Source organism: Pristiophorus japonicus, chromosome 10 (assembly GCF_044704955.1).
Source record: "Pristiophorus japonicus isolate sPriJap1 chromosome 10, sPriJap1.hap1, whole genome shotgun sequence".
NCBI classification, from domain to species: domain Eukaryota; kingdom Metazoa; phylum Chordata; class Chondrichthyes; family Pristiophoridae; genus Pristiophorus; species Pristiophorus japonicus.
Window position 1 is genome coordinate 33,475,057 of NC_091986.1, and position 144,179 is coordinate 33,619,235.

A 144,179-nucleotide genomic window follows, 5' to 3' on the forward strand; every position below is an offset into this window, starting at 1 on the left:
ATCAGGCGTAGGGAATGGTGTGGGGGGGGTGTTTAAAGGGAAGTTTACAAACATTATTGATGATAAATACATTAATAAATCAACCAATAAATCAATCAAAAAAAATTAATAAGAAATAAAAATTTTTTAAATCAATAAATAAAACATTTTCTACTTATCGACTGCAGCACCGGGAGCCCTCCTAGAGCGTGCTGGGATGCCCCCCTCAGTGTCCCTATCTCTCTGTCTGTCTGTGTGTCTCTCATTCTCTGTCTGTCAGTGTCTGTGTTTCTGACAGCGAGGGGAGGGGGAGGAGAGGGGTAGAGGGAGAGAGGGGGGAGCAGAGGGAGGGAAGGGGGAGGGAAAGGGGAGAAGGGGGAGGGATGGGGGAGAAGGGGGAGCGATGGGGAGAAGGGGGAGGGGGGGAGAAGGGGGAGGGATGGGAAGAAGGGGGAGGGATGGGGAGAAAGGGGAGGGGGGAGAAGGGGGAGGGGAGGAGAAGGTGGGAGGGGGGGAGAAGGGGGGAGGGGGGAGAAGGGGAGAAAGGAGATGGGGGAAAGTAGATGGGGGGAAAGGAGATGGGGGGAAAGGAGATTTGGGGGGGGAAAGGAGATTGGAGGGGGGAAGGATATTGGGGGGGAAGGAGATTGGGGGGGTAGGAGATTGGGGGGGAGGGAAGGAGATTGGGGGGGGAAGGAGATTGGGGGGGGTGGGGGGGAAAGAGAAGGGGGAGGGAGGCTGAACGGGCTGGGCCCGAGACTTCGGGCAGGGCCCGTCCCCAGCACCAGATTTACAGGTAGGTGGCGTTAGGTCAGGTCGGGTCGGGGTGGTGGGAGGGAGGTCGGTTCGGTTCGGGTCGGGGGGAGGGAGGGAGGGAGGGAGAGGGAGGTCAGGCCGGATCCAGTCCGGAGGCGGGGGTGGGGGAGCGGGTGTCGGTTCCGGTCCGGGGGCGGGGTGGAGGTGGGAGCGGGTGTCGGGTCCGGTCGGGGGGGAAGGGGGGGGAGCGGGTGTCGGGTCCGGTCCGGGGGCGGGGGGAGGGGGGGAGCGGGTATCGGGTCCGGTCCGGGGTGGGGGAGGGGCGCGGGTGTCGGGTCCGGTCTGGAGGCGGGAAGCGGGAGTCGAGTCGGGTCGGGAGGAAGCAGGAGCTGGCCGTGGGAGGAGCCTTATTCACGCAGCCCCAGTGAGGCCATTCGGCCAGGGCTAGGGGCTGCGTGCTTCGGGCCCCTCCCACAGAGTTTCGGGCGCCTCGAGCTACTGCACTTGCGCGCCCACTGTAGCGCGTATGTGCAGAGGTCCCGGCACTGTTTTCAGTGCAGGGACCTGGCTCCGCCCCCTACAGCTCGTGCTACGCTGCGCCAAGGGCCAGAGGACCTGCAGGGAGGTGGAGAATACGGAGGATTTTTTTAGGCGCACTTTGTGGCGCGAAAAACAGGCGTCCAGGTCGGGACTGCGCCGTTCTAGGCGCGGCTAGAAACTTGGGCCCTCTGTCCCTTCCTGTTACACTCTGCTTATTTTTACCCAAATTGCTACACTGCTCTATTGCATTGACCATTCTCTTTAGATATCTAAGTTTCCCCTCACCTGGCCCCTCCCCCTCCCCCTGCGCCATTTCCTTTTTTCACCTGCAGGATTCTGCAGGCAGGGGCTCGTGTATTTATGGAAATTTTAGGTACATTTACATCAATAGTTCCCCTGACCTTCTGAGTGTTCCCAGCATTTTTTGTTTTTGCTTCCGATTCCAGTATCTGCAGTATTTTGCAATTTGCCAATGGTTCGTGTAGTGTGCTGGCATGAAACACGTCACAGAATTGATATCACCACACATGGTATGATCCTATATGGCTCAGAGACATGGTCTATGTACAGCAGGCACCTCAAAACACTGGAGAAGCAACACCAACGTTGTCTCTGCAAGATCCTTCAAATCAAATTGGCAGAATAGGCACACCAACGTCCGTGTTCTCACTCAGGCCAACATCCCCAGCATCGAAGCACTGACCACGCTCAATCAGCTCCGATGAACGGGCCACATCATCCGCATGCCTGACACGAGACTCACAAAACAAGCGCTCTACTCAGAGCTCCAACACGGCAAGCGAGTCCCAGGTCAGCAGAGGAAACACTTCAAGGATAACCTCAAAGCCTCCTGAAAAAGTGCAACATCCCCATCGACACCTGGGAATCCCTAGCCCAAGACCGCACAAAGCGGAGGAAAAGCGTCCGGGACGGCGCTGAACACTTCGATTCTCTTTGCCGAGAGCAATCTGAAGCCAAGCGTCGACAGCGGAAGGAGCGCGCGGCAACCCAAGCACCCCAACCTCCCGTTCCTTCCACCACCTGCCCTACCTGTGACAGAGACTGCAGGTCTCGCATTAAAATCTTCAGTCACCTGAGGACTCAACTTTAGTTATCCTCGACTCAGAGGGACTGCCTAAGAAGAGAAGACCGACAAACTCTGGAATGATTGGTACAAGTTCTGACAACACACTGGTCACCAATAGAGAAAGATGTCTGCTGGTCTCGGCTACTGCTGTGTCCCATAGACTCTGTCACAACAAATCCTTTTGCATCGCTCAACTCTTAGCTGTGCAGCATAGGAAGGCTTGACACAGGATTAGTAGTCATTCTCTCAGCACATCATAATTCTTCCTCTGTGCTGCATTCATTAGTTAACCATCTTGGGTAAGCAGGAAGATGGCATTATCAAATTAGCTTTCTTCAAGATTAATCTTCTCCTGGGTGAAACTGGGCATTGCACAATTTTCTAAAGGATGGGAATTGAAGGTTAGTGGTAAGGTTTGGGGATAGTAGAACCTGTAGTTTAGGATTGCATGTTCAATCTATTGCCTTACTGTTAATTGGTACTTTTTTTCATAGCAGTGTCTATTAATGGGAATGGAGAGCAGCTGACACAAGGGTAGAGGAAAGATTGGATAGGCTGGAGTTGTTTTCTTTGGAACTGAGGAGGCTGAGGGGAGATTTAATTGAGGTGTATAAAGTTATAAGGAGCCTAGATAGTGTGGATAGGAAGGACCTGCTTCCCTTAGCAGAGGGGTCAGTAACCAACGGGCATAGATTTCAAGTAGTTGGTAGAAGGATTAGAGGGGAGAGGGGAAAACAAATTTCGGCAAGAGGATGATGGGGTTCTAGAATGCACTGCCTGAAAGGGTGGTAGAGGCAGAAACCCTCATCACATTTAAAAAGTATTTGGAGATGCACTTAAAGAGCTGTGAGCGACAGGGCTACAGACCTGGTGCTGGAAGGTGGGATTAGGCTGGGTAGCTCTTTTTTGACAACATGGACATGAGGGGCTGAATGGCTTCCTTCTCAGTCGTAATTTTCTATGATTCTATGATTGTATGAATTCCTTCAATTCAATTGGCTCCAAATTCATAACAGAATAATGACAGCTCCTTACAAAAATGTGAAACTTTCTGACGAGTTTGCGGTGCCAATTAAACAAAAAGACTGCAACTCCAGGAAGAAGAAGAAACATAAATCTATACTTACACTTACAATGTTATGATATAAAGCAAATTAGCACCAAACAAAGAAAGATTCATTAAAGGAACATGTCTGCTGTGGAAATAGCAACTCGGGATTTTTCAGACTCTTACTTTTGCTTCATACTAAATGCACAACTTTGGGAATCAGACTATTGAGGTGCTGGTTTCTTCATTGGTCCTGCACCAGGAAATCCATTTGCTCCTGTGACACTAAATACTGAGTATCAAGGAAAGCACATCAATAAGCTGGTCAGATTTATTTAGAAAAAAAACAAATATTTGAGAACTGGGAATGATTCCTCTGATTGAACCCTGGACCATTGATCTTTCAGGATCAGAAAGTTGCCTTATTATAGTGCTTAACCAGAAAAACTTTAATGTTCACTATATTTCAGATGTGCTTTTATCATTTCTTCTTTGTTGCACTGTACTGCCGTTTGCAGATTGTGGATAGTGAACTAATTCACAGTGACATATACAAAACCACATTATAAGACGCAGAAAAAGGATCTCGGTTGTTGGACAGTTGACAAATCTTCATTCTTTTGACAGCGCATTTGTCGTATGAAGCAATGGCGTCATAAACGGCAATCATTTAAGCTTCTTAACCTTGGTAAATCAATGACCCAGACATCCAGGCTCACCACCGAAGGCTAGAAAAATTGGTCACTTGGCAACGTGTCTCTGAGCGCTGGGGATGCCAACTTTGGCAGCTGCATCTGAATGTTCAACAGATGGTGACTTGAATAAACACAGCTGGAATCAGGCAACTGTGAGAAGCAGGAAGAAGTCGCATGGCTCCGTGTGGAAAATGAGCAACTGCTGAATGTTTTAGAATAGAGATGAAACAAAGTCGCCCTACCTGCCTCAGAGTAATTAGAAAAGCTGACAGTAAAGTTTAAGGACTTAGCTCAGTGGGAGTTCTTAATCAGCATAATGCAGTGTTCCTCAACACAGCATGCTCTTTTCACATTGTCATTTTTGATGCAACACTATCTTTACGGGGTTCCCAAATGACAGCGTATTTTTTTTACTGCTTTTTAATTTTGCTCACCTCAAACTTTTTGCAGTGGCGCAGTTAAATGGATTAAACAGATCATTTCACACTTCATTAAGTCTACCACTCAATGCAGGGTCTGCTATCGATCAATTTCATTTAATTGATTTAATTGAATGAATAACTGCTGCATTTGGTAATGATTTTGCTGCATTAGATAAAAAGAGCATTTTGTACCTAGTTAAATCTATTCAGCCAGCTATTGATCAGGACCATTGGATTTCAATAAATTAACCTTTTTGGCAATTCAGTCCAAAAACATCTTTGGTGCAATTGTTAGTCAGCTTTTCTACACAGGCTCTGCATCATCATCATCATCATAGGCAGTCGCTCAAAACGAGAATGACTTGCTTCCATGCCAAAAAAGGGATGAGTTCACAGGTGTTTCAATGAAGGACCTAATATTCCAGCTCCTGAACTGCATCCTGAAGGGTGGAGGATGCCTGTGCGTGGATTTTTTTTTATGTGGGTTGGCCGTTGCACACCAGCCACCACACGGGCTTAACAGAGCTAGGTCTTGGTCCAGTGTCAAGGATTAGCCAAGACAACTGGAGATCTGCTCTGCTGCATGGACCGAGTGCTCACACATATCGCAGTGTGGGCTGGCCCCCTGCTGACCCTGGGCCCTCGCCTCGTCTGGCCCCGAACTCACGCCTCTCCTGGGCCCCGATCACATCCCTCTACAATCTCTCGTCGCTCCTTCGCCCCGACCTCGCTGCTCCTGCTGTATCTGCCCATGCTCCAATCACCAACCTGGACTTTGATGATGTCCCTCTTTGCTGCCGTCGCCCTCCTACACCAGCTTGCGCTGTACCTTGCTGTGGTATGCCGCCCATGGCCGCCGCTTGCTGCTCCTTTTAAGGCCCCGACCTGCCACTGATGGTCTCTCGCAGGTCGCAGGTCTCTGCCTACAGCACTTCCCTTGATACATTCTCCTTGGCTTTGAGGATAGCATTACATGGAGGGAGAGAAGGAGGAAGCAAGGAAGGATAGAAAAGAAGGAAAGAAATAACAGATTTGCATACATCCCTATGAAGTCTATCAGAAGCATCCCATTTCACAATGAATTACTTCTTTTTAGGCGGTCCCTCGAATCGAGGATGATTTGCTTCCATGCCAAAAAGGGATGTGTTCAATGAGTTTACAGGTGTTTCAATGAAGGACCTAATATTCCAGGTCTCGAACTGCATATTGAAGGGTGGAAGATGCCTGTGCGTGGATTTTTTTTAACGTGTGGTGGCCGTTGCACACCAGCCACCACACGGGCTTGACAGAGCTTGGGCTTAATCCAGTGGCAAGGATTAACCAAGACGACTGGAGATCAGCTCTGCTGCACGGACCTAGTGCGCACACTTATTGCAGTGTGGGCTGGCCCGTGCTGCCCTTGGGCCCACGCTTCTTCTGGGCCCGGAACTCACACTTCTCCCGGGACCCGATCACATCGCTCTGCAATTTCTCGCCACTCCTGCGCCCCAACCTTGCCACTCCTGTTGTACCTGCCCATGCTCCAATCACCGAGCTGAGTTATGGTGACGTCCAATCCATTCACCCTCTTTACTGCCGTTACCCTCCTGCACCTGCTCGCGCTGCTCCCTGACGTGGTATGCTCCTTTTATGGTCCCGACCTGCCACTGGTGTTCCCACGCAGGTCGGGACCACCATGCTGAACTACTTAGAAGCAGAATGACTGTTGTTATGTCGACATATTTGAAAGCTGTTTTGCACATTAGCAAGGTCTCATGAACAAAATGACCATTTAATCCATTTCTTGATGGTGTGGTTGAAGGATGAATGTTGCCCAGGATCCATGCTTTGTTTCAAATAGAGTCGTAGGATTTTTATTGAGAGCTCTAAATGACAATCAAACAACAACAACAACTACTTTTGTTTATATACTGCTTTTAACATACTAAAATGTCCCAAGGTGCTTCAAAGCAGAGTAATAAGACAGATAAATTTGACACCGAGCCACATAAGAAGAAATTACAGCAGTTGACCAAAAGCTTGGTTAATGAGGTAGGTTTTAAAGAGCGTCTTAAAAGAGGAAAGAGAGGTAGAGAGGTGGAGAGGTTTAGGGAGGGAGTTCCAGAGCTTAGGTTCCAAGCAGCTGAAGGCACGGCCACCGATGATTGAGCAGTTATAATCAGCAATGCTCAAAAATGCAGATCTTGAGGAGCGCAGACATTTTGTGGGATTGTGAGACTGAAAGAGATTACAGAGATAGGGAGGGGCGAGGCCATGGAGGGATTTGTAAACAAGGAAGAACATTTTGAAATTGAGGCATTGCTTAACTGGGAGCCAATGTAGGTCAGGGAGCACAGGGGTGATAGGTGATCGTGACTTGGCGCGAGTTAGGTCACGGGCTGCTGAGTTTTGGATTACCTCAAGTTTATATAATGTAGAATGTGGGAGGCCAGCCAGCAGTGCGTTGGAGTAGTCAAGTCTAGAGGTAACAAGGGTATGGATGAGCGTTTCAGCAGCAGATGAGCTGAGGCAGGAGCAGAGGCGGGCAATGTTACGGAGATGGAAATAGACGGTTTTAGTTATGCTGCGGATATGTGGCCAGAAGCTCATTTCAGGGTCAAATGTGATGCCTAGGTTGCGAGCAGTCTGATTCACCCTCAGATAGATGCTAGGGAGAGGGATGGAGTCAGCGGCTGGGCAATGCAGTTTGTGGCGGGTATCTGGAGAGAAACAGAGTTAACATTTCAGGTCGATGACCCTTCGTAACACAAAGATATGTTGCACCCACGGTTCTTTCTATCCATCTACTTTTTTATCCACCTACAATCCTTTGGGCTGGATTATCGGGTTTCTCCGTTTCTGGGCAAAAACATAAGCGACACGTGAATATTATCGTTTTCACTGCATTACCGATTTAAGGCTTAACTTTCGGCCTTTGGGGTATGCGCGCCGCAAAGAGAGACGTTGCACAATTATTCATGGCACAAAAATAGAATCCTCGGCAACTTTAGTGCGGGGCCAGCAGCGCTGCGAGAGAGGCCTTGGGAGCGGTGGAAACAACATTCAAAAAAAACATTCAAAAAACATTATCAAGACCCTTACCTAACAATTCGCTGCATTAAATAAAAAAAAATACAAACTTTAACTTACCTTTTTTCAGGTTTTCTAACTTACCGTTGCTGACAGGGCTGCATCGCTAGGTTTTACCTGGTGGTCTTTGAGGCGCGGAGTACGGGTCGGGTGAGTGCCGAAACCCGGACGGCAATGCAATCCGAGTCATTACACGTCCGGCGCAGTCCTCCCCGGCGGTGCTTCCAAGCGCCGCCGCAAACAAAGAACCGAGGATCGTGAGCGGGCTTAGTGACTGGGTTTTCGCTCCGGAGCGTCAAAGCATCGCAAAGCACCCGAAAATCCAACCGTTTAGCTTTAATTTTAGCTCCGATTCAGAAGAAAACAAAGTCTTTTTGAGTGCTTCACTCAAATGTTTTCCCCAAATTTCAGCTTTCCATTTGCAGGTGATATTAGGGACTCTAAATTGGTCCAAATATCTTTCGTCTATTGAAACTTGCAATTCTTCTGTTTCAAATGAATTTACAATTTAGTATCCAAATGGTACGCTATTGTAGGAATGCTCTGTTTTTGGTAGTGCAGCAAATGTGCACTGGGAGAACCTAACTGGTAGGTATCCTTCCTCTTGTATTCATAAGACAACATATTAGCAACATAGGAAGATAGGAACAGGAGTAGGCCATTTAGCCCCTCGAGCCTGTTCCACCATTCAATGACTGATCTGTGACCTAACTCCATCTACACGCCTGTAATCGAGCTCCACCAAGTGGACTACTGCTCCACTTAATGCAACCACTGCTGTTTATACAATAAAAGGATCCTGTGACAAGGTCACATGACAAGTTCCTGTAGCGTCATCTTGTGTGCAGTGTGTTTGTGATATCGTAAAGATTATATCACATTGGCAATGTAGGATAGGATAATCGGATTCCCTAGCTGAATTTTTCTTTGGTGGATGATTCAATCAAACGGCAGAGAGACTTGGAGAGGTTCTTTGTTTTGCAGCACTGCTAAAAATACAAAGTAAATTTTAAGCACACTGTTGACATTGCCGGAGTCCAGATGGGCACGCCTGTGGGAATAACAGGGCACTTGTGTGAGTTCCATTATGACCGCGAGACTTTTGGAGCGTATGTGGAGTGGGTAGAAATATTTAACACCACAAATAGTATCGTCAAAGTCCCCAATGATGAAAACCGTAACCGGGTGGTGTTAGAAAGAAAATGGGCTATTTTCTGACTGAAGCAGGCCCTGAGGTGTATGAAACCCTGAAAAATGTGCTTGGTCCCATCAAGCCAAAGGATACGCCACTGACGGAGAATAGCATGCAAGTCCTGGACCCCTAGAAATAGCTGAAAGTTATCATTTTGGAACACAAAATCAATTCATTAACGAGAGTATCAGTGAGTACATTGTAGCTTTAAAAAAGCTATCCATTCACTGTCATTTCAGAAACTTTCAGGAGCAAGCATTGCGTGACCACCTTGTTTGTGGGATGACAAATGATGCAATCAGAAGAAAATTGTCGACAACTCCTAACTTGACTTTTGATTTAGCTTGTCAGACAGCTATATCGATGGATATGGCCGACCAATACTCTTGAGAATTTCACACCATTTCCAGTTGTCAGACAACCGAGATGAATTGCCTGCCAGCTAAAAGAAAAAGGCAGTTGGGTCCAAAGGCCTCAGCAACCGGCCAAAGTAACAGTACATTGAAGTTGTGCTATCGGTGTCTGGGACAATACATTGCTCAAAGTTGTCCACATGTGAAAGCAGAGTGTTTCTTCTGCAAGAAAACTGGGCATCATGCAAAGGCATGGCGAATGAAGAGTAAACCGACTTTCAAGATTATAGGTAGAAATCACCAGAGACTACATAGCATTGAAGAGAAGCAACAGGATGAGGAGGTTCTGGAGATACATGTCATTAGGAGCATGAGGGTATCTAACAGCACTTCGCGAATTATCGTCATCCAAGTAGATATTGCAGGAACCAGGATACCCATGGAAATCGACACTGGTGCATCCATGAGCGTAGTACCGGAATCGCTGCGTCTCGACAATTTGAGTGATTTTCCACTGGAGAAGTCGAAAATGGAGCTGCGAAGCTATTCAGGAGAGCAAAATCCCTGTGGTAGGATGAATCACTGTACCAGTGAAATACAAGGATCAGTTTCACAGCTTGCCTCTAATAGTCATAGCAGTAGACAAACCTGCCTTAACAGGTTGAAATTGGTTGGGACTGAAGCTGGATTGGAACGAGATTTTTCTTGTTGAAATGAGATTTGCATCGAAGGACGATGTCATCAAACATTATCCAAAGGTGTTCCGTGTAACAGGCAGTTCGATCCAAGGCTTCAAGTTGAGTGTCAGAGTACAGAAGGACGCTAGACCAGTTACTGCAAATCATGTTCCATACCATATGCACTCAAGGGGAAAGTTGAGCAAGAACCCAAAAGACTAGAAACAGAGGACATGGGCCAAATTTCCCCATGAGTTGTACCGTTTCTTTTGGTGTAACTTGATTTTTCTGGTGTATCTTTTTAGTTGCAAATATGGCCATTTAATTTGCGCCAGTGTAAATGAGTTAGTTAGGTTTTTTGTTAGGTCAGTTTTTTTTTTCAAAAGGGGGCGTTCCCAGCCATTTACACCATTTATGCCAATTTGGCCAGAAAAAAGTTGTACTGAACTAACTTAGTATGTATCCACTTTTGTCCGCACAGAAAGACCTTATTTACAGTTAAGGGATCGGTGCAAGTAACTACATTTAAAGCACCACCAAGCACCAAACAAAGCATAAAAAGTAATAAGCAATTAATTAACAAATAAAAAAAGAGAAGGAACCCTGCACCTAAAGCACCAAAATCAATCAGTAAATAACAAATAAAAAATAGAAATCCTACCTTAAGGAACGAAGTGGGCCACTGATGAGGTAGCCCATTTGGCCAGGGCTCGGGACAACATGCTTCAGGCCCCTCCCACACAGCCTGCAGCACATACTCACAAATTCGGGATGCCAGGAGCTACTGCACATGCGCGCAGACTCTAGCGTGCATGTGCAGAGGTCCCGGCACTGTTTTCAACGCCGGGACCTGGCCCCGCCCCCAATCCATTGGGCCATGCTGTGCTACAACCAAAGAGAGGCAGGGGAGCGGCCAGAATACCGATGTCTTTTTTCGGCGCGTTTGGAGGCAGACAAAAACGGCGACCTCGGGTGAGGGCGCCAGAAACACAGGTTAAGGAAACTCTAGCCCATTATCTCTAAGGTAGATCTGAGTAACTGGGCTACCCTATTGTTGTTGCAACTAAGTCAGATGGTAAGGTAAGGTTGTGTGCTGAATATACCAAAGTTCCACTGTACCACCCAGCTTCAAATGGTACAGCAGAGCACACATTGCAAATTGAAAAACATGCCCTCATCAATCAAATGTTGGACCAAAATCTAAAGAAATGGCAGTTGTCGTTAGACCACAAACGAACTCATTTTCTAATGACTTATCGTAATATTCCTCATCCAACTACTGGTAAAACACCAGCAGAGTAGGTTTCTCAAATGATAGTCACGAACTAAGTCTCGTTGGTAACGCTAAACCTGGCACAGTCATTAGAAGAGAAACAATGAAGACAATTAAAAGAGAATCATGATAGAGTAAGATAGGGGAGTGTGAAATTGAATCAGAAGGTTAGAGTGAAGAACCATCACCATAAATGGTTAAAGTGATTACCAGGAAGAGTGGCGAAGATATATGGGTCCTCACACTTTTTTGGTTAAGATGTTTGATCATGGACAGGTTAGTTTTGTTCACATTGACCATATTTTACATACAAATGTGGAAGGAGTTGAAAGTTGGAATGATTTGATTACTTCTGATGTGTCAGATAGTCTTGTTACAAGTAGAGTACCAGTAGCAAATCCGACATTAGATGTACTCGAAACAAGTCCAAGAGAAAGTCAGAATTTAAGTTTGAATCCGAATCAGGCAGACAAACAGTCTGAAGTTGCACAGAGCCAAAATGTAGATCAAGGGTTGCCTTTGGAGAACAACTCTTCTCAGGCTCAGCCTAAAATAAGTTCGACACCATGTCTGGAAAGTTCTGTTCAAGAGTGAAAGTTTCCTCTTCGAAACAGAAAACCAGTGGCTAAGTTTGATTTGTAAATATGGCAAAATAAGTCCATGTGCTCGAACCTCCACTTTCGTGCTTATCGTCCAAAAATGGGCAATATTTCCGGCATGGGCGGTAAAAAAGGGTTTTCAGATCACCGGCTTCTCTCCCATTCTCAAAGCACCTAGTCTCCATTTTTGAAAATGTGCGTTACCACGAGCGATCTGAAATGGGCGTCAGTGTTAAATTTTTTTGACCTTCTGCCGTAAAGTGTTGCTGTCCTTAGCAACGGTACGGCAACACTCAATTCCCGCAATTCAGGAGGTCAAGGGTCATCATGACATGCGCAGAAGAGGAGACAGAGGGAGAGGGAGCTCAGAGACACTAAAAGCGTATGTTGCTGTGGTGTGTGTTTGTCTGGCTGTTGTGGGAGACACGAGGGAGATTCACCAGCAGCAAAAAGCCTACTAAGCACAAAGAACATAATTGGCACCGAGTTTTTGTTCAACAAATAAGATATAACATGGAAGGGATGGTGGAGACCGTAGAGCTGGTAGCCAGGAACACTGGTGGCAGAGGGCTCCCAGTGATCCCGGAGCGCGGCACTACACCCCAAGGTGCCACACCCGCATTGCCAACTACACATGAGAGCCAGCAGCAACATCTTGCTTCTGGCTCAGAGCATGTTCCCACCTCGGGACCATCCTCTCCCGTATCCGTCCAAGCACAGCGTTTCGGCCGTCATCCCCCTCCTCCCCACACCGCCCCCCAATGAAGCATCGCCTGAGGAGCTCCTTGGTCAGGTGGCTTGGAGTCAGGAGGGGAAGGGGAGGGAATAGAGGTGGGGAGGAGAAGCAGGGGGTGGGGGGGGAGGGGGGAGAGGGTTGGTTTGTACAGAAATACTGATGATTTCAGACTAATGTTTGGTTTAGATAGTTTTTATTTAACAAAACCTTGTAGCGCATTGGCTCGGATAGCTGCACAGTTACATGCTTGTGATTCCTTAACATCAAAGGGTATAATTACACTTAACTTCAATCAACTTAAACTTTAACTGTCACCAAAGTGATGCCCCCCATTGATGTATCACCTGCACACCCAGCAGTGTGTCAGCTTTGTAAATAACACCAACGTTCTTTCAGGCAAAGCGATCATTGATAAGCTCCTGACTTAAGGCTCTTGCAGCTATCATGCCACCACGGACCCTTTCATGCTGTCTACAGGGGGGGTGGGGGCATGGCTTCAGCATCAGCTTGATTGTCTGGGTTGATGTCAGCATCCGCCTCCTCGTCCTCCTCTTCCTCTCTCTGGTGAGATGGACTGTCAGACCCATCAGGCAATTCTTGTCCCCTCCTGATCGCCAAATTGTGCAGCATGGAGCACACCACCACAAATTGAGCTATCTACTCAGGGTGGTATTGGAGCTCGCCTCCTGAGTGATCCAGGCATCTAAAGCGCTGCTTCAGCACTCCAATGGTTTTCTCCACGATATTGAGAGTTGCTCTGTGGCTCTCATTGCATCGCCTCTCGCCTTCGGTGTGGGTGTCATGCAGAGGGGTCATCAGCCAGGTGGCGATCATCCAGCATTTACCTTGTGGTTGATTGTTAAACATGTCAGATACAGTGCTCTCACGCAGGATGTGAGCATCTTGGATGCTGTCCAAAAATTGAACTTTCACTGCCAGTATAATTTGCTGGTGGTCGACAACCAGTTGGACATTCAGGGAGTGAAATCCCTTGCGGTTCCTGAAAACCTCCTGAAAAGATGCCCGCATCGCGATGTGCGTACAGTCTATTGCTCCCTGCACCTTGGGGAAGTTTGCAATTCTGGAGAATCCTAGAGCCCTCTCACTCTGTGCCTCCCTGGTCATAGGGAAGCTGATCAAGTCCCTCCTGCGTGCGTACAGGGCTTCAGTGACTTGTCTAATGCAGCGATGTGTGGCAAGCTGAGAAAGTCCGCAAATGTCTCCAGCTGTGGCCTGAAAAGAATTCAAGGCATAGAACGACAGTGCAGTGGTGACTTTGACCTCAACGGACAGTGCAGTACTGATGGTGCTGGCAGGCTGCAGATCTGCCCTTATCAGCTGGCATACCTCAGTGATAACCTCTTTGTGGAAGCGCAGTCTCCGAAGGCAGGTGGTGTCGGGCAAGTCGAGGAAAGAATGCTTCTCCTTGTACTTGCGGGGGTTGTAATGTATGGTCCTCCTCATCATTCTGTCATGTCTTACATTGGGCACATAATGCAGTGGAGTGTACCTTTAGCGATCTCGAGTCTGCTGCATGTAATTGATCACCAAGAGAGGGTGAGAAAGGGCAGGCCCCATTGCAGTAGCTCTCTGTTTTCCACCGATTGGTCACAAATAAGGAATGTCATGACGAAGACACCTATTCAATTCCAATCGGTCACAGTGTGGTCAAGATGTTTGTAGAGATGTTTTCATCAACTCCAATGACCTGTAGAGTACATCCGAACTCCGCCGAGGTTGAAACACAGTAGCCTTTAAAGGACGCGACATGTGATCTGGAACATAGCATCCATAACGCTGTGATTAGTTCCGGTTAGTTCCACTTTTTTTGGGTGATTTTTTTGGGCGAGCGATATTGTGGGCGATATGTGTGAGGTGGTGAAATAACAGGATCTTGTGACAAGGTCACATGACAAGTTCCCCTAGACTCATCTTGTGTGCAGTTTGTTTGTGATGTCGTAAAAAATATATCACACTGCCTTTGCCCCATACCCCTTCATACCATTGGTTAACAAAAATCTAACAATATCAGATATAAAATTAACAATTGAACGAGCATCAATTGCCATTTATGGTGAGAGTTCAAAACATCTACCACAATTTGTGTATAGAAGTCTTTCCTAATTTCACTCCTGAAAGGTCTAGCTCTAATTTTTAAATGATGGCCTCTAGTCCTAGACTCACCAACTGGCAGAAATAGTTTCTCTATCTACATATCTGTTCCCCTTAATAACTTGAAAACTTCAATAAAATCAACCCCTATCCTTCTAAATTCCAGGGAATACAATCCTAGTTTGTATAATCTCTCCTCGTAGGTTTATCAGAATGCTCCAAGGTAGCATTCTGGTAAACCTACGCTGCACTCCCTCCAAGGCCAAGATATCCTTCCTAACGTGTGGTACCAAGAACTGCTCCCAGTGCTCCAGATGTGGTCTAACGAGGGCTTTGTATAGGAAGCATGACTTCTACACCCTTATATTCTAGTGCTCTATATATAAAGGCCAGCATTCAATTAACCTTTTTGATTATTTTCTTTACCTGTTCATGGCATTTTAATGATCTATATACCTGGACCCCCAAGTCTCTTTCAACTTCTACTGTTTTTAGCTTTTCACCATTCAGAAAATACCCTGTTCTACCCTTTTTAGGTCTAAAGTTGATGACCTCACATTTGCCTACATTAAATCCATTTGCCACAATTTTGCCCATTCGCTTAAGTTATCAATATCCCTTTGTACTTTTATGGTTCCATCTACACTGCTTACAAAGCCACCTATCTTTGAGTCATTGACAAATTTGGATATATGACTTTCTGTGCCATCAGCTAAGTCATTAATAAATATGGTGAATAATTGAGGCCCCAACACAGATCCTTGTGGGACACCACTAATCACATTCTGCCAATTAGAGTACCTGTCCATTATCCCTACTCTCAGTCTCCTGCCACTCAGCCAATTTTCTGATCAGGTCAATAATTTGCTTTCGATTCCATGGGCTTCAACCTTAGTTAACAGTCTCTTATAAAGGACTTTATCAAATGCCTTCTGAAAATGCATATAAATAAAATCCATGGACATTTCCCTGTCCACCACTTTAGTCGCTGCTTCAAAAAAATTCAATCAGGTTTGTGAGGCATGAACTACCTTTCACAAATCCATGCTTGCTCTCTCTGATCAGATGAAAATTTTCAAAGTGTTCAGTCACCCGATCCTTACTTAAACACTTTAGAAATTTTCCGATAAAAGATGTTAGGCTAACTGGTCTATAATTCCCTCGTTTCCCTCTGTCGTCATTCTTAAATAGCGGAGAGTCATGAACAATTTTCCAAACTAAAGGGATGGTTCATGAATCAAAAAAACTTTAGAAAATTATAATTAGGGCATCTGCAATGTACTCACCTAATTCCTTTAAAACACTGGGATGGAGACCATCTGGTCCTGGAGATTTGCCACTCTTTAGTGCCATTATTTTCTTCATTACTGTTATTTTGCTTATGTTAACATTGGTGAGTTTCTGTCCCTGATTCAATAATAGTTTCCTTGGGATTTCTGGCAGACTGACCTCTTCCTCTATTGTAAATATTGATGCAAATTATTTATTCAACTTATCCGCCACTTCCTTATTTTCATTGACAATATCACCATTGCCAATTTTCAAGGGGCTAACATTGCTCCTGATCACCTTATTTTTCATAATATAATTGTAAAACTTTTTACATTGATTTTAATATTCCTTGTAAGTTTCTTTTCATATTCCCTTTTTGTAGCTCTTCCTATCTGTTTTGCCACCCTTTGCTGATCTTTGTATCTTTTCCATTCGCCAATATTCGTGCCATTTTTTCTGTATTTTTGTATGCTTTTTTTTAGTTTTATATTTTCTCGTACCTCTTTAGTCGTCTATGGCTGTTATTTTTTGGCAAGTAGAGCTCTTGCCCATAAGGGGTGGAAACTGGATTTATATCACGTTAAATTCTTTTTTGAACACCTCCCACTGATCTGTCATTTTAAGCATTAACAGATTATGGAGAGCGCGAACTATCTTTTAAGATATCCCTCTGAAGATGCGTCTTCGCTGTGATTCATGTGAACTCCAGGCACTGTCCTTCATGCTCATCACAAATTACTACTTCTGCACGCAACACCATGCTTCCAATCAACCCAAATATAAAATGCTGTTTGCAAAGGAATCTGGGAGGAAGTAGGCCCTGGTGAACAATAAACCTGGGAGACCAATTGAACAAATACTTTGGTTTTGGCTTCACTAAGGAAAACACAAATAACCTTCCGGAAATACTAGGGGACCAAGGGTCAAGCGAGAAGGAGGAACTGAAGGAAATCCTTATTAGTCAGGAAATTGTGTTCCGGAAATTGATGGGATTGAAGGCTGATAAATCTCCAAAGCCTGATAGTCTGCATCCCAGAGTACTTAAGGAAGTGGCCCTAGAAATAGTTGATGCATTGGTGGTCATTTTCCAACATTCAAAAAACTCTGGATCAGTTCCTATGGATTGGAGGGTAGCTAATGTAACCCCACTTTTTAAAAATGGAGGGAGAGAGAAAACAGGGAATTATAGACCGGTTAGCCTGACATCGGTAGTCGGAAAATGTTGGAATCAATTATTAAAGATGTAATAGCAGCACATTTGGAAAGCAGTGACAGGATTGGTCCAAGTCAGCATGGATTTATGAAAGGGAAATCATGCTTGACAAATCTTCTAGAATTTTTTGAGAATGCAACTAGTAGAGTGGACAACGGAGAACCAGTGGATGTGGTGTATTTGGACTTTCAAAAGGCTTTTGACAAGGTCCCACACAAGAGATCAGTGTGCAAATTTAAAGCACATGATATTGGGGGAAATGTCTTGACATGGATAGAGAACTGGTTGGTAGACAGGAAGCAAAGAGTAGGAATAAACGGGTCCTTTTCAGAATGGCAGGCAGTGACTAGTGGGGTACCACAAGGTTCAGTGCTGGGACCCCAGCTCTTTACAATATAAATTAATGATTTAGATGAAAGAATTGAATGTAATATCTCCAAGTTTGCAGATGACACTAAGCTGGGTGGCAGTGTGAGCTGTGAGGAGGATGCTAAGAGGCTGCAGGGTGACTTGGTCAGATTAGGTGAGTGGGCAAATGCATGGCAGATGCAGTATAATGTAGATAAATGTGAGATTATCCACTTTGATGGTAAAAAGAGGAAAGCAGAATATTATCTGAATGGTGACAGATTAAAAAAAAGGGAGGTGCAACGAGACTTGGGTGTCATGGTACATCAGTCATTGAAAGTTGGTATGCAGGTACAGCAGGCAGTGAAGAAGGCAAATGGCATGTTGGCCTTTATAGCGAGAGGATTTGAGTATAGGAGTAGGGAGGCCTTACTGCAGTTGTACAGGGCCTTTGTGAGGCCACACCTTGAATATTGTGTACAGTTTTGGTCTCCTAATCTGAGGAAGGACATTCTTGCTATTGAGGGAGTGCAGCGAAGGTTCACCAGACTGACTCCTGGGATGGCAGGACTGATATATGAAGAAAGAATGGATCGATTAGGTTTATAGTCAATGGAATTTAGAAGAATGAGAGGGGATCTCATAGCAATATATAACATTCTTACGGGATTGGACAGTTTAGATGCAGGAAGAATGTTCCCGATGTTGGGGAAGTCCAGAACCAGGGCTCACAGTCTAAGGATAAGGGATAAGCCAGTTAGGACAGAGATGAGGAGAAACTTCTTCACTCAGAGAATTGTGAACCTGTGAAATTCTCTACCATAGAAAGTTGTTGAGGCCAGTTCGTTGGATATATTCAAAAGGGAGTTAGATGTGGCTCTTATGGCTAAAGAGATCAAGGGGTATGGAGAGAAAGCAGGACTGGGGTACTGAAGTTGCATGATCAACCATGATCATATTGAATGGTGTGCAGGCTCGTAGGGGCGAATGGCCTATTCCTACACCTATTTTCTATGTTTCTATGTTTGCTATCAAAACGTAACTGGTAACACCAACACTGAGCCTTCCGATTGATGGGCAAGTCACACTACGACACATTGTATATCTCAGGTTACAGACTCTGAAACAAGGTTTTTAAGAAGAAATAGGTATGAGGAGCAGATTTTCATTAAATTATGGAAAAGTGCAGAAATTCAAATTGCAAATTGCGTTGCAATTCCTGCCCTTAAATAAAAATCTGATTTCTTACCAGTGCTTTAAAATAATAAACTTGAAAATTTCATGTTTTGTTAACTTCGAAAACATATTGAGGTAGAGTTTAATGCTGGCAAAGTAACTGCGAGTTTAATGGCACACGCAGTTATGTAACAAAAAACATTGCAACTTGTGGCAAAGAAGAGATACCCCGTAAGTTGTGAATCATCACAAACTGCTGGACAACTTGCACCGCTCTGCCGTTAGACTCACAAAAAATGGATCTCATTGACAACCACCCCGTGAGGTACACAAAATTGCTGTATTTGCGCCTTAAATACAAATTAAATGTCCACAGAAAGTGAGGGCTGGTATTTCACAACCTAAGGACCCTTTTAATGATGGGATTTATATTCCTGTAATGCCACTCAACCTTCATTGGCCCAGAATGAGAACTATTGAAATTATGGAGACACAGTCGAGCACAAGTTTTACAATTTTGAATTTTATATTTAAAAGTATTTTTATTGCTGTTCCTTTCCGTCTCTTTTTTTTCTGTCTCTTAATCCAATCCCTCTTTCTGTATCTAATTTGACTCTAATGCACCCTAATTTTCTTCCATGTGGTTCACTCTGGTTCTTTCTCTATCTTTAAATCTCATTGGATAAGCTGCTTGCCTGTTGGTCCTGTCATTCACCAAGAAAGAAAAGAAAGACTTGTATTTCATGACCACCAGACGTCTCAAAGCGCTTTACAGCCAATGAAATACTTTTGGAGTGTAGTCACTGTTGTAATGTGGGAAACATGGCAGATCATTTCTGCACAGCAAACTCCCACAAACAGCAATGTGATAATGACCCGATAATCTGTTTTTTTTTGTGTTGATTGAGTGATAAATATTGGCCAGGACACCGGGGATAACTCCCATGCTCTTCTTCGAAATAGTGCCATGGGATCTTTTACATCCACCTGAGGAGGCAGACCAAGGTCCCAAATGCCCCGGTGTCAGCTCTCGCTTGCAGCAATTTGTGGAGCTAAATATTTTTGAACTGAAGGGTGAGGAATAAAATATCGAACTCATGGGGCATGCCGTGAGATGGCCCGCTCCAGCAAATTCCGTACTATTGTGAGGGAAAGCCTTACATGTGTAATTGGAAATTCAGGTTTCCAAACTTCCAATTATCTCCAGTTCACTCAACTGTATAGTGAAGTGGAAATACACCCCAGAGCCTAGATAGAAAATATAATGCCCACTTTTTGCCTATGAAGTCTGAGACAAAGAAACATTAAAATCTATTTTGTGTAATTAATCACAAAAACTATGACATCATCATAGGCAATCCCTCGGACTCAAAGAAGACTTGTTTCCACTCTCAAAGTGAGTTCCCTGGTGGCTGAACAGTCCAATACGGGAGCCACAACTCAGTCACAGGTGGGACAGACATTCGTCGAGGGAAGGGGTGGGTGGGGCTGGTTTGCCACGTGCTCCTTCCGCTGTCTGCGCTTGACCTCTTCACACTCTGCGTTGAGACTCGAAGATCTCAACGCCCTCCCGGAAGCACTGTCTCCACCTCGGGCGGTCTTCGGCCAGGGTCTCCCAGCTGTCAGTGGTGATGTCGCACTTTACCAGGGAGGCTTTGAGGGTGTCCGCTGCCAACATTTGGCTCATTTACCATGAAGGAGCTCCGCATAAAGTATTTGCTATCCTATCTGGCATGTGAACTATGTGGCCTGCCCAGCGAAGCTGATCGAGTGTGGTCAGTGCTTCAATACTGGGGTTGCTAGTCTGGACGAGGACACTTATGTTGGTGTGCCTGTCCTCACAGGGGATTTGCAGGATCTTGCGGAGACATCATTGGTGATATATCTCCAGCGACTTGAGGTGACTTCTATTCATCTTCCATTCCTCAGATCCATACAGGAGGGCAGGTATTACTACAGCCCTGTAGACCATGAGCTTGGTGGTAGATTTGAGGGCCGGGTCTTCAAACACCCTTTTCCTTAGACGGCCGAAGGCTGCACTAGTGCACTGGAGGCGATGTTGAATCTCCACATCAATGATTCACATTGTCCAGGGCCGCGCTGTGAATCTTGATGATTGGAGGGCAGTATTGTGTGGCGGGGACAGGCTGATGGAGGACCTTTGTCTTACGGATGTTAAGCACAAGGCCCAAGCTTTCATATGCCTCAGTGAATACATTGGCTATATCCTGGAGTTCAGCCTCAGAATGTGCCCAGATGCAGGCATCGTCCGCGTACTGCAGCTCAACGACAGAGGTTGGGGTGATCTTGGACCTGGCCTGGAGGTGGCATAGGTTAAACAGCTTCCCACTTGCTCTGTAGTTTAGTTCGACTCCAGCGGGGAGCTTGTTGATGGTGAGGTGGAGCATGGCGGCGACGAAAATTGAAAAGAGGGTTGGAGCGATGACGCAGCCCTGTTTGACCCCGGTCCGGACGTGAATTGGGTCTGTAATGGATCCGTTGGTAAGGATCACGGCCTGCATGTCGTCATGAAGCAGGTGAGGATGTTGACAAACTTTTGGGGGCATCCAAAACGGAGGAGGAAGCTCCATAGACCCTCACGGTTGACAGTGTCAAAGGCCTTTGTAAGATCAAAGAAGGCCACATATAAGGGCTGGCGCTGCTCCCTGCATTTTTTCTGCAGCTGTCGCGCTGCAAAGATCATGTCCATTGTGCCCTGTAGGGGACAAAATCCGTATTGTGATTCCAGGAGGAGCTCCTCGGCCACAGGGAGAAGATGGTTGAGGAGAGCTCTCGCGACAACCTTCCGAGTGGCTGATAGCAGGGAGATTCCCCTGTAGTTGCCGTAGACGGACTTGTTCCCTTTTTTAAAAAATGGTCACAATCACTGCATCACTGAGACCTCCCAAAAGGCTCTCCTCCCTCCAGATGAGAGAGATGAGGTCGTGTTTCCGCGCCAACAGTGCATCGCCGCCACACTTTAGCGCCTCAGCAGGGATTCCTTCCGCACCCGTAGCCTTGTTATTTTTGAGCTGTTTTATGGCTTTGCCTACCTCGTGTAACGTTGGAGTTTCACTGAGTTGGTGGCGGGTCACATGCTGCGCGATGGAGTCGAGAACACTCAACTGAAAGGCAGAGTCTCGATTGAGGAGATCTTCAAAGATGACGAGAGACTGATAGCTATCAAACAAAATTAATCAAAACAGACCAATTTTTATGTTTTCTTGCAGTGACAGAGACATTAATCAACTTAAGCTTTACAGGTTTGCTACTGCTTAGGTACTAACATCTATAAAAAAAAGCAGAGCAGAGCTGCACATCAAGTATACAGCCCACTATTCAAACCTCCGTGGGACAACTGGTCATATTTAATTGCTATTCAAAGGGAAATGTTAAGGAAATGGACTGAAAATCTGACCTGGTAAAATAGAAACACAGAAAATAGGTGCAGCAACAGGCCATTCGGCCCTTCGAGCCTGCACCACCATTCAATAAGATCATGGCTGATCATTCACCTCAGTACACCTTTCCTGCTTTCTCTCCATACCCCTTGATCCCATTAGCCGTAAGGGCCATATCTAACTCCCTCTTGAATATATCCAACGAACTGGCATCAACAACTCTCTGCGATAGAGAATTCCACAGGTTAACAACTCTCTGAGTGAAGAGGTTTCTCCTCATCTCGGCCCTAAATGGCTTACCCCTTCTCCTTAGACTGTGTCCCTGGTTCTGGACTTCCCCAACATTGGGAACATTCTTCCTGCATCTAACCTGTCCAGTCCTGTCATAATTTTATATGTTTCTATGAGATTCCCTCTCATCCTTCTAAACTCCAGTGAATACAGGCCCAGTCAATCCAGTCTCTCCCCATATGTCAGTCCTGCCATCCCGGGAATCAATCTGGTGAACCTTCGCTGCACTTCCTCAATAGCAAGAACATCCTTCCTCAGATTAGGAGAACAATACTGAACACAATATTCCAGGTGAGGCCTCAACAAGGCCCTGTACAACTTCAGTAAGACCTCCCTGCTGCTATACTCAAATCCCCTAGCTATGAAGGCCAACATGCCATTTTCCTTCTTCACTGCCTGCTGTACCTGCATGCCAACTTTCAATGACTGATGTACCATGACACCCAGGTCTCGTTGCATCTCCCCTTTTCCTAATCTGCCGCCATTCAGATAATATTCTGCCTTCCTGTTTTTGCCACCAAAGTGGATAACCTCACATTTATCCACATTATACTGCATCTGCCATGCATTTGCCCACTCACCTAACCTGTCCAATTCACCCTGCAGCCTCTTAGCATCCTCCTCACAGTTCACACCGCCACCCAGCTTAGTGTCATCTGCAAACTTGGAGATATTACACTCAATTCCTTCGTCTAAATCATTGATGTATATTGTAAATAGCTGGGGTCCCAGTACTGAACTCTGTGGCACCTCACTAGTCACTGCCTGCCATTCTGAAAGGACCCATTTATCCCGACTCTCTGCTTCCTGCCTGCCAACCATTTCTCTATCCACGTTAGCACATTATCCCCAATACCATGTGCTTTAATTTTGCACACTAATCTCTTATGTGTGACCTTGTCAAAAGCCTTTTGAATGTCCAAATACACCACATCCACTCGTTTTCCCTTGTCCACTCTACTAGTTACATCCTCAAAACATTCTAGAAGATTTGTCAAGCATAATTTCCATTTCATAAATCCATGCTGATTTGGATCGATCCTGTCACTGCTTTCCAAATGTGCTGCTATTTCATCTTTAATAATTGATTCTAACATTTTCCCCACTATTGATGTCAGGCTAACTGGTTTATAATTCCCCATTTTCTCTCTCCCTCCTTTTCTGAAAAGTGGTGTTGCATTAGCTACCGTCCAGTCCATAGGACTGATCCAGAGTTGATAGACTGTTGGAAAATGATCACCAATGCATTCACTATTTCTCGGGCCACTTCTTTAAGTACTCTGGGATGCAGACTATCAGGCTTTGGGGATTTATCGGCCTTCAATCCCATCAATTTCCCTATCACAATTTCCCAACTAATAAGGATTTCCTTCAGTTCCTCCTTCTCACTAGACCCTTGGTCCCCTAGTATTTCTGGAAGATTATTTGTGTCTTCCTTCGTGAAGACAGAACCAAAGTATTTGTTCAGCTGGTCTGCCATTTCTTTGTTCCCCATTATAAATTCACCTGATTCTGACTGCACGGGACCTACGTTGGTCTTCACTAATCGTTTTCTCTTCACATATCTATAGAAGCTTTTGCAGTCAGTTTTTACGTTCCTAGCAAGCTTCCTCTCATACTCTATATTCCCCTTCCTAATTAAACCCTTTGTCCTCCTCTGCTGAAATCTAAATTTCTCGCCGTCATCAGGTTTGCTGCTTTTTCTGGTCAATTTATATGCCTCTTCCTTGGATTTAACACTATCCTTAATTTCCCTTGTTAGCCACGGTTGAGCCACCTTCCCCATTTTATTTTTACTCCAGACAGGGATGTACAATTGTTGAAGTTAATCCATGTCATCTTTAAATATTTGTCTTTGCCTGTCCACCTTCAACCATTTAAGTATCATTCGCCAATCTATTCTAGCCAATTCACGTCTCATACCAGTTACCTTTCCTTCAGTTCAGGACCCTAGTCTCTGAATTAACTGTGTCATTCTCCATCATAATAAAGAATTCTTCCATATTATGATCACTCTTCCACAAGGGGCCTCGCACAACACAATTGCTAATTAGTCCTTTCTCATTACACATCACACAGTCTAGGATGGCCAGCCCTCTCGTTGGTTCCTCGACATATTGGTCTAGAAAACCATTCCTAATACACTCCAGGAAATCCTCCTCCCCGTATTGCTACCAGTTTGGTTAGCCCAATCTATGTAGATTAAAGTCGCCCATGATAACTGCTGTACCTTTATTGCATGCATCCCTAATTTCTTGTTTGATGCTGTTCCCAACCTCACTACTACTGTTTGGTGGTCTGTACGCAACTCCCAGTAGCGTTTTCTGCCCTTTGGTATTCCGCAGCTCTACCCATATCGATTCCACATCATCCAGGCTAATGTCCTTCCTTACTATTGTGTTAATTTCCTCTTTAACCAGCAACGCCACACCACCTCCTTTTCCTTTCTGTCTATCCTTCTTGAATGTTGAATTGCCCTGGATGTTGAGTTCCCAGCCTTGGTCACACTGGAGCCATTTCTCCCTAATGCCAATTCTATCATAACACGTCAATGTTCATGTTAATTATTTTTATCATAGCAACAACAACAACTACTTGTATTTATATAGAGCCTTTAATATAGCAAAACGTCCCAAGGGGATTCACAGGCGTATTATGAGACAAAAGATTTGAAATGGAGCCACATAAGAAGAACTGAGGGCAGGAGACCAAAAGCTTGGTCAAATAGGTAGGTTTTAAGGAGCGTCTTAAATGAGGAAAGAGACGGAGAGGTTTAGGTAGGGAGTTCCAGAGCTTGCGGCCTAGGCAACAGAAGGCACGGCAGCCAATGGTTGAGCGATTATAATCAGGGATGCTCCAGAGGCCAGAATTAAAGGAGCGCAGACATCGCGGGGGGTTGTGGGGCTGGAGGATATTACAGAGATACGGAGGGATGAGGCCATGGAGGGATTTAAAAATAAGGATGAGAATTTTGAAATCGAGGTGTTTCTTAACCATGCGTCAATGTCGGTCAGCGAGCACGGGGCGATGGGTGGGCGGGATTTGATATTGCCCTTTGAATAATAATCCACATAACAGATAAGCTACCATTAGTTCTTAGCTGTGGCTCAGTTGGCAGCACACTCGCGTCAGTCAGAAGATTGTGAGTCTAAATCCCACTCCAAGGACTTGAGCTCATAATCTAGGCTGACACTCCAGCGCAAGGCTGAGGGAGTTCTGCACTGTTGGAGTTGCCATCATTCGATGAGACATTGAAGCGAGGCCCTGTAAGCTGTCTCAGGTGGACCTAAAAGATCCCATGGCACTATTTCGAAGAAGTGCAGGGGAGTTCACCCTGGTGTCCTGGCCAATATTTATCTATCAATCAACACCTAAAAGCAGATTGGCTGTCACATTGTCACATTGCTGCTTGTGGCAAATTGGCTGCAGCAACAACCACATTTCAAAAAAGCATCTTACATTGGCTGTAAAATGTTATAGGATGTCCTGAGGTAATGAAATGTACTATATAAATGCAAGTATTTCTTTCGAAATAACAGAGTTAAATTATCTGCCTTTGAATTGCTAATATGTATATTAACCAATGTTAAGGCTTCCTTCCAATACAGAGAAATTAAGTCAATCATTCCCCCCATTAAAATATAATTTGCTGAATTCTTTTTTGAAGTGACATGCTCTATACTAAGGTAGTATTAGTGAGTAGAGTGGCTAAAATTATTCAAGGTCCTGCCGGCCCGTCCCCACAGCCCCCACCCACTGTCACTCCAGTGTAAGACTAGCAGGATTCCCCAGAAAATATTGGAGACCCATTTGCCTTGGATATTCCCCATTTCTGGAAGTTTCTGACTTGGCTTGTAAGGGCTGCAACCTCTGCCTTCCCCATATAAGACAAATATCATCAGGGAGGTAGAACTGGGAGCAGGTACCTCCTACGCCGTGTGTTTTCACTCCAGTGTGTCAGTCAGAACTTGGCATATCCATGGTTTCGTATTGTACACTGAGATGAGTTTCCGACACCCATATCTGTTCCTTCACCACCTACTTTCACCTCCGTAATATCGCCCAACTCCATCCCTTCCTCAGCACATCTGCTGCTGAAACCCTCATCCTTGCCTTTGTTTCAGATGAGACATTAAACTGAGGCCCTGTCTACTCTCTCCAAGTGGATGTAAAAGATCTCATGGCACTATTTTGAAGAAGAGCAGGGGAGTTATCCCCAGTGTCTTGGCCAATATTTATCCCTCAATCAACATAACAAAAAAATAAATTATCTGGTCATTATCACAATTGCTGTTTGTGGGAGCTTGCTTGTGCACAAATTGGCAGCCACCTTTCCTACATTACAACAGTGACTACACTCCAAAAGTACTTCATTGGCTTTGAGACTTCCGGTGGTCATGAAAGGCGCTATATAAATCCAAGTCTTTCTTTCTTCTTTCTTTTGTTGCCTCTAGACCCTGCTATTCCAATGCTCTCTTGGCTGGCCTCCCATCTTTCACTCTCCATAAACTTGAGCTCTTTGAAAACTCTGCTGCCCATATCCTAACTCGCACCAAGTCCCGTTCACCCTTCACCCCTGTGCGCACTGACCTACATTGGCTCCTGCTCTGGCAAAGCCTCTACTTTAAAATTCTCATCCTTGTTTTCAAATCCCTGCATGGGCTCACCGACCCTACCACTGTAACCTCCTCCAGTCCTACAAGCCTCGAGATCGCTATGCTCCTCCAATTCTGGCCTCTTGTGCATTCCCGATTTGAATCACTCCAGCATAGGTGGGCGTGCCTTCAGTTGCCAAGGCCCTAAGCTCTGGAATTCCCTTACTAAACCTCATCACCTCTCTACCTCTCTCGCCTCCTTTAAGATGCTTCTTAAAACCTACCTCTTTGTCCAATTTTTAGGTCATCTGTCCTACTATATCCATATGTGGCTTAGTATCAAATTCATTGATAATATTCCTGTAAAGCTCCTTGGGATGTTTTACTGCTTTATATGTGCTATTTAAATGCAAGTGGGTGTTGTTGTTGTTGCTAAGTCAACTGAGAAGCACCTGCCTCTACACTGGTAAATGTGGGTCACTCCGGTGGGATCAAGGCCAGGAAAGTAGCCTGCATCCTCATAGGAATATAGGAACAGGAGTAGGCCATTCAGTCCCTCGAGCCTGATCCACCATTAAGAACATAAAAACATAAGAAATAGGAGCAGGAGAAGGCTATATGACCCCTCGAGCCTGCTCTGCCATTCAATAAGATCATGGCTGTTCATCGACCTCAACTCCACTTTCCCGCCCGATCTCCATATCCCTTGATTCCTCTAGACTCCAAAAATCTATCTATCTCAGCCTTGAATATCCATAGTCTCTGGTGCAGAAAATTCCAAAGATTAACAACCCTCTGAGTGAAGAAATACCTCCTCATCTTTGTCTTAAATGGCCTATCCCTTATCCTGAGACTGTGCCGCCTAGTTCTAGGCTCTCCAGCAAGGGCAAATAACCCCTCAGCATCTAACCTGTCAATCCCCTTCAGCATTTTGTATGTTTCAATGAGATCCTTCTCATTCTTCTAAACTTCAGAGAGTATAGACCCATTCTAAACAATCTCGCATCATAAGACAGCCCTCTCATCCTCGGAATCAATCTAGTGAACTTCCATTGCACCACTTGAAAGGCAAGTATATCCTTCCTTAGGAGACCAAAACTGTGCACAGTATTCCAGGTGTGATCTCACCAAGGCCCTATACAATGGTAGCAAGACTTCCTTGCTCTTTTACTCCAACCCTCTTGCAATAAAGGACAACATGCCATTTGTCTTTCTTATTTCTTGCTGTAGCTGCATATTAGCTTTCTGTGTTTCTTGCACATGGACACCCAATTTTCTCTGAACATCAACATTTACAAGTTTCTCACCATTTAAAAAATATTTTGTTTTTCTATTCTTCCTACCAAAGTGAATAACCTCACATTTCCTTATATTATAGTCCATCTGCCACCTTACTGCCTAATCACTTAGTCTATCTATATCCCTTTGCAGACGTTTTGTGTTCTCCTCACAGCTTACTATCCCACCTAGCTTTGTATTGTCAGCAAACTTAGATACATTACACTCGATCCCTTCATCTAGGTCATTATATAGATTGTAAATAGGTGAGGCTCCAGCATTGATCCTTGTGGCACCCCACTAGTTGTAGCCAGTCAACCTGAAAAACACCAGTTTATCCTTACTCTCTGTTTGCTGTCTGTTCACCAATCCTCTATCCATGTTAATACATGATCCTTAATCCCATGATCCCTTCTCTTGTGTAATAACCTTTTATGTGGCACTTATCGAATGCCTTTTGGAAATCCAAATATACTACATCCGCTGGTTCCCCTTTATCTACCCTGCTAGTTACATCCTTGAATATCTGTAATAAATTTGTCAAACATAATTTCCCTTTCATAAAACCATGTTGACTCTGCCTAATCATGTTATGATTTTCTAAGTGCCCTGATACCACTTCCTTAACAATGGATTCCAGCATTTTCCCGATGACATGTCAGGCTAACTGGCCTGTAGTTCTCTGTTTTCTCTCTTCCTCCTTTCTTGAATGTGTTACATTTGCTACCTTCCAATTTGCTGGGACCATTCTAGAATCTAGGGAATTTTGAAAGATCAAAACCAATGCATCCACTATTTCTGCATCCACCTCTTTTAGAAGCCGAGAATGTCGACCGTCAGGTCCAGGGGATTTGTCGGCTTTTATTCCCATTAGTTTCTCTAATAATTTTTCTCTACATATATTACTTACAATAAGTTCCTCACTCTCATTAGGTCCTTGGATCCCCACCATTTTAGGTATGCTTTTTGCGTCTTCCACTGTGAAGACAGATAGAAAATATTTCTGCCATTTCCTTATTCCCCATTATAATTTCACCTGCCTCAGCCTCTAAGGGCCCAATTGAATTATATCATGGCTAATCTGTATCTCAATTCCATCTACCTGCCTTGGTTCCATATCCATAAATAGCCTTGCATTACAAAAATCTATTAATCTCAGTTTTGAAATGTTCAGATTTCCACTACCCTTTGTTTGAAGAAATACTCCCCAGTTTTTTTTACAAAAAAAGGCAGATTGACCCCCTTACTCAGATGGCTGAGAAGGACATGGTCAAGGTTGGGTAGTCGCTTAGGTTACCCCTGATGGCAGACAAGTGCCACAGTTTCTGTCCATATGGGCTGACCAAATTGGCATTGGAGATATAACCACAGTGGTAAATCCACCCACCCACCCCATGTAAATCAGGTAATGCCTGTCTGACCTCACAACCTCCAGTGGAGTGAGTGTTGGAGGGCACCAGTGGGCACAATCCTCACAGTTACACTGAGATCGTGCTCTGAGGATTTTCAGAGCCAGATGTCTCTAATGACTTAAAAGAACAAAGCTCCAAACCATCCAACAACTAACTCGCAATTTAAACAACAACAATAAAAACAACAACTTTTATTTATATATATTTTATTTATTAATTCAAGAAAAAAATACAATCCTTTTCAGTAAATTTTTATGAATGCAGGGGACTTGGTCAAGGCCTCAGAAGCTAAACCCTCTCTGTAATGTTTTAACAATGTGCCTTAACTGCATCCTTTCAACAGTTCCTTGTCATCTGTCTCCTCCCCTCATTTTCTATTTCCCTCACCAAACATCTTAGGGGCTGAAATTGCCCCCTGCCCAAAATGGGGCGTACCCACCCCGTTGCTATGGTTTCTACCACCGCGGTGGTTGAGGTGGCCTCTTGAGCGAAATTCCCCTTTTTTTTTCAGGTGGACCAGAAGTTGCTCATCATGGGGGTGGAAGTTGGGGCGGTGAGTACAGCAGCAGGATGGAAGTTGTGGGGGGGGGGCGGGGTAGTGTAGTGACCGCCGCGATGACAGCATCACGGCACCGCGTCGCCACATCTCTCCCCTTCACTTAAAAGGGAGAGCATCTGCGATGTTTTAACTTCAGTCCACTGGGCCACCAGGGAGGGTTTCGGCTGGGCCAGCGGCCGGGCACTGCACTCATGAAAAAGCTTGTTTTAGCATCGTCCGCTGGGCCGAAGATTTTCACGGTGGAATCTCGCCTTGGGTGGGGGGGGGGTTGGTGAGGGTACATCAGAGATGTGCACTGTGATGATGCATATAGGACGGTTTGGCAGCAGCGGAGAGGTAGGGGTGGAGCGGGTCACCACTGGGATAACGCAGGAGCGGAATTTTGATAATAGCGGCCATTACACGAAAAGTCGGCGGCCATTACACTCCGCAGTGTGGCTACCGCTTTCCAGTGTTAAGAGACCTTAAGGAAAGGGACAATTTTTCCCCCCTTAGTCTTAGACTTAGATTACTAACTTGTGCCAAATTATGGAAAATGTTATGATGATTTGTATCCACTAGAAGGTGACAGGTGTCTGCAGAACGCCCAAACTAGCAGAATGGATACTACCTCTGGATCAGCCCCTCTGGATTGAGTTCAAAATTCCTAGTTTCTAACTCCATCTGTGTCTTGATATTTATGCTGACACCCTCAACTGCATCCTCTTAAGAAGAGATGCTTTCGAAGGTTTTAATTTACCTTTGAGAAATTAATATACATTTGTTGTTTTCATATAGCTGGAAGTTTTCTATTTATTCACAGTTTCCTCCACATCTTCTATGAGACCTATGCTGTTCCCATAAAATATGACACCTAGGCAAAACTCAATGGTTTGAACCTTTCTGTGGCTTCTGCAGCTATCCAAAGCTAGCAATTAATTATATATTTCATCCAGATAATTTGATCTGACTGCCCTTGAAAGTATTGAAGTGAGATCTTCCTGGAACTTCAGTTGGTACAAGATCAATACATGTGATTTAGTCTTCAAAAAGATACATAGCTACCAGTCTACGTGTCCTACATTACAACAGTGACTACACTTCAAAATCACTACATTGGCTGTAAAGCGTTTTGCAACATCCCGAGGTCATGAAAGGAGCTATGTTAACGCAAGTCTTTCTTTCTTTTACTAATCCGAAAATAGATTTTCAAATTCTTTAGAACCTAATGGAGGCCTAGTGGGAATCTTCATTAATAAAAGGCAGAATCGTTCTATTTTATAGCAAATCCTCATGCTTGCGGTTGAAGCGATTGACCAGAAAAACAGTACACTTAATGGAAAGTGATTGAATTCTGTCAGTGGTTTTTCACGGTTAATGATAAATGGAGTCGACGATTAAAATGCTGGCAAAAAGATCTTACTCTTTAAGAAGTCCAAATAAATTCAAGGCTTCTTGAGTCCAAATCTTGTTTCCTCAAGGTTTTCGAATCAATTCTGGAAATAAAAATAACTTGGCTACTTTTTATATCACAGTTCCATTGAAAGATTTATTCAATACCAAATCCATCTATCATCACTCATAGGTAGTCCCTCGAAACGAGGATGCCTTGCTTCCACGCCAAAAAAGGATGAGTTCACAGGTATTTCTATGAAGGACCTATATCCTGAAGGGTGGAAGATGCCTGTGCGTGGATTTTTTTAACATGTGATGGCCGTTGCATACCAGCCACCACACGGGCTTGACAGAGCTAGGTCTTGGTCCAGGATTATCCAAGACGACTGGAGACCAGCTGTGCTGCACGGACCTAGTGTGCACACATATCGCAGTGTGGGCTGCCCCGTGCTGCCCCTGGGCCCCGAACTCACGCCTCCCCTGGGCCCCGACCACATCCCTCTACAGTCTCTTGCCGCTCAGAATAATACATCCATTGAGAATTATACCCCCACTGAAAAAATACATAATTGAGAATAATACATCCACGGCTATTATATCAGGACTGCCAGAAGCTGTAAATGCCAACAAGGAGCGATAGCTTACCACACAGGTCATCACTGTTTGTGAAGTGTAATGTGAGTTTGCTCTCTGTGTGTACACATCTATTATTTTGCAAATTGGTATTGCTACCCATATCTGAGGCCAGATCCCACTTTGGGCAGCACCAAAATTATAAGAGACTACAGTTTCTGCAATTGGATTCCGAAATCAGTGACAGGGTTCTATATGGGGCTAGACTTTCCACTTAGCTGACTATAGGCCAAAAAAATGGGAAATGTTCCAGCCTTAGCGATGTTTCAGCTTTCAGGATCGGTGGACGGTCTCCCATTTTTCTGATTGCTACTTTTGGCTTTTTTTGTGGGAGAGAGGGGGGGGTGCAATAGCTCAGCGATAGCTCCACGATGTGAAATGGGCCTCAGCAATGTGGAAGGCAAGGCGTCCCTAGCAACGGTCTTTCTGGGCATGCGTTTTTTTTTGGAAAGAAGGTTTCCCGCGATTCGGGAGGTCAGGGGTGATCTGAGTATGCGCAGAAGACAAAGGGAGGGAGAGAGAGAGAAAGTAGTCACAGGGAGAGAGAAAATCAAAACTAAAGAAAGCAGTTAGAGAGAGAGAAAAACAGATCAAAACTACAAAAATGTCCCGGCACGAAGAGTTCACACAGAGTGGGCAAGATGTGGAGGGTAGGAGGAGGAGGACAAAGCCTTTCTTGGATGAGGCCAATGAGGCCCTCGTCAGTGAGGTCCATAGCGGGTGAGGCCAACTAACCCAAGGTGGCCATGGGAAACCTCCACCCCGGGCCTACAGAAAGTTTTGGGGTGAGATCGCTGATGTGGTCTCGTCAGCGTCCAACGAGGCAAGGGAGTCGGAGCAGTGCCGCAAACGCTGGAACAGCCTGGTTGCTTCGGCAAGAGTAAGTATTCAATAGATTTTAAATTGTAATCATCCACATAACATATAAATCTCCCGGATTGAAATTAAGCTGGTTATTCTTGCATATATTCCCTGCTAAGATCTGGACAGGGCTCGGAACCTGCGTCCTTTTTAAGTCTAATTTTGGCACCATCTCCTTTTGGGTTACTTTGGTGGATGGAGCACGACTGAGCAATGAGGGGTCCGCTCACCTTTACCCAGACTGTGTTAGTCTCTCCGGCTGCTGTCACTTACACAGTGAGCAAGCCTGAACAGGGGAAGAGCTGCCCTAGCTCTGTGTCTGCCCTGGGACACTTTCGGACATTAGCTCCTGCCATTGTCAAGCTCATCAGCGGTCCTGTTATGCATGCAGTTTCTGTACTACTCTCCGGTTAGCACCATAAGAACATAAGAAATAGGAATAGGAGTAGGCCATTTGGCCTCTCGAGCCTGCTCTGCCATTCAATAAGATCATGGCTGAACTGATCATGGACTCAGATTCACTTCCCTGCCTGCTCCCCTAACCCTTCACTCCTTTATCATTCAGAAGTCTGTCTATCTCCGCCTCAAATATAGTCACTGATCCAGCCACCAGCCTCTGGGGCAGTGAATTCCACACAAATGTACTACCATATGATGTATTAATATATAACTTCTCTCGGTCACATTTTTTGCAGAAGTGCTGCTCCTCCTACGTATGCCAGCGCAGCGTAAGATCATGTGTACCCTTCTGTGCTAATAAGCTCAATAAGCTCAATTGTGCTTTGCAGGTCGCCCAACTCAACAGGCGCAAAGGGAGGCCGCACCTGTCCCCTTACAGGAGGTCATCAGCACTGGTGCCGAGGAGGAGGCCACTGAGCCAGAGGGATGCCCCTTGCATCCCGGTATCTGTTGTACCTGCGGCCACATCTTTGTCTTCGACAGAAGAAGTATGGGGTCCCAGCAGCTTGCAGCAGGCAACTCCAAGGCATACAATGCCCACGCCGACCCCACAGAGGTTGCGTCAGCGAGGTCGGCACGAGATGGGCAGATCTCAATGAGGACATGGCCACACTGTGCAGGGAGAGCGTGGCTATAAGTCGAGAGCTGCTCCAGGCGATTGGTCGGTTCGCCGGAAACATTGCTGCAATGTCCGCTCGAATAACGGAGGGCTGCGAGCGCATAGTTGTGGCAATGGCCCAAACGACCGGCGCCATCCTTGCCCTGCGGCGTGCGATAGTGTCCCGAGACAGCACTGCACTCCAAGGTGCCGTCCCACCAACCACAAGCATAGATCTGAGTCGGGAGGGAGAACTTCCTTCTGGCTCGGAAGTCATTTCATCTGAAATGTCTTCCCACCACCCCCTGAGGGGATGCTGCCACCGTCACTACCATCGCAGCAGTAGGCCTTGAGGTCCCCTGCTGCAAGTTGTCCTGGTCCCATTACTCGGGGATTAAAATTGGGGTTTAGGACACGGAGGGGGCATATAGGATCTGGAGGGAAACATGGCCACAGATAGGGAGGGGGACTTGTTATTGTTATTGTTGTTATTATTGTTGTTGTTATTGTTGTTATTGTTGCTGTTAATAAACATGTGTTCAATATTGGGGGTGGTTGGAGGGTGTTTTTGTATTTTAAATTTATTGTTGGGTGATTGTTGGGGGTGGGGGTGGGGGCGCGTGTTATTTTTACAGTAAATAAATTGTTAAATTGTTAAATTATCAAAATATTTGATTGAATTTTACAATTCTTGTGCAATGTCTTCTAATAACGTAAGGTAAGGTAAAACACGAATACAATTGTTGGAAAACAGTGGCCAGGCCAGGCCAGGCCAGGCAAGGATGTAACGTAAAGCAACTGCAACTGTTGTCTTTCTGCAACTATAACTGTAACTGTCACGAATGTAAGTTCACGTAAAGCGTTCATTTATGAGCTGCTGACGCAAGAGTTTTGCAGTTGCGTAACTCCCACGGGGTATTGCCAGTCTTGCAGGGGAGCATGGGGGCATGGGTTTATTGCCAGGCTGATTGTCCTCGTCATCCTCCTCCTCGTCTTCTTCTTTCCCTCTCTCCTGAGGTGGACCGGCAGTCCCATCTGGCAATTGTTGACCTCTCCTTATAGCTTGGTTATGCAACATGCAGCAAACCACCATAAACTCAGCAACCTGGTCAGGGTGGTATTGTAGCCTGCCTCCTGAGTGGTCTAGGCATCTGAAGCGCTGTTCCAATTGTCTTTTCGACGGTATTGCGTGTAGCTATATAGCTTTCATTGTAGCACTTCGCGGCTTCCATCTGGGTATTACGCAGGGGACACATGAGCCAGCTGGCAAGGCCATATCCCTTATCCCCCAGCATTCAACTGTGACCTTGTTGCTGACTCTTAAACAGGTCAGAGACAGTGCTCTCACGCAAGATGTGTGCATCATGGATGCTGCCTGGAAAGTTAACATTTACTGCCATGATTATTTGGTTGTGGTGGACAACGAACTGCACATTCAGGGAGTGGAATGCCTTTTGGTTATGAAACACCTCCGCATCCTGTAAAGGTGCTCTCAGGGCGATGTGCGTACAGTCTATTGCTCCTTGCACCTTGGGGAAGTTTGATATTCACGAGAAACACAAAACCCTCTCGGTCTGTGCCTCCCTAGTCATCGGGAAGTTTATAAAGTCCATCCTGTGAGCGTAAAGGGCTTGAGTCACCTGTCGAATGTAACAATATGTGGCGTGCTGAGAGATACCGCAAATGTCACCAGCCGAGGCCTGAAAAAAGCCCGCTGTGTGGAAGGAAAGTGCCGCAGTAACCTTTACCTCAATGGGCAGTGTGGTCCTGATGGTGCTCGTAGGCTGAAGATCTCCCTTGATGAGCTGGTATATCTCAGCGATGACCTCCTTTCAGAAGCGCAGCCTCCTAAGGCATGTGTTATCGGACAAGTTCAGGTATGATTGCTTTTCCCTGTAAGTGCGTTGGGTTTAAGGTCTCCTCTGCGGCAGCAGTCTGTCATCTCTTTGATTGGGCATGTGGTGTATGTAGCACACAAATCACTGACTCCACACAGTCTGGTGTAAACCTAACTGCTGTGACCTTCGTCCTTTATTGTTCAGCTCCAGAGTGCCTCTCAGGTGTGGTGGTCAGCCTTATATAGTGCCTGTTCTAGGTACTTCCAGGTTTCCCACCACAGCGCCCTCTGTGGTGTGGCATAGTGCTTACATTACATTTAAGGTACCAGGACGATACACACATCATTATATAAAAGGGCACATAATGCTCTTCAATATACTTTCTCCCATCTTCAGTCTGCAGCATGTGATTAGTGACCAATACTGGTAGAGAAATTACTAACCCCATCACTATAAATCGCTCTCAATGCCCTAAATGTGGTCTCAACATTTCAATGTGATTAGATGATTGCCAAAAGTCACCAAGACCCTTAATATCACTCACAAATTAATTCTCTTCATAAGCCCCAAGTTGAAGCAGCTTCTCTCAGTTCCTTCAAATTTATAAAAAGATGTCCATACTGCCGAGTTCTGCCGAGTAGTGCCAGTGGGGAGCAGCTTTTCTCCAGCGATCTCCGGCGATGTGTGGGCGGTATGGCGAAAGTTGCGGTGGTCGATCAGCTTGGCGATAGCAGATTCATGAGTGCCGAAAGTTGGGCCAGCGATCAGTGGGCGATGTTCCGGCCCAACTTTCCACTTTTAAGCTAAAATGAGCGATAGCCTACCTATTTGGGTGATAGATGGGTGATAGCTCGACGATCATCAGTGGAAAGTCGAGCCATGAGTTTTCTATGAGTTCTGAGAATCATTAAAGTTTACAGCACAGAACTTGGCCCATCGCATCTTTGTTGGCTCTTTTCTGGAGTAATACAAAACTGATACAAAACAAACTCTCCCCAAAGACCTATGTCATACTCTGCTTCAAATATTGATCCAAATTCCTCTAAAAGATGCAATGATTTGCACCTTGACCACTGCCTATGGCAATGCATCAAATATTGTAACAGCCCTCTATATAAAGACAATTCTCCTCTCTTCTGACTTAAGTCTCTCTTCATAACTATAGTTTCATACCTGGCATAATCCAGATAAATCCATGCTCTATATGCCTTTAAAATCCTTTCTCATTACAACAGTGACTACACTCCAAAAGTACTTCATTGGCTGTAAAGTGCTTTGAGAAATCCGGTGATCCTGAGAGGCACTACATAAATGTAAGTCTTTCTTTCTTTTTCTAAAATGGCCTCGGGAAGGGAAAAAAAAATTGCAAAAAACATTCCAAAAACATTCACAAAACCCTCAGCTAGCAAATCGCTGAAAAAGAATTAAAAAATTAAAACTTTGGGCTAGACTTTGCATCAGTGTCCAGAGCGCCCAAAAGTGGGCGATATTTCCAGCATAAGCGTTTATATTGGTTTTTGTGATCGCCGGAATATCGTCCATTTTCAAACCCGCTAGTTTCCACTTTATAATTTTGGCGTTAGCCGTAGTGATGTGAAATGTGAAATGTCCTCTCCATCATCGACCCAAACAACAGATCTGCCGTCAACCCCCCACACCAAAGCAGCACTTGAGGAGCACTGCGGCAAAGTGGCTTGGAGTTGGTAGGGGAAGGGGAAGAGGTGGGGTATGGACCGGGACCTGGGGGGTGGGTGGGGGATAGTAGGGGCGTGGCCGCAGGTAGGAATGGAGGGAGGGAGGGAGTGTTTTTTTAAATTTGTTGTAGGTTTAATGTTTAAAAAATGTTGCCTGTAGGATGGGTTATTAGGTTAGTTGTTTAAATTGTTCATTGTTGTTTATAAATTTTTCACTGTTGGGATGGTTTGGGGGAGGGTGGGTGCATACATTTTTATTAAAATCCTTGTTGTATTTGTTGTTACTTACTGTGTTGTTAAAATGTTAAATTGTTCAAAGTTTGGGTTGGGGGTGGGGGAGGGGGTACTGTTGTGTTGTGTTATGTTTTTTCTGAATAAAAAAAAAATTCTTTATTAACATTAAAACATATTTATTTAACTTAACTTTGTTGTGCATTGTCTTCAAAATGTTGTAACGTTAAACACTAGTGAGTCCATACCATGAAAGACGAACATTAAACCTAATGTAAATCAACTGTAACTGTTACTGTCACCAACGTAACACAAACCGTTCATTTATGAGCTGCGGACACAACAGTCTTGCAGCTGGGTAACTACCACCAACATTATTTCAAGCAAAGTGTTCATTCATGAGCTGCTGATGCAACAATCTTGCAGCTGTGTAGCCACCACTGGCCCTTTCCTGCGGTCTAGAGGGAGGCGGTGGGGGCATGGTTTCAACGCCAGCCTGATTGTCTTCCCTGAGATTATCATCCACCTCCTCTTCTTCCTCTTCCGCTTCTCCTCTCTCCTGAGATGGACCAGCAGTCCCATCTGGCAATTCTTGTCCCCTCCTGATAGCCAATTTATGCAGCATGCAGCACACTGCAATGAATTGAGTGACCTGCTCAGGGTGGTATTGCAATTCGCCTCCTGAGTGGTCCAGGCATCTGAAGCGCTACTTAAGCACTCCAATTGTCTTTTCGACAATATTGCGTGTGGCTTTCATTGTATCGCTTCTTGGCTTCTGTCTGGAGCTTACGCAGGAGGGGTCATCAGTCAGCTGGCAAGGCCATATCCTTTATCCCCCAGCATGCAACCATGTACTTGTGGCTGACTCTTGAACAGGTCAGATTCAGTGCTCTCACTCAAGATGTGTGCATAATGGATGCTACCTGGAAATTTTGCATTTACTGCCATGATTATTTGTTTGTGGTTGACAGCGAGTTGTACATTCAGGGAGTGGAATCCCTTTCGGTTGCAAAAAACCTCTGCATCATGAAAAGGTGCTCGCATGGCGATGTGCGTGCAGTCTATTGCTCCCTGCACCTTGGGGAAGCTTTCTATTCTCGAAAAACCGAGAGCCCTCTCACTCTGTGCCTCCATGGTCATAGGGAAGCTTATAAAGTCTATCCTCCGAGCGTAAAAGGCTTCAGTCACCTGCCTAATGCAGCAATGTGTGGCATGCTGAGAGATAGCGCAAATGTCGCCAGCTGAGGTCTGAAAGGAACCCGATGCATAGAAGGAAAGTGCCGCAGTAATCTTGACCTCAAAGGACAGTGCGGTCCTGATGGTGCTGTTAAGCTGCAGATCTCCCCTAATGAGCTGGCATATCTCACTGATGACCTCCTTTCGGAAGCGCAGTCTCCTAAGGCACATGTTCTTGGACAAGTTCAGGTAAGATCGCTTCTCTGTAAGTACGTCGGGTGTAAGTTCTTCTCATCCTCCTTCTGCCATCTCTTTGATTGGGCACATATTGCACTTCAACATACCTTCTCCCATCTCTAGTTTGCATCATGTGAGTAGTCATCAATACAATTACAATATATTACAATTACCATTATATGTATTCTTCAGAAATAATAAATATTCCTCCAAAAACTCATAAAAGAAAGTCAATTTTTCCACAGTATGATAGGATGTTTCTTCAGATTTTATATTCACCTTAAAATAACTCACAGATTAAATCAAAACTCCCCAGAACTTGAAGCAGCCTTTTATATGAAAAGTCCTTTGATTTACAAAATGGATTGCATAACGCTGCGTTAAAGTCAGGTGAGTGCAGTTTTTTTTCAGTGTTTTTTGGGGCGAGCGATCTTTTCGGCGATATATGGGCAAGATGCCAAAAGTAACGGTCGGCGATATTCTGGGTGGTTTCTGGGCGGTTTCTGGGCGTTAGTTTTCTTTAAAACCTGTATTCTGGGCGGTGCACGATTGTTGACATCATAAAAATATGGGCGGGCAGTTTAACTAATTCTCAGCGATAATTTGATGCCGAAAATAAGGCTGGCAATAAATGGACGTTAATTTCCATTTTTTGGGAAAATGGGCAATAAATGGGCGTTATAACTCATCTCAGCGTTTAAATGGGTGGTAGCGAGGTGAAAACTGATGGAAAGTCTAGCCCTTAAGCTTAGCTTTTTTGCAGATTTTCATACTTACTGCTGCTGGCAGGGCTGTGCCAATAGGTTTGACCTGTCAGTATTCTGGGCACAGTGTACGGGTGCTGAAAGTACGACGGTAATGCAATCCGTGTCATTACATGTCGGCGCACCTCTTCCCGGCGTTACTTCAAAGCGCCGCCGCGAACAGATACCCGAGGATCCTACCTGGGCTTTGCGAACGGGTTTTCGCCGCAGAGGGTCAAATCGCGGCGAAAACCTGGTCGCAAACCTGCCGAAAATCCATGGCTTTATCTACCTGAACTCACACTTTCAGGGAATTAAAAATTTGAACCAATAGGTTTGTCTATTCATCCACACCCATTAGTGTCTTTCCATTGAGTGCATGCTCTCATTCATTGTGCTTTTCTCTCCCAAAAACCTCACACTTATGCACACTAAATTAACTCTGCCACCTGTCTTCCCTTTGCATTAACCTGTCTCTGTCTTTCACAATACTATTCACTGTTTTCCCATTGTCCTACTTTTGTATCATCACCAAATTGTGAGAATGTGTTCCTTGTATGCAAGTCCAAACCCTCAATGGAGCCAGCACAGGCCCCTGGGTTACACCACTATCAACCCTTCTCCAACCTGAGCAGCATCCATTTACCTAACTCTTTGTTTCCTCGCCATCAACCAGTTTTCTCTTCTACCAGAACACCAGCATTTTGCCAACAACCCTCTATATTGAAAGCCTTCTGAAAATCCATATGCACTACATCAACAGCATTCCCTTTATCTATCCAATTTGATACTTCTTCAGAAAATTCTATTAAATTTGTCAAACATGACTTGCCTTTAACAAATCCTTGCTGGCTGTCCTTGATAATCCATGCATATGCTAAATGCTCATTAATTTGATGTTGAATTATGGATCCTAAAATTTACCCCGCAACTGATGTTAGAATAACTGGTCTATAGTTTCCCAATATATCTTGCAATTCTTCACTGCCAATACCCACAACTACCACTTTTGAAAGAGATTTATTCTTAGTTAATCTTCGGCCTGCCTGGTTCGCATTATCTAGGGGAAGGCAAGACAGGTGGTCGTGGTGAAGTGTTTAATGAGGCTCCTGCAAAATATGGGTTCCATCTGTTGCCAGACCACATGCCTGCAAAGTGTAAGTTCCATCTGTTGTCAGACAATAAGACTGATATCTAATCTACCCTCCTGTTATGCCAACCTAACAAATTGAATATAGTTCCGATTTGACCCACTTTAAGGAATCAGTAGGACTACTCCTGATGCAAGGCTTTGGTGAAAACTTCAAGGACGCGACTGCTGACAACGAACCAAAAGTAGTTGCGCCTGAGCGGTCCAGTGTTTCTTTTGTTGTTGTCGCTGGACTTCATAAAATGAGGAATAAAGAAACAGATTTGGAAAAATGATGCGTGTTTTTAATTTTATTTGCATTTCTTTATAATAAAATTATTTCCAACAATGGAAAAAACACTATAAGACACTTTAAAATAACGAGGATGTTTATCGAGCCGGTCCAATGGGAATATTTCAATATTCGTTTCTCTGTATTTCTTGCCTGTGTTTATTCTCACATCGGAGTTTCCACAGAACTACAAATCCTAACTGTCAAGATGGGAAATATTATAAATAATAAATGGATTTATTTCATGACCACCCCGTCAGGAAAAAAACTCGAAAAGACACTTTTAAATAACGAGGATGTTTATTGAGCCAATCCAACAGAACTGTTTTAATATTCGTTTCTCTGTATTTGGACAAATAAGTGTTGGCATTTACACAGACCTCCATTATGAACGTTAATTTTTAAATTTGAGAAAGTTATTTTTAAAATTTTGGATCTTGCGGTTGCACCCAGTTCGTTGGCAGGTGTCACTCCCAAACTTCAGTGACTGATGAAAGATGACCGTGGCCGAAGTTGCCCCTTTCTATAAGGCCCATGGCTGCCTGAAAGCAGTGGCCATGGGTCGGTGCAGACTGGCTGTTGAGTCACCACAGAGGGGCCACCAGTTTGAATATTGCCCTGCCTCAGTTTTCGAGCCGTGTAGAGGACCACCTCGCCGGTTTTCCCACCGCCTCGTGCACACGCCGCCCCTTTACTGACTGGCAGCAATCCCTTTCCAAAATTGCCCCGCGGGAAATTGACCCGTTGGAGTGGCTCTGCCGCTGGTCGGTGCCACTGACAGCATTTGCTCTCAGTACCCTTTCGATGGCTGGGCGGTGCGGCCACCCTTAATGGGGAGGTGGCGCTGCCAGCGGCTCCATTTTATTTTTATTGTCGGCCGACTGCCAGGTCGGGCTGACAATTATGGCTGCGGGTTCGGCCGGGCTGCCACCAGGCAGCCTGGCACCTTCTCTTGGGTGCCAGGCCGTTGGCCCTGGTGGCCCAGTGTTTGCCACTAAAGTGGCTGCAGAGTTTGCAAGTGGCCCTCTTCTTTAACTGAAGGGGAGGGACGTTGTAACATGCCAGCGCAATGACATTATCAGTGCAGTGCTGATAACTTGGAGCATTGGCCCGCCCCACATCCACCTCGCTAGTGGCGGCTACTCCCACCTGATCTCACTTCCGCCCCAATGATGGGACCACTTTCATCCCGCTCCAAAAAAAATTCACCAATATCTGAATTTCTCCCGATTGTCTGGCCAATGCATTGGGGCGGATGGAACCTATCAAAATTAGTAGGTGCGCCCCATTTTGGGCGGAGGGCAATTTCGGCCCGAGACCTGATGAAATGCATCAAGAGGTGAAAATGAGCTAAAATGTTTTCTGAAGAAACAAAGAGGAGTTAATGGGAAGAAAAAAAGTGTTGTGGTCGTATTGTGTTCATTTTGTGATTCTGTCTGGCCATTGGAGGCTTTGATCAATTGAAAACTTCACTTAGTGAGGCCGCCTCAGACATTTAGAACATCTTAGACACTCTTAGGGTGACAGCTCATCAGTTTCTTCATTCCAACATCATCAACCTAATCTTGAACATTACCATCTGCTGGGGAGAAGTTGGTGAAATTCAGTAATGGTTCTAGAAACATAGAAATATAGAAAATAGGTGCAGGAGCAGGCCATTCAGCCCTTCTAGCCTGCGCCGCCATTCAATGAGTTCATGGCTGAACATGAAACTTCAGTACCCCCTTCCTGCTTTCTCGCCATACCCCTTGATCCCCCGAGTAGTAAGGACTTCATCTAATTCCCTTTTGAATATATTTAGAGAATTGGCCCCAACCACGTTCTGTGGCAGAGAATTCCACAGGTTCACCACTCTCTCGGTGAAGAAGTCTCTCCTCATCTCGGTCCTAAATGGCTTACCCCTTATCCTTAGACTGTGACCCCTGGTTCTAGATTTCCCCAACATTAGGAACATTCTTCCTGCATCTAACCTGTCTAAACCCGTCAGAATTGTAAACGTTTCTATGAGGTCCCCTCTCATTCTTCTGAACTTCAGTGAATACAAGCCCAGTTGATCCAGTCTTTCTTGATAGGTCAGTCCCACCATCCCGGGAATCAGTCTGGTGAATCTTCGCTGCACTCCCTCAATAGCAAGAATGTCCTTCCTCAAGTTAGGAGACCAAAATTGTACACAATACTCAAGGTGTGGCCTCACCAAGGCCCTGTACAACTGTAGCAACACCTCCCTGCCCCTCGCTATGAAGGCCAACATGCCATTTGCTTTCTTAACCGCCTGCTGTACCTGCATGCCAACCTTCAATGACTGATGTACCATGACACCCAGGTCTCGTTGCACCTTCCCTTTTCCTAATCTGTCACCATTCAGATAATAGTCTGTCTCTCTGTTTTTACCACCAAAGTGGATAACCTCACATTTATCCACATTATACTTCATCTGCCATGCATTTGCCCACTCACCTAACCTATCCAAGTCACTCTGCAGCCTCATAGCATCCTCCTAGCAGCTCACACTGCCACCCAACTTAGTGTCATCCGCAAATTTGGAGATACTACATTTAATCCCCTCGTCTAAATCATTAATGTACAATGTAAACAGCTGGGGCCCCAGCACAGAACCTTGCGGTACCCCACTAGTCACTGCCTGCCATTCTGAAAAGTACCCATTTACTCCTACTCTTTGCTTCCGGTCTGACAACCAGTTCTCAATCCACGTCAGCACACTACCCCCAATCCCATGTGCTTTAACTTTGCACATTAATCACTTGTGGTGGACCTTGTCGAAAGCCTTCTGAAAGTCCAAATATACCACATCAACTGGTTCTCCTTTGTCCACTTTACTGGAAACATCCTCAAAAAATTCCAGAAGATTTGTCAAGCATGATTTCCCCTTCACATATCCATGCTGACTTGGACCTATCATGTCACCATTTTCCAAATGCGCTACGATGACATCCTTAATAATTGATTCCATCATTTTACCCACTACTGAGGTCAGGCTGACCGGCCTATAATTCCCTGTTTTCTCTCTCCCTCCTTTTTAAAAAAGTGGGGTTACATTGGCTACCCTCCACTCGATAGGAACTGATACAGAGTCAATGGAATGTTGGAAAATGACTGTCAATGCATCCGCTATTTCCAAGGCAACCTCCTTAAGTACTCTGGGATGCAGTCCATCAGGCCCTGGGGATTTATCGGCCTTCAATCCCATCAATTTCCCCAACACAATTTCCCGACTAATAAAGATTTCCCTCAGTTCCTCCTCCCTACTAGATCCTCTGACCCCTTTTATATCTGGAAGGTTGTTTTTGTCCTCCTTAGTGAATACTGAACCAAAGTACTTGTTCAATTGGTCTGCCATTTCTTTGTTCCCCGTTATGACTTCCCCTGATTCTGACTGCAGGGGACCTACGTTTGTCTTTACTAACCTTTTTCTCTTTACATACCTATCGAAACTTTTGCAATCCGCCTTAATGTTCCCTGCAAGCTTCTTCTCGTACTCCATTTTCCCTGCCCTAATCAAACCCTTTGTCCTCCTCTGCTGAGTTCTAAATTTCGCCCAGTCCTCAGGTTCACTGCTTTTTCTGGCCAATTTGTATGCCACTTCCTTGGCTTTAATACTATCCCTGATTTCCCTAGATAGCCACGGTTGAGCCACCTTCCCTTTTTTATTTTTACGCCAGACAGGAATGTACAATTGTTGTAATTCATCCATGCGGTCTCTAAATGTCTGCCATTGTCCATCCACAGTCAACCCCTTAAGTATCATTCGCCAATCTATCCTAGCCAATTCACGCCTCATACCTTCAAAGTTACCCTTCTTTAAGTTCTGGACCATGGTCTCTGAATTAACTGTATCATTCTCCATCCTAATGCAGAATTCCACCATATTATGGTCACTCTTCCCCAAGGGGCCTTGCACAATGAGATTGCTAATTAGTCCTCTCTCATTACATAACACCCAGTCTAAGATGGCCTCCCCCCTAGTTGGTTCCTCGACATATTGGTCTAGAAAACCATCCCTTATGCACTCCAGGAAATCCTCCTCCACCGTATTGCTTCCAGTTTGGCTAGCCCAATCTATGTGCATATTAAAGTCACCCATTATAACTGCTGCACCTTTATTGCATGCACCCCTAATTTCCTGTTTGATGCCCTCCCCAACATCACTACTACTGTTTGGAGGTCTGTACACAACTCCCACTAACGTTTTTTGCCCTTTGGTGTTCTGCAGCTCTACCCACATAGATTCCACATCATCCAAGCTAATGTCTTTCCTAACTATTGCATTAACCTCCTCTTTAACCAGCAATGCTACCCCACCTCCTTTTCCTTTTATTCTATCCTTCCTGAATGTTGAATACCCCTGGATGTTGAGTTCCCAGCCCTGATCATCCTGGAGCCACGTCTCCGTAATCCCAATCACATCTTTTTGCACAGTTAATTCATCCACCTTATTGCGGATACTCCTTGCATTAAGACACAAAGCCTTCAGGCTTGTTTTTTTAACACCCTTTGTCCTTTTAGAATTCTGCCGCAAAGTGGCCCTTCCTGTTCCCCGCCCCGGGCCTCTCCGCCCCCCACCCCTCCCCATCTCCCCTCCATCTCCTGCCTCTGCCTCCCTTTTGTCTCCCTCTGTCTCCCTGCTTTGGTTCCCATCCCCCTGCCATATTAGTTTAAATCCTTTCCAACAGCACTAGCAAACACTCCTCCTAGGACATTGGTTCCGGTCCTGCCCAGGTGCAGACCGTCCAGTTTGTACTGGTCCCACCTTCCCCAGAACTGGTTCCAATGCCCCAAGAATTTGAATCCATCCCTGCTGCACCACTGCTCAAGCCACGTATTCATCTGCGCTATCCCGCGATTCCTACTCTGACTAGCACGTGGCACTGGTAGCAATCCCAAGATTACTACTTTTGAGGTCCTACTTTTTAATTTAGCTCCTAGCTCCTTAAATTCGTTTCGTAGGACCTCATCCCTTTTTTTACCAATGTCGTTGGTACCAATGTGCACCACGACAACTGGCTGTTCTCCCTCCCATTTCAGAATGTCCTGCACCCGCTCCGAGACATCCTTGACCCTTGCACCAGGGAGGCAACATACCATCCTAGAGTCTCGGTTGCGGCCGCAGAATTGTCTATCTATTCCCCTCACCATTGAATCCCCTATCACTATCGCGCTCCCACTCTTTTTCTTGCCCTCCTGTGCAGCAGAGCCAGCCATGGTGCCATGAACTTGGCTGCTGCTGCCCTCCCCTGATGAGTCATCCCCCCCAACAGTACTCAAAACGGTGTATCTGTTTTGCAGGGGGATGACCACAGGGGACCCCTGCACTACCTTCCTTGCACTGCTCTTCCTGCTGGTCTTCCATTCCCTATCTGGCTGTGGACCCTTCTCCTGCGGTAAGACCAACTCACTACACGTGATACTCACATCATTCTCAGCATCGTGGATGCTCCAGAGTGAATCCACCCTCAGCTCCAATTCCGCAACGCGGACCGTCAGGAGCTCGAGGCCGATACACTTCTCACACACGTAGTCATCAGGGACACTGGAAGTGTCCCTGAGTTCCCACATGGTACAGGAGGAGCATATCACGTGACCGAGCTCTCCTGCCATGCCTTAACCCTTAGATACCCTTAAATTGGTAATAACAATGTTACAGTTCACTTACTGATATAAAAAAGAAAAAGAAAAGCTACTCACCAATCACCAGCCAATCACTTATCCCATTGGCTGTGACGTCACCTTTTGATTCCTTTATACTTCTATTTTGCTTTCTCTCCCGCTGTAGCTGCACCGGTACGCCTTTTATAGGCCGCTCCGACGCTGCTCCCGCCTCTCCCCAACTGCCGCTGGTACTCGAGCTCCCGCTGGGCCTTTTATAGGCCGCTCCGACGCTGCTCCCGCCTCTCCCCAACTGCCGCTGGTACTCGAGCTCCCGCTGGGCCTTTTATAGGCCGCTCCGATGCTGCTCCCGCCTCTCCCCAACTGCCCTGCTCAGGTCCGTTGAGGTCAGAGATCAGTCTTGATCTTATTGAATGACATAGCAGACTCGAGGGGCCGAATGGCCTACTCCTGCACCTAATTCTTATGTTCTTATGTACCAGTAAAATCGGATCACAAATCAGTACAAGGACTGAAAGCTCATACTTCATTAACTTCATTAACAACGTGCTGTTCTGGTCACCACATTATAGGAAGGATGTGATTGCACTAGGGAGGGTACAGAGGAGATTTATGAGGATGTTGCCAAGACTGGAGAATTTTAGATATGAGGAAATATTGGATAGGCTGGGGTTGTTTTCTTTGGAACAGAGGAGGCTGAGGGGAAAATTGATTGAGCTGTATAAAATTATGAGGGGCCGAGAGAGAATGGATAGGAAGGACCTATTTCTCTTTGCAGAGAGGTCAATAATCAGGGGGCATAGATTTAATGTAATTGGTCAAAGGAATAGAGGAGAAATGGGGGTCTGGAACTCATTGACTGAAAGGGTGGTAGAGGCAGAAACCCTCAATGCATTAAAAAAATACTTGGATATGCACTTGAAGAACCATAACTTACAGGGCTACAGATCAAGAGCTGGAAAGTGGGATTCGGCTGGATAGCTCTTTTTCGGGCAGCACAGACACAACAGGCCGAATGGCCTTCTTCTGTGCCGTAAATTTCTATGATTCTATAATAGGACCATAACAGGTATTGAGTCTAACCTTTAAAATAAACAACAGTGACCCCAGAAAGAGTTCGGAAATCATTATTGCTGAGACAATGGCAATGAAACAACGATGGAAGATTGCACAGCTGATCCACTTCTTGTACTTGAGGTCTGCAAGCTGAGTGTGATCTCTTTTCACTCAAACAATAGTCAAGCATTGTGCTGCATTCCTGTTGTGTTGCACTTTGAAAGAATGTTTAGCACAACTGGTCAGAACAGTCGCTCTGACAGTGCCCACAGGTGTTAAAGTTGGTCCTGCAGGGTCAACTGGTATTTCCCAGTTTTAGTAGAATTATTGAGAAGGCACATTTCTACATTGAACATTTTTTTACCTCACACCAAGCGAAACCTGTGAACCAAGACTGAGGCAATGATGCTGAATACAATATAGACAAAGTAATTGGATTTAATTTGAAATCAAATTTTTGGAGGACTGCGAAAGGACACGAGAATAACATGATTAATTCTTGGCTCGGGAGGGATGCTTTGAATTAAAACTATCAAGCTGATTGTCACTGATGGGCCTGATATTGCTGTAGTGTTTAAGACTTAATCAGCAAACGCTGGATTCAGATTTGCAGTCGACACTGAAATGACTTTGTATGACATTTTAAGTGACAGTGATTGTCCTAAAAGAAATAGATACGAGATTGATTTGAAGGCAGACTTTATTTTGTGGAGATCAACCTCCCAAAGGCTCAGAAAGAGAGCACTGTTAAGAAAGGCGTAATTAAAACTCCTTCCATTGTGACACAGATAGCACCAGAGGATGCTTTAATGGCAATACTGTGGAGAAGTATTCTAGAGCATTGTAATAAGAATTGATTATAGATCTTTGAGAAGGACATACCAAAAAAAGTTGACTTTGCTGTGTGGTATGGGAACATTTGCCTCTGTTCGCTTGAGTAGGATGGATCTCGCCAGCTTGATAAAACATGCTGATGTTTATAGAAGTACCGTTGTACAATTGCCTACATTTAAACAGCACTTCATGGAAACAATGACGCTTTGACATGTTAAGGTGGTTTCTTAATGACTTACAATCCATAACTATTATTCGATATCACTGCACAAGGGAAAATTAATGTTATTTATTTTAGTAATTGCATTGAATAAAATAAATTAATTACATTTCTATTGTACAAAATGATAAGTACTTTTACTGACAGTTTATCAGAATAACTTTCCTAACTAAAGATTTTGTTTTGTGGATTTCAGAGATAAATAAGGCATATTATGGACCCGGAAATCTTGCCTTCATTAATCTTAGGGACAAAGTCAATGCAAGTAAAACATGGTACAATGATAGTAGAAAGCATCAAAGGACTATTCATCCTGGGGTAGAGTTTCCGCCCAAAATGCGCTTGAAATTGCGATGGTAACATTAAGCTTCAAGTTTCCGCTAAAGTTCATTTGCATAATCACAAGCGTAAAATCTTCCACAAACCAGCACAATTGGGCAGCGTTATGGAGCATAATTTTTTTTTTTAATCGGTCATAGATGTGGGTGATGCTGGCAACACCAGAATTTATTCGCCATCCCTAATTGCCCTTGGGTGGCTTGCTAGGCCATTTCAGAGGGCAGTTAAGAGTCTATCACATTGTTGTGCGTTTGGAGTCACATGTTGGCCAGACCAGGTAAGGACGGCAGATTTCCTTCCCTAAAGGAAATTAGTAAAACAGATGGGTTTTTTTACGACAATCCAGTAGTTTCATGGTCACCATGACTGATACTAGCTTTTTTTATTCCAGATTTATTTAATTAACTGATTTTAAATTCCCCAGCTGCCATGGTGGTATTTGAACTTAAGTCTCCAGAGCCGGCGCCTCACAACTTGAGCCGCCTCGGGGAAATCCCCTCCGTGCCTTTCAGTTCCGCGCGGAGGGGTTTCCTGTACGGGCTGCTCCTGCACACTCTCAACTTTGCCATCCTCGACGGCCGTCCGGACACGCCATGGCGTACCATCTTGCCGTCCGGAGGAGGCGGGGGTCCCCGATGGAGGGCACTCTACGCAGGGGTCCTCCCACTATTCATCGGGGACTTGGCCTGGAGGGTAGTGCACGGAGCAGTGCCATGCAATAAATTTTTAAGCCGGTTCAGGGACTCCCAGGCCGCCTGCAATTTCTGCGGTCTGGAGGAGTCCGTGTTCCATGTTTTTATTGAGTGCACGAGGTTGCAGCCCCTGTTCCATTATTTGAAGGGGCTGCTCCTGAAATTCTGGCTGCACTTCAGTCCCACTCTCCTGATCTTTGGGCACCCTGTGCGGAGGGGAGCGGGTAGGCCCGAAGGCCTCCTCGTAGGACTGCTCCTGGGCACGGCCAAGGGTGCCATCAGCCGGTCCAGGCAGCGGGCGGTCGAGGGGGTCGTTCAACCTGACTGCCTGCCTCTCTTCCGCTCTTACATCCGGTCCAGGGTGTCCTTGGAGATGGAGCACGCGGTGTCCACCGGTACGCTCATGGTCTTCCGCGAGAGGTGGGCACCGGAGGGACTGGAGTGCATCATCACGCCCGGCAACCAAATTTTAATTTGATTTTACGTTTTAAAGTTTAATTTGTTTTCATTGCCGGTGCTTTTAGTGTCCCCCTCCCCTTTTATAGGGGGCACTGGAAAAATTTGATTTTAGCGCCCCAAAAAAACCAAAAAAAAAGAAAAAAAAAAGGGGCCTTGAAAATGTCTGCTGTGTCACCCAGGCGGGTGGCATGGTTTTAATGTTTATGTTTATTTTCAGGTAAACTCAAAAGAGTTAAGTCTCCAGATTATCAGTCCAGGCCTCATGATTACTCATTCAGTAACATTACCACAATGTGACCATTCCATTTTTTGTTCCATTAAAAAACATTCCTTGATATATTTAAGAGTGATAAGTGGTGCCATTTTATTAATACAGCTGAAAATAAGCATTTTTAATCAGAGTGTCCAGTCCTCCACCTATGAGTAACCTGATTTAAAATCATTGAAACTGACTTGACAAACAATTTGTACTGAACCATTTAAAAGGCAAAATATTGCGATGCTGGAAATTTTAAATGGTAAACAGGGAATGCTGGAAACACTCAATTGGTCAGGCAGCATCTGTGGAGAGATAAACAGTGTTAATGTTTCAGATCGATGACCTTTCGTTGAAACTGGAAAATGTGACAGATACAACAGGTTTTAAGCAAATACAGAGGCAGGAAAAGGCAGGGGAGGGGAGAGAAAATTTTACAAAGTGATTATCTGCACGAACATTTTTGTGTCTTTCTGCGATGCACATGGTGGACCCCGTCTCTTTTGCGCATGCGCGCTGGATCCGGTCGTGAATGCGCTGTACGATATAATGAGGAAGCCGGAAGTGGGGCCGCACCACATTGCTGAGCCTAGAGCTGCTGTCATTGCTGCTCGAGCCAAAGCCTGATACTGGAGCTTTTGGATTATCTTTTGAAAATCAATGACTATACTAAAGGAGCCTCCAGGACTTCTGCCTAGAATATTACTGTGATTATTTACACAAACATTTTTGCGACCTTCTGAAAGAGAGGAAATCGAAGGTGGGTGAGAGAGAGAGAGTGGGGGAGAGAGAGGGAGAGGGAGAGAGCGAGTGAGGGAGAGAGACTGTGGAGAGAGAGAGTGGGAGAGAGAGACTTGAGAGAGAGAGAGAGAGTGGTGAAGAGAGAGAAAGAGAGAGAGAATGGGGGAGAGAGATAGAGCGGGCAGAGAAAGAGAGCAAGTGGGGGAGCGAGAGGGCAGAGAGTGAAAGAGACTGGGGAGAGAAAGAGTTGGACAGAGGGAGAGAGTGGGGGAGAGAAAGAGGGCACAGAAAGAGAGAGAGAGAGAGAGACTGGGGGAGAGGGAGAGAGAAAGAGAGAGATAGAGAGAGTGAGGAGGGAGGGGAGAGGAGGTCAGGAACTCATTGAGTGGTGAGGGGGGATAAAGGTCACGGAGAGCATAGTGTGAATGGAGAAAGGACATGATCCTGTTCTAAAAGTGAAGGGGGGGCGGGTCGATGAGAGTGAGTACATGAACCAGATGGTAAGATGGATCACGTTTTTCCGATCCCACCCTCTTTACACTCACATCACGTTTTCCCTCTCCCCCTCCTACTTGGTTGATTTTTCGGAAAGCTCGGTGCATGTGTGCCAAGTGACATCATTGGTCAAGGTGAGAAACTTGGCCTGGGAGAAGGAGGTCAGGAACTTTGTCAGTGGGTAGTGAAGGTAGGAACTTCTTTGCTGGGTGAGAGAAGCTCTTAACCCGCGGGAGCGAGCTCTGTCTGTTTCAAGTGAGCTCTGTTCTGACTGGAGTCGGCAGTCATAATGACTCGAATTGCAAAGAGAAACTGCTGGGTGTGTCTTATACTCCACGGGACCAATCAGCAATCATGACTTGTCATCAAGGGGGCCCAATCAGAGTTTTGGTGTTGCAAATTAACGCGTCCAAAAAGAAAGGAAGTTCTGTGATAGGGTGGAAGGCGGGAGTGATTTCAATGATAAAAGGGATGAAGGTGCAAGGCAAAAGGGGGTGGTAATGGAACAGGTAAAGAAACAAACGATGCATCTAGAGGAGGTGTAAATGGCAACCGCAGAATCATTGCCAGCAACAGCTGTCTGAAAAAATGGGGGAAGATGTTACAATCTGAAATTGTTGAACTTAATGTTGAGACCGGAAGGCTGTAAAGTGCCTAATCGAAAGATGAGATGCTGTACCTTAAGCTTCAGCTGAGCTTCATTGGAACAGTGTAGGAGGATGAGGACTGAGAGGTCAGAGTGGGAGTTGAGTGGAGAATTAAAGTAACAGCAACCGAAAGTTCAGAGTCATGCATGCGGACTGAATGGAGGTGTTCAGAAAAGCTATCACCCAATCTGCGATTTTTCTCCCCAATGTAGAAAAGACTACATTGTGAGCAGCAAATACAATATACTAAAGTGAAAGAAGTACAACTAGCTCACTGTTTCACCTGGAAGGTGTGTTTGGGACACTGGACAGTGGGAGGGAGGAGGTAAAAGGGCATTTGTTACATCTCCTGCGCTTGCATGGGAAGGTGCCGTGGGAAGGGGAGGGAGTGTTGGGGGTGATTGAAGAGCGGATGAGCATGCAGAGAGTGGTCCCTTCAAAATGCTGAATGGGGAAGGGAAGAGAAGATGCGTTTGGTTCTGGGATCAAGCTGGAGATGGTGGAAATGGCAGAAATGGTGGACGATGATCTGTTGAATGTGAAGTGTGGTGGGGTAGAAAGTGAGGACAAGGGGAGCCCTACTGTAGTTCTGGGAAGGAGGGGAAGAGATGAGATAAAAAGTGCGGGAAATGGGGCAGACACGCTCAAGGGCCCTGTCAACCATGGTGGAGGGGATTGTTTGGTTGAGGAAAAATAAAGACATATCAGGAACACTGGTGTGGAAGGTGGCATTTAATCATTTCATTAGTGTACACTAGTGTCACGTATGTAACCTTCATGTAACTGTAACCTTCATAACAACACTGCATACTGTATACACCTAAGAAATGCACACCTTGACCACAGAGGGTGAACTTGTGGGAGCTCTCCATCCAAGCCGACTGCCTGCTATGGGGCAGCCGGGTAGTCATGCCCCAGAGGGAAGGGAAGCATTCATCAGGGAATTCCACAGCGAGCACGCAGGTATCGTGTTAATGAAGGCCATTGCCTGGTCACATGTATGGTGGCCGGGAATTGACTCAGACCTGGACCACTGTGTTCCCAGAGGGACGACGTGTGCCCAGCTGGGCAACGCCCCCAGGGAGGCCCCTCTCAGCCTGTGGCTCTGGCCCACCAGGCCATGGTCACGTATTCACGTCGACTACGCTGGCCCATTCATGGTAAAAATGCTCTTCATTGTTGTTGATGCGTACTCGAAATGGATCGAGTGCATCATATTGAATTCGTGCACGACATCCACCACTGTAGAGAGTCTGCGTGCGGTCTTTGCGACCCACAGCTTGCCGGACATCCTGGTTAGTAACAACGGCCCATGTTTCAATAGCTATGAATTCCGGGAGTTCATGTCGGGTAATGGCATCAAACATGTCAGGACAGCACCGTTCAAGCCGGCTTCCAATGAAAGAATCTTTACTTCTTAAGTCTCCTTTCAGAACTGTAACTCCTCATCCGTGGTACTATCTTTATGAATCTACATTCCACGTTTTTCATTGCTTTTATATCATTCCTATAATGGAGTGAACAGAAATCTACACAATGCTCCAATTGCAACCCAACTAAGGTCTTGAACAATTTAAGAGTTAGCTCTTTGTTTTGTATCATTTGCTTCTAAATACAAGCTCAGAAGTTCCTTTCTATGGTCTTTTCTACTTGCACTTAAAGTTGTGCAGCATTCCTTAGATGAACATTCCTATCACACAGTTTAGGTCTTGAATTAGTGAATGTAGCGGGAGGAATATTTTGAAATATCACTTCTACCAGTACATGAAGTGAAAAGTTGAAAATCTTCTCCTTTAAGTGTTGCTTCTTTTATTCCACCCACCCGCCCCGCTAAACCTTGGTCTCTTCACAGTTCAGCTCCCCTGTCTGCCTCCTGTTTCCACAGGTTCCTGCACAATCTCTTATCTCTGAGGAGGTAATTGTCAAGGAATTCATGCATTGCCAGTACTGAGTGGAAAAGGACCAAGTTTAATTAGAGGCTGCTTGCAATTGTGGAAATATAGTCACTGCTTCCCCACGATTATAATATATACAACACTGTAGGGATGAGCCATCAAGTTGTGCCTATTGGTTTCTGACAGCCTAAAATTTGAGTAGACCAACAGCTAAAAGCAGAGGACTGACACTGCTAATTCAGGTTGATTTACAAGCTTTACTGAGGCAACAGGGAATGTGGAAGCATCACTTTTCTAACCTGCAGATATTGGACACATAGCTATAAAGCCTACCGAGATCAGCACAGTGCATAAATTCAGAACTATCATATCATACCTTAACATATCATATCATACTTCGGCGAGGGATTGCTTGCCCACCCTTGCCTGACAGGTGTTTAAAAGCGAAGCAAATTGTTGAAACAAAAAGCACTTACTTTGGTTTCTTTTGGCTGCTCGCATGGATGAAAGATGCCACAGAGGGATATATTTCACAAAATACTGACCATTCATACGCAAATGGACATGACTACCCCCTTGACATAGGTTCTGCAAAAGTGGGTTGTTGGAAATAGCTTTGCGTCTGTTCTTTTCATGGGTAACTGAATCCAAACCCATGAAATGCGTTACCTCTGAATAAACGGAAATTGACCAAATTTAGATAATGTTTGGATTTCAATTCAGTACAATATTGAGAATGAATTTGGAAACTGCAACAAAATATGAGTAATAGTCTGACAAACTGCACATGCGATTGTCACAACTTAGTTGTTTTTATAACACATGAGAAATACTTGTGCAGGCAAAAAAGATAATTACATAAGCATGTATGCACTACATTTATTCAATGTAAATAAAATTTGGCAGTCCAACCTCTGAAAAGGTTCATCCGAATTTATAAACAAATAATGTACAAAAAGACAGTCCACTGAGCAAATGTTTTGACGCTCTCAGTACAGTACTGAGCGAGTGCTGCACTGTCGGAGATGCTGTCTTTCTGATGAGACGTTAAACCAGACCCCATCTGCTCTCTCAGGTGGACATAAAAGATCCCAAGACCACCACTTCGAAGAAGAGCAGGGGAGTTATCCCTGGTGTCCTGACCAATATTTATCCCTCAATCAACATCACAAAAACAGATTAACTGGTCATTAACACATTGCTGTTTGTGGGAGCTTGCTGTGCGCGGATTGGCTACCGTGTTTCGTACCTTACTACAGTGACTACACTTCAAAAAGTACATCATTGGCAGTAAGATGCTTTGGGAAGTCCTGAGGTTGTGAAAGGCGCTATATAAATGCAAGTCTTTCTTTTCTTTTCAGACTTAGTACAACTGTAGGATGAAAAAAAGCAAACACAGCAAACGCTTATGGTTTATGACATTTTAGGACAATATTTTGAAATTACACCATCATGATACATATATTGTTCTATATTTTCTGGGTCAGTCAATATCTTGGTAATCAGGAAGTTTCAAAACAAGTGTCAAGATATGGGAGGGATATATGGAACATTGCGACTCTTGTTATGACAGCTTGTAGCTACTTAGTAGATATGGGAATGGCTAATGGTTATTAAATGTTTGGAACGTAAAGACAGAACTTGCAGTTTTATAGCATCACATCATATCTCTCAGGACATCCCAAAGTACTTTACCTACTTTGAAGTGCAGTCGCTGTTGCTTGCGGGCAGTCATTTTGCACACAGCAATTTTCGGAAACAGTGACTCCCAGATAATTTGTTTTTGCTAGCATTCAAATGTTGGCGAGGACACCACAAAAACTCTCTGCTCCTCTTCAACAGCAGTATAATTGGAATTTTAACATCCACTTGAATAGAGCTTCACTTTTAGCCAATAATGTAGTACTTTCTCACTACTGCTCTGAAGTGTCAAACCTAGATTATATGCTTAACTTCCTAGAACAACTTAAGCTCATAACCGCCTAATTCAGCAGTGGGAGTATCGACAGAAGAGTTAAACTGACATTTAACAAAACTCAGTGCATGCAGTGACCATGACAGAAACAAGCAATTCTGTGCTAGCTGTGGCCTTTGGTCGTGGATCTTGTGGAGGAAGTGATGCAACTCTGTCACTGCCTCCTTCGAGAAGTGAAACTCTTTTACACATTGCTCCTCGTTATTTAGAAATAGGAGGTTAAGGATTCTTGTGAGCACGCCTCCTTCTATTTTCTCTCCCTGCAGCTATAGCACTCTGTCGTCCGAAGCCCCCTCTTCCTCCTTTGATGAAAAAAAAAGTCATAGCAGAAGCCATTTAAGAGTTGAAAACATTTTACAGCCACGACGAGCACTTTGACATTGCCTAAGTAGCCAAAAGCCACAATCTAATACAAGCGAAATGTCCCCGAAAGCTTTCCAGCATTCTACCCGAGAGCTGCTGAGGTTCTTTAAAATGTCACTGGAACTGGCTAACTCCCAACTTCCTACCACACGGCTTGTGAACAAGTTGAGGAACTGATGATAGCAACGAGGGTGGAGACCAAAATGGCGTCCGAATCCTAAATGAATGTTAGGACCCTAATTTACAAAAATGCATGAGATTTGGCCCTACTTCTGCAGGAGCGCTGGCCACCTACACTCGGACCTCCTCAAAACTCACATCATGGGGGCTTTGGGCTGCAATTCAGTGATTGTTTTTTGGTAAATTACCTAGCTACCCCATTTACGCTGAGAAACAGGGTGATACTGAGCTAAAAATCGCTTCCCCCCCACCCCCCCGCCCCCCCACTCCCCATAAATCTTAAAGAGGAAGGTTTTATTGTGAGGTGGACAACAGTTGGCAGGGGTCAATAGTTTGGTCCATACTCTGTGCAAACTGCTTCAATATGTTACACTGGGGGTTTGAAAAGGATATGACAGGATACTTTGTTAGGTAGAGATGAAAAAGCTATAGAATTAGGACTAGAACTTCGTCTCGGACAGTGGCGCAAAACAGGTGATATCAGATCGGCCGCCCTTGTAAGCAGCACCTGATATTTAGTTCCATTGCGCATAATGGGAAGCCAATCCAAAGCCGGACGTCTCAAAGCACTTTACAGCCAATTAAGTACTTTTGGAGTGCAGTCACTGTTGTAATGTGGGAAACGCAGCAGCCAATTTGCATACAGCAAGCTCCCACGAACAGCAATATGATAATGGCCAGATAATTTGCTTTTGTTATGCTGATTAAGAGATAAATATTGGCCAGGACACCAGGGATGACTCCACTGCTCTGCTTCAAAATAGTGCCATGGGATCTTTTACGTCCACTTGAGAGAGCAGACAGGGCCTCGTTTTAATGTTTCATCCAAAAACAGCACCTCCTACAGTGCAGCACTCCACTGGAGTGTCAGCCTAGATTTTTGTGCTCAAGTCCCTGGAGTGGGACTTGAACCCACAACCTTCTGACTCAGAGGCAAGTGTGCTACCCACTGATCCACAGCTGACACTGTTACTATGCAAGAGTGGGAGCAAATTGGATGTTGGCAGTTCTTCTTTTCCTGGAGAGTAGTTCGCCTCTGGAATGCATTGCTGGCTGGTGTGGTGGGTGCTGACTTTATGCATTGCCTTCAGAATGGAGCTGGACCTGTTCTTGACTCGGGTAGAGGTGGCATCATATAGAAGGTAAGTGCCTTTACTGCTAACACTTGATCCATGTGATTTCCTTGACTGGTTTTGATCGCCTGAAGGGGTTGGAGAGAAATTTTCCAGAGTATTTTTTCTCTTATTGGCCCTGTGTTTTTGCATTGTTCCCCCCCCAGGAGATTACATGGCTGCGGGGGCTGGCGGGGGATGCGGGGGATAAGGGAGGAGGTGTTTAGTGATGATTTTCAGGTCATTATGGTGTGGGGCAAGCTTGATGGACCAGCCGGTCTTTTTCTGCACATCAGCTTTGTATGTTCATCTGTATCTTTCCATCTGTCATGGTACAGATTGGATCAAAAAACAGGTGAACTCACAGAAAATGGTTCCGTTTATTTTGTTACGAAAACATCAGCCTTGTGCCTAGTCAGTTGTCCTGCAGTCATTTATTTATGAACACAATCTCATCCTGTCTTGTTAAAAATGGAGTAATCAGTCTGAAGTCATTTGAGAGAGAGACATGTGGGCCAGAGGTACTTAACTGATGGTCATAAATCACATGTAAATGTTAATATTAAGGGTCCTTGGGGTAGATTTTCACTTTCAGTGCCTGGGTAGTAGGACTGGAGAGAATGGATTGTCTGCCAGCTGTAGAACCCACCCAATATATTTCAATGGAAATTAAAATTGGTGGGGTGCTATAACGGGCGGGAGAGCCGTTCCTTAGTGAAGGTAAAAGTTACCTCCCTTCTGTCCAATCCAATTTGCTTTGTTGCTCAGTGAAGCCAATGCAACTGTTATTTTTCTGCCTTCCAAGGATGGTTAGTTCAGCCTATAACTGCTGTAAATCCACATTGTATCGTTCGTACTGTTCACTTCTCCATTTGGTGATTAATCAATTGGTTCGGCAGTTTATAGCTTAAGCTACGTCCACTGAAATGTCTATGGTACCACCTTCCCAGTCAAGCCAATAGCCAAAATAAAGCTGTGAAGTTTGGCTGTTCAGTGCCTCAGCTTCCTAGGTATTAGACAGGTAAAGGCACATTTTCGGTTATAGAAAGTGAGGGGCAACCTATTGGTCAGGTCTGAGATTCTGCAGCTGAGAAAATATGCCAGAGTTTAAAAACCCAAAACATAACAGTGCCACCTGCTGGAATTTCACCTGCAAAGGTTGACCATAAAGACAGAATTGCAGTAAAGTCACCACAACATTGAACCTTGGCTCCTGCCATGCTATCTCAGGAGATATCTGCAACATCAATCAATCAGCACTGCACAGTTGCAGCAAATAGGGCACTGATGCGTTGTCCGCCAGGAGCAAACATTGTCATCACTTCCCCCTGGGAAAACCAGCAGTACCATGAGAAGGCCCTGCCGTATTTTTTCCTGCATCATGGGATTCTCCAACATTCAGGAAATTATTAATGATGTCCCTCCTTCCAAAGCAGTAGTCATGATTCTTTTATTCAAGACAATTGTCTCTGCTTGAGAAGAAGCCGGAGCGGAAAGATGGCTCCCAAGTGACCAAGGTGACTTCCTCCTCTTAAGTCAACTTTGCGACTGCCCTACATTCAAGGTGAACCCAGGTACAACAGGCTCTTGGAGCCATTGGCTCATTACTGAGCATAGTAACTCGAGAAATAGCATATTGAAATTGGAGATCCTACAACCATGATTTGCATTTTTAAGCAACCTTCCAGCTGTTTTGGGTGAGAGTAGTAGGCACCCATTTAAAGGCCATCTTGAAAATGAATCAGACAGGCAAATAGTTGTCCAAGGGTGGTTGCCCATTCTTCAGGCAAGTAGCCGATGTCTGGCTATTGAAAATCTCACCTCTATCTCAGCATTGAGATACAAACTTCAGGAGAAGATTGGTGAAAGTTGGCTAGCAAGATGGTCAAGATATTTCAGGAGGGTTTTTGTTATACACCATTATGATGAAGCTTTGTACCGGCACTTACTTAGAAATGTACTGGGCAACCACTAAAAAGACGTTATTTTTAATTAAAGTTTAAAACACCAAGGGGTGGAAATTCGGTCATGCCTCAGTTGGGGCTGTGTCCCAGGCTGAGCGGTATATTTTGTGCCAGCAAATGGTTTGCGTCTGCCGTTACAAAATTCATCAGCTGGGCCCGGAGTTTGGAGCGGGTTGCTAAGGGAGGTGTTGCATGCCTCTTTTAGAGCGCTAGGTCGGCTGAGCAAGGGAAAAATCCCAAGCTAAAGAGCCGGCCTCAGAGCGCCATAACAGAGGCCTGGGGGGGGGAAAAAAACATCAAAAATATTCCCAACACATAGCTCACATAAATCGCAAAAATATTTTTAAAAAAAACAATCACACTTACCCGAGGTTGGCATTACTTATCTACTTACCTCACTGTGGCCGCTACAGCTTGGAAGATCTGCTTCCACAGGCATTCCCACCAGGGCGTGCTACAGAGCGCCAAGAATCGAGCCGGTGTCGCAACCAGGGGCGTTGCACATCAGCTCGCCTCTCCCGGGCGGTACTGCTCCGTGCCTTGTCGATACCAGCACCAAATGTCCCGGCGGGGCACTGGAAGCTGGCCGCCCTGGCAGCAAGTGCTTTCCATCGCCATTGCCGCCCCTCTGGGCGCTAACAGGGTCGGCAGAAAATTGCATTTCCACCATAAAGATTTAATGGTGTAAATTCACTCAACCGCTTTGAATCACATGTCCCATTGCTATTTAAATGCTTTGCAATAATTTTATTTCAAAGCTAATGAAAAAAAAATGACTCATTTGAGAAGTAATAAACATGTTTAATTATGCATAGTTATGTAGATTAAGTTGCAGTTAGGTTTTAATTTCTGTAATGAAGTGTTCCCAAAGAACATTGAAAGTTTAAAATCGCAACGCTGTGTGAAGTTTAGAGTGGAACGTTAGCAGTATTGCGTTATGATCATGGCCAAACTCAACAATCTCGCTCTAGGTCATGCATGTTATTTCAGGGTTGGTTATCAGTGAGACAAATCTGAGCAGTCAGCAATGTTAAAACTTTACCAGTAACTGATAGTATCTGGTTAACACATCTGTACATAGAAAATGGATGAAGTAGGCCATTTGACTCACCCTAGATCACCCATCACAATTGATCGGATTTTCCTACCAAAGATATGGCTCTTGAAATTATATTAAAACAGCAGATAAAGGAATGTCATGTGAACATGATAAGCATTTGTACACTAATGTGTATACAGCATTATTTCAAGATCCATAACCTTTTGTTGCAAAGTCATTCCTCTTGTAGGCACGGTATATACCAGGGCCCTGAAACTTTTTAGTTCATAGCCCTGGTAGTTACGCTGTTGTGGCACCCAATGGTGCCCTCCAGCACTCACCCCATCACAGTTTGTGAATTCATTATTACGAGACGGGCAGGTGCATCCGTCTGACTCATGCCCATGGAAACTCTGCTTTTGGTGCACCATTGTGGGGGGAGGAGGTTGATCAGGTTGTCCCCCATCTTTGACCCCAGCGATGTTCTCCTCCGTTGATTTAGCAAGGGGGCTGATCAGAATGGAATTTTGATTTTTAAAGTTAAGACCCTTGGCATTTGGCCTACTTATTTCTTCTCCCAGGCACTGGAGCCTACTCTGCTTTGTCAGTTTTTGCTGCTTCTAGTTTTACCTTCCTTACACAATCTCACTCTTCCCCCTGTCCCCCCCATCACCGCCACACACCACCATACCTCAACTATTTACACGTGCATGTGTCTCTTCTGTCCATTGTGTTCTGCCCTGGAGCAGGTCCTACCTCAAGTCACACACATGAGATTCTTGAGCCACTTACTGGGGAAGAGGAGCTGAGGTAGTTCTCTGCTGCCTTCCTTATGGTTTTTATCTTCACAGTACCATTTGCTTGGTGGGCTGCCACCAAGGCAAAAGAGACCCCACCATCCCTTTACGATGGGGGTGGTGGCATCCAAATCGATTTGATGCACAAACCCTCGCTGGCATCAATCGAGGGTATACGTTTCAGGAAAGAATAAACATGCTGGGTATCTGTTCTCTTGAAAAAAGTGGCTGAGGGGTGACCTAATAGAAGTCTTTAAAATTATGAAAGGTTTTGGGAGAGTGGATACAGAGAGAGTGTTTTCACTTGTGGGGAAGAGCATTACTAAAGGCCATCAATATAAAATAGCCACCAAGAACTCTAGTAGGGAATTCAGAAGAAACTTCTCTACACAAAACGTGGTGAGAATGTGGAACTCGCTACCACAGGGAGTGGTTGAAGCGAATAGCTTAGATACATTTAAGGGGAGGCTAGACAAGCATATGAGGGAGAGGGAATAGAGGGTTTAGATTTTGACAAGAAAAGAAAGGAGGAGGCTCGAATGGAGCATAAACGCCGGCATGGACTGGTTGGGCCGAAAGACCTATTTCAGTGCCGTATATCCTATGTAATCCTATGTAATCTATCCAGTATTCAGCTCATTCTATGTGTATGTGTATCCCTACTCTTCCCTTTGTTCTGTTCCTTTTTAAATGCAGTTCATCTGTTATTTCTTCAAGTTCTGAGGAAGGGTCCAGATATAAAGCATTGATTCATTTGTTCTCTCTGCAGTGTGTTACCAGCATTTCCTGTTTGTGTCTCAGATTTTCAGTATCTGAAGCATTTGTGCTTTTTGTCCAGGAAAAATTGTGATTAAATGCACGCACATGGTGCTGCTCAGGTTTAAAAGGCCAGCCATTTTGAGAGTCAGTCACTTTGGGCCTAAATAAAGCAGAGTCAAGGTTGTACCTTGCTTAGTTAAACAGTACTCAGTTTGGACCTTTATTGCATACATAACATTTGGCGACGAGAATACAAGAACCTTTGTTTGCAAAATGAGCACGATTGGATTTTTAGAGCGATCCTTGGAGGGAGAAAATTGGGCAAACTTTGTGAGCCATTTGAACCACTACTTCGTGGCCAAAAAAATGAAGGGGGCCGACGATGCAGATCGGCGCCGGGCCGTGTTCCTCACTGTGTGCGGTTCAAAGATCTACGGTTTGATAAAGAATCTACTCATGCCTAATGATGCAACAGAGAAACGTATGAAGAGTTGTGTACATTGGTACGGGAGCACCTCAAGCCAGACGATGGCATCATCATCTCGAGATACAGGTTTTATAAACACGTTCGATCGGAGGGCCAGAGTGCGGCAGAATTTGTTGCCGACCTGAGACATCTAGCGGGACCGTGCAAGTTCGGAACGGGGTTGGCAGACATGCTGCGGGACTTCTTTGTTATCGGTAACAACCATGAGGTGACCCTGCGCAAACTTCTGGCGGTGGAGGAGTTGGATTTCAAAAGGGCCATCCAGATCGCTCAATCATGTATGACGACGGAGTGGAGTCTAAAGCAAATAGCGGTGAAGGACCGAACCTCGGCAAGTACTGTAAATGCGATTGATTCGCCGTTCGGCAGAGCGGCACATGGCAGGGCCTATCCAGCTGCGTTCGCGAAATCTGTGGCTGCCCAACGTCCACCAGCGGGAAAGTATCCGACTTCTCAGTGTTGGCGTTGTGGGGGAAATCATCGGCACCAGCAGTGCCGATTTAACCAATATATTTGTAAATGCTGTGAGAGTGGGGCATCTCCAGCGCAAGTGTCCGCAGATGAGCAAGCGAGCTACGACACACCACGTGGAGGATGAGAGTCAGACTAGCGTGGATCCGGATATGCAATTCGAGATGCCAGAGGAGGAAGTGTATGGACTGTACTCATTCATAACCAAGAGTAAACCAATTTTCATTAATGTGAAGTTTAAGAGGATACCGGTATCAATGGAACTGGACACAGGGACGAGTCAATCGATCATGAACGAGAGGGCATTTTATAAGCTGTGGGATACTAAGACCGTGAGGCCCAGGCTGAGCCATGTTAACGCCAAGCTGTACACGTACAGCAAAGAACTGATAAAGGTGATTTGCAGTGCACAAATTAACGTGTCATGAAGGGTGCAAAATTCACGGAGAACCCCCCCAGTGTTTGGGCTCATTCAAAAGGAAATGTAATTTGGGACTATCTACCGGAAAGTTTGAAATCCTAAAGAGCTTATGGAAAAAACTATGAACTTTAAGCGAATTTTGGACTTTTATAATGCAAATTCAAGCCTGTGGACAGGCCTAAGGAACTACAGAAGCCCTCTTGATTATTGGAACTGTCTGGGTGTTGGGACTAAGTTAAATTGTCTGGAGGAATGGACATTCGACAACCCTTCTCCACAAGAGACATTTACATTACAACAATAACTCAGAGATGGCCAGCCATCAAACTAAACTGAGAAAAGCCATCTTCCACATGAATAAGAACAAAGGGCCCACTATGCGAAAACCCAAGCACAAAAGGACATTGCGATTACCAAGCCAATATTTCCATCAGGAAACAGTTTTTGAAATGCAACCCACCTTTTATTAACCTTTAAGGAGCCTTAAGAAAAGTCAAGCCTACCATATTCAAACAAAGAATTCTGGACTGATTAGACGCGAAGATTAGAACAACTCAAACTGTATAACTGGTCCCTGTTTTAACAGAGGTTAGGTTGCTACTACCTCAGGAGGCATTGTATACCATATTACATCAGGTGCTATACTGCGAGTATGCCATCAAGAAGGGAGAGAAACCAACGCGACAGTTGAAAACTAACTTCTCCAGCCTCGAAGTCCTGAAGTCCTGAAGGAAGGAAGAACATCACCATCGTGGCAGCGACCAACCACAGCCAACGTGGTATCAACGAAAAACCACAGTGATCGACCAAACTCGAAACAAAATTTTAACAGGAAGAAACCAAAGAATCGAAAGTTTCCACTCTACAATCTAAGGCCTGACTACCAACAGGTGAAAACATTACCTAAAGAGGCTTTGAACCTATTTCTAATGAAGAAAACCGGGTACTTACCCCATAGATCCAAAACGCACCTTACCGCATCAGCGGACTCAACCCAACTGAAGATTGCTCAGTAAGAAGTCTTCTTCGACATTCGGGGTACGGCAAGCAGAACCTACAGAATTCAACGAACCCTGAAATCGTGAACTACCGCTAACTGACCAGAAAGGATTGGTAAGCATAGTCCCTGCCTACCCTGGAGTCTAACCTAGCTAGGATTAGGTATTGGGAGGTGGGAGGTGTAATTTTACTCTAACCCCCTTTGAATGTGTAATGTATTGTTCTTTATTAGAGTGATTATATGTTTGACATTGTATTTTCTTGTCTGTAATAAAATCAAAGTTCTTTTGCATCAAACCAGTTGTCCTTTGCACTTTGTCACAACCCCACATAAATCCAGAGTCTAGAACCCAAGGGAGTGGGAGCGATTCGAACTGCTCAAGTAGGTCAGAGGTGAACTCGACCCCCGGGATCACACCCTTACAGTCATATAACAGTGCAGTTCACGAGTTACCACTGTGGATTGTTCCAGGCAATGACCCAATGTTGCTCGGCAGGAGCTGGTTGGAGAAAATCAGATGCAACTGGAACGACATAAAGGCGTTGTCATCGGAGGAAGATACATGTGCCCAAGTATTGAGCTAGTTCCCTTCGCTGTTCGAACTGGGTATCGGCAACTTCACGGGTGAAGATCCACGTGGAGTCAGATGCAAGTCCCGTCCATCATAAAGCTCGGGCAGTGCCGTATATGTTGAGGGAGAAGGTCGAAATTGAAATGGACAAACCCAGCGTGAAGGGATCATATCACGGGCCAATTTAATGAATGGCCCAGCCCCATTGTTCCTGTGCCAAAAAGTGATGACACAGTCAGAATCTGTGGAGACTACAAGGCTACGATCAACAGGGTTTCGAAACAAGATCAGTACCCGTTATCGAAGGCTGATGACTTGTTTGCGATGCTAGCCAGAGGGAAGTCGTTCACAAAACTGGACTTGACGTCGGCCTATATGACACAGGAGTTGGTCGACATATCGAGAGACGTACGTGTATTAACACACAAAAAGGACGGTTTATTTACCACAGGTGCCCTTTCGGAATTCGCTCATCTGCAGCAATATTCCAGAGAAATATGGAAAGTATACTGAAGTCCGTTCCCAGAACAGTTGTGTTCCAAGATGACATCTTGATCACCAATCGTGACTCCAAGGAACATCTGAACAACCTGCATTTGGATAGAGTGGGACTCAGACTGAAATGCTCAAAGTGAGTCTTCATGGCACCGGAGGTCGAATTCCTCGGGAGGAAAATCGCCGCTGATGGCATCAGACCTACTGACATGAAAAGCAAGGCCATCAAGAATGCACCCAAGCCGCAGAATGTGATGGAGCTGCGTTCGTTCCTGGGTCTACTCAACTACTTTGGTAACTTCCTACCTAAATTGAGCACCTTATTAGAACCACTGCACGTGCTGTTGAGAAAAGGCCACAACTGGGTGTGGGGAGCATCGCAAGACGGAGCTTTCGAGAAAGCCACCAATCTGCATTGTTCGAACAAGCTGCTGGTACATTATGACCCATGGAAATGTTTAGTTTTGGCCTGTGACGCATTGTCATATGGAATTGGATGCGTACTCCAACAAGCCAATGAGTCGGGAAAACCTCAACCTGTCGCGTATGCATCCAATAGTTTGTCTAAAGTGGAAAGAGCCTACAGCATGGTAGAAAAAGAAGCTTTAACGCGAGTGTACAGTGTTAAAAAGATGCATCAATACCTGTTCGGACTGAGGTTCAAATTAGAGACTTATCACAAGCCGCTCATTTCATTGTTTTCCGAAAGCAAAGGTATCAATACCAACGCTTCATCCCGCATCCAAAGGTGGGCACTGACATTATCTACCTATAATTGTCATTCGCAACAGACCTGGCACAGAAAATTGTGCCGCTGCTTTGAGCCGGTTGTCGTTGCTCACACTGGAGGTGGAAATGCCACAACCGGCGGATCTAATGTTAATCATGGATGCTTTTGAGAGTGAAGGAACCTGGTCATGGCTCAACAAGCTAAGACCTGGACCAGCCCTATTCAGATAAGAAGGCCCTATTCAGCCAGCGCCTCACTGCCAAACTGGCGACCCTTGATGACCCAGAGACGCAGCGCCTGGTCTGCCCTCGAGGCCTCCATTATCAGCACCTGCGAAGAGACGATCAGTCATTCGACCAGGAAACACCAGGACTGGTTTGACGAGAACGACCAGGCGATTCAGGAACTAATCAGCCGCAAGCACAAGGCCTTTCTGAATTTAAAACAGCAACCTAACATGAGAGCAAGAAAGCAGCTCTTCAGACGGCTTCAGGCCAAGGTCCAACAAAAAAAAACGGGACCTAAAGAACAGATGGTGGGTGGAGAAAGCACAGGAGATCCAGCAGTTAGCTGACAACCACAACATGTGTGGATTCTTCAGCGCAGTCAAAACCACCGACAACCCAAGCACCCACAGCCCTACCCCACTGCTAGCCAAGAACAGTGAGGTACTCAATAAGGACAGAGAGACAGTCATTGCCTGTTGGAACGAGCATTTCGAAGATATCCTTAACCAAGACTCTGTCTTCACCGCTAGTTTTCTCGACTCCATCCCACAGCATGCTACATGCCACCATCTCAGCACAACCCCAGCCTGGCATGAGGTAGAAAAGGCCATCGGTCAGCTGAGGAATAACAAGGCAACAGGAGCAGATGAAATTCCCGCCAAAGCACTAAAGCATGGTGGAGAAGCAATAGTGGCACGAATACATGACCTAATTTCTCTTATCTGGAAGGTGGAGAGCATGCCAAGAGATCTCAAGGACACCATACTCGTGACCATCTTCAAAAAAGGGGACAAGTCCGACTGCGGTAACTGCATAGGAATCTCCCTACAGTCAGCCACAGGAAAAGGCATTGCAAGAATCCTCCTCAACCATCTTCTCCTTGTGGCTGATGAGCTCCTCCCAGAATCGCAATGCGGATTCCATCCACTAAGGGGTACAATGGACATGATCGACAACTACAAGAGAAATGCAGGGAACAGCATCAACCCTTGTACATGGCCTTCTTTGACCTCACAAAGGCTTTTGACATTGTCAACCGTGAGGGATTATTGAGCGTCCTCCTCCGTTTCGGCTGCCCTCAAAAGTTTGTCATCATCCTCCATCTGCTCCACGATGACATGCAAGCCGTGATCCTGACCAACGGATCCACCATAGACCCAATCCACGTCCGGGCCCAGTTCAAGCAGGGATGCATCATCGCACCAACTTTTCGATCTTTTTTGCTGCAATGCTCCATCTCATCCTTCTCTCCGCTGGAGTGGAGCTAAATTATAGAACAAATGGGAATCTGTTCAACCTCCGCCACCTCTAGGCCAGATCCAATGTCGTCCCATCCTCTATCATTCAACTACAGTACGAAGACGATGCTTGCGTCTGCGCACACTCGGAGGCCGAACTCCAAGCCATCGTCAACACCTTCACCGAAGCATACAAGATCATGAGCCTTATGCTAAACATCCATAAGACAACGGTGCTCTAGCAACCTGACCCCACCACATAGCACTGCTCCCTGATTATCAAAATCCACGGCGAGGCCTTGGACATCGTGGACCATTTTCCATAGCTCGGAGCCTACTGTCAGCAAGAGCAGACATTAACGACGAGGTCTAACACCACCTTTAGTGAGCCAGCGCAGTCTTCGGTCGCCTGAGGAAGAGAGTATTGGGAGACCAGGTCCTCAGATTCATCACCAAGCTTATAGTCTACAGGGCAGTTGTGATACCCACCCTCCTATATGGCTCAGAGACGTGGCCTATATACAGCAGACGCTTCAAAACGCTGGAGAAGTACCACCAGCGCTGCCTCCGCAAGATCCTGCAAATCTATTGGCAGGATGGACACACCAACGTCAGTGTTCTCGCTCAGGCCAACATCCCCAGCATCGAAGCATTGACCACACTCGATCAGCTCCTTTGGGTGGGCCATATCGTCAGCATGCCTGACACGAGACTCCCAAAGCAAACATTCTATGCGGAGCTTCGACACAGCATGCCAGCCCTAAGTGGGCAGAAGAAACGCTTCAAGGGCACCCTCGAAGCCTCCTTGATAAAGTGCAACAACGGTGCAGGCTCGAAGGGCCGAATGGCCTACTCCTGCACCTATTTTCTCTGTTTCGAATTTTTCTATCCCCACTAACTCCTGGGAATCTCTGGCCCACGACCGCCCAAAATGGAGAAAGAGCTTTCGGGAGGGCGCTGAGCACCTTGAGTCCCATCGCCGAGAACAAACAGAAACCAAGCGTAGACAGCGGAAGGAGCGTGCATCAACCCAGACTCCCTACCCACCCTTTCCTTCAACCACCTGTGACAGAGACTATCAGTCCCTCATTGGACTCCTCAGTCACCTGAGAACTGACTTTTAGATTAGAAGCAATTCGACTCCAAGGGACTACCTATGATGATGATGCTGTATGCAAATTAGCTGCCGCGTTTCCTACATTACAACAGTGACTGCACTTCAAAATACTTCATTGGCTGTAAAGCGCTTTGAGATGTCTGGTGGTCGTGAAAGGAGCTATATAAATGCACATCTTTCTTTCTCTTTTCCTTTTAAATGGTGACAGGCTGTTAATGTGTTTTTATCATTTTCTGCCTTTATTTGAGATTTTCAGATTTGGATGTTTTTTTTACTTCTTTAAAACACATAATTACATTTCTTATGTCTGACAGAGTAAAGGCTTTTACTCGAAAGACAGATCTCCTGTTGAAGTAAGTTATACGAGTTCACCAAGTTATGGCTGCCCTGTTCTCGTCTTGATTACCTAAGTTAAATTGAGTCATTCTGGGTACACCGCATGTGTTCACACTTTCAGCTGAGTGCTAGAATTACAAGTATTATACAGGACAATTAGACAATTGTATTTTTTGCACATTTGTTCTCAGTAATGCATTATTAACAAAGGCATCAGAAGCAGTTTTTCAGGTGTATTTTGCTTGGTTCCTCAGTTGAGAGTTATCATCCAGCCCCCTGGAAAGCTACGCTGGCCTGTTCGTGCATCAGAAAAAAGGGAGTCCAACTAAATCCTGATTTAACACAGTGGGGTAGATCTTAACTCGAGTTGCCAATTTTGTTCTGCAGTTCGTTAATGACAATGGAAAACTAACATTGCACTATTTTTTCCAATAAGAGACGAATGTTGGACCCACGATGTTTAGGCGCTTGCTTTGTGGGAAATGGCATCTAAGACCAATGCTGATAACAATACAACTTAACAGAGCTCTGGGATTGGGACTCCCCATCCTGAGCAATGCTTGCTCGAATATCAAATATAACAAATTATGTTGTGACTGACTTCCTAAGGGATGTAAGTCCCACAAGATGGATCCAAGACGGGGCAACTTTACACAAAGGTTATTATCCGAGTTCTCTGGTTTATAATCAAATACAACATTCAAAAAAGTAGGTATATGAATAGGGAGAAAATGCTATCAAACTCATAAATGTTGATGTCTTTATGTATTCCTGTACCTCGATGCTAATAGTGTGAAATGAGGTGATTTCCCAAAGGAACAGTTCAATATCTACAATTTAAAAATGTGATTTAAAACTTACTGGTGAAGAATAATGGGGACTGATATTATTCACAATAAAAAAATTGTAGAGCAAGTTCTGGCAGTTTATTTGCCTCTGCATGCTATGTTTAAATTGCATTCAGAGGAATCATAGGACCATAGAATCTTACAGCTTAGAAGGAGGCCATCCGGCCCATTGTGCCTGTGCCGGCTCTTTGAAAGAGCTATCCAATTAGTCCCACTCCCCTGCACTTTCCCCATAGCCTTACAATTTTTTCCTTTTCAAGTACATGTCTAATTCCCTTTTCAAAGTTACTATTGAATTTACTTCAATAACCTTTTTGAGAGGCAGTGCGTTCTAGATCATAACATTTTTTCCTCATCACCCCTTTAGTTTTTTTGCCAATTATCTTAAATGTCTGTCCTCTGGTTACCAATCCTCCTGCCAGTGGAAACAGTTTCTCCTTATTTACTCAATCAAAACCCTTCACAAATCCATCATAACCTTCTTCATAGAATCATAGAATGGTTACAGCATGGAAGAAGGACATTCGGCCCGTCGAGCCTGTGCTGGCTTTCTGCAAGAGCACTTCAGCTAGTCCCACTCCCCCACCCTTTCCCTGTAGTCCTGAAATTGTGTTTCTTTCAAGTACTTATCCAACTACCTTTTGAAAGCAGTCACAAGGAAGTTAATGCAAATATCTTGGCCAGTGCGCTTAAAAATGCCTGCAGAGGAAAGTATTCAAGATCTATAAAACTCCTCTCTTCAACCAATGTTTCCTTGATGAGTAGCTCAATTGCAGTATATGGCAGAGAACCTAACACATATTAGTACATCCCCTGTGGCATGGCAGTATATCAATTAACACACAGCATTAGCATTTATTTGGCTGCTTACATGAACGTATGTGAAATGTCTGGCCTGTTGCCTTGAGGCCAGTGGGTTCATTAGTTTTAAATAGATACGTGCTGAGGTCAACCAGATGCTAATTACTGTCAAGTCCACCCTGAGATCAATTGGATGGTAATTGTTTCTCTGGAGACTCGCGGCTGCTTGGTGATCTCCAGCTCCTTTCTCCCCAGGGTTCAACAAAACCAGGACTAACTTTGTCATTTTCCTTATTAAAAAGCGTTATAGAACTATGCCTGTGTGACATAGTATGATGCCCGAAGTGTGAGAGCAAGATCTCCAAAGTTTTACACATACTGCTGATCTTCCATTGCTCACGGTAAATCAAGTTAAATGCTGTTATGTAATAGGACTCTGATATCATACAGTGGTCAATGTATCATTCCACCAGTAAGATGCAATGGTGTTTTAACTAATCATTCCCTTTAGGGCAATGACATCCAATTGCTTCAACTAGGTACATGCTGAGGTCATTTATAGGTTAATTGATGTTGGCGTCGAAAATTTATAGTTTTGGAATAAGCTGATAAATCTCCAGCTTTAGGTGAGAAGATACCAGCATAAAATCACGTGCCGGAATTTCTCCAGACCTGCTCCACTCCGCCACCAAAACTTTGCCAGAGATGGGGAGTTGCGGTGAACTCATGGCGGTAGAGGCAATTCCTGGTCATTGCCTTTCCTACTGATTTAATGTTTGACACTAATATGTGGCATCTCAGTTGAGACATCTGAAGTGTGAGGATGCATCTAAAAACTTTCATTTATGTCTCGAATTATTATGTATTAAAATCATTGAGATGGTCGCAACATTCCATTTCAAAAATATAATTTTCCAATCAATGTATTTCTCGGAACTAATGTGATTGTATCTTAATTGGGCGAAATTTGCTGAAAAACTAACAGCCTACAAATGACAAATGCCATTATTAATGTACAAATCGGCCAGCAATGTATGATGTGGAAGAGATACCCCTCCAAGTTATACACCATCCTGACGAGTTGAGCTTCGCGAAAATGGCATCTCGCGTTTAACCTCCCTGCAGGTTGCTGCACTTGCACGTAAATAGCTCATTAAACTCATCAAAGAAAGTTAAGTCTAGTAATTAACAGAACTTTAACAACATGATGATTGTTAATTATTTCCAATCAACCTCTCTGGCGCAGAAAGTGAACAATTACAAGTGTGGAGTCTCATTCCTTCAGATAGTGAATTGTTAGTGGCAATGATAAAAATGTCAAATTTTAAATATTTTTACATTTCCTTTCTGTCTCATTTTGCTTTTTTCTCTCTCTCTCAATCCAATCTTACTTTCCCTCTCTCTTTCCTGTACCTGATTTGATATTGAATTCACTCAGTCTAATTTACACTCCTTTTTAGTCTTTCTTCTGTTTATTTTTCAATCTTTAAATCTCCTTGCTTCAGGAAAGGTCACATTCACCAAGGTCCCAGATGCCCTATTGCCCTCACCGCATATCAAGCCAAAACAATTGGTTTTAAATTCATTCATGGAATGTGGGCATCGCTAGTATGGGCAGCATTTATTGCCCACCCCTAACTCCCCTTGACAAGCTGGTGGTGAGCCATCTTCTTGAACCGCTATAGTCCAGATTGTAAAGGTACTCCCATAGTGCTTATAGGCAGGGAGTTCCAGGATTTTGACCCAGCGACGATGAAGGAAAGGCGATATACTTCCAAGTCAGGATGGTGTGTAACTTGGAGGGGAACTTGCAGGTGATGGTGTTTTCATGCGCCTGCTGCCCTTGTCCTTCAAGAGCGAGGGCCCAGGGGCAGCACGGGCCTGCCCACATTGCGATATGTGTGCGCACTAGGGCCGTACAGCAGAGCTGGTCTCCAGTCGTCTTGGATAACCCTTGCCACTGGAGCAAGACCTAGCTCTGTCAAGCCTATGTGGTGGCTAGTGTGCAACGGCCACCACACATTAAAAAAATCCACGCACAGGCATCATCCACCCTTCAAGATTTAGTTCAGGATCTGGAATATTAGGTCCTTCATTGAAACACCTGTGAACTTTTTGGCGTGGAAGCAAATCATCCTCGACTCGAGGGACTGCCTATGATGATGATGAAAGGTCACGGGTTTGGCAGGTGCTGCTGAAGAAGTCTTGGCGAGTTGCTGCAGTGCATCTTGTAGATGGTACACACTGCAGCCACGGTGCGCTCATGGTGGAGGGAGTGAATGTTTAAGCTGGTGGACGGGGTACCAATTAAATGGGCTGCTTTGTCCTGGATGGTGTTGAGCTTCTTGAGTGTTGTTGGAACTGCACTCATCCAGGCAAGTGGAGAGTATTCCATCACACTCCTGACTTGTGCCTTGTAGATGGTGGAAATGCTTTGGGGAATCAGGAGGTGAGACACTCACCACAGAATACCCAGCCTCTGACCTGCTCTTGTTGCCACATTATTTATGTGGTTGGTCCACTTAAGTTTCTAGTTAACGATGTCCCCCAGGATGTTGATGGTGGGCAATTCAGCTATGGTAATGCCGTTAAATAGCAAGGGGTAAAATCGTGCAGGAACAAGTCTAACTAAATAGTTAAAAATAGAGATTAAGGTGCATATGCATTTAATTAGGATTATTGACGAAACTAAATTTTAAAAGCTTTAATTTCTATTTAGCTTTCGTGCTGCGCAATGTGACCATTCTTGCAGAGCCCATGGCGGCTATGGAAGCAGTGGCATACGATCCACGTTTATCTCATTTTTATGCAGGGTTAGTGCTGTAATGCATGACAGGGCTGAAAATTGTCATGTATTCAACTATCATTGTAACCCATGTATAAGCTGACCCAAGTTGTACACCTTGAGAACATTGACCACAAGGGGTGAACTTGTGGGAGACACTCCTAACCTGGACTTTCAGGTTTTAAAGGGGAAGCTCCACCCACCTTCATCACTTGAGGGCTTGGTAATAAAGGGAATTGGTCACAGAGTGACCTTCTCTCAAGTATGGGCCTCGTGTGCATTTATACTGTATAGTAAGGACATATTAAAAATAATTTTACTTATTCATTCATCTTCATTGGACCAGAGTATCTCCTAAGTTTTTTGCTGGTGAAGAAAATGAGGAGTCATATAAAGTTTGAAAATGTTTAGATTCCTGCCTTCATTTCACATGTGCAATGATGGGTCCAAGACACTGACACACAAATCACCACAAGTGTGATGAGTTTCAACATTTTCCCAGCTGGTTCTCCTAAATAGAATGATTTATGGAACATTTTATCCATCTCATCCCTGCATAAGCATGCCTTCAATCAGCACTGTGACGAGCAGTAATGGCATCAACAGTAATAACCCAAGTGTGTGGAACCTTTTGCCTGTCCTAGCAACTAAGTGAATTGAGCAACTATGATAAGTAGAGGCATAAAAATGGGGGACAAAAATATATCTTAAAGAAGCAGCACAGGCGTAATTGTGCTACACTATTACAATGCAATATTAATATAATATATTGCAGTGTTTTAGCAATGGTATCAGATATACATCTTGAGTATATGTTCTTCAGTTATTATCACCGATCATTCTTTTCATAGCTCGAAAATTAAATAAATAATCATCCACGGTTGAGCAAAAACACTTGGTTCAAGTAAGCTCTAACCAGACTATCCAAATTTCTCACCTGCTAATTCCAAAGCAGACGCTTGTTATCCAATCCTATTCACTATTTTGTTAATTAGTCCACTCTACATATGTCTCCGCTGGATGGACAGGGTCAAAATCACCCAGGAGAATTACCCGCCAAAGTCCTGCTCCCTCCCTGCAGTCTTCCATTTGAACCCTGATCTTCTGAGCAGGCAGGAAGGACACCCTCCGGAAACCAGCAGGATCCTTCGTTAAACGTGCAAAGTGGATTCCGATGATGCCATCGGGGCCCGACTGCTATTTTTAACCAGTGGCCTGAGTGGGAAAGTCACTGTGGTTTATCCGCCAAGTGAACCTAGTAGGAAGAAGATTGTGGACCAGTAGGGCCCAAACAGGTAAGCTGGGGGGGGGGGGGGGGAGTTTACACCTTCCCTGCCCCAGTCTCCCCCACCCCCCCACCCGATCACGAGACCCTCCCAAAACCATCTTCCCATGACTAATCTGCCACCTGATATTCTGCTCGGCCCGTTGACCAGCTGCCACCTCTTGCCAGTTTCGGGCATGCGACTGACTGGGGGCATGCAGATGTTAAAACCGAGAGTTAAAATTGCCGAAGCCTCACGCTGCTCACCTCAGCCTCGCTTGCACAATTCCCACCCTGTTAAAATCGGGACATATATTCCTTCCTTCAGATTACTTGCCTGCGGTGCAAACAACCTTAATTCCACTCAGACTGCAAAGGTGGATGCCCGATCGTGATCTCTTCCATACGCTTTGAAGGGGCAATTAAATTCTAGTTACATTTGAAAAGGCAATTTCCTCATATCCCTTACGAGTTCAAACAAAAGCAATCACTTCACATCTCTGTTTACTATTTCACAACGCAATTCCAACCCGTCAGTCTCTCTTCAAATGTGCTCTTGGCACTCTATCTCCTTTGGTCTCAGACAGAAATCTTACATGAAGTCCATTGTTATAGTTGTCTCCAAGTGGTTCATGTTCATTTTTGAGCCAATCAATTATTTCAATTACTTTCTCCTCATCAAATCTTAGCTCCTTATAAAGCTCAAGTACATCCAGCACTTGATAACTGTTCCCATATCTGGGGAACCTGGTCTAGCACATCTCTTCTGAACAGGTTATAAGAAATAGTTTTTCATCTAGTAGGGAATAATTGCAGCATAATTTGCCACGAAAATAATTGTGAGGCTATTGGCGCTCACCTTTATTTATGCACAAATGGCACAGCAATTTCAGATGAGGGGCAGATGCACAGTCAAACTCAAATATCCAAAAGTTGCATCGCTCCACCATTAGCTTCACGAAAATGGCCATCTCACTGACTGCCTGACTATTGAACTGCATTGAAAGGTGTGTAATTGGTCTACTTGCATGGTAGATATGAACTAAACTCACCACAGGTAGAACTGGTATGAAGTGATGTAAGGAGCCTGTTTTGGAGTCATTCAAGATCTACGTACATTTAATGAAGCCTGGATTATCTGTTCGAGATTCTTTTAACAATGAGCTAAGTGTTAATTACTGCCAATGAACCTTTCTGGCAATGAAAATGAACTATTACAAGTGTGGCGTCTCATTCCTTCAGGTGTTAATTGTTGTTGGAGATTTTAAAAACATAACATTTTAAATGTATTTATTTTTTTCTTTTCCGTTCTGTCTCTATTTTCTCTCTCTGAATCCAATCTTTCCTTCTCTCTTTATTTCTCTTTCTATACCTGATTTGACATTGAATTCACCCACTCTAACTTACACTTCTTCCTCAGTGCTTGCGATGTCAATTTCACAATCCTTCAATTTGATTGGTTAAGAAGATACCCAATTACTTGCCCTGCTCACTCAGGTCCCAGATGCCCTGTTTCCCTTCACTGCAACATTATCAGCTTGCAGTCTCAGAAACTGGTGGCATAAAATATCATCATCATTCAACAGGCAAGAGAAATACTAACTAACGCAGGACTCCATATATTGTCTGCTGCAACAATTTATGGCCCATTGTTTCCTTTGATTAGGCAGAGTGCAGAGAGAGGTTAGGAGAAATTTCTTTATGTGGCATGCTTTTGGTGAATGGATTTCTTTGCCATAAAGAATAGTTGAGGCAGAGGCTATTGCGTCTTTTGAGGGAAACTCAAGATCATTATTTGAAGCAGAGGCAGATATGGAATGATAGGGAGAGAGCTGATTGCTCTAGCGAAGAGCTGGCAAAGGCACAATGACCTGCTCCTGTACTGTAATGGTAATGTTTGATAATGCTCCTGTGGAGCACCTTGGGACATTATACTATGTTAAAGGTGTTATACAAATGCATATTGCTGTTGTAGTAGCTCATGGCTGTCATTTAGCTGTGCTGGCCCTCATGGTCTAATAACATGCAAACAATCACTACCTATGCTCACACAGGAAGAACAACCCCTTGGGTGAGATTTTTCTCATTCATTCATGGGATGTGGGCATCGCTGTAAGGCCAGCATTTATTGTCTAACCCTAATTGCCGTCGAGAAGGTGGTGGTGAGCCATCTTCTTGAATACAACTGAGTGGCTTGCTAGGCCGTTTCGGAGGACAGTGAAGACTCAACCACACTGTTGTGGGTCTGGAGTCACATATAGGCCAGACTGGGTAAGGACGGCCGATTTCCTTCCCTAAAGGATATTAGTGAGCCAGGTTTTTGTGACAATCCGATAGTTTCATGGTCACCATTACTGATACGAGCTTTTCATTCACATTTATTTAACTGAATTTAAATTCCCCAGCTGCTGTGGTGGGGTTTAAACTCATGTCTCTGGATCATTAGACCAGGCCTCTGGATTATTAGTCCAGCAACGTATCCAATGCAGGAGGCCAACACTATAGCCCCAACAGAAATCCAAACTTTCAGGAGAAGAAATGAGAAGTGGAAAGAAGGAGAGGAAAAGAAGCATATTCGATGGCATTGACTTGCATAATTCTTTTATTTTTGGAAGCAGTTCTTGAAGCCATTACACTGTGGCCACCTGTGGGCAGATTTAGTTTAATCATCGATCATGGAGAAGCGATTATAGCTCTCCCCTAACTGCTGCAAACTGATCATCCAGACAAGGTCCCAGGTGGAATGTCAGAATCCATCCAGCCCATTTCTAAGTTGTGTAGCCTCAGCAAATGGTCCTGTCGGTGTGCAGTGAGTCATGTTATTTCCTCTGCGTGCACTCGCTGCAGGTTTGCAGTGAAGCTTCGGGGTGAGCTGCACAGCAAGAGTCAGTCAATCATGCTCACCAGTTCAACTTTTGATTGGCTGTAATCAATTTTGGTCCTCAGAATGGGCTTGCTATCTGTAAACTGCCTGAACTGATTCTTCCTCCATTAGCACCTCAGGCAGGCTCTTTTACATCTATTTAGAACTCATTACCAAAAGGGTTTACATTCGCAACCTCTTGGAACTTTCTCTAGATCCAGCAGCTTCATTAAGTACAATAGCAAATACATTCAGGATAGAAATTAACATTTTGTTGGCAAAATGTACATCAATAGGTGACTGTTTGGGGAAAAAATAATGAGCCTGATTTTTGTTTTACCCACGCTGAAAAGGCACTGTTTTCTTTAATTGGTTAACAACATTTACTTTAGTAATCCAGAACCAAAAAATAAATCATATTTAACATTCCAAAATGTGATCAACTGGCAATAGAAAGAAAGAAAGAAAGACTTGGATTTATATAGCGCCTCTCATGACCACTGGACATCTCAAAGCGTTTTACAGCCAATGAAGTACTTTTGTAAGTGTAGTCACTGATGTAATGTGGGAAATGCGGCAGACAATTTGCGTACAAGCAAGCTCCCAGGAACAGCAATGTGCAATGTGATAATGACCAGATAATCTGTTTTTTTGTTACGTTGATTGAGGGATAAACATTGACCAGGACACTGGGGATAACTCCCCTGCTTTTCTTCGAAATAATGCCATGGGATCTTTTACGTCCACCTGAGGGAACAGACAGGGCCTCGGTTTAACGTCTCATCCAAAAGACAGCACCTCTGACAGTGCAGCGCTCCTTCAGCACTACATTGGAATGTAAGCCCAGATTTTTTGGTGCTCAGGTTCCTGGAGTGGGATGGGTGTGGGGGGCGCGGCAATCGGTAGCCGGGAGGGAAAGGGGAGGAAGGGCGAGATGGAGGGGTGCGGCTCGTCTTTTTCTAATGTGCTATCAGGAGGACTCCTGCTCCTCCTGGCTTCACATTTATGGAAGTATGGGATGCCTTCCTGCCAGTTGGGCTGTGCAAGTTCAGGCACGTGGTGAGTGTCGAGCTGAGCCAATCAAAACTCTACAATGGGGCCTGCAAGAAGCGCAGGGCCCTAATATATATACATTTTAATTAACTCTGAAAGTCGCAGATGTACGCTCCTGCTGCCAGCATGATCTCCTTTACCAATATGGTGGGTGGCGCAATGCCAGTCACGCCAAGGTCAGATATTGGGGGCTTAGTCTTTCGGATGAGAAGATAAAGCCAGGCATCGTCTGCTCTCTCAGGTGGGCATAAAGAGCTAGGGAATTTTCTCCAGTGTCCTGGGTCAATTTTTTCCCCTCAAATCAACAGCACTAAAACAAATAATCTGGTCATTATCACATTGCTGTTTGTGGGAGCTTGCTGTGCGAAAATTGGCTGCCGTGTTTCCTGCAATACAACAATGATTATACTTCAAAAAGCACTTCATTGGCTCTAAAGCATTTTAGGAGGTCCGGTGGTCATGAAAGGTGCTATATAAATGCAAGTCTTTCTTTTCTTTAGTAGATCGATCAATGCCTGAAAAATGGGTGTGGCATGACTGAAGTTAAAGACCACAATCCCCAAATTTACCTTGAGTGGGAATTCAGCAAGCAGGAGGCAATGCGAGCACCAAGCACCCCTGGCCTCAGCGACATGAGGCGTAGGCCATTCTTAACACCCAATGCTCATCCGCATGCCCCCGGTGAGCTGACTGCCCGCAACGGGTGAGGACTGGCAGCTGGGTGGTGGGCGGCATTAGAATTCTGAGCGGTTAAAGGCCATTGACTGGCACGGAAGGAATGGTGGCCTAAACAGTCACCATCGCCAGTAGGTCGCAGGGAGGGGATTCTGGGAGGGTCACACATTCAGGCTGGAGCAGGAACCTGCTGCTTCAGGGCTCACAAGGCAAGTAAGAAAAAGAGCGACGAAACGTACCTAATATAAAAACAGAAAATGCTATAAATACTCAGCAGGTCAGGCAGCATCTATATAGAGAGAAACAGAGTTGGGCCCAAGTTTCCACATGATTTGCGCCTGATTTTTAGGAGCAACTGGTGGAGAACGGACTATCTTAGAAATCGCAATTCTCCACATTTTTTTTTCTGCAGTTCTAGTCAGTTCTACTTTGGAACAGAATTTTTTCTTCAAAAGGGGACGTGTCCGGCCACTGACGCCTGATTTCAAAGTTTCCACAGTGAAAACCTACTCCAAACTAAGTTAGAATGGAGCAAGTGAAGATTTTTGTAGAACTGAAAAAACCTGTTCTACACATTAAAAAATCAGGCGCAGGTTACAAATTAGGCGTCTAGAACGAGGTGGGGGGGGGAGTGGGGGGAAAGGGAAGTCATTAAATTCTATAATAAATCCTTATTTATACTTATACAAATATTATACAAATAAATCCAACCTGAATAAACATTTATAAGCAAAGAAAAGATTAAATAAACCATCTTCCTACCTGTGTGAAAGTACTTCAGGCACGGAGAATGTTGCAGGCGTTCGTTCCCGCGGGGGAGGGGGGAAGGAGACAGTGAGAAGGCTGCAAGTGCTGATGTGCTGATGGCAATGTGCTTTTATCAAAAAATGTTCAAAAATTAAACAGCTACCAAGAACTACAAAAATGGCCGAGTGCCAATGATTTTTTCACACTGAGCATGCGCGGACGCTCCAACGCGCACGCGCAGCGTTGCCGGCAGGAAAAAAACTAATTTAAATAGTACCTGCCCCCTCCCACTTACAAAATCGGCGCGAGTGTAGGCTCCGCCCCCGCTGGGCGCCGCGCCAGGCAGACAAGGAGCTGTAGAACACTCCAGAATCGCGAGGTTTTTTTTTAGGCGCCGTTTTAGGCGCGAAAAACGGGCGCCCAGCTCGGAGGGGCAGCCGTTTTTTATCGTGTGGAAACTTGGGCCCAATGTTTCAGGTCAATGACCCTTCGTCAGAACTAGAAAAAGTTAGGGATGTAACAGGTTTTTAAGCAAGTGTAGGAGCAGGGAAAGGGGGAGAGGAGGAAAGAACAAAAGAGATGGTCTGTGATAGGGGGGAAGGCAGAAGAGATGAAGAGACAAAAGGGATGATGGTGCAAGGCAAAAGAAGACATTTATCTGTTTGGGTCTTTTCTGGCCCATGATCCTCTATCTTCACCTGGCGGGAAGAAAGTCAAATCAAGCCACCAGTTAAAATTGCCATCGGAGCCAAATGACATCATCAGAACCCCATCTGCAGATTTATAGAAAGGCCCTGCTGACTTCAGGCGGGTGTTCTGCCCCCCCCTGCTCAAAATATCAGGATCCATGCTGGACATCAGCGGGTAAGACACCGGCCGATTTTAGCTGCCTGCCCACTGATTTCGGTCGGTAGGCCGGTCGGGTAGGATTAAAATCGCTCCTATTATATCATTTAAATGCACATTATAATAGCCATCTGGGTATAAAATGTTCCAACAATTTTCTTGCTTTAGTTGCTTAATGCATGGTAATTAGTTTTCACACATTGCGAGGTTGATTAACTTATTCAAAAAGAGCTGGATAAATATCCATTGAGAAATAGGACTGGTATTTGACAGGATTTTATATCCATAAAGGTCAATGCACAAAGTACTTTATAAATTCTCCACCTAAAATTACTCGAACATTAGCTCCAAGAGAGCAAGCTGACTAAGAAGTATATATTCAAGCCGCTGACGACAGTTCCCGGTGAGTGACACCACAGAACGTGATGACATCCTTTTTCAAAGAGAGAGATCTCTTATCTATCTTCCTCTAACACCTCGAATTCTCAAACAAATCAAATAAGACCAAGCCAAGATTACCTTCATAAAATCCTACGGGCATTCATGTCTCCTTAAACCGCATTAATCCATCCTGTTCTTACAGTTGAGGGTCATTGATGGTATTGACAACAGGCTCAGCCAGGCGATTTTACTCAATCAGCAGAAACATGGCTGGTGGCCAGTTTAAATTGCCCTGGCTCTTACCTGTCCGAAAGCGGCCATGATCGCAACATCTGCAACTTAACTTGCTCTCCTGAGCAGGCAGCAAGGACAAGCGCCCGGAGCCCACAGGGTCCTTCTTTACATATGCATGTCGTGGCCCGATGACATCATTGAGACCCGACTGTAATTTTAACTCGGGCCTGAGCAGGGAATCCGGCTGGAGTTAAAATTGAGGCCAATTGGGTAGAGTACAGGCCACTAAGAACTGTAGAAATCATGGCTCCTCAATAAATGCATACGATGTTTAGAAATAATCTCCGAACTGTTAAATATGGTGCATCATTGTTGAAGTTTTCTATTTACATGGAAAATGTTTTTTTTGGTAATACAGGGCCCAAGTTTCGAGCCGCGCCTAGAACGGCGCAGTCCTGACCTGGACACTCGTTTCTCGCGTCACAAAGTGCGCCTGAAAAAAACTTCCAGATTCTCCAGCTCCCTGCAGGTCGTTTGCAGCTCGGCGCAGCGCAGCACGAGCTGTAGGGGGTGGAGCCAGGTCCCTGCGCTGAAAACAGTGGCGGGACCTCTGCACATGCGCGCTACAGTGGGCGCGCATGTGCAGTAGCTCCAGGCGCCCAAAACTGTGTGGGAGGGGCCGAAGCACGCAGCCCCTAGCCCTGGCCGAATGGCCTCACTGGGGCTGTGTGAATAAGGCTCCTCCCACGGCCAGCTCCTGCTTCTTCCCGACTCGACTCGACACCTGCTTCCCCCTCCGCCCCTGCAGACCGGACCCAACCCCGACCCCGATGCCGAGCCGACTCCCGCTTCCCCCCCCTCCTCCGAACCGGACCCGACCCCGACCCCCACACCGACCCGACTCCCGCTTCCCCCCTCCGCTCCCAGACCGGACCCGACCCGACCCGAACCCCCTGGACTGGACCCGACCCGACTCCCGATTCCCCCCCCACTGCCTCCGGACTGGACCCGACACCGACACCGACCCGACTACCGCTTCCCCCCGCCCCCGCCTGACTGGACCCGACTTGACCTCCCTCTCCCTCCCTCTCCCCGACCCGAACCGAACCGACCTCCCTCCCACCAACCCCCCGACCCGCGCTCCCCCCGACCCGACCCGACCCGACCCGACCCAACGCCACCTGCCTGTAAATCTGGTGCTGGGGACGGGCCCTGCCCGAAGTCTTTGGCCCTGCCCGAAGTCTCAGGCCCGGCCGGGCCCGGCCCGTTCAGCCTCCCTCCCCCTTCTCCTTTCCGACCCCCCCATCTCCTTTCCGCCCCCCCATCTCCTTTCCCCCCCCTCTCCCCCCATCTCCTTTCCATCTCCTTTCCCCCCATCTCCTTTCCCCCATCTCCTTTCCCCCATCTCCTTTCCCCCATCTCCTTTCCCCCATCTCCTTTCCCCCCATCTCCTTTCCCCCCTTCTCCTTTTCCCCCCTGCCCCCTTCTCCTCCTCCCCCTCCCCCTTCTCCTCCTCCCCGATTCTCCTCCTCCCCCTCCCTCCTCCTCCCCCTCCCCCCTTCTCCTCTCCCCCTCCCCCCCTTCTCCTCCCCCTTCTCCCCCCTCCCCCTCTCCCCCTTCTCCCCCTCTCCCCCTTCTCCCCATCCCTCCCTCTTCCCTCCCTCTTCACCCACGCTCTCTCCCTCTACCCCCTCCTCCCCCTCCCCTCGCTGTCAGAAACACAGACACTGACAGCCAGAATTAGAGACACATACACACAGACAGACAGAGAGATAGAGACACTGACAGAGACACACTGGATGGTGGGGGGGGTGGGGGCATCCCAGCACGCTGTTGGAGGGCTCCCTGTGCTGCAGTCGGTAAGTAGAAAATGTTTTATTTATTGATTTTTTTTAAAATTATTTCTTATTAATTTTTTTTGATTGATTTATTGGTTGATTTATTGATGTTTTTGTCATTTATTATTGATGATGGCTCTTTATTTGTAAAACTGAAGTGTTTAATGTTTGTAAACTTCCCTTTAACCCCCCCCCCCATTCCCCATGCCTGATTTGTAACCTACGCCTGATTTTCTAAAGTGTAGACAAGGTTTTTTCGAGCATACAAAAGTCTTCACTTACTCCATTCTAAGTTAGTTTGGAGTAAGTTTTCACTGATGAAACTTTGAAAACAGGTGTAAGTGGCCGGACACGCCCCCTTTTGAAAAAAAAATTCTGTTCCAAAGTGAAACTGTTCTAACTGACTAGAACTGGAGCACTAAATGGCGAGAATTCCGATTTCTAAGATACTCCGTTCTACACCAGTTGCTCCTAAAAATCAGAAGCAAATCATGTCGAAACTTGGGGCCACTATTTCTAAGTTGAGTTTTTTAGATTTTAAGTGGTTGCTGTCACCAGGGTTCCCATTTACTTTGAAAATTAAGAAATCTATTTAAAATGTTACTATTCCGACAAGAATAGTTTTTATAATTAACTCTTTAATGAATTTTCATACATGCCATTTTAACTGCAGGTTTACCAAAAAATACACAGAGTGAAAGTACCAACACATCACTAAATATTTATGAAGTCTTGTTATCTGCTGGTATATTATCATTACTGATATCTTCTACAATTAAGTTAAGAACAAAGAGATAAAATTCCTCTTCCTGGACAACAAAAGGATACCTACAGAATCATAGAATAGTTGCAGCCTGTTCAGCCCGTGCTGGTTGTCTGCAAGAGCACTTCAGCTAGTCCGATTCATCCGACCTTTCCCCATCGCCCTGCTCATTTTTTTCTTTCAGGTACTTATCCAAATTCCATTCGAAAAACACGATTGAGTCTGCCTCCACCACCCTTTCTGGCAGTACATTCCAGATCTTAACCATTCGTGTTTTCTTACGTTGCCTTTTGGTTCTTTTTCCAATGACCTTAAATCTGTGTTATCTGGTTCTTTGTTGGAAGCCAGGGAGTGCTGAAGGCCTTTCCACCTGGGAGTCTCCATGGCAGGTTTCGGCCGATTCCGGGGCAGCAGGCGCCCAGATGTTTTTTGTGGGGCACGGGGAAGCACTTCTGCTCCTCCTGGCCCCGCTAAGGGGAATGGACAACAGGCCAGTGATAGAGGAAGGCAGAGCTCTCGGATTCATGGAAGATCTCGGTCAATGACACCATAGCAGAACTGAAAGTTGATATTAGAAGGTTTAGCATCAGGATTATAAAATTGAGTGATGGGAAGTTGAGTGATGGAAAGCAATCAATGGGTTATATGGATATGAAATTCGTTAAATGATAGGAAACCGAAATAGTGAACAGTTGTTTTTTGGACTGGTAGAAGGTTGTGTTCCCCAGGGGTCGGTACTAGGACCACTGCTTTTCTTGATATATATTAATGATTTGGACTTAGGTGTACAGGGCACTATTTCAAAATTGTAGATGACACAACATTTGAAAGTATAGTGAACAGTGAAGAGGCTAGGGATAGACTTCAAGAGGACATAGACAGGCTGGTGGAATGGGCGGGCACATGGCAGATGAAGTACAAAGTATACATTTTGGTAGAAAGAATGAGGAGAGGCAATATAAACTAAAGGGTACAATTCTAAAGGGGGTGCATGAATAGCAAAACCTAGGGGATATACGTTCACAAATCGTTGAAGGTGGCAGGGCAGGTTGAGAAAGTGGTTGAAAAAGCTTATGGGATTCTGGGCTTCATAAATAGATGCATAGAGTACAAAAGCAAAGAGGTTATGATGAACCTTTGTAAAACATTGCTCCGGCCTCAACTGGGGTATTGTGTCGAATTCTGGATACCGCACTTTAGGAAAGATGTGAAGGCCTTAGAAAATCGTCCTCCCGCCGGGCGATGCCAAAACCTGCTTTTTTGAGACGGTGCAACAAGGCTGTGGCCTTCTAAAATGGCGGAGTGCCTCTCATTAAAGGGGAGGACACACTGCTGCTGCTGCCAGGTTTTTTTTTGTCGGCCGACTGCCATGTCGGGCCGACAATTATGCCTCTGGGTTCGGCCGGGCCGTCAACAGGCAGCCTGGCATCCCCTCTTGGTTTGCAAGAATGGTTCCAGGGATCAGTTACGTGGATAGGCTGAAGAAGCTGGGGTTGTTCTCCTTAGAACAGAGAAGAGAGAGGAGATTTGATACAGGTGTTCAAAACCATGAGCGGTCTAGACAGAGTAGATAGAGAGGAAAACGTTCCAATTGGCAAAATGGTCGAAAAGCAGAGGACACAGATTTAAGGTGACTGGCAGAAGATCCAAAGGCAACATAAGGAAAAACCTTTTTACCCAGCGAGTGGTTATGATCTGGAATGCACTGTCTGAAAACATGGTGCAGGCAGATTCAATCCTGGCTTTCAAAAGGGAGTTGGATAAGTACCTGAAGGAAAACAAATTGCAGGGCTCCGGGGAAAGGGTGGGAGACTGGGACTCGCTGAAGTGCTCCCAATGGGTTGTGTGGCCTCAGTGCTGTAACCATTCTATGGGGCTGAAATTGCCCATGACTGGAATCAAGGTGCGCACACACCGCATTTCGAGTGTTTTCACCGCCGCGATGGTTGAGGTGGCCTCTTGAGCGAAATTCCGCCCTTTGTTTTTATTTTCAGGTGGCCCGGAAGTCGCTCATAATGGGGCAAAAATGTGGCGGTAAGCACACTAGAGGAAAGAAGTTGGGGGGGGGGTGTAGTGTCCACCGCCGTCGGTCATCACAGTGCCACTTCACTTAAAGAGGAGAGCCTGCTCGATTTTAAAAGTTCAGTCCACTGGGTCACCAGAGATGGTATCGGCCGGGCCAGCGGCCTGGCACCCAAGAGGGGATGCCAGGCTGCCTGTTGACGGCCCGGCCGAACCCAGAGGCATAATTGTCGGCCCGACATGGCAGTCGGCCGACAAAAAAAAACCTGGCAGCAGCAGCAGTGTGTCCTCCCCTTTAATGAGAGGCACTCCGCCATTTTAGAAGGCCACAGCCTTGTTGCACCATCTCAAAAAAGCAGGTTTTGGCATCGCCCGGCGGGAGGACGATTTTCTCAGCGGAATTTCGCCATTGGGGGGACGGGGAGCATTGGCAGTGCTCACTGTGATGATGCACTTAGCGCAGATCAGCAGCGGCAGAGTGGTGCGGAGTAGCCGGGGGGAGCGGGTCACTGCTAGGATGTCGCACGAGTGGAATTTTGATAATGGCAACCATTACACGAAAAGTCGGCGGCCATTGCACTCTGCAGTGTGGGCGTTGAATTCCGGTGGTAACAGGCCTGAAGGAAAGGGGCCATTTCGGCCCCTATGATTCTATTGTATAATTCTAGAGTTAATTGAGGTTACTTAGATTGGAGAGGGGCTGGGAATGGTGTCGCACAAAAGGTCAGTGCTAGTTTTCATTTTGTTTATGAAATAAACAGATGATTTTAGTTGGCATTAGGATATTCATTTTCCTCTTCGGCTTCAGCATGCTGCCTCTCAAAGCGGTATCCAACTTGGTGATGGCTATGTGCCAATAATTTAAAGAGAAGGGAAAAGTGCTCAAACCTTTGCCATTTTCTGATATTCGTTACATGAAGGAGGTTTAAGGCACCTGAGTGAAAGACTAAGGAAAATCTTTCTCTGTGACAAGCCGCTTCTATGGTTCCACACTGATCGCATAGTTTTTTAGGTTCCTTACAATACTTGAACTGCCTTTCATGGGAATATTTTCACTTTTTAAGCCAGGATATAAGACAGTATTGTGTAGCCTGATATCAAACATGCTCAGGACGTGGCTGGACGAACTCAGCCGAAAAAAGATCCACATGGCTTCAATCCCCGACAAGCCAGCATGAGTCAGGAACTCAGAATTTGAACTCTTGTCTTGTCACCGTAGTTTACAACCACTAAAGATTGATGTTTTCCGGGGTTTTGATGTAATGTCTGTAAAAACGTCCGAGTTTACAAGCCAGTGGGAAGGAATGAAATTCCTTTATGTACTCGTTTGGTCTTCATTTTCAGTTCCAATTCATCCCATTTGCACTACTTCAGACAGCCAAAAGCTGAGTAGATCTTTCTTGGTCAATGAAACATTTCTTTGTCTAGAGAAGTGACTGCTGCTCACCTTGGTAAAGCTGCTGAATTTGGCCGTGCTCCCTCAGTGAACAGTGATGGTAATGCAAGAACTGAGGCACTGGCTTGAACATTACTGCAGACTTCCTCAGGCCAACAGATAGTTCTTGTCTGATGCAAACTGTTTAGCAATTATCTGAAATTCTTCTCTTGTATGGGCACAGTCATTGGCAAATAGAATACATGAATGATGATTCCTTTACTTTTAATCTTTCCCTATAGTCTTCATAAGCTGAACAGCATGTCTGAACTGGATGTATAATCCTTCCCAGAGATCTAATATACCTTCCTTCAACAAGGCACAGAATGATTCAAAAGAGATGGGTTTGATCCCATTGGTGATGGAGAAGGCATCAGACACAACCCCATTAGTAATTATACTTACCAACATCACATCATCACATATCCCTCAAATTTCATAGTACAACCAAACTTAGTCAGGAGCTAATAATTCACCGTCACTTCTCTTCTAAGAATACCAGCCTTGAAGAAGTTCTGCTCTTCTGTCAGATGGGATTTTTGTTTGTCTCTTTTACCTTGTTCATCTTCTTTTCTTTCTCTTTCCCTTCTTGTGTTTGATCAAGTATCTGCCAAGACTCGCTTTCACAGCCAATATCTCTTTCCTCAGTAACTGTCTCCGTCTTGGACTTAATCCACATGAATTTCAACTGAAATTCCAGCCTTCATGTTTTGGATCATCCCAGGATTACAGATATCTCCGAGATATTCAGCGTTCCTCCAACCACTGCTCTCGCCGCATCCTGGGATCCACACGCAACGCTATGTGCCACTACATGCACACTCTCGCCCTCTCTCTTCAGCAGCACCGACTCACTCTATCTCTAAGCTGTCCTGGTCTGCAGTTCCATTTCATCCTTCCCCTCATCCGGCGCTTTAACCAAAAACTTGTTTCCTTCCTTTCAGGTGTCAAGGATTGTAAACTTCAACAACACTGGACACTAACGCCCCTCCGGAACCTTCTTCCTCCATACTTCCCTCTGATCCCATCCCTTCTGCCAATCTCACCCACTGCGGTATTTTCACTATCCCCTCTGACCTTCTCATCTCTGACCCCAAATGATCAGTCATCAGCAAAAGCCTGAGCTTCATCCCCTTACCTCAATGAATTTTGAGCTCGGCTCGATGCTGAGCTCTTTTTTCACCGCCTTCGCCTCCGTGCCCACTTCTTTGGTCAGGAGTCTTGCCCCTGCACAGCTGACCCTTTCTCACACTTTCAGAATTCTTGCTCTACCTGGACCCTGCCCTCTGGCCTCTTACCCTCGCTAGACCTCTTCATTGCAAACTGCTGACAGGACATCGGCCATCTCAATTTCACTGTTCCCCTCACTAACTGCAACCTACCTCCCTCTGAACTTGCAGCACTCCGCTTGCTCAGATCCAACTCCAACCTTGTCATTAAACCTGCTGACAAGGGTGGCACTGTTGTTGTTTGGCGAACTGACCTCTACCTTGCATTGGTTGATCGCCAAATCTCTGACACCTCCTCCTACCTCCCCCTGGACCATGACCCGACTACTGAACATCAAGCCATAATTTCCCAGACCATCACTGATTTTATCTCCTCTGGAGATCTTCCCTCCACAGCCACCAACCTCATAATTCCCCAACTCTGCACAGCCCGCTTCTACCTCCTTACATGGCCTTGGGGAGGCCACACCTTGAATATCGTGTACAGTTTTGGTCTCCTAATCTGAGGAAGGACATTCTTGCTATTGAGGGAGTGCATTGAAGGTTCACTAGACCGATTCTCAGAATGGCAGGACTGACATATGAAGAAAGATTGGATCGACTAGGCTAATATTCACTGGAATTTAGAAGAATGAGAGGGGATCTCATAGAAACATATAAAATTCTGACGGGATTGGACAGGTTAGATGCAGGAAAAATGTTCCCGATGTTCCAGAACCAGGTGTCACAGTCTAAGGGTAAGGGGTAAACCATTTAGGACCGAGATGAGGAGAAACTTCTTCACTTAGAGAATTGTGAACCTGTGCAATTCTCTACCACAGAAAGTTGTTGAGGCCAGTTCGTTAGATATATTCAAAAGGGAGTTAGACGTGGCCCTTACGGGTAAAGGGATCAAGGGGTATGAAGAAAAAGCAGGAATGGGTACTAAAGTTGTATGATCAGCCATGATCATATTGAATGGTGGTGCAGGCTCGAAGGGCCGAATGGCCTACTCCTGCACCTATTTTCTATGTTTCCTCTCTTCCCACGATCCAGGGCCCCAAATACTTCTTCCATGTGAAACAGCAATTTACTTGTACTTCTTTCAATTTAGTATACTGTATTCGCTGCTCACGATGTGGTCTCCTCTACATTGGGGAGACCAAGCGTAGATTGGGTGACCGCTTTGCGGAGTACCACCGTTCAGTCCGCAAGTGTGACCCCGAGCTTCCAGTCGCCTGTCACTTTAATTCTCCACTGCATTCCCACTCTGACCTCTCCATCCTCGGTCTCCTACACTGTTCCAATGAAGCTCAATGCAAGCTAGAGGAACAGCACATCATCTTTCATTTAGGTACTTTACAGCCTTCTGGACTGTAAATTCAAGTTCAAAGCATCAAGTTCAAACATTTCAGAGTGTAACTGCTGCAAATCTTTGGCTCCTTTTGCCCATCCCTCTCCCCCTCACCCCTCTCAGAGCCTGTTTCTTTCTTTCTTTTTTTCTCCTTGTCTCTAATGGCAGTTGGTCATTATCCACCATTCACACCCTATCTTGACTAATATTTTTCTAACTCCTGGCGTCGCCATTTGAATTTGGGCCATCATCCCTTTTGTCTCTCTAATTTCTCTTGTCTTCCAACCTATCACTGACCTTCTCTTTTGTTCTTTCTTCCCTTCCCCCTTTCAGTGCTTGTTCAGACTCTGTTCTTTCCGAACACTCTCCAGTTCTGATGAAGGGTCATCGACCCGAAACGTTAATTCTGCTTCCTCTCCTCAGATGCTGCCTGACCTGCTGAGATTTCCAGCATTTTCTCTTTTTATTCCAGAGTCCAGCATCCTCAGTATTTTGCTTTAGTATTAGTCAGGAGCTTCTACAGACTTGGGGCTCAATTTTTCACAGCAGCGATTTTTGGCGCAGTTGAAGAGGTACGTCCGATTTTTTTGTGGCCCGACTGCACCAGAAAAAAAAGGTTCGAGTTTCACTGGAATTAACCTTGAATTTGACGCGGCACACATTGATATTAAGCTCTGTGGGTGGAGCTTAAACTGATGTTGCCAGGGTAACGAGGGACGCTCTGAGGGGCTGAGGCTGGAAACTGAAACTGACCAAGGGCTGAAGCTTGGCTGGAAACGGAAAATGACGCCGCTGTCATCCCAAGCCGAATTGCCCCCCCGCTCCCGCCCCCGGTACAGCTATCATCCCAGGCCAAATGGCCCCCCTGCCCCTGATGCCGCTGCTATTCTGGGCCAAATGCCCCTCCACCCACCCTCCCCCCCACCTGTGCCGTGTCTTCAGCTCAGCTAAAACAATGGCGCCTTCTCAACGCCAATTTTCTCTTCTCTGCTCCAATTTCCTTAAGTGCAGTGAAGGTTTTTCAGAAAGGTGCAGAGTGCCGTTTTAGAAATAAATTGTACGAGGCCAAACTCGCTTAAATGGCCAGAAGTGGCGTATCCGGCAGGTCCCATTCCCAGTGACGTCCAAAAATCGGTAACTAAAGAAATCGGACGTACCTACTTTAGAATGGTGCAGAAACTTCGGCGAAACTTACCTATTTTAGTCTGCTCCAAAAAACAACATCATATGCCAAAAAAACGGCACTGAATGGTGGTGAAAATTCAGCCCCATGTCTCCTTACACCATCAAAGTCCTTCTTCAAATTGATGGGCTCTCTGGTCTTTAAGCTTCTCTTGAATTTATCGAGTAATAAAGATTATGTCAACAGTGCTTTACTTGGATCAAGGTCATTACTAGCTCTTAGTCTGCAATAGTCTTGTTCAGAGATTCCAGGAGGACCATGGAAAGGACAGGAGTGATTTGCCACAATCGGAAATCTTACTTTACGTTTGCATGATGTGATGCGAGAGATATTCGTCAACTCTCGAGTAACTATCTCTTCACCCAAGATCAGTTGGTAAAAGAAGTTTTGCAAAGCCTATGCTATCATGTTGAAATATTTCACCTGGAATAGTATCAGCCTGATGCCTTCTATTTCATGTTAAGTGATAGTATGCTCAATAAACTTGTAGAATGTACAGAAGGCTATGTCTAGATTAGAGTATCTTCAGAGGGTTTTAAGTTGTTTGCTGCAGAGTTTTGGCTATGCAGGCATCATCTATTCTTAGGAGCCTTTTGAGGAAGCTTATTTCAAATGTTCAACTCAATGTCCCAACAGTCTTCACTTTACAATGAACAGTGATTTCAAAACAAAATAATTCATGGAATGTGGGCGTCGCTGGCAAGGCCGACATTTATTGCCCATCCCTAATCATCCTCGAGAAGATGGTGGTGAGCCGCCTTCTTGACTCACTGCAGTCGGTGGTAATGGTTTTGATACAACTAAGTGGCTTGTTAGGTCATTTCAGAGGGTTGTTAAGGATCAACCACATTGCTGTGGGTCTAGAGTCACATATAGGCCATCAGCATCTTAAAGGGAGTGCTTGGTTGCTCCATGCATAGCCTTCTGTACATCAAGGAAGCTTTTTCAGCATACTGGTCTGCAGATCATTGTCTCTCCTCTGTTTTCTTTTTCACTAAAAGTTTCTTTTGTTTTTTTTCTCAGTTTAATCTCCGGCCAGTTTCTGATGATGATTCTTTGTGATGGAGTATCAGTCTTGGCTCAGTGGCAGCATTCTAGCTTCTGAGTCAAAAGGCCCTGGGTGCAAGTAGCACTCCACAGCCTTGAGCCTTCTATACAAACCGAAGGAAGGCTGCACTGCCAGAGGTACCGTCTTCCACCCGAGATGTTAAACTACTGGTGGACTTCGTCGATTCCATAGCATTACTCTCGCAGAAGAGCAAGGGAGTTCTCCCAGTGTCATGGCCAACACTTCACCTTCAACCACTGCCGCTAATACAGATTGGCGTTGATTTAAACACGGTGGACAGGAGTTTCCGCAAGATTGCCCAAAATCGGCCAAACCAGCGCAAAAGATCGAAGCGCAAATTATGCCCAGTGCAAATCGAGTATCCACGATCTTTTGCACTAGTTTAAAAAACATTGCGCTAGAAGATGACGCCACCCCAAAACTGCCCATGCCCCATATCGAATTAATCATCTTTGGGAATTTTCACTCATTTGCAGGCCTTCAAGGGGGCTTTACAAATTAATCTGGTTTTCTTAATCGTAACATTTTAAAAACTTTTGAATGTACTTTCTTTTAATTTTCTGAGAAACTGACCAGTGTATACCAATTGTTGTGCTCAGAATAAATTCACAGGACTATGTCACAAGTTCAAACTGTTGTGACCTTGATCTCTTTATTCAGACTCCAGAGTGGGGAAGCAGCATGATGAATCACCTTTTATACCTGCTTGCACAGGTTTGTATCAAAGGTGTGCCCCCTAGTGGCAAGTCTTACATTTGAGTAAGGTCTACATACATACATAACATCACTCCCTCCCAAAGTCTTATTGTGCAATTATTTGCAAGCTGAGGCGATCTGGCGCCCTGCACCCCCCCGGGTCGATTGCCTGAGTTGAAATCCTGGCATGGTAGGTTCATGCTCGTGGTTGACGGTGAAGTTGATCGTGTTAGTGGGTCGCTGGGGGCCAGGTTCCTGGTTATCTGTTGTTCACAGTTTGGTCTTGTCCAACTGCTTTACTCATTAGCCTGGTACATGGTTTCACAATCAAATGTTCCATTTTCATCACATACACTCCATTCCACCCCATGGCTAACGTGGTGCTAGTGGCCCAACTGGGGCCCTGAACATGGTCTACATCCCTTATTCTGATGTCACGTGGAGGGGCCGTGTAATTATGGTGCATTCTCTGCTGATGGCATGCGGAAGGCTCGGTTCTGAGTGATTCCGTCTGGCGATTGCGTAGCACCCAGGATAGCCGGGTCTGTAGGGAGTCAACCGTGACATGCGTGGTGCTAGGTTTAGTGATTTGGGCGCTGACCCTGAGGTCTGGCAAGCCCAGGATGGTCGCAATGGCCTTGAGATTTTCGGTAGTGGCGGGAGGCCTAGTGGTCCGCATGGACCTTGGGCCATAGTATGGGGGCCCCGGACCACCAACTGTGTGTAGTCGCCCTGCCTTGCTTTGCAATGTTGGGAAGGGTCTATCATCTCTGCGGCAGATCGGTTGCCACATCCCATCTAGCAGTTCACCTTTGGCAGGCGGTAACATGGGATCCTGGCTAGTCCAGGCCCTAAGCTGGGGTGCCGTTACGGTTGACCCCTCACTTTCTAGCACTTCCACGACCGCGAGTGGGTCTGCAGACTGCGCCGTTTCCAACCCAGGAGTGGGCAACGGTGGCCAACTTAGAGCATAGGTGCCACTTTCTGTGCCTGGCCCGTGGCGGATCATGTTACAGTGCACAGACAGTGTTGGACATTCTCAAACCAACGCATCGATAATGATGCCTCTGCTCTCCCAAGCTTGTGGGATGAGCAACTTGTCTGACTCGAGCACACCTTGGGACACTCTTTGGTACGTCTCTTTAATCCCGTGGACACAGGCTGCTGCCCCATGTTCAATTGTTTGGGGCTCACCCGCTACTTTTGCTTGCTGCACAACACTCCCGACCCCATGCGGTAACATCTCACTTGCTACAAATACTTTGTTAGATACATATACAACTGGTCGGGGTTCACCCGCTACTTTGGTTTGCTGTACAACACACCTGACCCCGTGTGATAACACATCACTTGTTACAAGTACTTTGTGAGATACATATACGATTGGTTGGTGTTCGCCCACTACTTTGGCTTGTTGTAAGGTACCCCCAACCCCATACAATGGTACATTATTGGCCGCGAAAGAACGCTCGCAAGGGTTACATGGTGCACATAATTTATTTGAGAGTAGTGGGTTCCTGGTCTTCACCGTCCCTTTACCTTTGCCCCCAAACCAATTGTCTTCCTTGTTGGGTGACACATTCCTCCATTCCATTGCGGCAACCTTCCATGGTCTGGATGCTCTCTCGTTCCATGGTCTGGACGCCTTCTCGTGCCGTGGTCTGGGCACCCTCTCGTCCATGTCCGTGATGCCGACTGCCGTGATCTTACTCCCCAGCTATTTTGCCTCTGGCATCAGGAAGACGCATTTGGATTGTTTCGGCCGGAGTCCCACTCCGCATGGTCAACCTGGAATCTCTTCCATCGTCGCGAAAGGGTCGTCCGCTTTGGGTGGTGGGTACCGTGTCTGTACCGCTGCTCGGTTGAGCTTTACCTCCTCGTGGTTGTGATGAGCGGCCTGTGCCTCGGGGATCGGCAAATGGATCTGCATTTCGATGCCTGGTTCAGCGGGAAGTGGGGGTTTGCTCGGCCTTTGAGAAAGGAAGGCCTCGTTCGCTGGAGAAGATACATAGAAACATAGAAACATAGAAACATAGAAACATAGAAACATAGAAAATAGGTGCAGGAGTAGGCCATTCGGCCCTTCTAGCCTGCACCGCCATTCAATGAGTTCATGGCTGAACATTCAACTTCAGTACCCCATTCCTGCTTTCTCGCCATACCCCTTCATCCCCCTAGTAGTAAGGACCTCATCTAACTCCTTTTTGAATATATTTAGTGAATTGGCCTCAACAACTTTCTGTGGTAGAGAATTCCACAGGTTCACCACTCTCTGGGTGAAGAAGTTCCTCCGCATCTCGGACCTAAATGGCTTACCCCTTATCCTTAGTCTGTGACCTCTGGTTCTGGACTTCCCCAACATTGGGAACATTCTTCCTGCATCTAACCTGTCTAACCCCGTCAGAATTTTAAATGTTTCTATGAGGTCCCCTCTCATTCTTCTGAACTCCAGTGAATACAAGCCCAGTTGATCCAGTCTTTCTTGATAGGTCAGTCCCGCCATCCCGGGAATCAGTCTGGTGAACCTTCGCTGCACTCCCTCAATAGCAAGAATGTCCTTCCTCAGGTTAGGAGACCAAAACTGTACACAATACTCCAGGTGTGGCCTCACCAATGCCCTGTACAACTGTAGCAACACCTCCCTGCCCCTGTACTCAAATCCCCTTGCTATGAAGGCCAACATGCCATTTGCTTTCTTAACCGCCTGCTGCACCTGCATGCCAACCTTCAATGACTGATGTACCATGACACCCAGGTCTCTTTGCACCTCCCCTTTTCCTAATCTGTCACCATTCAGATAATAGTCTGTCTCTCTGTTTTTACCATCAAAGTGGATAACCTCACATTTATCCACATTATACTTCATCTGCCATGCATTTGCCCACTCACCTAACCTATCCAAGTCGCTCTGCAGCCTCACAGCATCCTCCTCGCAGCTCACACTGCCATCCAACTTAGTGTCATCTGCAAATTTGGAGATACTACATTTAATCCCCTCATCTAGAAACATAGAAACACAGAAAATATGTGCAGGAGTAGGCCATTCGGCCCTTCTAGCCTGCACCGCCATTCAATGAGTTCATGGCTGAACATTCAACTTCATTACCCCATTCCTGCTTTCTCGCCATACCCCTTGATCCCCCTAGTAGTAAGGACCTCATCTAACTCCTTTTTGAATATATTTAGTGAATTGGCCTCAACAACTTTCTGTGGTAGAGAATTCCACAGGTTCACCACTCTCTGGATGAAGAAGTTCCTCCGCATCTCGGTCCTAAATGGCTTACCCCTTATCCTTAGACTGTGACCTCTGGTTCTGGACTTCCCCAACATTGGGAACATTCTTCCTGCATCTAACCTGTCTAACCCCGTCAGAATTTTAAATGTTTCTATGAGGTCCCCTCTCATTCTTCTGAACTCCAGTGAATACAAGCCCAGTTGATCCAGTCTTTCTTGATAGGTCAGTCCCGCCATCCCGGGAATCAGTCTGGTGAACCTTCGCTGCACTCCCTCAATAGCAAGAATGTCCTTCCTCAGGTTAGGAGACCAAAACTGTACACAATACTCCAGGTGTGGCCTCACCAATGCCCTGTACAACTGTAGCAACACCTCCCTGCCCCTGTACTCAAATCCCCTTGCTATGAAGGCCAACATGCCATTTGCTTTCTTAACCGCCTGCTGCACCTGCATGCCAACCTTCAATGACTGATGTACCATGACACCCAGGTCTCTTTGCACCTCCCCTTTTCCTAATCTGTCACCATTCAGATAATAGTCTGTCTCTCTGTTTTTACCACCAAAGTGGATAACCTCACATTTATCCACATTATACTTCATCTGCCATGCATTTGCCCACTCACCTAACCTATCCAAGTCGCTCTGCAGCCTCACAGCATCCTCCTCGCAGCTCACACTGCCACCCAACTTAGTGTCATCCGCAAATTTGGAGATACTACAGTTAATCCCCTCATCTAAATCATTAATGTACAGTGTAAACAGCTGGGGCCCCAGCACAGAACCTTGCGGTACCCCACTAGTCACTGCCTGCCATTCTGAAAAGTACCCATTTACTCCTACTCTTTGCTTCCTGTCTGACAACCAGTTCTCAATCCATGTCAGTACACTACCCCCAATCCCATGTGCTCTAACTTTGCACATCAAGCTCTTGTGTGGGACCTTGTCGAACGCCTTCTGAAAGTCCAAATATACCACATCAACTGGTTCTCCCTTATCCACTCTACTGAAAACATCGTCAAAAAATTCCAGAAGATTTGTCAAGCATGATTTCCCTTTCACAAATCCATGCTGACTTGGACCTATCATGTCACCTCTTTCCAAATGCACTGCTATGACATCCTTAATAATTGATTCCATCATTTTACCCACGACCGATGTCAGGCTGACCGGTCTATAATTCCCTGTTTTCTCTCTCCCTCCTTTTTTAAAAAGTGGGGTTACATTGGCTACCCTCCACTCCATAGGAACTGATCCAGAGTCAGTGGAATGTTGGAAAATGACTGTCAATGCATCCACTATTTCCAAGGCCACCTCCTTAAGTACTCTGGGATGCAGTCCATCAGGCCCTGGGGATTTATCGGCCTTCAATCCCATCAATTTCCCCAACACAATTTCCCGGCTAATAAGGATTTCCCTCAGTTCCTCCTCCTTACTAGACCCCCCGACCCCTTTTATAACCGGAAGGTTGTTCGTGTCCTCCTTCGTGAATACCGAACCAAAGTACTTGTTCAATTGGTCCGCCATTTCTTTGTTCCCCGTTATGACTTCCCCTGATTCTGACTGCAGCGGACCTACGTTTGTCTTTACTAACCTTTTTCTCTTTACATATCTATAGAAACTTTTGCAATCCATCTTAATGTTCCCTGCAAGCTTCTTCTCATACTCCATTTTCCCTGCCCTAATCAAACCCTTTGTCCTCCTCTGCTGAGTTCTAAATTTCTCCCAGTCCCCAGGTTCGCTGCTATTTCTGGCCAATTTGTATGCCACTTCCTTGGCTTTAATACTATCCCTGATTTCCCTTGATAGCCACGGTTGAGCCACCTTCCCTTTTTTATTTCTATGCCAGACAGGAATGTACAATTGTTGTAGTTCATCCATGCGGTCTCTAAATGTCTGCCATTGCCCATCCACAGTCAACCCCTTAAGTATCATTCGCCAATCCATCCCAGCCAATTCACGCCTCATACCTTCAAAGTTAGCCTTCTTTAAGTTCTGGACCATGGTCTCTGAATTAACTGTTTCATTCTCCATCCCAATGCAGAATTCCACCATATTATGGTCACTCTTCCCCAAGGGGCCTCGCACAACGAGATTGCTAATTAATCCTCTCTCATTACATAACACCCAGTCTAAGATGGCCTCCCCCCTAGTTGGTTCCTCGACATATTGGTCTAAAAAACCATCCCTTATGCACTCCAGAAAATCCTCCTCCACCGTATTGCTTCCAGTTTGGTTAGCCCAATCTATGTGCATATTAAAGTCACCCATTATAACTGCTGCACCTTTATTGCACGCACCCCTAATTTCCTGTTTGATGCCCTCCCCAACATCACTACTACTGTTTGGAGGTCTGTACACAACTCCCACTAACGTTTTTTGCCCTTTGGTGTTCTGCAGCTCTACCCATATAGATTCCACATCATCCAAGCTAATGTCCTTCCTAACTATTGCCTTAATCTCCTCCTTAACCAGCAATGCTAACCCACCTCCTTTTCCTTTTATTCTATCCTTCCTGAATGTTGAATACCCCTGGATGTTGAATTCCCAGCCCTGCTCATCCTGGAGCCACGTCTCCGTAATCCCAATCACATCATATTTGTTAACATCTATTTGCACAGTTAATTCATCCACCTTATTGCGGATACTCCTTGCATTAAGACACAAAGCCTTTAGGCTTGTTTTTTTAACACCCTCTGTCCTTTTAGAATTTTGCTGTACAATGGCCCTTTTTGTTCTTTGCCTTGGGTTTCTCTGCCCTCCACTTTTCCTCATCTCCTTTCTGTCTTTTGTTTTTGCCTCCTTTTTGTTTCATTCTGTCTTCCTGCATTGGTTCCCATCCCCCTGCCATATTAGTTTAACTCCTCCACAACAGCACTAGCAAACACTCCCCCGAGGACATTGGTTCCGATTCTGCCCAGGTGCAGACCGTCCGGATTGTACTGGTCCCACCTCCCCCAGAACCGGTTCCAATGCACAGAGATCTTCCCAGTTCCAGTGAATCTTCGCCCTCCACCTCCTGCCACACAGTGTTGGCCCATCACCTGAAACAATCCACAGTGGTAAATCATGTACTGCTCCCTCATGGAATACTCTTATGTCCACACTATCAATAACTGGTATCAATTCCTTGGTGTAGGTGTGCGATACCTGGCCATCAGGATGCTCTCCTTTGGCTTGAGATGTTCCTTAGCCAGCGTACGCAGCTCTGCATAAGATTTGTCCGTTGGTTTGACCGGTGCCAGCAAATTTTTAAGGAGGCCATAAACCGATGGCCCACATACGGTGAGGAGAATCGCCCTGTGCTTGGTCGCCATCTCAGCCTCATCCAATTCGTTGGCCACAAAACACTGGTTGAGGCATTCCACAAAGGCTTCCCAATCATAACCCTCAACAAATCTCTCAAGAATACCAATGGCAGCCATTACCGCGTGTAAGTTCTTGATCCATTACTCATCGCCAATTTGTTGTGTTCAGAATAAATTCACAGGATTATATCGCAAGAGACCTGGGTCTCTTTATTCAGACACCAGAGTGAGGAAGCAGCATGGTGAATCACCTTTTATACCTGCTTGCCCCAGGGTGCACAGGTGACCCTTAGGTCTCCCACAGGTGTGCCCCCTAGTGGCAAGTCTTACATTTGGGTAAGGTCTACCTACATACATAACACCAATGTAACTAGAAAATGGTTCTGTATTTTTTTTAAAGTCATTTTCAGTTATTTAAAATCGGGTTACTCGCAGGTCGTGGACTAGACACTCTGATTAAAAATGATTATTGTTGCTGATAAACTCATTTTCAGCAGTATTGATATAACTGCATCAAGTTATCACTCTTAAATATATCAAAGAATACTTTTTAATGCAATATATATATTAAAAAACACATTCTAAAACACTGCCCGATTGCGTTGGTTCATGGTGGGTTTTACTTTGGCAATATGCAAATGAGTTTTAGCAGAAACTTGAGCAGAAAAACACTTTTTAAAACGAGGGCAAGTTAGGGTGCAACTGGCAGATGTATTTGCGATATCGCCCAAAGCAGGAACTCTTGGCCTACATACCTACCTGGAGGAAATCTAGCGGATGGGCAGTTAGCAACAATTAGCTTTCTTACCCACTCAGATCCTGTCAATTTGCGATGTTAATCTGTGGGTTTCGCATGGAGTTGAGGTGCCGGTCGGAAGTTTCACACGACAACAATAAATGCAACAGCCTGTATTTATATAGTGCTCTTAAAACATCCCAAAGTGCTTCACAGTCCCGTTATCAAAAAAAATTTGACACCGAGCCACGTAAGGAGCTTTTAGGATAGGTGACTGAAACCTTTGTCGAAGACGTAGGTTTTAAGGAGCGTCTTAAAAGAGGAGAGTGAGGCGGAGGGAATTTTAGAGCTAAGGGCCTAGGCAGCTGAAGGCACGGCCACCAATGGTTAGACGATAAAAATCGGAGATGCGCAAGAGACCAGAGTTGGAAGAATGCAGAGATGCTCGAGGGTTGTGGGGGTTGGAGGAGGTTACAAAGATAGGGAGGTTGGGATATATTCATTAGTCAGTCAGTCATAGGCAGTCCCTCGAACGAGGATGACTTGCTTCCACGAGAGTTTACAGATGTTTCACTGAAGGACCCGATGTTCCAGTCATGAACTCCAGTTGAAGGGGTGGAAGGTGCCTGTGCATGGATTTTTTTTTAACGTGTGGTGACCATTGCACACCAGCCCCTACCACATGGGTTTGACAGAGCTAGGCCTTTATCCAGTGGCAAGGATTAACCAGGACGACCGGAGACCTGCTCTGCTGCACGGACCTAGTGCGCGCTCATGTCACAGTGTGGGCAGGCCCATGCAAAATATGGGAGATATTAGGATCTCTTTAGATGGATGAACTAAGATTGACTGAAAGACCTTTGTCATCTGTAATTATCTGGTGATATTGTTATTGTGTTCAGTGGGGAAGGAATTGAAGTGCTACCTATTGCTGACCAATGCACCTTTCTGATTCATATGCAGTCTCATAATACTGGCATGCTAGTGCTAGGGAATGAGCCATAGACATAGCAACTGTGGGCAACGGTAATCTTGCCATCCCTGTTGCAACTTTGCTGCAGCTTTCCTTGCTGTAGGTGCAGTGCTCTGTTATGCTGATGGAGTAAGCTGAGGCAGTTTTCTTGGAATATTAGCAAAGTAGGTTTGCCAAGGGCCGCGGAACAGTCTGGGGCCTACTGATCTCTCCCTCGTGCCTTCTTTCTTTGAGGTGCTTTAAAGGTAAACTTACCTCGAGGAGTGAGCATAAATGGTGCAACAAAATTTCCCCCCCTAAAATTAATATTTTCATAAAAATTAGAGAAATATAAATAGAAGATCTTACTAAGAACACTGCACTAAAACATTACATTAAAAGAAACCATGCCAAAAGCTATTTAACGGCTCCACTTCCTACTTGTGTCCAGTAAAAATGGGTGGCCAATGGAAAGAACAAATAGCACACCTGGCACAGCATTGTGAGTGGTGGGCATTTAAATACTTTCAAATCTGGGGCCTTTTTCGTGAGGTTCGAGCATGAAGTGAGTGAAAGCAGTTCCGATCAGTAATAATAGAAGAGTGAAGCATTGCAGCCATGAAATAAATTGGCAGAAGGCCTCCACCCTTAATTCCCCACTCCTTCTACTGCAGTTGTCCACCTGATCTCACGCATTAGATTGAGGAATTGGTCTCTATTGGTCCATATATTTTCTCTTTACATATACCCCATGCTTCCAGCATCTGTTGTCATTTCTGAAATGTTCATAGAATCATAGAAATTTACAGCACAGAAGGAGACCCATTGTGTCCATGCCAGGCGACAAAGAGCTATCCAGCTTAATCCCACTTTCCAGCTCTTTGTCCATAGTCTTGTAGGTTATGACACTTCAAGTGCAGAACCAAATACTTTTTTAATGTGGTGAGGGTTGCTGGCTCTACCACCCTTTCAGACAGTGAGTTCCAGACCCCCACCACCCTCTGGGTGAAGAAACTTTCCCTCAAATCTCCTGAAACCTCCTACCAATTACTTTAAATCTATGACCTCTGGTTCTTGACCCCTCTATTAAGGAAAATAGGTCCCTCCTAGCCACTCTAATTGTATACACCTCAATAAGGTCTCCCCTCAACCTCCTTTGTTCCAAAGAAAACAATCCCAGCCTATCCAATCTTTCCTCATAACTAAAATTGTCCAGTCCTGGCAACATCCTTGTAAATCTCCTTTGTATCCCCTCGAGTGCAATCTCATATATCCTGTAATGTGTTGGCCAGAACTGTACACAGTACTCTAGCTGTGGCCTAACTCGTGTTTTATACAGTTTAAGCATAACCTCCCTGCTATTGTATTCTATGCCTTGGTAAATAATAATACTAACTTTTATTTATATAAAGCCTTTAACGTAATAAAACATCCCAAGGTGCTTCACGACAGTGTTACAGACAAACAGATATCGAGCCACAGCAGAAAGTAAGGCAGATGATTAAAAGCTTGTTTAAAGAGGTAGGTTATAACAAGCATCTTAAAGGAGGAAAGAGAGGCAGAGAGGTGTAGAGGTGTAAGGAGGGAGTTTCAGAGTTTAGGGCCCAGGCAGCTGAAGGCACACCCACTGTGATATATTTAGAGAGCACAGCACACACAGCTTTCTATAATGGCAGACAGCATCTCAGAAGTTCCGGAAGCTTCTGGTCAGCTGACTCATTTATTCACCTTTAGTTGCAGGAACACAATACGTCCACATCCACAGTGTGGAGCTAAAATACTACAAGCTTACAGACATTACACGTCTCCCTCTTTAATGAAGAAGTTATTATAACAAACAGCATACATAACGTGCATGTTTATACATAACACAGGATATGGACTTATTTTGCCATATTTACAAATTTAACTTAACCACTTGTTTTCTGTTTCGAAGAGGATACCTTCGCTCTCGAACAGAACCTTCCAAACATGGTGTCGAATTTAAACTCATTCGAGGCTCATCCTGAGGAACGCTTTCCTCCAAGGGATTCTCTTGATTTTCATTGGAACTCACTCTAACTTCAGACTGTTTGTTTTCCTGACTTGGACTCAGACTTAAATTCTGATTTTCTCTTGGATTTGTTTCCAGTACTGCTACTGGTGTATCAAAACTATCTGATGAGTCAGAAATAATTGAATCATTCCCACCTTCAACTCCTTCCACATTTGTAGGTAAAATATGACCAATGTGAACAAACCTAACCTGCCCATTACAAACATCTTTACCAAACATGTGCGAGGACCACATATCTTCACCACTCTGCCTAGTAACCAGTTTACCCATTTATGGTGATGGTTCTTCATTCTCAACTTCTGATTTAATTTCACACCTCTCTTTTACTCTACCTCTAACATGATTCTCTTTCTGTCTTAATTGTTGCTCTTCCACGGACTGTGCCAAATTTGGTTTTAACAACGAGAATCTGGTTCGTGGCTGTCGTTTGAGAAACAACTCTGCTGGTATTCTACCAGTAGTTGTATGAGGAGTATTACGATACGTAATTAGAAAATTAGCCAATTTGTGATCCAATGACAACTGTCGTTTCTTTGGATTTGGATCCAACATTTGTTTGATGAGGGCATGTTTTATAATTTGTACAGTGTTCTCTGCTGCACCATTTGAAGTAGGGTGGTATGGTGGAACCTTGGTATGTTTCACACCATTTTTGCTCATGAACTGTGCAAATTCATCTGACTGAAATTGTAGTCCGATATCAGAAACAATTTCTTCTGGGAGGCCAAATGAAGAAAATAAACTTTGCAAAATGTCTAATGTTTTACTTGTTGTTATTTTCCACATTGGAAACATGTCGACCCACTTTGAATGGCTATCAATCACAATGAACAATTGTTGTCCTTCCAGCTCAGCAAAATCAATACGTAGCCTTTGCCACACCCTGGGCGGCCATTTCCATGGCTGTAATGGTACTGATGGTCTTTGCTTGCTTACCGATTGACATGTCGTACGCTGACTCACGATGTACTCGAGATCTTTATCAAGACCTGGCCACCATCAATAACTGCATGCAAAACTCTTGATCAAGCACATTCCCAGGTGCTGGTCATGGAGGTCTTCTAATAATTTGGACTTGAATTTATTTGGTATAACCACTCTTGCACGCCACATGATACAATCTTTATCGACTGATAATTCATTCGTACGAATGGAGAATGGATAAATATCTTTGTCTGTTACCTGGTTTGTCCATCCATATACAATATAATCATATATCTTTGGTTGCTCTACTAATTTCTTCAGCTGTAACTGGCAGTTCATCAATGTATGAAAAATAGAACACTTCTTCCCTATTGGGTGTAACTTGTGATGGGGAAATCAATCTAGACATTGCATCAGCATTACTGTAATCAGCTGATCATCTGTATTCAATATTATATGTATATGCTGACAAAATCAAAGCCCCTCTCTGCATTTGGGCTGCAGCTAATGTTGGAACTGGCGACTTTGGATGGAGGATTGCTTTTCGGGGCTTATAGTGCGTAATGATGGTAAACTTATGACCATACAAGTATTTGTGAAACTTCTTGACCCCAAAAATTAATGCCAAAGCTTCCCTTTTGATTTGCGCATAATTACTCTCACTGACACTGAAGCAAAAGCAATTGGTTTCTCCTCCCCACTATTGATACATGAGAGATTACTGCTCCTACTCCATACGGAGAGCATCACATGCTAGCTTAATCTCCTTAGATATGTCATAGTGAACTAACATGGTGCTCTCTACCAATTTGCTTTTACACACCTTGAATGCTGTATGCATTCTTTTGACCACTTACAATGGACCTGTTATTTTCAAAAGTTAATTCAGTGGATGTAATACTGCAGCCAAATTTGGTAGGAACTTCCCATAATAATTCAAGAGACCCAAGAATGAACGAAGTTCAGTGACATTCCTGGGAGTGGGTGCATTTCTAATTGCATCCAGCTTTCCCATGGTTGAATGTAAACCATCTTTGTCTACTCTGTACCCTAAGTACTCCACTGACTTTTGAAATAACTCACACTTACGAGTAGACACTTGTACTCTGTGCTTCTCTAGCCGTTTGAGGACTTAATTCAATATGTTATTATGAATTTGCCTATTTGGTGCTGAAATTAGTATGTTACCCAAATAACATACTACCCCTTCAATACCTTGCAAAATCTGGTTCATCACCCCTCGGAATATGGCAGGGGTGGAAGACACTCCAAATGGTAGCCTATTAAATTGATATAGGCCTAGATGAGTATTTATAGTCAAACATGACTTGGACTCCTCATCTAGTTCATGCTGTAAGTAGGCATTTGTAAGATCCAGTTTTGAGAAAATCTGACCACCTATCACTGTTGTGAACAAATCTTCTATATTCGGCAGTGTATTGGGGACATTACCCTTTTGAACCTGGTTTACGGTTACTTTATAATCACCACACAATCTTACCTTACCATCGGACTTAGGTACAACAACAATGGGTGTAGTCCAATCACATCGATCTATCTTACAAATAATGTTCTCAGTCTCTAGTCTTTTGAGTTCTTGCTCAACTTTCTCCTTGAGTGCATATGGTACGGAACGTGGCTTGCAGTAAACTAATCTAGCGTCCTTCTGTACCCTGACACTCGCCTTGAAGCCTTGGATCGGACTGCCCGTTTCACAGAACACCTTCGGACAACTCTTGATATATCATCCGTTGATGCAAATCTCGTTTCCACACGGAAAATCTCATGTCATTCCAGCTTCTCAACAAATTTCTTCCGAATAAGGCAGGCTTGTCTCCTTTCACTACGATTAGAGGCAAGTTCTGAAATTGATCCTTGTATTTCGCCGGTACGCTAATACGACCTACCATAGGAATTGTGTCTCCCGAGTAGCCTCGTAGCTCCATCTTGGATTTTTCTAATGGGAAATCACGCAATTTGTCGAGATATAGCAACTCCGGTACTACACTCACGGATGCACCAGTGTCGAATTCCATTGGTTTGTGGAATCCCACAACCTCTATGTGGATTTTTCTACTTTTTGAATTGCTGTCCATTAACCTCGTGCTCCTGATGCCGTGTAAATCTAACATCTCCTTGTCCTGTTTCTGTTCTTCACTGCTATGTAGTCTCTGGGGATTTCTACTCATAGCTTTAAAAGCTGGTTTACCCTTCAGTCGGCAGGCCTTTGCAAGATGCCCAGTCTTTCTGCAGAAGAAACATAGAAACATAGAAACATAGAAAAAAGGTGCAGGGGTAGGCCAGTCGGCCATTCAAGCCTGCAACACCATTCAATACGATCATGGATGATCATTCCCTCAGTACCCTTTTCCTGCTTTCTCTCCATACACCTTGATCTATTTAGCCGTAAGGGCCATATTTAACTCCCTCTTGAATATATCCAATGAACTGGCATCAACAACTCTCTGCGGTAGGGAATTCACAGGTTAACAACCCTCTAAGTGAAGAAGTTTCTCCTTATTTCAGTCCTAAATGGTCTACCCTTTATCCTAAGACTATGTCCCCTGGTTCTGGACTTCCCCAACATCGGGAACATTCTTCCTGCATCTAACCTGTCCAGTCCCATCAGAATCTTATAAGTTTCTATGAGATCCCCTCTCATCCTTCTAAACTCCAGTGTAAAAAGGCCCAGTTGAGCCAGTCTCTCCTCATATGTCAGTCCCGCCATCCCGGGGATCAGTCTGGTGAACCTTCGCTGCACTCCCTCAATAGCAAGAACATTCTCCCTTAGATTAGGAGATCAAAACTGAACACAATATTCCAGGTGAGGCCTCACCAAGGCCCTGTACAACTGCAATAAGACCTCCCTGCTCCTATACTCAAACCCCCCCAGCTATGAAGGCCAACATACCATTTTCTTTCTTCACCGCCTGCTGTACCTGCATGTCAATTTTCAAATGACTGATGAACCAAGACACCCAGGTCTCATTGCACCTCCCCCTTTCCTAATCTGCCGCCATTCAGATAATATTTTGCCTTTGTATTTTGCCCCAAAAGTGGATAACCTCACATTTATCCACATTATACTGCATCTGCCATGCTACAATGTACTCACTGATATGTTTATCAGCCTTTTGATTTCGTACACCGAAATGATAGCTTTCAGCAATTTCTAATGGTACCGGGTTGTAGTTCTGCTCCAGCTTTGTTCAAATCTCTTTAAGCATTGTGCCCTTTGGCTCGTCAGGCACAAGCAGATTTATCAGGGTTTCATACAACTCAGGACCCACTTCCGATAAGAAGATAGCTCTCTTCTGTTCCAACACAGCCAGGTTCTAATCTGCAGTCTCTGGAACTCCGATTATATTATTTGCAGTGAAATGCATTTCTAGATGGTCCACATACGCCTTAAGCCTTTCCTGGTCGTGTTTATATTCACCTAAGTGTCTCATTACTGCTATGGGTGCTGCCATTTTGTCTCTGCAGTGCAGACAGTGTGCTCGTTTTTTTTTTACCTCGGATTTCGTAGCTATTTCCAAAGGCAGAGAAGCTTCCAAAGTCTCTCTGTCGGCTGGCTGAATCCTTCTCCAACAAAATTTCAGCTTTATATCATCTGAAAAATCCCATCTCTTCGCCAAATGTGATATATTCACAGAGCACAGCACACACAGCTTTCTATAATGGCAGACAGCATCTCAGAAGTTCCAGAAGCATCTGGTCAGCTGACTCATTTATTCACCTTTATTTGCAGTAACTCAATACGTCCACACCCACAGTGTGGAGCTAAAATATTACAAGCTTACAGACATTACACCCACCGATGGTTGAGCAGTTATAATGAGGGATGTTTAAGAGGTCAGAATTTGAGGAGCGCAGACATCTTGTGGGATTGTGAGGCTGAAAAGATTACAGAGATAGGGAGGGGCAAGTCCATGGAGTCATTTGTAAACAAGGATGAGAATTTTGAAATCGAGGCGTCATTTAAATGGGAGCCAATGTAGGTCAGAAAGCACAGGACTGATGGATGATCTTGACTTAGTGTGGGCTTAGTTAGTACACGGGCTGCTGAGTTTTGGATGACTTCAAGTTTATGTAGTGTGGAATGTGGAAGTCTGGCTAGGAGTGTGTTGGAGTAGTCAAGTTTAGAGGTACCAAAGGCATGAATGAGGGTTTCAGCAACAGAAGAGCTGAGGCAGGGGCGGAGGCGGGCAATGTTACAAAAGTGGAAAAAGACGGTTTTAGTTATGCCACGGATATGTGACTGGAAACTCATTTCAAGTTTAAATATGACACCTAGGTTGTGAACAGTCTTGTTCAGCCTCAGACTGATGCTCGGGAGAGGGATGGAGTCAGTGATTTGCTGACGCAGTTTGTGGCGGGGACCAAAGAAAATGGCTTCAGTCTTCCCAATACTTAACTGGAGAAAATTTCTGCTCATCCAGAACTGGATGTCGGACAAGCAATCTGAAAATTTAGATACCAAGCAAGGGTCGACAGAATTGGTGGAGAGGTAGAGCTGGGTGTCGTCTGCATATATGTGGAAACTGACTATGTTTTCAGATGATATTGCCAAGGGGCAGCATATAGATGAGAAATAGGAGGGGACCAAGGACAGATCCTTGGGGGACACCAGAGGTAATGATGCGGAAGTGGGAAGAGAACCCATTGCTGGAGATTTTCTGGCTATGATTAGATAGATAAGAATAGAACCAGGCGAGTGCAGTCCTACCTAGTTGGACATTGGTGGAGAGGCGTTGGAGAAGGACGGAGTGGTCAAACATTTCAAAGGCTGCAGACAGGTAGAGAAGGACAAGGAGGAATGGTTTACCTTTGTCACAGTCACAAAGAACGTCATTTGTGACTTTGATGAGAGCAGTTTCGGTACTGTGGCAGTGGAGAAAGCCAGATTGAAGGGATTCAAACATTGAATTCATGGAATGATGATCACAGATTTGGGAGGCAACAACATGTTCAAGTATTTGGGACAGGAAAAGGAGGTTGGAGATGGGGCAACACGCAAAGTGGGGTCAAGGGGTTTTTTTTGAGGAGAAGGGTGATGACAGCAAATTTGAAGGAGAGGGGAACAGTAACTGAGGAGAGAGAACCGTTAACAATATCGGCTAACATGGGAGCCAAAAAAGGAAGTTGGGTGGTCAGCAGTTTAGTGGGAATAGGGTCAAGAGAGCAGGAAGTAGGTCTCATGGATAAGATGAGTTTGGAGAGATTAAGAGGGGAGATAAAAGAGAAACTAGAAAAATATATGAATTTAGGGCTCGGGCAGATGGGAGTGTCAGATGGTTTGGCCCTGTGGGCTAGGTGAAGGAAGTAATAAAGTAATTGTTATGTATGGAGAAAGAGTCTGACTGAACACTGTAAGCTCAAAGTAAAGTGTTAACCGTAGTCTTTTATTGCAGGTCTCCAAAGTGCCTCTCCAACTTGTGAGGCCTGCTTAAATACCTGTGCTCCCAAGGAATTGTGGGATCCCTTGGGACTCCAGGGGATGAGCCCTCTGCTGGGTGTACAGAATAAACACAAGTTTACATATATAACAGTAATAAAGGCAAGTATTCCATATGCCTTCTTAACCACCTTATCAACCTGGCCTGCTGCCTTCAGGGATTTGTGGACATGCATTCCAAGGTCGCTTTGTTCCTCTATACTTCTCTGTGTTCTACCATTTAAGGTGTATTCCCTTGCCATGTTAGCCCTCCCCAAATGTATGAGCTCACACTTCTCCGATTGAATTCCATTTGCCACTGTTCTGTCCGTCTGACCAGTTCATTGATACATTCCTACAGTCTACAGCTTTCATCTTCATAATCAACCACACGGCCAATTTTTGTATCATCTGTAAACTTCTCAATCATACCCCTATATTCAAATCTAAATCATTGATATATACCACAAAAAGCAAGGGACCTAGTACTCACCCCACAGATGCTGCCTGACCTGCTGAGTATTTCCAGCATTTTCTGCTTTTAATTCCAATTTTCAGCATCCGCAGTGTCTTGCTTTTGGTGATGTTGTCATTTCTTGTTTACGTGGGTATGCTGCTGACTGCAATGTCTTGCTGCTGGTGTTTTGATTGAAGTAAAGGTAGCTACATGGAATCGATCAAAAGAAGAATTGTTGGTACAAATCTTGTGGTAAATATTCCTCGCTTCCTTTCTCCTGAGCCTTTTATTTTGCAAGTGATTGCTTTCGGAAATGCTTTTGAGAATGAGGGAGTTAAATGCAGAGCTGAAGATGAAGTGAGCAAGTTGGGTTGGGTGCTTTCCATTAAGAATGATTAATTTAGTTAGTTAATTGAGGTTTAAATGGTGAAATTTCGTTCAGTGCATATTCTTTCACACCACTGTTCAAGCTGTGACAGTTTTTCTTCAACTTCTAAATAATTAGCTTCTACTATGACACAGCTCTGAAATGAGCTCAGCTGTACCACTTAACCATTTTGCTTATTAAAGTGCTTTTATAGCCTTGTTCTACAGACCCTCCTTGCCTTGGATCTTGAGAGTTTTTGAGTGGTTGTATATTCTGTTTCAGCTTTTAGTCAGATTCTGCCAATTCTCCTTCAATAGTCAAGTGTGCAATATGGAGCTCTTTAATTCAAAAAGCAATTACTTCTTGATCACTTGAATGCATTAATTTCTCATCATTATCATTTCTCTTTCACTTGTATACATTTCAACATTGTGGTTTAACGTTTAATATTGTCTTTTTGTCTTGCTAGCTTTTAATAGTTTTAATAGTACATCTGTATTACACCCACAGATAATCTTTGGCTTTATATAATTCCCCACCTTGCCTAGTTTATTAAAGTGTGTATAATAACAACAACTTTTATATACAGCATTTCTAACATAGTAAAACATCCCAAGATGCTTCAGAGGAGCGTTACAAAACAGAATTTGAGCCAGAGCCACATAAGAAATATTAGGACAGGTGGAAAATGCTTGGGTCAAAGAGGTAGATTTGAAGGAGTTTAGGGGGTGGTGTGTGGGGTCAGGTTCACCTCTGACCTTCTGAGTGGTTCGAATCGCTCCCACTCCCTGGGTTCTAGACTCTGGATTTAATTGGGGGAAGTGATAAAGTGCAAGAGACAACTGGTTTGGTGCAAAAGAACTTTGATTTTATTAAAAGCAAGAAAATACAATGTCAAACTTATAATCACTCGAGTAAAGAACAGTACATCACACAGTCAAAGGGGTTACAGTGAATAATACAGCTACCACCTCTCAATGCCTAACACTGACTAGATTAAACTCCAGGGCAAACAGGGACTATGCTCACCAATCCTTTACTGGCAGTTGGCGGTGGTTCGTGATTTCGGGATTCGTTGGATTATGTAGGTTCTGCTTACCTTACCCCGAACATCGTAAAAGACTTCTTACTGCGCAATCTTCAGTTAGGTGGTGTCCGCTGATGCGGTAGGGCGCATTTTGGATTTATGGGGTAAGTACCCACTTTCTTTCGTTAGAAATAGGTTCAAAGTCTCTTTTTCACCTGTTGGTAGTCAGGCCTAGGTTGTAAAATGGAAACTTTTGATTCTTCGGTTTCTTCCTTGCGGAGTTTTGTTTCGAAGTTGGTCGATCGCGGTGTTTTTGGTGGTATCACATTGGCTGTGGTCAGTTGCTGCTGCGAAGGTGATGTTCTTCCTTCCTTTTCAGTTGCAGGACGTCGAGGCTGAAGAGGCTTGTTACAACTGCTGCGGTGGTCTCTCTCCTTTCTCCCTCTGATGCATAGCATAGCAAACCATCACATTGCATAGCATACCATTTGTTAAAGCAGGGCCCAGTTATACCTTTGGAGCTGTTCTAATCTTCGCACCAAATCAACCCTGAGTCTTTGTTTAATTTTGGCGGGCTTGATATTTCTTTGTCATATTTTGGCGGGCCCATTAAATGTTAAACTGTCTCGGATGTGTCGATCTCTTAAATCTGTTTTCTTGATGGAAATATTAGCTTTGGTATTTGCAATGTCTGTCTGTGCTTGGATTTTCCATGCGGGCTGGATGTGCCATTATTATTATGTATGTGCTGGAATGATTTTCCAGGTCAGGATGATGGTTAGCTATCTCTGGGTTAATTGTTGCTATGTTAATGTCTCCTGGGGAGAAGGGTTTTCGAGTATCCACAATTCTCCAGAAAATTTGCTTTAGCTTCAATACCGCAGACAGCTTCAATACTCAAACTGGCTTCTTTGAAGGATAGTTCCTTTAGTTCTTAGCCCTGCCCACACGGACCCAATCTGCCTTGTAAAATCCAAAATTCGATTAAAGTTCGTAGTTTCTTCCATGTGCACCTTAGGATCTCAAACATTCTGGTAGATAGTTCCAAATTAAATTTCCTTTCCAATGAGTCCAAACACTGGGGGGTTTACCCCTGAATTTTGCAACTCTACAGGAGCGTCTTAAAAGAGAGAGAGAGGTAGAGAGGCACGGCCGCCAAGCGTGGGGGTGAAGGAGATCGGGGATGGCCATGGATGATGGAAGTTCCTCTGTTAAAGACATGCCCTGGAGTGCATCTGGGGATTCTGTAGTTGGGAGATCAGTGGAACCCTGGAAAAAGGTTATAAACTATTAGAAAATGGACAATTACCCCATTTCTTCAGGGCTGCCACCAATCCCCTGTTGGAGTTACTATGGGAATTCAGCAGAACACTGTGGAAATTTAGTACCTTTGTGTAATGCTTATTATGAAGTGCTTTCCTCTTCAATTTACATGCGCTACTTGTAGTAACACCAGTGGATCTCGCATGGTGTTACTCATAACAAATCAGAGGATACCCTGGTTTAACAAGGACAGAAGCATTATACTTATACACAATGATGTACCTTACAGCTTTAATATCTGTAAATAGTTATATTGTGAGGCCAATTACAGGCTAATTCCTGTAAGCTACAACCTGCAGTCAATTAGAGGGTAATTGTTCCCCTGTAGATTGTCTGCTGGTTATAATTCCTCGACTCCTCTCCAAGGTTGGAAAAACTGATAAGAAAGAACCATTTGCTTTTCAAGATGATTTCGCATCATAAAAAGGTGTGACTTTCGCAAAACTTATTAGAGGTCTTGCATGTGTTGGACGCTTTCTGGGGTAGCAATTCACCTCCACCCGAAATGGGGCGCACCGACTGTTTTTGAAGTGTCCTGGCCGCTGCATCCAATGCGCTGAAATTCAACTCTTCGTGTGTTTTTTCCAGCGTGGCAGTAGTGGGGGCAGAGCGGAGTGGCCGTCACTAGCGGGGCGGGAGTGGGGGCGGGATGGAGTGGTCACCACTGTCAGGCAGCAGTGCCACGCTGATGACATCATCGCGCTGGCACGTCACAACGTTTCTCGCCCTTCAGTTAAAGGGGAGAGCCGCTATGAACTCTTCATTTATTTTAGTTAGGTCCACTGGGCCACCAGGGAAGGTTTCGATTGGGCCAGGGGGTGCCAGGCTGCCTGTTGGCAGCCCGGCTGAACCTGCAGCCGAAAAAAATAAAACATGTCGTCGACAGCAGCGTCATCTCCGCTTTAAGGGTGGCCACGCCGCCATTTCACGGTGAATGTACTGACAGCAAAAGCTGTCGGGGGCACCGGCCTGCGGCAGCGCCACTCCGGCGGGGCAATTTCAGGTACGGGGCAATTTTGGTCGAGCAATTTCGCGAGCAGATCCCCGCCCGACAGTAACGGGTTGGCGTGTGCACGCTGCGGCAGGTCAATGGGCGAATGGTCCTGGACACCGCTCCGCTCCTGAGGAAGGGCAATTTACAAAATGGCGGCCCCTCCATGGCGAGCCAGTGGCCATTCCGCGCATCCCCATGGCGGCCGCTTTCAGGCGGTCAGAGGCCTTATTGGAAGGGGCAATTTCAGCACCCCTCTATCTTACTTCCTGCGTCAAACTACGCTGCAGTCCCTTTAAAGGATGTAATGGTCTCTGTCTCAATTGCTCCCTGTGACAAAGTATTCCATGTTCTAACAATTCTCTGCATGAAGACTTTTCTTCAAACTTCTCTCCTCACTTTCTTAGTGTCACTTTTAAGTCGATGGCCCCTCATCACCGACTGCCCAACTGGAGGACCTCACCTTTCACCTCATCCAGACACTTCATAAATGTAATATCACTTGAAGATACAAGTGCCTGCACTTTGTGTTTCCTTTCCCATCATTGCCACTTATCACATCTTATTCCCTTGCCTCTTGAGCCGTGGCAAATGCTGCTAATGGGTTGAAGTGCCTCTTGAGCCTCTCCAAAGTGTTTAAGAATTTTGATCACCCTAGTGTGACACTCTGCTTTAAATTTAGCTCACAAGCAATTTTACACTTGTCACTACTAATGTGCTCCTTACACCCATCCGAGTTTGCACCTCAAGCTATGCTAATGAGCTGACCTTGGGAAAATTGGGTACAAACAGCACATTTCCGATTTAGTTTGTCTAAAACTTGGCAATAGCCAGTCGGGCAAACTTTATGCCAATATCAGATAATCTAAGGTATGGATTTAATCAGTTTCCCTCTGAGGATGTGCGTGAACCAAAACTAGAAAGAGTACTTAAAACATCCCAGAGATTGTACGTGAAAAATGGCTCAAATGGTCCACTGATGGTCATGATGGGCCCAATCAGGGACAGATTAAGGGGAGGGCAGATGGAGCAGTTGCCCGGAGCCCAAGCCTAGAGTCGGGTACATACAGGGTCGGGTAATGATAAATAGTGCTGACATAAGTGACGTAGCAAGAGCGGAGCGAAGCCCGCGAGGGCTTAGGCGCGTGTTATTCTTGACTTGATATAAACAGACTCTAGATGCCTTTTTTCTAGAGATGCATTCTACACACAAATCAGAGGCAAAAACAGGGAAAGAACACCAGCTACGCGAGGAGCTAAAGAGACGAGAAGTAGCTAAACTGCTTAAACTACATAATTTTTTCCAACTAAAAACTCAAGATCATGAAGATGAAGGCCAGGATGACACTGTGCAGTCAACTTCAACAACGAAACCACGAGTGGCACCGGACCCGGAGTTGGCCGAGTTGGAGCTCCAAGTCCACAAAGTTGAAGAAGATGAAAACCAACTAGTGATTATTGAGCTGAAAGAGGTGCAACTTACAAGTGATATTGGGCTGTCGGGAGACAATATCCCAGAAGACATGCAAAGCCATTGGATTGCAAAAAGTAGTGAGGGCTGCTGAAACTGTGATAAAGGGGCTGAAATTGATGACCTTACCGCTAACTGCCGCCCACTGCCACCCACTGCCGCCGACATTCTTCCTCGAGTTGCGCCCAGTGTCAGTTTCGATTTGGTCTGGAGCGGGTGGGAGGGAAGAATCGGCGGGAACCGCCCGCTGATGTCAGCAGACATCCAAGTGGTGCAATTGACATGCCAGATTGATGCGGGCGGGAGTCAGCACCAGAATGGGGGTGGACCGCTGGCTGCAGGCTGGTCTGTCCCCGACCGTGAGTATGAAGAGCTGAAAAAAAAGGTTAGTAAACAATTTTAAATGCTTTTCTTTACAGCGACTTACCTTGATGGGGTCCCCTGAAGGTCTTGCGATGTTTTTTTTGATGCTTTTTATTCGTAGCTCTTCGACCCTCCGTGGGCCTGACTTCATCCTCGGCGGCACTTGGGCGGCAAGCGCCTTTGCCGCCGAGACTGAGAGCTCCCACCCACTGCTGCCCAGATTGACGGCGTAAGTCCCTCTTTTGCCACCGGGTGCTCATTCAAGGAGCTTTTTGCCGAAAACCCCACCCAGAGTACCGTCCGGTATCTCGGCGGCCATCGGCAGTCCTTTGGCGGCACTTGGGCGGGCGGGGACCTTCACCAATTTTGGCCCCAAAGACTTCCAAAACTCCGGAATGATTCATGCTAAGAAGGGATGTCGCCAATACAGTTCGAAGTCCTTCTTCACACTTATGCACCCGCTGACAGGGGAACGTGTGGAGCGAACGTGGTTCTGTTATTCACATTCAAACGGTAGAGTATACTGCTTTGCTTGCAAGGTCACAGCAGAAAGCAGTAGCCACTTTACTCAAGGGTTTAATGACTGGAAGCATGGAGATAAGAGGATTTCATCTCATGAAAACAACCACCAGCATAGAGAAGCCATGGTAGTAATGTGCACTAGACAAGCAGGCACTAGTTGTGTGGATGATCATATTATCCTCCAGTTTGAAAATGAACAGCATTACTGGTGCAAGGTCCTAGAGCGGGCTGTCTGTGGGATTCTATCTACGAGGTCTTTCATTGCGAGTCACAGACAAAATCGTTGGTTCTCCAAGTAATGATAATTATCTGGGTGTGTTGGAGGTTCTCGCAAACTATGATGCATTTCTTGCTGAACACATCAAGCAGTTCACCAGCAAAGGCAAGGGGGCATACTTCATACTTGTCTTCCACCAGTTGTGAAGAACTGATTGGTCTGATGGGTGGCAAAGTACTTGAGACAATTATCCAGGAATTGAAATCAGCAAAGTTCTATTCAATATCTGTTGATTCAACACCAGATGTAACAAACTCAGATCAGCTGACATTTGTCTTCCACTATGTTCTACTGACTGGTCCTGAGGAAAGGTTCCTAAAGTTCTAGCTGATAATCAGTCATACTGGACAAGACACAGCAAAAATAATACTGACCTCTCTGGATGAGAATGGATCGACATACAAAATTGTCACAGACAATCTTATGATAATGCTTCAAATATGAGTGGGAAATACATTAGTGTCCTAACTATCATCAAAGAGCACTTCCCATATGTAACATTTATACCATGTGCAGTGCACTCACTCAAACTTCTGGGGAAAAACAGTGCCGAATGCAGCCCAGTGATCGTCAGATTTTTTGACATTGTGCAAAAGTTTACACTTTTCTCTCTGCAGCGACGTATCGCTGGTGACTGCTTTAAGAAAAACTGATGCCTTTAGGGCAGTCTGTCGTCAAACAGATTTCTGCTACTCGATGGTCAGAAAGGTATGAAGCAGTGTCAGCCCTGCTCAAAGGTTACACTCCCATATGTGAAGTGTTAGAATCCCTGGCAACTGATGTGGAACAAAAAGTTGAATACCGAAATAAAGCACAGTTGATCCTTGACAAATTGGGTGAACTGATTTCAGTTATTCTCATTGTTATTTAGAACACAGTCTTGAAGCGCTTTCACCTGACTAATCTCTCGCTTCAAGAGACTAGCTTGAATCTGAATGTCATGGTGTCCTTACTCGAGGACCTTGTCGATTTTGTCAAGATCCAGTGGATAGAGTTTGAGGACTTCGAAGGCCTAGGGATTAAACTGTGTAGTCACGATTACAAATCAGCTCAGAGGCACGTCTGGGTACGCAACCGCCGCTGTGACGATAGAGATGCTGAAAACACTGTGCTGTCACCCAAAGCTGAAGTGTTCCTTGTCATCATCGATCAACTCAATACCTTGAAACACCGCCTTGAAGCATACAAGGAAATCAACTGAAAGTTTGTATTGCTGTCCAAGCTAGCCGCTCTGTCGACTCATGACATCAAGCAAGCCGCAGCAGATCTTGTCTGCTTCTATCCCAAAGATCTGGAACCTATGACTGAGAGTGAATTCATCCAGTTTTCTAGCTTGGTGACATCCTCAACAGAGCTTCAAACCTCAATTTGTGTCAAACCAACTAAGTCAGCAGAGCTGAGAATGTATCAATTCCTCAGGACCTCACCTAAACCTTTTCTAACATTGAAATAGTTCCTCGGATATATCTGTCGATGAAGGTATCAAATTGCAGTGGTGAGCGGTCCTTCTCGAAACTAAAATGCATCAATGATGAGGTCAGGAACCAAATGGGACAAGATCGACTTAATAGTCTTTCAATCATGAGCATCGAGAACAAAGTACTGAGAGGACCTGACTTCTCGAAAATCATTGACAAGTTTAGCCGACAAAAATCTAGGAAAAGACCGATGTAATATTATACTTGTAGTTGCCTCTGTGGAGAAAATGGAATGCAAATGACAAATGATGGTCTTCCAAAAAAATTGCACTGTTTTGTTCTAAATTGTCGTCATTGTCGATTTATATTCAAAATGTAAGGATTATTTAAAATTAAAACATTGTTATTTACTGTTTATACAGGGTTTCATCAAGGTATTGGTTTGATTGTTTAGAAACATAAATAAAATATTAAATGAGTGTCGTCATAATGTCAATGAGAACATAACCTGATATGTAGATAACCTGATCTGACCTTAACCTGATGCACACTCAATATAGTGCCCTGTGACTTAGCTCACTAATGTCATTTACTGCAGGATGTGAATGGGAGTAGGGGGCCCATGGCCGGGATACTGCCTGGGGCCCGAGGCACCCTTAATCTGTCCCTGAGCCCACTATAGAGCAACACAAGACTTGATGCCTCCAGAATAATAGTTTATTTTCCTTGGCAAAGAATAGGAAGGAGGAACATTTTAAGATGCTCACTCCTTTTCAAGGCCAATTCTGAAAATGCCAATTCATTTAAATCCCGATAATTCTCTGTGTCCTTGTTTCCGAACCCAACAAAAATAAAATGGTGGCATTTATTTGTGACAACTCTTGGTTTTATGTTTTGCTGCTCTTGTCCCAGAAGCTGCACCTGAATTCCCATAACTATTTCCTAAATATTGTAGTGTAGAATAACAAAAATATTAATTCCTAGAACAACATTTGAGCTCCTTATTTTTTCATTCGACTCTGTTCCCAAGAAAACATCTGATAAATTCTAATTTATCCATCACCTGTCAGCTTCCAAAAGTCAACACTTAAGAGGAAAGGAAATCAGCTGAGTACTTTTTGTTTGAAGTTCATTTATAGTGGACTAAAATATTAGTTGCACCAGAATTTTGCTTGAGGTATTTGTAAAAACGTCAACTTTCTTTCCAGCATGAGGGAATTTAGGTCATCTCTCTGTTGCTGCTGAGTTGCTCTTGCGACTTCACTTATGGAGAATGCTGTTTTACAATCTGGAGAGGCTCCATAAGAAGTCGCAGGGGCCATTATTAAGCGAATTGCTATGATTCTAGAATTATGGGTCACAGTCTCAGAATAAGGAGTCGGCCATTTAGGACTGACATGAGGAGAAATTTCTTCACTCAAAGGGTTTGGAAATAACCTCACTGCATCCACCTTGCCTAGTCCCCTCATTATCTTATATGTTTCAATAAGATTACCTCTCATTCTTCTGAGCTCCAATGAGTATAGGCCCAACCTACTCAACCTATTTCATGTCAGCCCCTCATCTCCGGAATCAACCTAGTGAATCTTCTCTGAACTGCCTCCAATGAATTCTTTACCCCAGAGAGCTGTGGATACTCAGTTGCTGAGTATATTCATGACAGAGATCAATAGATTTTGGGGCACTAGAGGAATCAAAGGATATGAGGATAGTGCGGAATGGTGAAGTTGAGATAGAAGATCTATTTACAATCTACATTAATGACTTGGGTGAAGGGACCGAGTGTAATGTAGCCATGTTTGCTGATGATACAAAGATGGGTGGGAAAGCAATTTGTGAGGAGGACACAAAAAATCTGCAAAGAGAGGCTAAGTGAGTGGGCAAAAAGTTGGCGATGGTGTATAATATGGGAAAATGAGAGGTTATCGACTTTGGCAAAAATAATAGAAAAGCAAATTATTTTTTAAATGGAGAAAAATTACAAAGTGCTGCAGTGCAGAGGGACATGGGTGTTGTTGTGTATGAAACACAAAAAGTTAGCATACAGGTACAGCAAGTAATCAGGAAGGCAGATGGAATGTTGGCCTTTATTGCAAGGGGGATAGAGTATAAAAGCAAAGAAGTCCTGCTATAACTGTACAGTGTATTGGTGAGGCCACAACTAGAGTACTGCGTACAGTTTTGGTTTCCATACTTAAGAAAGGATATATTTGCATTGGAGGCAGTTCAGAGAAGGTGCACTAGGTTGATTCCAGAGATGAGGGAGCAAAATTATGAAGCTCGGTTGAGTAGGTTGGGCCTATAGTCATTGGAGTTCAGAAGAATGAGAGTTGATCTTATCGAAACATATAAGATAATGAAGGGGCTCGACAAAGTGGATGCAGAGAGGATATTTCCACTCAGAGGGGAAACTAGAACTCAGGGCATTTTCAGAATAAGGGTCCTCCTATTTAAAACTGAGTTGAGGAAGAATTTCTTCTCTCATAGGATTGTAAATCTGTGGAATTCTCTGTCCCAGAGATCTGTGGAGGCTGGGTCATTGAATATATTTAAGGCGGAGATAGACAGATTTTTAAGCGATAAGGGAATAAAGGTTTATGGGCAAGGAAGTGGAGCTGAGTCCATGATCAGATCAGCCATGATCTTATTAAATGGTGGAGCAGGCTCGAGGGACCAAATGGCCTACTCCTGCTCCCATTTTTTATGTTCTTATGTTCTAAATCAGCCATGATCCTATTGAATGGTGGAGCAGGCTCAAGGGGCCGAATGGCCTCCTTCTGCTCCTATTTTTTGTGTTCTTATGTTTTTATGATCTGTAATACATTGCCTGAAAGGGTGGTGGAAGCAGATCCAATCGTAATGTTCAAAAGGGAATTGGATAAATACTAGAAAAGGTGAAATTTGCAAGACTGTGGGGAAAAGAATAGGTGAGTGGGAATAATTGGACAGCTCTTTCAAAGAATTAGCCTCCTTCTGTGCTGTATGATTCGATGATTACTTTAAACTAGCAAGATAACTGTTTCAGAGGCACCCACCTTCAGGAACCAAGGCAATGATTGGGAACATAAATTTTCTATCAGTATTGTCACTCCATCAGTCATAGAATCATAGAATGGTTACAGCATGGAAGAAGGTCATTCCGCCCATTGAGTCAGCTCTCTACAAGAGCACTTCAGCCAGTCCTACTCCCCCCAGTGATGTCAATAAAAGCTGCCCATCATTTGAAGTTTGTGTTCAGGTAACAAAACATCAAGCAAAATATGGTAAAAATATTAGTTTATTCTGTAAAATTCAGGAGTACTTTGAAGTAAATTTCCCCTGGAATTCATTGCACCTTTGAACAAACTTAACCCCAGATTATATGCAGCAAATGTGCACAAACCACCCAGTCTGTGTATCATAGTTCCTCAGAACTGATGCCCTGATAACAAACAGTGAGGTTCAGTTGACAATTGTGGAAAGCAATTTTCCCTGTGTAATTTGCAATTCTAGGGCTCCTTTTTGTTTGCAATTCTGTTTCTGTGGAGTTTGCCACACCTTGCATAGTACTGTTCATCAACACATAGGGCTAGAAATTCGGGTGTTTGCTGTTTTTCTGGCGATAATTGCGCCATATCTTTTTACTGCTGGGGTATCGCTATCGCTGGACCTTGCAAAATTCGCCAAACAATGACCAGCAATAGAGATAACAGTAAATCAGGTATTGCACAACAGCATTTGTGCACTGGAGCCAAATTTAGCGATGTTTAAAAAAAACGGACCTTCTATGCAGGCGGAAATTTTTTTTTTGCACGAGTTTTTCCTTCTTTCTGCCATTCTGGTCAGCTGTCAAGGTGCACCCATGCTTGCATAGTACATCCAGGGCTGAATCAGCTATTTTTCACACAGCAGCCACGGCGCAAGGTTAGTTCAGCAGGCAAAGAGCCAAAAGGTTTAGTTATGAGGCAAACGAGGCCCTCATCGCAGCTGTACAAAGTAGTTGGGGAGAATTTAACAGGAGGGGTGCCAGTAAACCCAGCTGTTCTAAGGCGTCTATGGACCAGTGTGTCCGAGGAGCTTTCCTCAGTGAACGACATTAGGAGGGACCACAAGCAGTGTCGCAAAAGGCTCAATGACCATTGCAGGGTCGTCAGAATAAGTCATATTTTTATTAATGCACTCCTTCAGTACTTACATTGTAAATCTGACACATGTTGGTATAGGTAGGCTTATTGTTGCACCTTATTTGCCATATATGATCATTACACATTATTAAGACTGCTTTTTGAAATCTTAAAAGATGTTTCTGCACATCGATGTCTTCCTCATGAACCACGTGCAACTACCAAGGCCATTAAACAGAGGACTGTATTAAATGCACACAGCATGGTATAAGTGCTTTGATGGCTATCTGTGTATGCTATCTGGTAACCATTCCAATTGTCATCTTTGCAGGGAAAGTTGTCCTACAACCGTCAGGAGCAGCGGCGCACAGGTGGCGGTCCACCCCAGACACCGCCATTAATGGACCTCGCGGAGAGAGTGTCAGGTCTCATCGGTGGCTCAGGGAGGTCAACTACCCATGGGAGTGTTGAGTCCCTGTTCGAAAGTGAGGGTAAGTCCTGCAAAATCACCGGGCTGGATTGGGGCAATGTGATGTAGTATCTCTGGACTAGGGTTGGGGCAATGTGATGCAGTGTCTGTGGCCTAGGGTTGGGGCAATGTGATGCAGTGTCTGTGGGCTAGGGTTGGGGCAATGTGATTTAGTGTCTGTGGGCTAGGGTTGGGGCAATGTGATGCAGTGTCTGTGGCCTAGGGTTGGGGCAATGTGATTTAGTGTCTGTGGATTAGGGTTGGGGCAACGTGATGTAGTGTCTGTGGACTAGGGTTCGGGCAATGTGATTTAGTGTCTGTGGACTCAGGTTGGGGCAATGTGATGCAGTGTCTGTGGGCTATGGTTGGGTCAATGAGATGCAGTGTCTGTGGACTAGGGTTCGGGCAGTGTGATGCAGTGTCTGTGGGCTAGGATTGGGGCAATGAGATGCAGTGTCTGTGGACTAGGGTTCAGGCAGTGTGATGCAGTGTCTGTGGGCTAGGATTGGGGCAATGAGATGCAGTGTCTGTGGCCTAGGGTTGGGGCAATGTGATTTAGTGTCTGTGGATTAGGGTTGGGGCAACGTGATGTAGTGTCTGTGGACTAGGGTTCGGGCAATGTGATTTAGTGTCTGTGGACTCAGGTTGGGGCAATGTGATGCAGTGTCTGTGGGCTATGGTTGGGTCAATGAGATGCAGTGTCTGTGGACTAGGGTTCGGGCAGTGTGATGCAGTGTCTGTGGGCTAGGATTGGGGCAATGAGATGCAGTGTCTGTGGACTAGGGTTCAGGCAGTGTGATGCAGTGTCTGTGGGCTAGGATTGGGGCAATGAGATGCAGTGTCTGTGGACTAGGGTTCGGGCAGTGTGATGCAGTGTCTGTGGGCTAGGGTTGGGGCAATCTGATGCAGTGTCTGCGGGCTACATATAATGGAGTAACACCAATCCTTCAAATGAACCTGTGTTATGTGACCTTCCTCATATCACCCTGTCGCCTCCCCTGTTGCTAACCACTCGCCTGTTGTTATCTATTTCCAGATGAGGAGGTGCCACATTCTCCAATGGAAGCCTCCACCTCAGCCCATCCTGTGGGGGTGGAGGAGCGGAACGAGGAAGACACCGAGGACAAGGAACCTCCACGGGAGGAGGAAACTGATGGAGCTATTCCGGGGGTGGGGGTGGGGTTGGAAATGGGGGGAGGGAGGTGATGCAGTCACCACCTCTTTTTGCTGCGACCACTGGTTCTTCTGAGGAAGAAACATTCTCAGGATTTCGCCCATCCGAGGCCTCTGGTACAAGTGGCGTGCAGCAACGCACTCCCAGGGTTGACTGCCATATGTCATCTCCCTGGAGGGTGAGTCGGCAAAGTCGGTCTTCTGGCAGACAGGCAGATGCACACCTGGACATGGTGGGACTGTCTAGAGAGAGCGTCCAGCTCAGCCGACAGCTCCTAGAGATCTTGGGTAGTATTTCTGCAAGCATTGCGGCACTATCCGCGAACATGAGGGAGGGCATGTCGCAAATTATCACTGCGACCTGCGAGAACACCAAGGCTGTCAATGGCTACACGCAATTGGTGGTCTCGGTCTTTGGCACTATAATCCCCAATGTCACACCACCCAGTCCAATACCACCTCTGAGTGGTGAGGCTGAGCAAGACCCTTGTCACTCAGAAGCGGGGTCTTCCATACCCCAAGCTTCTCCAGGGGATCCACACTTGGTGTCTCTATTGTCTATCCCCCTTTTACAGCAGGACTCTGGCCGCCGTGCTGCATGATGTCTTGGTACCACCTCGGGTAGGGTCATGACGTGAGGGAGGGGGGTTAGATGGGGGGAGGAGGGGCCGCAGGCAAAAGATTTTCGGTGCAGGGATTGTTCTTCTGGCCCAAGTGCCGCCGAGGATTGAGACGGGCCCACGGATGGTTGAAGACCTGCAAAGAAAAATCATCAAGGAAAAAAAAAACCATTGGAAAACTTTCACGGGACCCCATTGAGATAAGTCGCTGTGAAAAAAAAAAACTGTTTACTCACCGTTTTTTCAGCTCTTCATATTCATCGTCAAGGACAGACCAACACTGCTGGGGAGAAGCTGCCTGCAAAACTAAACTGGAAATGGGATGATGTCCATGCCATGTCATTAGAGGAACGGACCTCCTGCTTAACAAAGCGACTTGAACATCTCTTTCAGCCAGGTGTAGGCACTTTCAAAGGGGCCAAAGTCAAAATCTACATCAAGCAGGATGCTAGACCGGTCCATCACCCTATGTGATGAGGGAAAAGACTGAACACGAACTAGACAGGCTTCTGCGGGAAGACATTATATCACCTGTGGAATTTAGCGACTGGGCAAGTCCCATCGTCCCAGTCATGAAGCCTGATGGATCCGTACGAATCTGTGGGGACTACAAATCTACCATAAACAGAGTCTCCCTACAGGACCAGTACCCGCTGCCCAGAGCGGAGGACTTATTTGCCACATTGGCTGGAGGTAAACTTTTCTCAAAATTAGACCTCACATCTGCGTATATGACGCAAGAATTGACCGAGGAATCCAAGCTACTCACCACCATCAACACACATCGAGGCCTTTTCATGTACAATCGATGCCCATTCGGCATCAGGTCAGCAGCTGCCATATTCCAGCGCATCATGGAGAGTCTGCTCAAGTCCATCCCGGGGATGGTTGTATTTCAAGACGACATACTTATCACAGGCAGGGACACCGATTCCCATCTCCGTAATTTGGAGGAAATACTAAAGCAGTTGGATCGGGTAGGCCTTTGAGTCAAGAAATCCAAGTGCCTTTTTCTCGCACCCGAAGTTCAATTTTTGGGCAGAAGGATTGCCACTGATGGAATCCGCCCAACAGAGTCCAAAACAGAAGCAATTCTGGCACCCAGGCCCCGGAATGTCTCAGAACTGCGTGCCTTTCTCAGGCTACTCAATTAATTTGGGAACTTTATGCAGAACTTAAGCACACTGCTGGAGCCTCTCCACGTGCTACTCAGGAAGGGGTGCGATTGATTTTGGGGGGATGCCCAGGAACGCGCCTTCAATAAGGCACGCAACCTTCTCTGTTCCAACAGTGATTTGACTTTCTTTGACCCAGGTAAAAAGCTAGTTCTCACATGCGATGCGTCAGCGTATGGGGTCGGGTGCGTTTTGTAACATGTCAATAGTGCGGGCAAATTACAACCCATAGCTTATGCCTCCAGGTCACTTTCGCGGGCGGAGCGCGGGTATGGAATGGTAGAGAAGGAGGCGCTCACGTGCGTGTACAGTGTCAAAAAGATGTACCAATCCCTTTTCGGGGCCAAGTTCGCATTAGAACCCGACCACAAGCCCCTCACGTCCCTCCTATCCGAGAGCAAGGCAATAAACGCCAACGCCTCGGCGCGAATTCAACGGTGGGCATTCATGCTGGCGTACAACTATACCATAAGGCACAGACCAGGCACAGACAACTGTGCCGACACGCTCAGCAGGCTACCCCTGGCGACCACGGAAGGGCCTGACGAACAGGACTGTGAGATAGTCATGGAAATCAAAGCCTTTGAGTCCACAGGTTCACCCATGGCGGCTCGCCAAATCAGAGCCTGGACGGCCAGCGACCCCACGTTATCCTTAGTAAAAAGATGTGTCCTAACCGGTGACCGGGCAGAGGCTCGCGATGCCTGCCCCGAGGAATTAAAATCCTTTCATAGGCGCATGCATGAGCTATCACTATAAGCAGACTGCCTGATGTGAGGCAGCCGAGTAGTCATGCCTCTGCGAGGCAGAGAGGCATTTGTCCGGGAGCTCCACCGCGAGCACCCGGGGATCGTTCTCATGAAGGCCATAGCCAGATCCCGCGTCTGGTGGCCTAGTATTGACGCAGACTTGGAGCTCTGCATCCGAAGGTGCACCATTTGTGCCCAACTCAGCAATGCCCCCAGGGAGGGTCCATTGAGCCCCTGGCCCTGGCCTACCAAACCGTGGTCGCGGGTGCACGTAAACTATGCGGGCCCATTCATGGGCAAAATGTTCCTCGTAGTTGTAGATGCATTTTCAAAGTGGATCGACTGCACCATTTTAAACTCGAGCACAGCCTCCACCACTGTGGAGAGCCTCGCAACCATGTTTGCAATGCACGGAATTCCTGACATATTGGTCAGTGACAATGTCCGTGCTTCACCAGCGCAGAATTCTAAGACTTTATAATTGACCACGGCATAAATCACGTCAAGACGGCACCATTCAAGCCGGCCTCCAATGGCCAGGCGGAGAGAGCAGTGCAAATCATTAAACAAGACATGCTTAAAATCCAAGGTCCCACGCTGCAGGGTCGCCTGTCGCGACTGCTGCTGGCATACAGATCTCGTCCGCACTCACTGACTGGGATCTCCCCGCGCAACTGTTGATGGAAAGGACTTTAAAAGCAAGGCTCTCATTAATCCTCCCAGACATGCATGAAATCGTTGAGGCAAAGCACCGTAAGCTGACTGAGTACCATGACAGAAATTTGAGGGGGAGATGGAATGAGGTAGGGGACAAAGAGTTTGTGCTAAACTATGGCAGGGGTCCCAAATGGCTTGCAGGGACAGTAACGGGCAAGGAAGGAAACAGGCTACTGGTAGTACAAATGGACAATGGCAAAACCTGCCGGAGGCATGTAGACCAAGTCAAAAGCAGATTTACCAACAACACTGCGGAACCAGAGGCAGATTACAATGTGGAACTCGCACCACACCTGGTGGACAGACAGAGGGAACAACCTGAGGAAAGGGCAATCCCAACAGACAGCCCAGGTGAGTCAACAACAATCACACCAATTGAAACAGACAGCCCAGGCGAGATACCAGTAACCACACCCAAAGAAAAACAGACACCAAGGCAAACAACTGAACCACAACTCAGACGCTCCACGCGAGAGTGTAGACCACCTGAGAGACTGAACCTATAAAGGCAATAAGACCTTGGGGGAGGGTGATGTCATGTATCTTATATATAACTGTATCCTAACATGATAAGATATGACCTGTAACCACCAGCATACCTTACCACCAGGGGTGCACTTGCAAGAGACAGGTATATAAGGACAGGTCTCAGGCAAGTGCAGCATTCCAGAGCTGTGCAATAAAGGTGCAGGTCCAGAGTGACCTTGACTTCACTATATGCCTCGTGTGAATCTGTACTGAGGGGACAGGATGTTACAGGTGGCATGGGGTCATAGCCAGGCTCCTCGTCCTCCTCCTCATCCTCCTTTCCTCCTCATCCTCCTCATCATCCTCCTCCTCTCCCCCCCACTCCCGCCCCCCCCGCTCCCCTCCTGAGATGGTACTGCAATCCCCATTGGCAAATCCTGTCCACTCATGATGGCTAAGTTGTGTCGCATGCATCACACCACAATGAACTCAGAAACCTGCTGAGGGGAGTATTGCAGGCAGCTTCTAGAGTGGTCCAGGCATCGGAAGCGCTGCTTGAGCACTCCAATTGTCTGTTTGACGATGTTGCGTGTGGCTGCATGGCTCTCATTATAGCGATGCTCAGCTTCTGGCTGGGGTTCCGGAGGGGGGTCATGAGCCTGGTGGCGAGGCCACAACCTTTGTCCCCCACCATCCAGCTCTGGCCTCAACAGGTATGAGACACTGCTTTCACGCAAGGTGAAAGCGTGATGGATGCTCCCTGGAAATTGTGCATTTACTGCCATGATGCGCTGAGTATGGTCGCAGATGCTCTGTACGTTCAGGGAGTGGAATCCCTTTCCGTTTCAGTAAAACTCTGGATATTGTAAATGTACTCGCAAGGTGATGTGCGTACAGTCAATGACAGCCTGGACCGTGGGGGAAGCCAGCAAATCGTCCAAAACCTATAGCCCTCTCATTCTGTGCCTCCTTGGTCATTCGGAACATTATAAAGTCCATCCTGCATATGTACAGTGCAGTAGTCACCTGGCGAATGCAGCGATGTGTAGCATTCTGCAAGATGGAGCATATGTTCCCTGCTGATGCCTGAAAGGAGCCCGAGGCATAGAAGGCAAGTGCCACAGCCACCTTCATCTCGACAGGCAGTGCAGTCCTGTTGCGGCTGGTAGGCTGTAGGTCTGCCTGTATGAGCTGGCATATCTCTGTGACCATCTCTTTTCAGACGCGCAGCCTTCTAATGCACTGTGACTCAGACAGCTGCAGGTATGAGCGCTGTTCCCTGTATGGCCTCCTCCCCATACATCTGCAAGCTCTTTGATTAAACTCAAAATACTCTTGAATAAGCCTTCTTCCAGCTCAATGCTGCATAGAAAAAGCAGCCAGGTAACATGGCAGAGAGAGTATAGCCCCCATTCTTTCAAATGTCCTTCAATATCCTTAAAAACGAACTATAAACTCAAATAAAGCTCACTGTGTAAAATGCAGCCTTCCCTCCAAATCCTTTTATGCAATGAACTTCTGCTCCGTTTCTCAAGATGACGCCGTTAGCGACAAGTGCGTCCTGGGTCTTACCTGGTAAGATTTGATTTTTTCGGGCATGTTTTTGGGTGATCGGAGAAAATGGCGATATCGGCGAATTTTCCTCCGCCGGCGATAGCACAGAATTGCATGCTGTTTGACATTATAAAAACGATCAAAAACAATGGGCAGGCGATAATTTTGAGCGGGGTCGCAAAACCACTGCCGAATTTTCCGCCCAGGCGCTAAATTTTGCGCGACTCGTTTAGCGCCAAAAAAATGACTTTTTTGCTTAGCCATGGCGGAAAAAACAGAGCAAACCTGCCAAATTTCTAGCCATTGAATGTGTTCATCAATCAATACGTAAACAAACAAAAAATATCTATCACACTATGTAGTTAATTTCTTGTATTGGAACTAACAACACAATGTTCTCTTATTTGCCTTTTTCCCCATGTCAAAGGAACATGACATGGCATCCCTGCACTACCCAAGGTAAAACAGAAGGCTTGTCCACCTCATTAACCTTCCGAGCAATTGAGTTGGATTTAATGAAAATAGATTTACCCTTGCCCCAGCAAATAAAATATACACTTCCAGGTCCATGGGGAGACTCACAATATTCTTATACATATCAGAATATTTTTAAGACTTACTTGCTCTTGGATAAAGATATTAAACTAGGTGACTCACTGCGAATGCAGGAGTTGGGGGAGAAGCGAGTTAATGAGGCTTTTCCCAGCAGAGAATTTGTGGATACCTTCTCCTTAGCTGCAGAGACTGTAGACTCAGAGCTCATGGGTCCGGCAATGGAACGAAGGATGTCCAATGATCGTACCCACATGCAAACCTTGAAATTCCTCCTCTCTGATATGCAACATGTGATCGGGGGGCAGGGGGTCTCAATTTGGTCCACTGGCCTCAGTTTTCAGCCAGGTTACAGGAGACATTCTCTCAGGGCTTTCTGGATCTGATGGGAGCCATTGGGTCTGCCGCTTCTGCTGATCAGCCAGTTGCCATTGCTGCTTTAGGTAAGCTAGGGATGGATGCCACAATGATATGCAGAAAATGCCAAGGTAAGAGCAGGAGGAGGCTGTTCAAGGAGGAATTGAGCCTGGCACAGGTGCAGGAGATATGATAGGCAGGGGATATTGTGTGGGGAAGAGAAACAGTGGGGGACATGTTGCAGTCGCAGGTTTTGTAGAAAGAGATTTATTTGGAGGCAATGAAGAACTGTAGAGAGTAGAGCAGAGTCAGGAAATAGCTGAAAAAGGGAAGTGGATGAAGCTCAGATTCAAAGTGACATAGAGGGAGCCCTCCACATTATGGGTAAGTGACAGAGAGTTAGGCAGGGCAAAGAAAAATCTTTGGGGAGAATCTTGAAATCAAAAGTTAACCAGTTAAATATCTCTAGTGCTTTGAGGGGGAGGGGGCAGCTGAATTTTACACATTAAAAAAAAATACGGTCCAAGCTCTAGCTGTATGAAAAAGATAGAACTTGCCTTTACATCGTGTTTTCACAACCTCAGGACGTCCCAAAACGCTTTACAACCCATGAAATACTTTTGAAGCGTAGACACTGTTGTAATGTAGGAAATGTGGCAGACACTTTGCGCACAGCAAGCTCCCACAAAGAGCAATGTGATAATAACCAGGTAATCTGTTTTAGTGATGTTGATTGAGGGATGAGCACTGAGAAGAACTCCCCTGCTCTTCTTCGAAAGGGAGCCATGGGATTTTTAAAATATTTACCTGAGAGGGCAGACAGGGGCTTGGTTTAATGTATCATCTGAAAGACGTTACTGAAACCAAACTCACAGAGACAGTTGAAATTTAAATTCAAACAACTATGATTAAAAACTGACTATCAATAGGATATACCAGATGCATCACAAATTTAGCACACTGCATATGTTACAATATCTGATTAACCAACTGTTGTTTTTATGGGTGCTAAACTGCAAAGTCTCGATTTTTCTACCAAATATCAAATAAGAAGCTGTTTCTCTTACACTGTTCTCTCTGTTCATGTTGTCTCCCTGCCTCCACTTACTTGATCCCTCGCTTTGATGTCTTTGTTGCTGAAAACATTTTTGCTGTTCCTCGAATGTAGCTCTCTTTGATGCTCCTCAGCCTCTTGTTGCTGTTACACAGATTTTTCTCTCTTTAAACAGACTTGCATTTAAATCGTGCCTTTAAAAAGACGCATTTTTATCCCTCCTTTAAAAAGATTTGCATTTGCTTGTCCCCTCAAGAACCTCTTGCAGGGACGAGCAAAACTAGAGGCCATCAATATAAGATGGTGACCAAGAAATCAAATAGAGAATTCAGCAGAAACTTCTTTACCCAGAGAGTGGTGAGAATAGAAAATTATTACCACAGGGATAGCGTAGATGCAGTTAAGGGGAGCTCGATAAACAAGCGAGGGAGAAGGGAATAGAGGGTTATGCTGATAGAGCTAAATCAGGAAGGATGGGAGGAGATTCGAGTGGAGCATTAACGCTGGCATGGACTCATTGGGCCGATTGGCCTGTTCCTGTGCTGTATATCCTATGTAATTCTCTTGCTGATTATCTCGTACTGTCCTCTGCTGCTGTTACCTCACTGTCTTTATTGTTCTTGTTTCCCTTGTAATTAAAAGCAGAAGCAACCAGAAAATGAAAAGACAGATGGGGCTTGTTCTCATGTCTATTTGCAATATATATGGAAACTGAAAGAAAGGAATAATTGCATTTATATCGCACCTTTCACAACTTCATGACTGTTGTAATGTAGGAAACACGTCAGCCAATTTGTACATATAAATAATGATGTCATAATAACCAGATATTGGGGTGGGGGAGAATTGCGGTCGGGGGCTTCCTTCGGATGAATGCATCCAACGCAAAAAAAAATCGAAAATACCTGGAGGTCCCGGAGGAACGTAGGATTCAGGTCGGAGGCCTCCATTTGCTGTGCAGCACACAGGAACATTTCATCCAGGTACGTATGCATACCTAGAATCACGTAGGCCTGGACCACCAATCACTATGGAGTATTCTCATTGATAATAATGGGAACTCTGTTTTTACAAGCTCTCATTATTATCAATGAGAATACCCCCCTAAAACATGAAACACAACACAATAAATAAAAATAACACTTCACATATATAAAATGAATTGAAACTGAATGCAATTAAATGTTTTAGAAAAAACAATTATGATTTTTTTTTTAAATGTGTTTTATTAGGATTAAATAAAAACTTACCTTAATGAACAGGGTTTTTAACATAAAAATGAGTGATTAAATAACATTTTTCTATGTTTTATAAAGCTCTTACTCTGATAAAAGTAAGCTATATGCTGCTTTTACCAGGCGTAAGAGTTTGAAGGACATTCGCTCGGCGAGAGTTGGGCCATTAGCCCAATCTCTGCCTCGCGGATGTCCTTCCTGCGGGGATGCATTGGATCCGTTAAAAGAAATTTTGACAGATCAGAAAAGCCGGTTCTCGGCGCATGGGCATCGTGCGCTGAGAACCGTTATTTGCGAGGCCTCTTCGGGTCTATACACACATCGTAAGCACCCGACAAGGCTGGAATTTTCATCCAAATCTGCTTTTAGTGATGAATAGTAGTCAGGACCCTGGGCATAACTCCATGCTCTTCTTCAAATAGTAGCATGGAATCTTTTACCTCCACCTGAGAGGGCAGACGGGGCCTCAGTATTATTCAAAAGATGGCACCTCCGACAGTGCAGCGCTCCCTCAGCACTGCACTGGAGTGTCAGCCTGGATTTTTGTACTCAAGTCTCTGGGGTGAGACTTGAACCCACGGCCTTCTGCCTCAGAGGCGAGGGTGGTACCTGTTATGTCTTGACTAAAGAGTCAGACTAGATACTGCAAGCTCAAAGTAAGGTGTGACCGTAGTCCTTTATTACAGATCTCAGAGTGCCTCTCCAGCCTGTGAGGACTCCTGATATACAGGTGCTCCCCAAGGATTGTGGGATCCCTTGGGACTCCAAGGGATAAGCCCTCTGGTGGTTAGAAATGGCATTTACAGGTTTACATTCATAACAACACTCCCCCGCAAAGTCAATGGTGTAACTATTTACAATGTGAGTCGATCTGGGGCCTTCATTTCCCTGGTTGATCATCTTGGTGCAAATGCTGGTTTTGGTGAGTCGTTTGTTGGGCCCAAGCTGGACTGTTGCGCGGCTGGCCTTGCTGGGCTGCTGGTGGTGGTGAGTCCTGCTGTGATGCTGCGGGTGATGGGTTCTGCTTCGTGGTCAACCGCTGGGTCGGTTGCCACTTATGTGTGTGTTGGAGGGTCGAAAAAGATGGAGTTTATTGTGAGTTGTTCTGGATAGTGCGTAAACCTGAGTTTGGTTTGGTCCAAGTGTTTCCTGCAGTTGAGTCCATTTGAGAGTATGACCACAAACACCTTACTCCACTCTTTGGCCAAAACAGTGCCAGGAAGCTACTTGGGACCTTGTCCATCATTGAAAACAAATACAAGCTCATTTATCTCAATTTCGCGTGACACATTTAGAAACATAGAAACATAGAAAATAGGTGGAGGAGTAGGCCATTCAGCCCTTCGAGCCAACACCACCATTCAATAAGATCATGGCTGATCCTTCACCTCAGTACCCCTTTCCCGCTTTCTCTCCATACCCCTTGATCCCTTTAGCCGTAAGGGCCATATCTAACTCCCTCTTGAATACATCCAATGAACTGACATCAATAACTCTCTGTGGCAAGAAATTCCACAGGTTAACAACTCTCTGAGTGAAGAAGTTTCTCCTCATCTCAGTCCTAAATGGCCTACCCCTCATGCTAAGACTGTGTCCCCTGGTTCTGGACTTCCCCAACATCAGGAACATTCATCCCGCATCTAACCTGTCCTGTCCCGTCAGAATCTTATACGTTTCTATGAGATCCCTTCTCATCCTTCTAAACTCCAGTGTATAAAGGCCCAGTTGATCCAGTCTCTCCTCATATGTCAGTAAAGCCATCCCTGGAATCAGTCTGGTGAACCTTCGCTGCACTCCCTCAATAGCAAGAACGTCCTTCCTCAGATTAGGAGAACAAAACTGAACACAATATTCAAGGTGAGGCCTCAACAAGGCCCTGCACAATTGCAGTAAGACCTCCCTGCTCCTGTACTCAAATCCCCTAGCTATGAAGGCCAACATGCCTTTTGCCTTCTTCACCACCTGCTGTACCTGCATGCCAACTTTCAATGACTGATGAACCGTGACACCCAGGTCTCGTTGCACCTCCCCTTTTCCTAATCTGCCGCCATTCAGATAATATTCTGCCTTCATGTTTTTGCCACCAAAGTGGATAACCTCACATTTATCCACATTATACTGCATCTGCCATGCATTTGCCCACTCACCTAACCTGTCCAAGTCACCCTGCAGCCTCTTAGCATCCTCCTCACAGCTCACACAGCCACCCAGTTTAGTGTCATCTGCACACTTGGAGATATTACACTCAATTCCTTCATCTAAATCATTGATGTACACTGTAAATAGCTGGGGTCCCAGCATTGAACCCTGTGGCACTCCACTAGTCACTGCCTCCCATTTCAAAAAGGACCCATTTATCCCGACTCTCTGTTTCCTGTCTGCCAACCAATTCTCTATTCACGCCAGTACATTACACCCAATACGATGTGCTTTGATTTTGCACACCAATCTCTTATGTGGGATCTTGTCAAAGGCCTTTTGAAAGTCCAAATACACCACATCCACTAGTTTTTCCTTGTCCACTCTACTCGTTACATCCTCAGAAAATTCCAGAAGATTTGTCAAGCGTGATTTCCCTTTCATAAATCCATGCTGACTTGGACCGATCCTGTCACTGCTTTCCAAATGCGCTGCTATTTCATCCTTAATAATTGCTTCCAACATTTTCCCCACCACTGATGTCAAGCTAACCGGCCTATAATTACCCATTTTCTTTCTCCCTCCTTTTTTAAAAAGTGGTGTTACATTAGCTACCCTCCAGTCCATAGGAACTGATCCAGATTCAATAGACTGTTGGAAAATGATCACCAATGCATCCACTATTTCTAGGGTCACTTCCTTAAGTACTCTGGGATGCAGACAATCAGGCCCCGGGGATTTATTGGCCTTCAATCCCATCAATTTCCCCAACACAATTTCTCGCCTAATTAGGATATCCTTCAATTCCTCCTTCTCACCAGACCCTCGGTCCCCGAGTACATCCGGAAGGTTATTTGTGTCTTCCTTCGTGAAGACAGAACCAAAGTATGTGTTCAATTGATCTGCCATTTCTTTGTTTCTCATTATAAATTCACCCGAGTCTGACTGCAAGGGACCTACGTTTATCTTCACTACTCTTTTTCTCTTCACATATCCATAGAAGCTTTACAGTCAGGTTTTATGTTCCTGGCAAGCTTCCGCTTGTAATCTACTTCACCCTCCTAATTAAACCCTTGTCCTCCTCTGCTGAATTCTAAATTTCTCCCAGTCCTCTGGTTTGCTGCTTTTTCTGGCCAATTAAATGCCTCTTCCTTGGATCGAATACTATCCTTAATTTCCCTTGTTAGCCACGGTTGAGCCACCTTCCCTGTTTTATTTTTACTCCAGACAGGGATGTACAATTGTTGAAGTTCATCCATGTGATCTTTAAATGTTTGCCATTGCCTCTCCACCATCAACCCTTTAAGTATCACTCGCCAGTCTATTCTAGCCAATTCACGCCTCATGCCGTCGAAGTTAGCTTTCCTTAAGTTCAGGACCCTAATTTCTGATTTAACTGTGTCACTCTCCATCTTAATAAAGAATTCTACCATATTATGGTCACTCTTCCCCAAGGGGCCTCGCACAACAAGATTGCTAATTAGTCCCTTCTCATTACACATCACCCAGTCTCGGATGGCCAGCTCTCTAGTAGGTTCCTTGACATATTGGTCAAGAAAACCATCCCTAATACACTCCAGGAAATCCTCCTCCACCGCATTGCTACCAGTTTGGTTAGCCCAATCTATATGTAAATTAAAGTCACCCATGATTACTGCTGTACCTTTATTGCACACATTCCTTATTTCTTGTTTGATACCATCCCCAACCTCACTACTACTGTTTGGTGGCCTGTACACAACTCCCACCAGCGTTTTCTGCCCTTTGGTATTCCGTAACTCCACCCATACCGATTCCACATCATCCAAACCAATGTCCTTCCTTATTATTGACTTAATTTCCTCTTTAACCAGCAACGCCACCACGCCTTCTTTTCCTTTCTGTCGATCCTTCCTAAATGTTGAATACCCCTGGGTGTTGAGTTCCCAGCCTTGGTCACCCTGGAGCCATGTCTTCGTGATGCCAACTACATCATATCCATTAACAGCTATCTGTGCAGTTAATTCATCCACCTTATTCCGAATACTCCTCGCATTGAGGCACAGAGCCTTGAGTCTTGTCTTTTTAACACACTTTGCACCTTTAGAATTATGCTGTAATGTGGCCCTTTTTGTTTTTTGCCTTGGGTTTCTCTGCCCTCCACTTTTACTATTCTCCTTTCTATCTTTTGCCTCTGTCTCCCTGCATAGGTTCCCATCCCCCTGCCATATTAGTTTAACTCCTCCCCAACAGCACGAGCAAACACTCCCCCTATGACATTGGTTCCGGTCCTGCCCAGGTGCAGACCGTCCGGTTTGTACTGGTCCCACCTCCCCCAGAACCAGTTCCAATGTCCCAGGAATTTGAATCCCTCCCTGCTGCACCACTGCTCAAGCCACGTATTCATCTGCGCTATCCTGCAATTCCTACTCTGATGAGCACGTGGCACTGGTAGCGATCCTGAGATTACTACTTTTGAGGTCCTACTTTTTAATTTAGCTCCTAGCTCCCTAAATTCGTCTCGTAGGACCTCATCGCGTATTTCACCTATATCGTTCATACCTATATGCACCACGACAACTGGCTGTTCACCCTCCCTTTTCAGAATGTCCTGCACCCACTCCGAGACATCCTTGACCCTTGCACCAGGGAGGCAACATAACATCCTGGAGTCTCAGTTGCGGCCGCAGAAATGCCTATCTATTCCCCTTACAATTGAATGCCCTATCACTATCGCTCTCCCACTCTTTTTCCTGCTCTCCTGTGCAGCAGAGCCACCCACGGTGCCATGAACTTGGCTGTTGCTGCCTTCCCCTGCTGAGTCACCCCCCCAACTAAATGGTGTATCTGTTTTGCAGGGGGATGACCGCAGGGGACCCCTGCATTACCTGCCTTGCACTGCTCTTCTTGTTGGTCACCGGTTCCCTATCTGGCTGTGTACCCTTTACCTGCGGTGTGACCAACTCACTAAACATGCTTTTCACGTCATTCTCAGCATTGTGATCATGACATGTATTCTGTTGAAGCCGCCTGCTCTCTACCTGTTGGTATAGATCAGGGTGGACTAACGGGAGCCTTGTCTTAAGTGCCCTTTTCACGAGCAGGTCAGTGGGAGGGACCCCAGTGAGCGAGTGGAGTCTTGTGCGGTAACTGAGCAGGTCTCGGGATAAGCGATTCTGCACTGAGCCTTCAATTACCCTTTTCAAGCTCTGCTTGATTGTTTGAACTGCTCGTTCTGTCTGACCATTGGACACTGGTTTAAATGGGGCAGATGTGACATGTTTGTTCCCATTGCGGGTCATGAACTCCTTGAACTCGGCACTGGTAAAGCATGGCCCATTGTCACTTACAAGGACATCAGGCAGGCCGTGCGTGGCAAACATGGCCCGTAGGCTTTCAATGGTGGCAGTGGACGTGCTTGCCGACACTATCATACATTCAATCCATATGGAATATGCATCTACAAGCACTAAGGACATTTTTCCCAAGAATGGGCCTGCATAGTCGACATGGACCCTGGACGGTTTGGAGAGCCAGGACCATATACTTCATGGCGTTTCCCTGGGTGCATTGCTTAACTGTGAACATGTATTACATTACGCAGGATTCTAAGTCTGCATCAACACCGGGCCACCACAAGTGGGATCTGTCTGTCGCTTTCATCATTATGATGCCTGGAAGGGTGCTGTGGAGATCACGAATGAAAGTGTCCCTGCCCTTTATTCGCACCACGACCCGATTACCCCATAGGAGGCAGTCTGCTTGTATAGACATTTCATCTCTGCGCCGCTGGTACAGCTTTATTTCTTCCTGCATCTCTAATGGGACACGAGACCAACTTCCGTGGAGCACACACTTTTTTACTAAGGACAATAAGGGGTCCTGGCTCGTCCAGGTTCTAATCTGTTGGGCGGTAACAGGTGATTGCTCACTCTTGACAGCTTCTATTACCTTGACTAAATCTGCGGGCTGTGCCATCTCCACCCCTGTGGTGGGCAATGGCAGCCTGCTGAGAACATCGGCACAGTTTTCTGTGCCTGATCTGGCGCAGTTGTATGCGGACAACGTGAGCGCCAATCTCTGGATGCGGGCTGATGCATTCGTATTTATCCCCTCGCTTTCAGAAAACAGAAAAGAAGGATGTCAGCGTCTTATGGTCAGTTTCCAATTCAAATTTGAGCCCGAATAGATATTGATGCATTTTCTTTACCCCGTAAACACACGCTAACGCTTCTTTTTCGATCATATTGTAGGCCCTCTCGGCCTTAGACAGACTTCTGGATGCATAAGCAACCGGTTGCAATTTCCCAAATTCATTAGCTTGTTGCAATACACACCCGACCCCGTACGACGATACATCACATGCTAGTACCAAACGCTTACATGGATTGTACAACACACACAATTTGTTTGAACATAAAAGCTTCCTAGCTTTCTCAAGGGCATTTTCTTGGCTTTTACCCCATACCCATTCATCTCCTTTATGCAGTAAAGAGTGCAGGGGTTCTAACAATGTACTAAGACCCGATAAGAAGGAGTCCAAGAAACAACCGCAGCTCCATCACGTTCTGTGGTCTCGATGCGTTCTTGATTGCCTCCGTCTTCCAATCAGTGGGTCTGATGTCATCTGCCTCGATTCTTCTCCCCAGGAACTCCACTTCAGGTGCCAGGAAAACGCACTTCGAGTGTTTTAGCCTGAGCCCCATACGATTAAGCCGACTCAGAATCTCCTCCAGGTTCTGCAGGTGCTTTGACGGTGTCCCGACCCGTAACCAAGATGACGTTCTGGAAGACCACGGTGCGCGGGACCAACTTCAGCAAGCTTTCCATCTTCCTCTGGAATATCGCCGCGACTGATCGAATCCCAAACGGGCATCTGTTGTAAATGAAGAGACATTTGTGCGTTTTGATGCAGGTGAGGCCTTTCGATGATTCGTCCAGCTCTTGCATCACGTAGGCCGAGGTCAAGTCCAGCTTCGTGAACATAAGAACATAAGAACAGAAGAACATAAGAATTAGGAACAGGAGTAGGCCATCTAGCCCCTCGAGCCTGCTCCGCCATTCAACAAGATCATGGCTGATCTGGCCATGGAGTCAGCTCCACTTACCCGCCCGTTCCCCATAACCCTTAATTCCCTTATTGGTTAAAAATCTATCTATCTGTGACTTGAATACATTCAATGAGCTAGCCTCAACTGCTTCCTTGGGCAGAGAATTCCACAGATTCACAACCCTCTTGGAGAAGAAATTCCTTCTCAACTCGGTTTTAAATTGGCTCCCCCAAATTTTGAGGCTGTGCCCCCTAGTTCTAGTCTCCCCGACCAGTGAAAACAACCTCTCTGCCTCTATCTTGTCTATCCCTTTCATGATTTTAAATGTTTCGATAAGATCACCCCTCATCCTTCTGAACTCCAACGAGTAAAGACTCAGTCTACTCAATCTATCATCATAAGGTAACCCCCTCATCTCCGAAATCAGCCTAGTGAATCATCTCTGTACCCCCTCCAAAGCTAGTATATCCTTCCTTAAGTAAGGTGACCAAAACTGCACGCAGTACTCCAGGTGCGGCCTCACCAATACCCTGTACAGTTGCAGCAGGGCCTCCCTGCTTTTGTACTCCATCCCTCTTGCAATGAAGGCCAACATTCCATTTGCCTTCCTGATTACCTGCTGCACCTGCAAACTAACTTTTTGGGATTCATGCACAAGGACCCCCAGGTCCTTCTGCACCGCAGCATGTTGTAATTTCTCCCCATTCAAATAATATTCCCTTTTACTGTTTTTTTCCCAAAGTGGATGACCTCACATTTTCCGACATTGTATTCCATCTGCCAAACCTTAGCCCATTCGCTTAACCTACTTAAATCTCTTTGCAGCCTCTCTGTGTCCTCTACACAACCCGCTTTCCCACTAATCTTTGTGTTATCTGCAAATTTTGTAAAACTGCACTCTGTCCCCTCTTCCAGGTCATCTATGTATATTGTAAACAGTTGTGGTCCCAGCACCAATCCCTGTGGCACACCACTAACCACCGATTTCCAACCCGAAAAGGACCCATTTATCCCGACTCTCTGCTTTCTGTTCGCCAGCCAATTCTCAATCCATGCTAATACATTTCCTTTGACTCCGCGTACCTTTATCTTCTGCAGTAACCTTTTGTGTGGCACCTTATCGAAAGCCTTTTGGAAATCTAAATACACCACATCCATCTGTATACCTCTATCCACCATGCTCCCTCCCGCCAATGTTGCAAGTAGGTCGTCTGCCTTCAGTAGCAGGTATTGATCCTGCAGTGAGAAACGATTAATAGTTACTTTGTAATCACCACAGACTCTGACGGTGCCGTCTCCCTTGAGGACTGGAATGATCGGACTGGCCCACTCATTGAATTCGATCTCAACCATCTCTCTCATCATGTAAGGTACGACTCTCACCTTGTGATCGATGGGTCGCGCCCCCGGAATCAAATGGATCTGCACTTTTGTTCCTTGGAACTTCCCGATGCCTGGTTTGAAAAACAACGGGAACTTGTTTAGAACCTGGGCACATGAGGTTTCATCGACGGATGAAAGCGGTCGGACGTCGTCCCAGTTCCAGCATATATTTCCCAGCCAGCTCCTGCCGAACAGCATGGGGCCATCGCCCGGTACTACCCAGAGTGGTAACTCATGCACCGCTCCATCGTAGGAGACCTTTACAGTAGCAGTGCCGATTACGGGAATCAGTTCCTTTGTGTACGTTTTCAGTTTAGTACGAATGGGAGTCAGGACTGGCCTTGAGGCCTTGCTGCACCACAATTTATCGAAAGTCTTTTTGCTCATTATGAACTGGCTTGCGCCCGTGTCCAGCTCCATGGACACTGGAAGTCCATTTAATTCAACCATCAGCATTATCGGGGAACACTTTGTGGTAAATGTGTGCACCCCCTATACATCTGCCTCCTTGGTCTGAGGCTCTGGTTGGTCGTGGTTTGCAGGTTTAGCAGCGTTTGCAGCACACCTGCACATGCGTTGGATGTGTCCCATTGTTCCACAGCCCTTGCAAACATATCCTTTGAAGCGGCATGAATGGCAACGATGGTCACCCCGCAGCTCCAACAAGGTGTTAATGGCCTTGTATTCACCACTCTTGATGGTGAACTCTGAGTCATCTGCGGACGTGCAGCTGCAGGCGTGTGATTCCTGCCCGGTATATTTTGATTTGAAAACAATGTTACTTTGTTCACACTGCTTGCAGCAGCGCTCATGTGCTGAGAAATTTGTTTGGTATTGTCACTGGTGGCGATAAATGCCTGGGCTATCACTATGGCTTTACTCAAGGTTGGGGTTTCTACAGTCCAAAGTTTGCGAAGTATTACTTCATGGCCAATGCCAAGTACAAAGAAGACCCTGAGCATGTGCTCCAAGTATCCTTCAAATTCGCAAGGCGCCTTAGCTCGGCGACATAACTCGCCACTTCCTGGCCTTCACGTGTTGGAAAGTTGAAGATGGTGCAAAGACCTTCTCTTAGGAAGGCTCTCCTGTACATGTAGAACTGATACCTAGCCATCAGAACTCTTTCCTTCGGGTTTAGATGCTCCCGGACCAGTGTGCACAACTCATCGTACGACTTGTCTGTGGGTTTCACTGGAGCGAGCAGATTTTTCATGAGGCCATATGTTGGTGCCCCGCAAACGGTGAGGAGGATCGCCCTTTGTTTGGAGATGTTCGCTTCTCCTTCCAGCTCGTTGGCCACGAAGTATTGGTCGATTCGCTCCACGAAGGTTTCCCAATCATCTCCCTCTGAAAATTTCTCCAGGATGACCATGGTTCTCTGCATTGTTGTGGTGGGGTTCGTCATTTGTATCTCATCGCCAGTTGTTATGTCTTGAATAAAGAGTCAGACTAGATACTGCAAGCTCAAAGTAAGGTTTGACTGTAGTCTTTTATTACAGATCTTGGGGAAGTCCAAAACCAGGGGACATAGTCTAAGGATAAGGGGTAAGCCATTTAGAACTGAGATGAGGTGAAACTTCTTCACTCAGAGAGTTGTTAACCTGTGGAATTCCCTACCGCAGAAAGTTGTTGATGCCAGTTCTCAAGTATTCAAGAGGGAGTTAGATATGGCCCTTCCGGCTATAGGGATCAAGGTGTATGGAGAGAAAGCAGGAAAGAGGTACTGAGGTGAATGATCAGCTATGATCTTATTGAATGGTAGTGCAGGTTCGAAGGGCCGAATGGCCTACTCCTGCACCTATTTTCTATGTTTCTATGTTTCTATCTCAGAGTGCCTCTCCAGCCTGTGTGGCCTCCTTATATACAGGTGCTCCCAAGGGATTGTGAGATCCCTGAGAACTCCAGGGGATAAGCCCTCTGGCGGTTCGACATGGTATTTGCAAGTTTACATACATAACAGTACCCACTCAGCCACAGCTGACCCCATTCCTTGGCATGACATCTGCACAAGAGTAAGTGATAAAAAAGAGAGAACTAGGTTGGAATCTTGGGGTATTTCAGCTGTCTCCCTGCAGGAGTCAGAGGAGAAAGCATTGTTGGAGTTGTGCAGAATACCTTTAGGACAAATAGCAGTGGAATTTAGTGCATCTGTCACTTCCTGAGTGCGTGTTGCATTGAACGCTATTATTGTATCTGCAAAGACCCTGCAGTTGGAGGATGAATGGCTACTGAGACTTTGAGACTACTTATAACTGCAGGAAAAACAGTCTGAGACCAGAGCTATTTGGCATACATCTAACATTATCCCTCTGCTTATTCAAAGCTCCTTGCATGCAGCTCCTGAAATTATGTAATATAATTCATAATTAGCAAATCCAGCCTTTCATATGGATGGGAGTGATTCTGTAGTCCCAGAAGGAACCTTGCTTGCAGGGAAAAGCAGCGTAATAAGGTTCAGCCCTATCTTCAACCAACACTCGCTGCTGGAAGCGTAGGATTATAGGATCATCCCCTCGGCCTTCTTTGCTTCCTTTTTTCCATTTCTCATCTGCCTGTTGCTCCTCAGAGAAAATATTGGCTTCAGTTC